The sequence below is a fragment of the Mesoplodon mirus genome (genome assembly GCF_964341445.2).
Source record: "Mesoplodon mirus genome assembly, chromosome: 13".
Classification (NCBI taxonomy): Eukaryota; Metazoa; Chordata; class Mammalia; order Artiodactyla; family Ziphiidae; genus Mesoplodon; species Mesoplodon mirus.
The window spans coordinates 74,332,683-74,476,861 of record NC_138989.1 but is presented as its reverse complement, the minus strand read 5'-3'; the positions used below and the strand labels follow the sequence as shown (position 1 = coordinate 74,476,861).

The following is a 144,179-nucleotide window of genomic DNA, read 5'->3' as shown; positions in this document are numbered from 1 at the left end:
TCACAGCACTGCCAAGTTCTGTTCTAGAAGAACCTGGGTCATTGTCCCCTTTGTACACCTCTGTTCTCAACACCCATCATGCAAATACCGTATTTAATCAACTCTTTAAATGCACATCATCTCCCACTTTAACATCTACAGAATTGGATGTGTCTTAACAAATCAAAGGCATTTTATAATTGCTGTCAACCAGGTGACAGTCTTCACGTATTTGCCATCACCTGTGCATCTGCCAACTTATCACTGTTCATATCATCATCACTTCCGTTGAGTTATATGCATCCTTGGGACTCACGTGCCCTTTAAGATGGCTTCCAAAAAATTCCACTCTGATCCGACATTGAAACAAAAAATTATTGTGTCCAGGGGCTTCCCTGGTGGTGCAGTGGTTGAGAGTCTGCCTGCCAATGCAGGAGACACGGGTTCGAGCCCTGGTCTGGGAAGATCCCACATGCCGCAGAGCGACTGGCCCCGTGAGCCACAATTGCTGAGCCTGCGCGTCTGGAGCCTGTGCTCCGCAATGGGGGAGGCCGCGATAGTGAGAGGCCCGCGCACCGCGATGAGGAGTGGCCCCCACTTGCCGCAACTGGAGAAAGCCCTCGCACAGAAACAAAGAAACAACACAGACAAAAATTAATTAATTAATTAATTTAATTTTTAAAAAATTATTGTGTCCAGAAAAAGGCACAGAACTAGAATAGCTGGGTGTGGATTTGCTATTAGTAAAGCAAATATTCTTTGATAGCAATATGACCACAATTCTATATTTTCTCGTTAATCACTGTCAAAGATTTAAGAATCATGGATACCCACGAGCAAGTGAAGCTGGGTCACTTCTTGTTTACTGAGATACATGCAAGGGGGTGGCTTACCAGGCTCCAAGAAATGCAACAGCAGGCAGAAGAAAGGGCCAAATCCCTCAGAATGGATGAAAGAAATGTCAAAGCGATAAGAGGCCAATGACAATCAAATAGTGCCTTGCAAAGGACTATTGTTAGGATGGTGTCAGGATTTAATGGGTGGTGGTTTTTCTTTTTTAGTGATACTTAAGTTAATGGTAGATTTTATACCCCAAGGCCTCTTAGACTGGATAAAGTATGGTACCTTCCCTTTCTTAAAGAAAATAGGTGAAATCAGCATAATGTGAGTGTCGACTCTGTTCTGAAGTCACACTGATATCCAAGGATCCACAGGAGAGGCAGCTTGTAGACCACGCTGCCCCAGAAGGAGTGGGCAGTGGCTGAGGACCCTCTGCCTGCCTTCCTTCTGGCTTTGCCTTTCATGATTCCTCTTCCTTCCGAGGCCCAGCTGCTCTGTTTAAGACACTCTTTTGTCCTTGTGATAACTCACCACACCTTTTTCACTTTGTTCTTTGATTGGGTTCTGCCCGTTACGGTCATAACAGTCTTGCTAAGGCATGACGGCTGCGTGCAGATCCTCACCCATCAGGCTACTCCTCCAGTCCAGACTTAGTCTCTTTCTCAAGCTGTGATGATGAGTTTTACTGATTCACCCACACCCTCTTGTCCAGGCTTCTAGGAGCCCAAGCCATGCACGTGGGGAGGGAACAAGAATCTTCCGAGTGAGAAATCCAACTGCACACTCCACGGCAACCACTCGGACCCTCTCCATCCACTGGCTGTGGTTTGGGGTGAGATACTTACATTTAGTATTTAACTATCTATTGAATATGAGGCCAGGACAATACGTTATCTGAAGTGACTGAGTGTGGGAAGACTTCTTAAACATTCCGATTATTAGATAAATGTCATACACACCACAAACGAAAGAAAACTACAGAGAACTTTACAGAACACCATTCTGAGCACAATGTAACAGGGCAGGATGTTATGGATCTTTGTTCTAAAAATCAGTTGTCTTCATCCAATAAACTCCAATTCAACTCCAGGTTTAATAAAGAGGTCTGATTAATTGAATGCCAAATAAACCAACATCTCATAACTGGGTTTTGGAAGAAATTTCTGAGACGTCAGTTGTGTATTCCATGTGTGCTTTTCGACGGTTTCAAGACTTCTGTCTCGTCTAAAAATGACGTGAGGCTCAAACCATTTCCCTTACCCTGCTCTCCACGCAGCCAAGCCAGCTCAGGACGTTCCCTTCTTCTCAGAAGCACATTACCATCCTCGGGTGTGTAGGCTGGACGCAGGTGAACCCTGGACGTCAGATGATTCTCTCCACCCGCCAAGTTCAGCCAAGCTCTGAGTGCCAGAGGCACCGAGTTTTGCCCCATTGGCCACTGCAGTTCCAAGGGCAGGGGAGCAAGATGGTGGGAACAGCAGAGGGCTCTTTGCCCAATCACAGCTTCCTGGAGGTTTTCAAGGAAGACCTTGGGGGAAATAGGGCTGGACCTTCAGAGGAGTCTACGGGGGGATGCTAAGAAAGCTAAGTATTCTGGTGAAGTCGGAGACTGGGATTTCTGACCCTTTTAGGAGGAAGAGGACATGGCTGAGTGTGGCACTGGGGCGCATTAATGCCCACATGCAGAGTGGATGTTTGAGAATTAAACCATCCATAAAGCAAGGCATTATACATGGGCTGTGAGGGTGACAAACATTTACTTTGGGCCACAGAGGTCTGGATTTGCTGAGCGTCACGGGTGAGTGAATGATGGGGGTTGGAGCCAAGGAGGTTACCAGGGGAGCCCCAGTGCTCTGGAGTGTTTTCAAGTCAATAAAACCTACCCAAGTGCAAGCCGGTGGCTGAATAGGACAATATAAAAAACCACAAAGAGACTCCAGCCTAATTCTCTTAATAAAGTTATGTGGGCAGGGGCCGGGGGGTCCTATTAGAAAGTTTCATAGTACTTTCTCAGGAAATTATGAATTCCACTGTGGAACCAAACAAAACTGAACAAACTGCTTCCAAAGCTAGAATAACAGGCTACCAGTACTGGGTTTGCTAACCCCCCAGGCTAAGCCACCTACAGTCTTGGGGAAGAGAGAAATCGCCCCTGGGGTCTCGTTGCCCCGGCTCACCCCTTAAGGACCTCCTTTTTTTCTCTTTCCTTTTTCCTTCTTTTCTGTACATTTAGTTCCCACAGGCTTCCTTTATCAATATTTCAATTGGTTGCTGCTGACCTATACTTGAATCCAAATATTTGCCCTATTCAGTGTGAATTGTGCATTCAGCCAAATGCTTGATTATGTCTGTGCTCTTTTGAGCAAACTGAATGGGCTACTTGACTAGGTAATGCCGATATAGCCTGGTCATTAGGAATGTTTGTTAGAATTGACCAGATGCAACAAGGAAGGAAGGTGGGGGAGAGGAGAAGGGGGTCTGTGTTCAGTGTTCCTTCCAGTGCAGCCATGGTGAAGAAAGTGAAATTGTGTGCTTTCCAGGGCATAATTACAGATTGTCTCCATGTTCTTCAAAACGGGCCCTTAATCTAGTATGAATCAAATGAGCCAGTTTCAAGCAAAGGAGATGGATACCCCTGAAGGCTCACAGTTTTATTTAGTCATTGGAAAATTATCCTCTGTAAGATAAATATGTTTTTTGTTTGTTTGTTTGTTTTTTTGTGGTACGCGGGCCTCTCACTGCTGTGGCCTCTCCCGTTGCGGAGCACAGGCTCCGGACGCGCAGGCTCAGCGGCCATGGCTCACGGGCCCAGCCGCTCCGCGGCATGTGGGATCCTCCTAGACCGGGGCACGAACCCGCGTCCCCTGCACCAGCAGGCGGACTCTCAACCACTGTGCCACCAGGGAAGCCCAATATGGTATTTTTTTTAAGGGTGGCTAGCATGTTTGGTTTCATTGTTTAGATAAGGACAGGAGAAATGCAGTAAAGCAGTATGTATCACTTGTCATCAATTACTCTCACTCTCTACACTGCCATACAACCATGGCGTTGTTCTCCATATATAGACTGACCTTTTATGAAAATCAAATGTCACAGGACTGCACAACTTATAACGCTAATATGCTAAACCGTAATCCATACAATTATGTACTGACCTACAAGATGCCCAGTACTGAGTTATGCTGTGGAAACACTTTGTGTGCAATACAATCATGGAGTTATAGCATTCCTGGCCCTGACACAAGGGAGGAAACCAGCACAGGTCCAGGAGGATTTGGCCAAAAACAAGAGTGGCTTTGAAATGGACATGAATTTGGTGAGTGCCCCAGAGCAGGACGTGGTAATAAGAATGTCCCTGTGTGTTTACACTTGCCCTTAAGAAGTTCATAAGTTATTGGAGAAGATAGACATGTCAACAACATAGAAAATGTAGGCATGAAAATACTTGGGACAGGATACAAAGTGAGGTCATTATAGACCAAAACAAAATATGAATAAAATGGCTCCTGCCCTCTGTGAGCTTACAGTCTGTTAGAGGAGATCATTCACAAACATAAACAAATAGTATACAAGGCAGATCGTGTTTAAAGGAACAACATGGCGACAGGTATTCAGAGCTGAAAAAGGCCACATCCACGTGCACTGGGTATGTCTAACCTATGTTTTTTATAAAATTTTTAAAAACATTTATTCACTTGTTTATTTATTTATTTATTTTGGCTGCACTGTGTCTTAGTTGCAGCACAAGGGATCTTTGTTGCGGCACGTGGGATCTTTTAGTTGCAGCATGCATGCGGGACCTAGTTCCCTGACCAGGGATGGAGCCCGGGCCCCCTGCACTGGGACTGTGGAGTTTTACCCACTGCACCACCAGGGAAGTCCCTAACCTATGTTTTTTATCTTTTTTTTTTTTTTTTTTTTTTGCGGTATGCGGGCCTCTCACTGTTGTGGCCTCCCCCGTTGCGGAGCACAGGCTCCGGACGCGCAGGCTCCGGACAAGCAGGCTCAGCGGCCATGGCTCACGGTCCCAGCCGCTCCACGGCATGTGGGATCTTCCCGGACTGGGGCACGAACCCGTGTCCCCTGCATCGGCAGGCGGACTCTCAACCACTGCGCCACCAGGGAAGCCCTAACCTATGTTTTTTAAAGTCCTGTTTGAAACTCCTGGCTCTGATGTACCCACAAGCTCACACCACCTGTATTTTAAATTTGTCTAAAGAATTTACCGAAGTGTTTAAGCACCTGCTACATAGCTCTTTGATTGCAAGTAGATTTGCTGCCTGACTTCTGTTTCTGTTACACCTATTGCAAAGGCCCGTTGTCTAACAGAGGAGAGGGAAGGATGAAAATGAGTATCTATTAAGCAGTTACTATGTCCCAGCCATTGAACTAGACACTTCCAACTCTGTTTCTCAACTTATTTATGGAGAAGAGTTTCACTTACTCCTTGGTTCCTAATTCCGTCAATGGTTATAAATATATAGTTTCTCCTATAAATTTTTGAAGTGTACATATATTATCTTCATTTTAAGGATGAAAGATGAAAATGACTTCCTGTTTGTGAGAAGGTCACCTTGACACCTGATGATTCTCGATAGTCAAGAACAGCACAGAGTAAAGACAAGACACTGAAGGAGCCTGTACATATGACATTTGATTGGGGGGAGCGGGGAAGGGGGCAGTGTCAGAGAAGTGCCTCAGAAATATTTTTTTTCCTAATAAATATCTAGCAATGATCAAACTTATGGCTTGAAGATCTTTAGAAGAAAAGGATTACATAAATGAAAATTAAATATTGCTCTACTAAGAGCATATTAACATAATTTATATGATAAATTACTATTACTAATGATCATGATGACATAGCAGTAAAGCCCATTACTTATAACGAGGTTAGATAATCAATTCTAAAAATGTTTATATTGCAGTCTATCAGTTTTCCAGAGCTGTCATAACAAAGTACTACAAAATGGGTGGCTTACAAAGCAGAAACTTATTAGCTCACAGTTCTGGAGGCCAGAAGTCCAAAAGAGAGGTGCTGGCAGGGGTGCTCCCTCTGAAGGCTATGGGGAAAGATCCGTCCCAGACCTCTTTCCTAGCTTCCAGTTGTTTGCCAGCAAGCTTTGATGCTTGGAGCTGCATCACTCCAATCCTCCATGTTCACGTGGCATCCTTCCTGTGCCTTCACACCATCTTCCCTGTGTGTGTCTGCCTCTGTGTCCAATAGTCCTTTTTTAAAAGGACACCAGTCATACTGGATTAACGTCCACCGTATTCCAGTGTGACCTCATCCTGACTAATTACATCTGCAATGACCTTATTTCCAAATAAGGTCACATTCCCAGATACTGAGGGTAAGGACCTCAGCACATCTGTTTGGGGGAAATGTAAGTCAATCCATTACAGTGTCTATTTTCCAGTGACCTTCAAGCAATTTGGAATCGTATGTAGAATGCATTCCTAATACAATATGTTTCTAATTCTAGAACTAGATCACACTGTGTAATAATTTATTGATATTAGTGATGTGACAACAGAAGGTCCTAAATTAAGAGGAAGTGCATTAAAAGATTCTTCACAAATCCTTCCCTTTTAGTATCAAAAGCCCAAGGTCACGTCTAAAAACTGCACTATTGGAGTGAGGGAAGTGTGGGCAGGGCTCCAGGATGTGCCCATTACAGATCATACTACATTTAATGAGGTGTGTTGGCCACATCACTGTGTCTGACACGTCAGGATGAGAGAAAGCCTCACAATCCAAGTCAGCTGAGGTCTAACCTTTTCCAATATCGCACACAAACACACATGTACACACTGTAACCATAAATAGGGAAGGAGAAGCCACTCTGCTGATTTAAATAAAAGAATTTGGTCGTTAACATGAACGAAAGTTTCCCTGAGAAGTTAGCATAAAGATCTGCTGTTCGGGGCTTCCCTGGTGGCGCAGTGGTTGAGAGTCCGCCTGCCGATGCAGGGGACACGGGTTCGTGCCCCAGTCCGGGAAGATCCCACATGCCGCGGAGCGGCTGAGGCCCGTGAGCCATGGCCGCTGAGCCTGCGCGTCCGGAGCCTGTGCTCCACAACGGGAGAGGCCACAACAGTGAGAGGCCCGCGTACCGCAAAAAAAAAAAAAAAAAAGATCTGGTGTTCGTTCCCCAGCTATTCCAAAACCTGAGTGTTTCATGTTTGCAAATCAAGAAAATAGGGTCTTAATCAAGAGCATACAGTGGCCATTTCAACAATGACCAAGCCCAGTGAATTCTAACTGAAGGCCAGAAAAATATCGGTCCTCACATACACAAATTATCTATGTGCAAATTATCCTGATAGAGTTATATAGACCTGATGTAGAAAATAAAATTTTTCCCCATTCTTGGTATTTTCTACAAGGTCAGAACTACTTGTATTTGTTGTTTGTTGTCCAAGTATTTTATAATCTCAAGTGTTCAGAAACGTATAAAGTATTATAATGGCATGCTTAATATCTGGTGGTTTTAAAACAGTTGTCACTTAAAATATCTTGTAAACGATAACTATTAAATATATGAATTAATGCAAAACTACATGAATTGATGCATCTTGGGACTTTTCTAAGGTATGGAAGGCATTTAGCTTGGGTCAATAAATAGTTATTATTAATACCATTTTTTCCTTATGAAGGGGTCCAGAATAAGCCACTATGGCATAAAAATTATTTTGAGCTGAAAGCATTCAAGTTCCTGAGACCCCTTATCTACCTAAAAGCACTCAATTGTCATAAATTCTCTTCCCTGGAGCAACTCTACTCTCTTCTTGGAGAGGAGGAGTTGGCACCACAGGCATCGCCACAAAACTATTGTATCTCCCATCTATTCTCCCATGAGCCCATTTATCTTTCCAAAAAGTAATTTGCTTTTCTTAAGCGCCCTTTCTCCCTCTCCCTCCACCTTATTCTAAGAAGTCATTTGTTTTCCCAGAAGTGCCCCTCCCCACCCCCTATTAAAACGGTATATAAGCCCCCAATTCCTCCTTGAGTCACGGTTTTCTGTGAATAGAAATCTGACTTTTCTCTTGTTAATCTAGCAGTTGTCAGATTTATTTACAGGCCTCAAGTACAGAATCTAAGAGGGTAGAGGAAAAGTTTTTCCTCCCCAGCACTTACTCTCTGACACTTGCAAGCCACTTGTATTAAGGTCTACTCTTTTCATGGGTTTCCTTATCTTCACAAATGGGTTTTACTATCCTCATTGAACAAATGAATCAACTCAGATTGAGAAAATAGAAGTAACCTGTTCACAATGGAGGTGAGATGTTTAAAGCAGATCTGACCCTAAGTCCCACACTTACCGCTGAGCCTCTATATTGTTTTGATGGTTGTGTCACGTAATTTCAGGTTTTGAAAGAAAAGGCTACATGGTCTTACTTGGGCCTGTTTCTCTCTCTCTCTCTCTCTCTCTCTCTCTCTCTCACTGCTTGTGCTTAATAATTGAATACCACTTTGCATCCAGAAAGACCCTCTCCATCCATTTGTGATTCACTGACATGCAACGAACCATGTGTTTCTGTGATTGATACTATATATATATTCCACCTAGGATAGTATAGCCTAGTTAGGTAAACTGTCTTCTTTATACACAAATTGAGATTGAGCCAATGTAAACATACCTGATGCTCTGGATGTTACAAAAAATTAGCTCTGTCCTCAAAATCGAGTATTGCCTGTTACCCCAAGCTTGAGGTGTAGTGGCTTTTGGTCCTACACTTGCCACTAACCATGCTTTTTTAGTAAATCCCTCAGACTCCCCGAACCTATGAAGACTCACTTAATATCTAAGTCTTGCTTCACAGGATCCTTGCATCAAATAAGAAAACATCTAAGAATGAGTTTTTTTAAGGGGTAAATCCCCAAAGTGCTGTAACTTTTAAAAAATCATTATGAAACATATTATCAGAGCTCATGTACCTGGTGCTGCCCTCGCCGAGGTGTTATGGTAGGTCAGCAACCCGCTTGCTCAGTCTGTGCACTTAAGGGTTTATTTTCGCCTAGAAACAGGGACACGCACGGCGCCTTCAAGACTCATGTTAGAAAGCATAGATAATAAATTATTAGGAGAACAAAGGCTGAGCTCATCAAAAAGCTATTGCTCTGTGGGTAAATACAACCCCACTGTGTATTAAACAAAAATTAAACCCCATTTTCTTTTTTATAGTTAAGTTGCCATCAATTCAAATAGTGAGAACAAGGCACTGGACACAGTTAATAGTCTGCAGACCGGCCAGGCCTGGCTTTGAAAGCGTTTAAGCTTCACTGAAGTGCTGCTTGTACCCAATTATAACTTACTACTTACCATCTTCATAATTTAAATCTGTCCGCCCCTTAGGGGGGAAAATTTTTTGCTAATCAAAGCCATGAATGCACCTTTTTCCTTTTGACAGCATTAAATTAAAGCTAAATGGTTGGTTTTGAATGAGTTACTGGGAAGAATAAAGGCATTAATGAGGTAATTTCATTATGGAGACTCATCCAGGCCTATGTGAATACAAGGGAAGTAAGTAGAGGGGAAAGCTGAAAGCTGCAGAGGAAATTAGGGTTCCTTCCACCCTAATTAATGTTTGGAGGCATTTAGTACAGGCACCAAATTAACTGCTCCAAAGAACTCTCCTAAAAAAAAAAATACATTGTTGCCCTCCCGTATAATTAGAAGACAGTACAAGGCGAACACTCAGTGAGTATAAAGCCAGCCTTTAACTGATGCTGTGGTCACAGAGAACTGGCCATTAAGGATGCTGAAGTTTAAGGAAGCAGTAGGTAGACAATATAGGATTGTTTAGGTCCTTGGGTTCTGTGAGCTGTAAACAGGTAGCCTCTGAATGAGGAATTATGAGACTCCTGGGAGGCCTGTCTTCCCAGCAAAACAGTCTTAAATGCATCCAAAAGGAAGAAAGAAAGGTGAATAGGCCCAGCGCAGTTAGCAAAGAGAATGCCCGATGCTTGTCTTAAGTGATTACATGAGGTTGTGCGGGCCTCTCTCATTGAGTTATCTTTACACGGCTTTTGTCTCCTCTAATTGGAGCTGATGAGGTGCTAATTGGAGGCCTTTTTTAAAAGCCCACTACTTTAATCATTGGAAAATCTGGGGAGACTGAGGGAGTGGAGTTAATGAGAAAAAAAAAAAAGAAAGAAAACTTATAAAGTGTAGCTTGACAAAAAATAAAGTTGTCGTTTTTGTGGATCTAGGATGGTGAAAGGGAAAGGTTTGATGGGAAAGAAAGGGGAGCAAACGAGGTATTTCATGTAAAAATCTTTCCAAAGCATCTTCACAGGTTAGCTACAAGGGGAATAATCTGGTTAGTTTGGCTGTTCCTGCCCCTTTAATTCCCATCGTGGACCTGAATTCAGGCTAAAACCTTTACGTTCCAACTCTGAGTCCCTTTCAAAATTGTAGAGAGAAATTAGTATGGAGACAGGCCTGCATCATGCTGACCCTCCTCTCAAAGCGGAAGTTTTTCTTGAGCCCATTGGATGAGACCTGCCATTTCTTCTGGCTGCGGAGAGGACCCTTCATTTCAGACCTTCCTCTACATCACAGGCATAGAGTGAAACGTGGTTATGAAAATATCTTTAAGGAATATGACTTGGGGAAAAGAAGGCAGAATTAACTTACCCACCGTACCTCTAAGAGTTGGGTGTGTTCTGATTTTTGTGGGGTTTTTTTGGAGTTCCCTTTATGCTTTCCAAACCTTTAGAATGCGGCTTCATCATTTTTATCATAAGAAAAATAGCACTTTAATATCTTCATTCAAGGTAATGTTGTCTACTTTTCTTAAGTAGCAAAGAAATCAGAATGGAGTGTGTGGCAGGGAGAAGAGGAGATGCTGTGGAAGCGTGTTCTTCCAGAAGCACCTTCCTGAGGGCACCACACCTGGCTTGCCTGCTCCTGCTGTGTCACAGGACCTCATGGAAAGTAAAGGTGCCATGGAGACTAGAGATAAGCATCAAGCACGTGGGTTATACAGGCTCCCATGTAACTCTCCCTTCCCTGACGGCTTGGAGGACTTGCAAAGTATGCCAAGGGATTTAGCACTTTTTATATTATCTCATATTGTTGTCAAATATTTCTTGAAGGTTTCTTTCCTGACACATTATAACTGACTTTAGGGCAGTGACCCTGCAGGATGTCTTCCATTCCCACCTAAGTATTCAAGTGCTTAAGTTACCTTTTCAAAACATGCGGCCTTAATGTAAAATCCAGCCACACTAGAGCTTATCAACCAATGACATACAAAACTGACATGCCTCGGGTCGGCCTGTAAATACATGCACAGAACCTTGTGGGATTGCACTCTACGTGAAATGAGTTGATCCACATCAGGTGCTTGGAACAGTGCCTGGCACTGCAGTTGGGAGTCAGTAATTTAAAGGTGACACAAGGAGACTGAGAATGAGAGAGGAAAACCTGGCAAGCAAAGTCCCAAAAGGCAAAAATGATGTGCAAGGGCTTCCCTGGTGGCACAGTGGTTGAGAGTCCACCCGTCAATGCAGGGGACACGGGTTCGTGTCCCGGTCTGGGAAGATCCCACGTGCCGCGGAGCGGCTGGGCCCGTGAGCCATGGCCGCTGAGCCTGCGCGTCCGGAGCCTGTGCTCCGCAACGGGAGAGGCCACGGCAGTGAGAGGCCCACGTACCGCAAAAAAAAAAAAAAAAAAAAAAGTCATGAGTTCAAAATGATAATAAACAAACAGAAAAACAGTGATAGCCAACAACAACAAAAAGATATAGGTCAGGGGCTTCCCTGGTGGCGCAGTGGTTGAGAGTCCGCCTGCCGATGCAGGGGATACGGGTTCGTGCCCCGGTCCGCGAGGATCCCACATGCCGCAGAGCAGCTGGGCCCGTGAGCCATGGCCGCTGAGCCTGCGCGTCCGGGGCCTGTGCTCCGCAATGGGAGAGGCCACAACAGTGAGGGGCCCACATACCACAAAAAAAAAAAAAAAAAGATATAGGTCATTTTTGGAGGATGCCTGGAAACTATTTAGCTTGAAATTAGTTTAAAAAAAAAAAAAGGAAAGAATCAAGCATTTCTCCTGCCCTTGTAAGAACTGTAGATCAAAGTAAATAGATGATGAGATGTTTCTTTTTACAGAAGCATCCAACTGATAAATGAAGAAGAAATGATGGAATTAGAATAGCAGCATCTTATCAAACCTAATGAAATAATGGCTGTAAGAAATGATCATCAGTGAAGGTCAGAACCAGACGTTATGTCTCCTTGTGGAAGAACACATTACCCACGGCCTGTGAACTCTGCTTGTCAGAAGTTCCAACTGGGTTGGCCAGTGCTTTTGATGGCTTGGCATTCTCAGACACGGCCTTTGGCCAGGCCTCAGCTGTTCTCACTTATTGTTTTGCAATAAACTCCTAACTAATCCTCCAGCATCTCATGGTCCTCCAGTCTCCCCACCTCAAACCTCCAGAGTGATCCATGAATATCTGTGTGCATCTCTCCTGTGCTCTAACTGGTCAGCCCCTTTTGTGGGTTGAATTGTATCCCTCCACAAGATATGTTATAGTCCTAACCCCTGGTACCTATGAACGTGACCTGATTCGGAAATAGGGTCTTTGCTGGCATAATTAGTTAAGAGGAGGTCATACTGGATTAGAGTAGACCTTAATCAGTGACTAGTGCCCTTATAAGAAGAAGGAAATTTAGACACAGAAACACAGAGGGAAGATGACCACGTGAACACAGAGAGAGAAACTGGAGTGATGATGTATCCACAAACCAAGAAATGCAGAGGATTACCAGCAACCGCCAGAAGCTAGGAGAGCGGCCTTTCCAGCACATCTGCTGGGGATCCCTCCCTCACACCCTATGTCAGCTGCACCGAACCAGTCACAGCTCCTTGAGGGAACCAGGTCTTAGAGACCTCCAATTTTTGCACATATGGTTCCCTTTGGCTATGACGATTGTCATCCCTCTCCTGATCTACTCAGATGCCCCCTGGTCTTTGATCCCTCACACTTCCTCCTGGGCAGAATTAAGGTCCTTCTGGGACCCAGAGCACCACGTGCCCACCTCTTCCTTCATGTTGGCCAGGCAGCATTGTAGTTGATTCCCCAGAAGACACGAGCTCTTCCTTAACAGGGAGATCATCTTACTCTCTCCATAATCCCAGTGCCCAGCGGAGTAATCATAAGAGCAGCTAACGGGATTGGGGGACGCCTAAGCTCCAAGCATTGTTCTGTATCTTTTCCATGTATTCACTCAGTTAAATCTCACAACTCTGAATCATTACCCCCATCTTACAGATGAGAAGACAGAGGCACAAAGGGTTAAGTGACTTGCCCGGTTATCACACACAATAACCGGTGGTAGCACGATTCAAGACCACTCCCGACCCAGAGCTCTCAGGCTTTACTGCCTCTCAGGACATGGAGTGGTGGTAGGTGACCGGGAGACAGGACAAAAGTTGGAGGGGGGAGGGGGAGACAAACAGATCAACAATATACGATAACTTCTCTTCATAGGTGTTCATAATCTAGATCTAACCAATTCCCGGCTCTCCTTTGTTTCCCAGTTTACCAGGTTGCAAACCCCACAGTTGGAAGCACAATCTGAGAAAGTATCCCAGAGATACTGAACAGAATAGCAAGGGAGCCCAGTGGTTTCTATGTGATCTGTGGTTCCCTGATACCCAAGTCCAGTTACTGAAATTGATTGTTTGTCCAGAAAGCTCCCTCTGGCCATGCTCGCTGACCCCTCAGTTTTAATCTCTTGTACCTTTTTTCACCTTCCTGCCCTTAGCAATTGTTCATTTCTCCTGCATGAGCTCACAGAATTGCCTTTTACTTGATTCTGACCTAATTTAGCCAACAAGTTCATTTTACTTTTAGCTTTCAACAGGTCTATTTGTGTGATGTTTTCTTAAAGAAATGTACGTGCATTTTAAAGTGTTAGTGTCCAGGTCATTAATAAAATGTTAAAAAATTGAAATACAACTGGCAGCTGCCCACTAAACACACAAATGTCCCTTGAGGAAATACCATTCAGTGTGTTTTCCACTCTTGTTTTTTACAGTCTTTTATTTTTTTAAACTATGGTACAATACACATAACATAAAATTTACCGTCAGTGACATTTAGTCCATTTACACTGTTGTACAACCGGCACCACGAACCAGTTGCTGAGCGTTTTCACCACCCCTAAAGGAAACGCTGTACCCCTTAGGCAGCCACTCCCCAGGTGCCTTCTCCCCTTCCTCTGGCAACCACCAATCTGCCTCTGCCTCTACGAATTTACCTACTTTGGATACTTCATCTAAATGGAATTATACACTGTGTGACCTATAGTGTCTGACTGCTTTCACTTAGCATGGTTTCAAGGTTCAGTCATATTGGAGCACATATCAGTACTTTCTTCCTTTTATGGCTGAATAATATTCCATTATATGGATACACCACATTTTGTTTATCCATCTTCAGTTAATGGACATTTAGGTTGTTTCCACTTTTTGGCTATTGTGACTAGTGCTGCTTTGAAGGTTCATGTACAAGGTTTTCTTCAAACACCCATTCTCAATTCTTTGGGGTATTTACACAGGAGTGGAATTTCTGGGTCATCTGGTAACTTATATTTAAATTATTGAGGAATAGTGAAAATGTTTTCTAATGCGGCTGCACCATTTTACATTCCCGCCAGCAGTGTATAAGGGTTCCAGTTTCTCCACATTCTCACAACACTTTCCTTTTTTAAGAAAATTATAACCGTCTTCATAGGTTTATCTTAGAGTCTTTTAAAAACACAAATATGATTAGAGCAGTGCTTCTCAAAGTTTCACACCCCCATTCATCCCTTGGATCTTGTTAAAATACAGATTCTGATTCAGTGGGTCACACTCCAGTCATTCCGCGCTTCCTTTCCCGCCCCAGGGACTTTGTGCTTTCTGTCCCCTCTGCCTGGGACACTCTGCCCCTGATCCTCACTTGGCTGCCTCTCCATCCCTCAGGCCTCCAATCAGATGTGTCCCCCATAGAAAGGCCCTCCCAGAGCCCTCTACCTAAAGCACCGGGTCGCCCTGCCCACCCAGCCCCACCAATCACACTCTCAGCCCCATTTCTGTTTGTTTTGTTATTGTTCTTCCTTGTTTTTGCAGCATTTATCGATATCAAAATTTGAAATTTTCTTTTTTTTTTTTTTTTTTGTGGTACGCGGGCCTCTCACTGCTGTGGCCTCTCCCGTTGCGGAGCACAGGCTCCGGACGCCCAGGCTCAGCGGCCATGGCTCACGGGCCCAGCCGCTCCGCGGCATGTGGGATCTTCCCGGACTGGGGCACGAACCCGTGTCCCCTGCATCGGCAGGCGGACTCTCAATCACTGCGCCACCAGGGAAGCCCTGAAGCTTTCTTTTTAAAAATTTGTTGGTAGTTTTATTGTCTGTCTCCCCAGATTAGAGTGTAAAACTCTACAAGACCGAGGCCTCCTCTGTCTGGTTCACTGCTCTCTCCCTCATGCTTAGAGCTGTGCTCACACATATAAGTGCACAATGAATGCTTACTGCATGTATGAATGGGTTGGTTACAGTTTCAGGCCTTTCTTGCACATCTCCCTGGTCTTCAGTTGTGGCTATGCACATCTGAAATTTAACCCAGAGCAGGTTATAAATTATTACCTTAATGACAGGCCTGGAGCATCTTCCTGCATACTTCCAGATCATTTAAACAGACAAATAGCTTCAGTTTACCTCTACAGTCATCCCTGGGTATCTGAGGGGGGTTGGTTCCAGGAACCCCACAGACACCAAGATCCAAGGATGCTCAGGTCCCTTGTCTAAAATGGCACAGTATTTGCATATAATCTATACACATCCTCCCATATACTTTAAATCACCTCTAGATACTTATAATACCTAATACAATTTAAATTAAGCTATGTAAATACTTGTAAATACAATGTAAATGCGATGTAAATAGTTGCCAGCAAGCAGCAAGTTCAAATTTTGCTTTTTGGAATGTTCTGGAATTTTTTTCGCCTAACATTTTTGATCTGCAGTTGACTGAATCGAAGGATGCAGAACTCACAGATGCGGAGGGCCGACTGTACATCCCAACAGGTGTGTTCATTGCCTCTGCTCTCAATCTACTTCCCTTCCCACCCCAGTGCTTTTATAGCTGTTTGCAAATACTCAGAGGAAGGAAAACAAGATGCCCCTGTATACCTCTGCCTGTTCCACGTCCCTTTGTAAACTCACGTGGCTGCGTGAACATAGCTGAGTCATCTCTTTCCAGTCTGAGCTTCCTGTGCCCCATCTAATAAAGCAGCACATTTTCCCCACTCGAGTGCCTTCACTATACAAGGAAGTGTTTTCAATTTCCCTCGGTAGAGCTGGCATCTCATTTTCTCGTTTTTGCCTTTGGGCCTGAAGACCCCGAATTTCTTTGGCCCTTCTTTGGTGCCCTGCTTCTCCCTCAGTGATCTTACTTGGGTCTCACCTCCTCAGAGCATTCTGAGCTTTATTCTGTCAGATACGTTTCCTTCTTTTTTTTTTTTTTTTTTTTTGGCAACACCACCCAGCTTGTGGGATCTTAGCTCCCCAACCAGGGCTTGAACTGGACCCCAGCAGTGAAAGTGCCAAGTTCTAACCACTGGACCACCAAGGGATTCCCATAGATGTCCTTTGGTCTTCCTCATTTTTTGTCACAATTGGTCCTTCATTCTTTTATCATTAAAACAGTTTCCTAAATAAACATCCAATCTTCATAAATCCCATCAGCCTTTACATCTATTTCATGGAATCCTACGACTAGTTCCCTATGACTGTGAAACCTGTCCTTTTCCAATTTAGTGCCACATTTAAAGTGAATTCTCTTTCCATTTCCTGTCATCTACACCTGGTCGGTTTGGGCTCACTTTCCTCTCTCACACACTCAAATCCGTCCTGATGGAAGACTTAGCTCAGAAGGACGTATACCTCGGCAGACCCTGAAAACACATCGTGCTGGTCTTATATTCCTGTCAAGGAGGCTAGAGTAAATCTTCACCAAAATATCTTCCTTGCTCCTTACCCTTTTCTACCTTAACCCAGAAATTCACTACTTTCTGCTTTTCTTCTTTTTCTTGACTTGGTGATTATGAGCTAAAAGTTTTCACTGCCAGTATGTCCTCAAAACTTTTCTTCACGGTGTTGTCGTCAACCATGCCATTGGCCTTGGTGATAAATCATCTTTCGTGTCACTAGCTCTCTTTCTTGTTACAGAACATCCAAGAATACACGGCACCAGAGGTACGTCCAGCTGCGTTTACATCCCTCTCAGAGTTCACGACACGTTTCTGCTCGCTTACCTGCCTTTCACTCCCTTCACTGTGAGGTCCTCCTGTCAGACACCACATTTTATTCGTCTCTGTATCGCCGGCATTTAGCATGGTGCCCACCTCACCCTTGAGTCTCAGTACACGTTTCTAGAATACTGAATAAATATACCATGACTTACAAGCCAAGAGACACAAAATCAGGGCAGGTGAAACTGTTAACAAGCCTTGAAACAGAATATACAGTTGAGTGTGAAATGTGGTTCAGTGAATGTTTGGAGAAGTAAATAAGGGCTCTAGAGTTGTAGAAAGCTTTATGGAGAACATAAGACCCAAACTTGGCCATTGGGAAAAACAAAAAGAGAGGAGCCGTAAGACATCAGCAAGGGCACTTCAATTTTCCACTCTGTCCCTCTGAGTTTTCCGAGTGGGGCTGCCTTTGTTTTTCTGCTCATCTTATCCCAGCCTCTCTCATTAGGTCGGCTGCAGGCTTCCCTTCCACCTTTACCAACCTGGCCTAAAAATCCTCTTAGGGTGCTCATCTGTGCAACTTTATCTTATTTTTAAGCCCAGCGTGAGATATCAAAGACTCTGATGGACAATGCCACTTTTGTCTCTTCTTCCAAAGGTCCCTTGGGCCACTCTCCCAGCCTGGTCGGGTTACTGAGGCTGCCCCTCTGGAGAAATGAGGCTGTGGGGTAATTAGGTCATAGAAAGCACTGAAACCAGAGGATTCAGCTGGAGATGAGGCTAAAATTCATAAATAAAGATTGGCATAGCTTGAATTCAAGATAAGCTAATTTTAGATCCCTAGGCTTGGTCTAGCAGAACAGTGACAATTATATCCTTTCTTGAAATGTTTTGCCTCTGCTGGCTTTTGAAGCATTTCTTTTCTACCACTGAATCATTCAATAGCAATATAATTGTTATTTCCATGTCCCTGGTTCGACTGGGTCTGAGAGCCAGTTACCATTCCCAGTTCATTAACCGACTGGCCTTCGAATTAACAGCCCCTCCATCGGGGGTTGCCTTGGAGACAAAGCTTCCTGTGGGTAATCCAAGATTATCTAGCTCTTTATCCTGCATGTGACCCTTAATTACTTGCTAAATTAGAATGGTTTTCTGAAAATCACAAGCGGAGGTTAATATGTTCTTCCAGAGCTGGTCAAGCTAAGATGACACTGAATTCACAGGGAATTCAAGTTACATGATCCCTGAAGGCGTCTCTTTGAGGAAGAAGATGAACTCTCCCACTGGGAGGCACTGCCCCCCCATAAAGCCCCTGTCACTCACTGTTCCTCTGCCTGCTTTTCGAGTTGCAGTTTAATCTCCTCCAGACAATTTGCTATGTCAATATTGAGCAGATTCATTCTGGTGCAGGAGCCTGCACCCATTTGTCTTTGATAATTCATGCTTTCAATTTAAGGACATATTTTTATCATAATTGCAGATTTTTACTCTATGCATTTACTCAATTACAAGGCTTCATGGGCCAGTTATGGACAAACAAGGGAATGGAAGAAACTATTTTTTAAAAAACAGACACTTTGGGGGAAAATGTTGGGGCCCTATAGTATTTTCCCTAACATTATACAGACCTCAAAGCAAGATTAGTGGAAAGGAGAGACTCTTAGAATGCACCTAATGGGATGCCTCTTGAAATGGCTTTGGAAATAAGTAAAATATGAGTAAGTGCAGGTATTGAATGAGATTTGTCATGAAAGCATACATTTAGCATTACCAGGTTTTCATTCATTTAGACTATAATGAAATTATTGAGTGTAGTTCCAGAAGATTAAAAAAACTGTTTTAAAATCTTAAATATTATTAATAGTCCTCATCATTAAAGTATCAAACTCCAAATAGTACAGAGCCTGCAATCTCACAGGCATCCATCCAAAAAGTGTTTAGGAAGTTGAACTGAATCAAATTAGAAATAAACATCATTGGTGATTCGGCACCTCAATTAATTCATTCAGACTCCTGAAAGAGTTGTCTGCAAACTACTAAAATCCTAGTCTATCAGAATGCTTGACTGATTACATATACAGCTTTGTGTGTTCATGATTATATTCCTCAGCTGTGTACCGCCTTTAAACATATTTAAGTATCTATTGTGTATAAGGCATCAGGCAGCCCTCATTCTGTTCAACTGTAGTAGTCAGAATAGGAATTATTAGAAAGGTTATATGAGAATCATTTAATTACATTTGTTCACAGCTTAATCATGGTATGTGGGGAAAACCAGGAAATTGACTTTGACTATGGCACCTTCAATAAGCCATCAGAGTGATTTGCTTTTAGAGAGGTTTGGTAAATCTTGGAGTGATTACCCATAGAAACTGAGATTTTCTTTGACGGTGTTTTAAAGTAGTTTTGTTCAAGACTTATGGTTGCCAAGGGGGAGGGGAGAGTGGGGCTATGGGATGGATTAGGAGTTTGGGATTAGCAGATGCAAACTATTATAGAGAATGGATAAACAAGGTCCTACTGTATAGCACAGGGAACTGTATCCAATATCCTGTGATCAACCACAATGGAAAAGAATATGAAAAAGAATATATATACTTGTATATATACTTGTATACTTGTTGATTAAAAACTGATTATTTAAACGATAGTGTAATCTTGAACTGAAAACTCTTTGTTCTTATAATCATGTTATCACATCCTCCTAACTTAGATCACTCTTTCATTTTGCATCCTTAGTAATCTATAAATTCTATAAGACATTATCACGTTGTTGCTTAAACAGTGGAGACATTGTTGGTTGCCTTCCAGTCTTGCATTTCAACTTTCTTCCTTCTGAACTGAGCTCCTGGCTTTGGTTAGATATTCACCCCTCACACATATAGCCCATGTGGCTCGGGAACCAACCCCATCTTCAACTCCTAGGATAGACCATGATTTGTCCAGGCCAGTGATTCTCAACACGTAGTCCCCAGAGAAACATCACTAGCATCACCTGGAACTTGTTAGCAATGCAAATCCTTACATCCTATCCTCAGCCTACTATGTTATCTAGAAATGTTGGGCATGGGGCTCCCCAGGTGATTCTGAATCCCACTAAAGTTTGAGAACCATTGTTCCTAACCACACCTCCTAATCCCATGCTCTCTACCAGTAACTGAGTCAGTGCATGGTCTTCCCCTGTCTACTGTTAATGTTCCAAAGATGGGCATGTAACCTAAGCGGACCTCATCAAATGAAGGGTGGAAATTTTATTCCAAGGTTGGAAGAGAGATTTTCTACCTCTCATGGAACATGAGGAAGGAACCGCCATCTTAGAACTTGAAGAGAAACCTGAGGACAAAGTCAATGCAAGGTAGGGCCACAGACATTTCTAAGATACAGAGCAGAGATGGCTTATACCTTCCTGCATCCCTACCTACCTCTAACTTACAGTTCTGCCCAATGCCAGGTTTCCCTATTGTTTCAGCCATTTCAAATTGAGTTTTTTCATTCGTGCAGCTGAAAGCATCCCATTTATTAAATTTTTTTTTTTTGGTTGAGTTGGGTCTTCGTTGCTGTGTGCGGGCTTTCTCTAGTTGCGGTGAGTGGGGGCTACTCTTCGTTGCAGTGCGTGGGCTTTTCTTGTTACAGAGCACAGGCTCGAGGCCTGTGGGCCTCAGTGGTTGTGGCTCGCGGGCTCTAGAGCGCAGGCTCAGTGGCTGTGGTGCACGGGCTTAGTTGCTCCACGGCATGTGGGATCTTCTCAGACCACGGCTCGAACCCGTGTCCCCTGCATCGGCAGGCGGATTCTTAACCACTGTGCCACCAGGGAAGCCTCTTTTAACGTTTTATAACAATTTTTTAAGCTGAAGTCTGAAATCTCCCAGGAAGTTGTATTCCTACTACCTTGCCTCTAGTATAGCGGATCATTCAATATTTTTTTTATTATACCAGCAAAGCAAGTTATCTGGGAGCAGAAAACAACTGCAATTCAAGACACCCAACTATAGTAAACCACATGCAAGTCCAGCAAAGAAAGGAGAAGAAACGTTTTGTTGAGAAGGGAAAGTTGGGAGGGGCTGTTATAAACTAAAAGTCCAGTAGAGCAGGTGTCCGCAACCCCCGGGGCCATGGACTGGTACTGGTCCATGGCCTGATAGGAACCAGGCCGCACAGCAGGAGGTGAGCGGCCGGCGAGGGAGCCGTTCATCCCCATCACCCTCACCACCGCTTGAGCTCCACCCCCTGTTGGATCAGCGTCGCCATTAGATTCTCATAGGAGCACAAACCTGTGAACTGCGCATGCGAGGGATCTAGGTTGCGCGCTCCTTATGAGAATCTAATGCCTGATGGTCTGAGGTGAAGCTGAGGCGGCGATGCCAGCCCTGGGGAGCAGCTGCAAACACAGATTATCATTAGCAGAGAGGTTTGACTGCACAGAGACCATAATAAATCAATTGTTTGCAGACTCTTATCAAAACCCTATCAGTGAGTGGCAAGTGACAATTAAGCTGCATCTGGTGGCAGGCTTTAAGTCAGAATCCGACACTTATTTTCATCCACGCATGGCCTGCCCATTATTTTATTTACCACTTCCATCTGCGCCTCTTTCCCGCACTGCGCACTTGTCTCAGTCACAGTTTTGGTGAGCCCACAAGCTCACCCTAGCCAAAATGGGTAAAAAAACAAATGTTGCTGGGGAGCTTCTTTGAAAAGGGGGAAAGACCCAACGATGAGATAGCAGAAGGCTCTAAGGCTGCCAACAAAAAGAAAGCTGCATTTAACAGAAAATACCAAGAGTCCTACTTAAATTACAGGTTCATTGCAACAGGTGATTCACATTCCCCAAGCCCACTTGGTATACTATGTGGCAACCAGCTATCCAACGAAACCGTGAAACCTTCAAGACTGCTCATCTATCTCAGCTTTCAAAAGGGTTTGAGCATTACTTCCCAACCACAAAAGACCCCCCGAACTGGGAAGGAATGGATCTGTGACCCATTTGTGAATAAACCTGGTGAATTGACTTTGTCCATGCTAGAAGAGGATCAGCTGCTTGAGATCGCACATGACGGTGGCCTTAAAAGTATGTTTGAGACAACTTCAAATCTCCGTACGTTCTGGATTAAAGTCACGGCGGAATATCCTGAGACTGCCACAAAAGCACTGAAAAGCCTGCTTCCATTTCCATCATCCTATCTTTGTGAAGCAGGGTTTTCTGCAGTGACAGAAACCAAAATGAGATTACGGAGTAGATGGACATAAGCAACACACTTCGGTGTCACTGTCTCCCATCACCCCTAAACGAGAACATATAGTTGCAGGAAGACAAGCTCAAGGCTCCTGCTGGTTCTGCATTATGGTGAGTTGCATAATTACTTCATTATATTTTACAGTGTAATAATAATAGAAATAAAGTGCACAATAAATGTAATGCTCTTGAATCATCCCAAAACCAACCCCCCCACGCCCGGTCCGTGGAAAAATTGTCTTCCATGAAACCGGTCCCCCGTGCCAGAAAGTTTGGGGACCGCTGCACTAGAGGAAACTGGGAGTTCAAAGTATAGTGGCTTTCTTTTTTTTTTAACATCTTTATTGGAGTATAATTGCCCCACAATGCTGTGCCAGTCTCCGCTGCACAACAAAGTGAATCAGCCACGTGTATACATATATCCCCATATCCCCTCCCTCTTGCGTCTCCCTCCCACTCTCTCTATCCCACCCCTCTAGGAGGTCACAAAGCACCGAGCTGATCTCCCTGTGCTATGCGGCTGCTTCCCACTAGCTATCTGTTTTACATTTGGTAGTGTATATATGTCCATGCCACTCTCTCACTTCGTCCCAGCTTACCCTTCCCCCTCCCCGTGTCCTCAAGTCCATTCTCTATGTCTGCGTCTTTATTCCTGTCCTGCCCCAAGATTCATCAGACCCTTTTTTTTTTAGATTCCATATATATGGGAGCACTCAATTTTATTTGATGAGTAAATAGGAATAAACGCATGCATGCATGAATGGATAATCACATTCAAGAAGCAAGCAGACAATACCATTTTCATTACTCTTATCAAATACAATTGTTTCAAAGTCATTATGAGGTTCCACTAATGCAAGCAAAGAACTGACACGTAACTGTAGTTTTAACACCATTTTTGCTGCAACTAAGTGGAATCCTTTCCAACTAGCTTAAGCAAAAATGAGGATTATCATATCGAATTCTAAAGCTACTGAAGTGTCTCAGGGACTATAGATCTCACCTCCGACTCTTTGCTAACAAGAATATGTGCCTTTGGTGAGGGGAGTGTCTGAAAGTTCCCATTTCTCTATATACTAGCCAGTATTTGATATTATCATACTTCTAAATTTTTACTAGTCTGATAACTAGGAAATGGTATCCCATTGTTTTAATTTCAATTTCTCTGATTTAATTCACATTACTTGGGATAAATCTTAACATTTATTTCTTGGCAATTCAGATTTCCTCTTGGGGGAATGGCCAATTCTAATCCTTTGTGTTTTTTTTTTTAATTGGGATGTATGTTTTTTCTTATAGATTTCAAGGAGTTCTTCTTCTGTTCTGGATACTGATCCCTTGCCAGATTTATGCATAGAAATTATATTCTTCCTGTATGTGACATTTTCTTCCACTTTGTTTAGTGCACCTTTTGCTGAATAAAAGTTTTTGTGAATTTTCAGTAGGTGAGTATATCAATATTTCTTCTTTATGAGTTGAGCTTTTGTGTTTGTTTGAAAGAAATATTTTCCTACACTGAAGTCATAAATATATTCACTTATATTTTCCTCTAAAAGATTTATAATTTTGCTTTTTCACGTGTAGATTTTTAATTCACCTGGAATTTAATTTTGTATAAAGTGGGAAGTTTGAAATAATATGGTTTTACTATATGCCTGCTGTTTTGGAGAGAGGAGAGGAAAAAAACCCTAATTCTGACCTAAATTGCTTAAAGCATTTTTTTGGTCTGGTGGGAGATTGGCATTACTGGAGATTTGTTATTAACAAATTATTCTCTTTCCAGCATCATCTTGCCATGGGTGCCACAACTTGGAAAGAATTAAATAAAAAATCCTTTACTTATTGAGCTAGCCAGTAGCTGACAAATTTTTGTTATTGCCTCACATGTCACTGAGATTTCTTTCAGTTTCCATATTGAATACACTCCAGCATTCCAAATGTGTGCAAAAGTCTTTATCTCCAGCGAACAGAGAAATAAACTCCTAAAAGCTCTGGTTCAATTCTTCTTTAATATATAGTGAAGGGATGTGATTATTCCCTATCTATGTTAATGTCCCCTTTCTTTACATCGAACTTTGACTCCCAATTTAAATGTTTTGCTTAACCTCCCTTTACTGGTCTTTGTCATTTTGCATTGGGAAATCAGTATCTACAAATATTTATTCTGTGGTCAGAAATGGTTCAGGATATCACAGTTCAGATAAGAACATTTTCCTCCCCTCTCCAAACATTTCTTTCTCTCTTCTTTTGCTTTCTGTTCTCCTGCCTACTATTTCTTCCCTTTTTTCCCCCCTCTTAACTTTACCTTGAAGTTGTCAAAGGAATGAAAGATAATGTTTTGTCCCAATGGAAGTATAAAGGGTCATATTATGACTGACCTTTTCATATATGAAGAAAAGTTGAACAGTTGTTTTATGGTGAACAGCATATCTTCTTTCAAGTGTCAGGCCTAATTTTACATTTACCAAGATGTAATTTACATTTTACATTTTACCAAAATCTCACATTTTGGTGAAATTCCAAATTTAAAATTATATATTAAAGGTTGGAATGGGGTCAATTAGTCTATTTAAACAACACAGGACCAAGAAGAGTATCTTCACATGCACCGACTGCTTAAGACAAATATTATTTGATAGCTTATGGATACCTAACCCACACATGACATATTAATACATAGACAACCGATGTGGACACATACTGTGTCAAATACAGCATCATTCTCCCTTCTCTGTCCTAACCTAAACTGCATCCAAGGCAATTCTTACCTGTATTTTATTCATTGACTAAAAGGTAACCATGAAGAAATTAAATTGCAAATTTAAATGTAACTGGCAAATTCTTTAGCACTAACTACTATAGCATTTGTAATACAATTAAAATAGACCAAATTAGTCATATTAGCTCTGCTCTTTCCAAATCTGTGGCATGACTCTGAGGCTATTCATAAACCATCTGCTACTTACCTAAAAGATGTCGGGCAGTTTACATTACTATGAAGTCGTGAGTTCTTCAGTGTTTACTGTTCAAACCTGACTGCAACTTGGGTGTGTTTTCTTACCTTGAGGAGAAAATAAGAGATGGGAAGAAGTGATGGACTGCGTTTCCTGATGAATGCAACCGTGATGTGACTGATTTAACGGGGCTGAGTTAGGCTTCTCTTTGTTATCATTGGAAGAGGGAAAAGATGTCACCAGAATAGCTCACGTTTATTGAGACCTTACTGGGTTCCAGGCAGTGAATTCTTTCTCAAATGGAAAATTTTAAATGGCATAGGTACTGTTATTAATCTCCCTTATCTAGATGAGGAAACCAAGCTTTAGAGAGGCTAAACACCTTGCCCAAGACCACACGCTGGGAAAACCAAGGGTCACCCCCCAGTCAGTTGACTCCAAAGCCTTTGTGCTTCATCACTGGTTTATAATTGGCAAAAACTTGGAGAAGAGCCTTTAAGATGTCCAACATGTGATGTTAGGGAAGGTAGTCAAGTACGTTAAGAGGACTGTTTCTTATACATGAAACAGCTAGCAGCAGAGTAAATGAAAACATTGGGTTAATTTCCTCTTAAATGAGTGAATGTATATTTACCACCCAGAACAGTGCCTGATACATAGTAGCACTCAATGCATGTGAGCTATGGTACCAGTTAGGATTGCAGGTAACAAAACCAGGAAACCATGGCTTAAATGAGTGAGAGTCTCATCTCAGAAGATAGAAGTCTGGAGATAGGCAGAACGCCCCTGCCAGAGGGGCTCAAGAAAATTGCTAAAGATGGGGTTCCTCTGGCTTCCTGGGCCATCATTCTTTTTTTTTAAAATAAATTTATTAATTTATTTTTGGCTGTGTTGGGTCTTCGTTTCTATGCGAGGGCTTTCTCTAGTTGTGGCAAGCAGGGGCCACTCTTCATCGCGGTGCGCGGGCCTCTCACTGTCGCGGCCTTCTCTTGTTGCAGAGCACAGGCTCCAGACGCGCAGGCTCAGTAGCTGTGGCGCACGGGCTTAGTTGCTCCGCGGCGTATGGGATCTTCCAAGACCAGGTCTCGAACCCGTGTCCTCTGCATTGGCAGGCAGATTCTCAACCACTGCACCACCAGGGAAGCCCTGGACCATCATTCTTAACGGTCACAAGATGGCTGCTGCTCTCCGCCATCGCATACACATTTCAGGCAGAAGGAGGGACAAACAGGGAAAAGAAAAGCCTTCATCTCATGAGGTTTTATCTTTTGACTTGGTAAGTGACTCCTTCCTCAAATATTTCTACCTACCTCTCATTAGATGCCCAGCAGGCTGGAGAAACAAGTATTTCCATACGCTGTTGTATAACATAAGCTACAAGGATGTACTGTACAACACAGAGAATATAGCCAATATTTTATAATAACTGTAAATGAAGTATAACCTTTAAAAATTGTGAATACTATACAGTATTGTACACCTGTAACTTAGGTAATACTGTACATCAACTATACTTCAATAAAAACATTTTTTAAATAAAATAAATAAGCTAATATGTGCAGAGCGTTTAGTGCAGTTTCTGGTATATAGTAAGCATTCATTAAGTCTTTGCCATAAAGATAAACGTTAATATTTCTTTAACATTTATTGATTTTTCACTCTATGCAAGGCATAGAGTTAGTTCCCACAGAGATGAAAGAATTGGAGGTAAACTGATTAAATCCTATGAATTGAAAACCCTGAAGAGACTGGAGCAATGACCCACAGGTACTTACAGACACTAAATGTTTGTTCCCACAGGTACTTTACAGACACTAAATGTTTGTTCCCACAGGTACTATACAGACACTAAATGTTTGTTCCCACAGGTACTATACAGACACTAAATGTTTGTTCCCACAGGTACTATACAGACACTAAACGTTTGTTCCTGCTATTGCTGAGGTGGTAATGAGGAGTGTACTTTCATTTAGTTACATCTGGAGACTGAAGAATGGGGAGCCATAAATCCATATTCAACTTAAAGGTTTGATTTGATCACTAGAAAGAGATTTAATAGTAATGGTCCATGAATCTGGAGGTAAGTTGGGAAGCCAATGAAAAATAAGTTAAAATAATGTGGGCATGCAGCTCCTAGGGCTAATGTGGTACTCACAGCCCACATTAAGAGCTAACGAGGAGAGGGGTCAAGAGGGAGGAATAAGAGGACGTGAAGTTCACCTCTCCCCACAGGTACATCAAGAATACATCTACAGGGGGCTTCCCTGGTGGCGCAGTGGTTGAGAGTCAGCCTGCCGACGCAGGGGACGCAGGTTCGTGACCCGGTCCGGGAAGATCCCCCAGGCCGCGGAGCGGCTGGTCTCGTGAGCCATGGCCGCTGAGCCTGCGCATCCGGAGCCTGTGCTCCGCAACGGGAGAGGCCACAGCAGTGAGAGGCCCGCGTACCGCAAAAAAAAAAAAAAAAAAAGAATACATCTACAGGGACTTCCCTGGTGGTCCAGTGGTTAGGACTCCAAGCTTCCACTGCAGGGGGCGTGGGTTCGTTCCCTGGTCAGGGAACTAAGATCCCACACACAGCTCGCCCCCCCCACAAAAAAAAGAAAAAAAGAAAAAAAATCTACAAATGGAACAATTTGCACAGAGCACCTGCTGAATACTAGAAGAGCTAATGAAATAAGCTATTTAAATCATACTGCTTATTCTCAGATTTGAAAAAAAATTCAGTAAGACATTTATGAAAAAACTCTGGATGATCATGAATATTTTGACAATATTTTTTTCTAGGTAAGGCAAAGGAGATTCCCTTTTAAAATGCAGAACTTATTTGTTGAATCAAAGACCAATACTATCTCAAATGTCCTGGTTCTATTTCTCCCTCCCTTCACAGCACATTATTCCTCTTACCAAAACTAAACTCAGTTTCATTTGAATGCCTTATTGCTATGGTTTCAAAATTTGGAAAGCTCTTGGGATTAGATTTTGAGAACGGTAAATGTTGAGTGATAAACTCACACCTGATTCAACACCAACAAAAAGATCTTAGGTTTCTCCGGGCCTGTGGATTGCTGGTTCCCAGTCTGAAATGTCCTAACACAGGTTGGTGGAGCTCAGGGGCTAGGACCATTAGTATTCGTGATTATGCCTTGTTTCTGGAAAGACATGATTCTGCAAAGTCCACCTAATGAAAACCAGCTACTGAACAATGGGTATCACATCAAAAGGAATGCCTTTCTTCTACCTAATATTGAAAAGGTTTATTATAGTCAGGGAGGATTGATGTGGTGGGTCCACAGGTGTCAGGACTCGAGAATTCTTTTTATTTTTTTTAATAGTTAAAGTATTTTATTTTATTTTTTTAACCTCTTTACTGGAGTATAATTGCTTTACAATGGTGTGTTCGTTTCTGCTTTATAACAAAGTGAATCAGCTATACATACACATATACCCCCATATCCCCTCCCTCTTGTGTCTCCCTCCCACCCTCCCTATCACGCCCCTTTAGGTGGTGACAAAGCACCAAGCTGATCTCCCTGTGCTATGCGGCTGCTTCCCACTAGCTATCTACTTTACATTTGGTAGTATATATAAGTCCATGCCACTCTCCAATTCGTCCCAGCTTACCCTTCCCCTTCCCCGTGTCCTCAAGTCCATTCTCTACGTCAGCGTCTTTATTCCTGTCCTGCCCCTAGGTTCCTCAGAACCTTTTTTTTTGTTTTTAGATTCCATATATATGTGTTAGCATATGGTATTTGTTTTTGTCTTTCTGACTTACTTCACTCTGTATGAAAGACTCTAGGTCCATCCACCTCACCACAAATAACTCAATTTCGTTTCTTTCTGTGGCTGAATAATATTCCATTGTATATATGTGCAACATATTCTTTATCCACTCATCTGTCGATGGACACTTAGGTGGCTTCCATGTCAGGGCTCGAGAATTCTAAAGTATGTTAGGAGGCAGGAGGAAGCTCCTGGCCTTCGGGTCTGCTCCTCCAACACTCCACATCAGGTGGGAAGGGTATGTTGCAGTCCCTTTCCCGCCCTGGGAGAGGATAGGAGGAGCGGGCGGACCTTGCCGCCCCAGACCCCGCCCACAGATATTCTGGGTCCAGCAGCCTCCTGGACAGCGGAGGCTGGGGGCGGAGCTCACCCTTGCCCTCGGGGTCCCCCGGGCTCCGCCAATCATGGAGCGCCCTGTTGGCCGGCGGCAGCGCCCGCCCCCTCCTCCTTCCGCCGGCCTCCCGTTTCCCAGAATCCAAGATGGCGGGATCCAGGCAAAGGGGTCCCCGGGCCGGAGCTCGGCCGCTGTTCTGCGCTTTGCTGCTGTCGCTCTGTCGTTTCGTCGGGGGCGACGGCGTGGGAGGCCACCCGGCAGCTGCCGGCGCCACGGGCACCCCAGGCGCTCAGCCACATCGGCGTTTCGAGTACAAATACAGCTTCAAGGGACCGCACCTGGTGCAGAGCGACGGGACCGTGCCCTTCTGGGCCCACGCGGGGAGTAAGCCAGGGCAGAGGTCGGGGGGCCCGGGTCCCCTCCCCGCCTTGAGCCTCCTCCTCTTCACCTTCTCCCCCGCTGCACCCCGTATGCGCGGTGGAGGGGACCTTTCTCAGCAGCCTCGCCTGCACGCCGGCTCTGGTCCGCAGGGTTCCCTCCGCCAGCCCCCCAGCCTTCCCCACATTCTCTCCACCCGACCTTCCTCCTCCCTTCTTTGATGTTGTCTGTTCTTTCCGTTTGGGCTAGAGGTTTTTCGTTAGTTCCCGCACTTCCAAGTACTCCGTTGAGCTCGCTTCTGGGCATCACGTCTCACCCCAACGCCACGTCTCCTCCGAACCTGAGACCTGGTCTGGCAGCCCTCCACCTTCTTTCCCGCTCCCCCTCGGCCCTCCCCTGCTTTTTCTCCTCCGGTGTTAGCAGTGGGTAATGCTCTAGTTTGTACCCGATGCCCCCTGACGGCTTTAGAGGTGGCATGTGTTGGCTTTAGAATAATCTTTAAGTCTTTATGTCAGAGGACATTCTTCTCACCCTCTTGGAACTGTACGTTAAGTTTGCCTTTCTCAGTGACTTGGTGTGATCTTTGATCTTTTCTCTTGTATTAACACAGTAGGTAATTTAATAGTCACACTCGTTGCTTTATTTAGTAGAAGAAGGGAGGGGGGTTATTGATTGAGAACTTGAGGCTAAGAATAGCATTATATATACAGCTGTTTTGTTTTTCGTTTTTTTGTGGGGGGGTGAATTGAAATAACCTGTGCTCCATGTGTTACCGATTTTATGTGTTTGGCACTGTTAAGCGCTGTTAGTGGGTAAGAGAGCCTTGCTAGGTATTTACATATGTGAAAGAAACCATATCTGTACTTTAGTGCGGATGTGTCACCTCTGACTAAGGAATCAGCTGTAGCACTTGGCATGCTGTAAACTCTGTTCAGTGACCATCAGATGCAACCTTTGAAACAAGTGGCAAATGCCTTTATCTGGGGTAAGAAGCACTGGCAGTTTGAATTCCATCTTTATGTGTTATTAAGCAATCATTTATGTAAGGTTTCTATACCTCGTTTTAGATTGTCGAGTGCTTGAAACAAAATGTTCCATTTCTAGAAAGTAGTTGCTGAATAGGAAGCACACTTTTAGGAAGTGCTATTTCACTGAAATTAATATATAATTAAAAGGCATACATTTCAATTTGACTTAATGACCAAGTCATTAAATATTTGAAGTGGAGTGCATTTTGTTACTCAGCGGATATTTATTATATGCCCACTCATCAAGGGTATGTAGCTGGGCAACTGTTATCAAGGTAGCATTGTTTGAATACACAAAGACGATGCAGGTGTACGAAACACAGGTTTGGGGGATTTTTGTTCCTTTTCTTGGAATGATGATGAATTTTTCAGTAGTGGTGGTAAATGTGTTGACAGTTTTTCGCTTCTGCCATTCTCCATTGCCGGCTTGCTCTTCTTTTTCAACTACTTAAATTAGTCACATTGACTTCCTTTTCAGAACCTATAACCAACTAAGCTTTTCTGCTGCAGAAATGTCAGATAATGTACCTGGGTGAATGAAAGTTGTATGGCTAGATTGAATTTGAAATAAAGAGATTAGAATTTTAGCTAGTGACTTTTCTGTCTGTTGACTCTGGGAATCACTGCTTATGGGTATCCCTTGCTTTCATTATCACTGTAATTTTTAGTCTCACAGCTTTCTTAACTCCACGGATCATTTTTTCCCCTTTCATTTTGCCCTGAGATCCATTATTTAAAACAATTTTTTTAAATAGAGAAATTTTTAAGATTTAGTTTAAACGTGTCCCCTTACATCATCCCCAAATTAAGACAAAATCTATGGTGTTTCTTCTCCTTAACTCTCATGTTCTTTTGTACTGTCAGTACACATCCTTGGGTCCATAAGGACAAAAATGATAACAGCAATTTGTAAGCCTTTATAGCTCTCAGAGCTCTTTCACCTTCTTCATGCTCTGATTAGATCCTTGGTAGGCAAGGCAGGTGTTTTCTGTTCTATAGGTGAAAAAAACTGATGTTCAGAAAGGTTAGGGTTCTTGGAAAAGGTTACATATATAGTGTCAGTAGAATAGTCCTCAAATCCGGGTCTTCTGATTTCTATATCCAGGGCTTTTTCTGTGATGACTGCCCCAAACCTTTAAGTGTTTGAAAGTGATGGTGACAAATAGTGGCTGAACTTACTAAAATATCTCAACTTGTCTTTTAGTCAATTTTTCCTACCTGTAAAGAGACAATACAGTTATGTCCCAGCGTGGACGTCAGAATGTCAGAACTGGTTAATATCTGAAAAGGTGTGCCAGAATTGTTCAAATTTAGACCTCAAAGGTGCTCTAATCATTATCTAGTCCAATAATAGGAACAGCTAACATTTATTGAAATATTTATATGCACTTATATAAGCACTTATATGCCTGTGAGGTTGTTAGAGAAATGGAGTAACTTGCCTACGATCAAACAGCTAGTAAGTGAATGGAGATGCAGACCATCATTTGGGGGATCACTGTTCTCTCTGAGAATCTCCTGATGCTGAAGAACTGATTATTGACTTGAAATTCAGTCGATTGACCCTCTCCCTAGAAGAATGTATATATGCTCAAATTTTTACATATAACTTTTAGGGTGTATATAAGTGATTGAGCCTAGCCCCTTCATTTTACAGGTGAACATATGGTGAGCCCGAGAGAGTAAGAGAATTATTTGCTCAAAGTCACCCAGCTGAACTGAGACTAGGAATAAGTCTCTTGATTCCTAGTGGTATGTTCTTTTCACACTGTTTGAGCTTTCTAACATTTGTAAACTGGTAAAAAAAAAAAAAATTGCAGTTTTAAAAAAGAAACTATGCAAATTTTTCAGGTATTTGAAAAAGAATATCATGAGAATTAAATCGTTGGTTTGCCTTTCAAGCTGTAGTTTCCTCCCTGCTGCCCCTTGAATTTTTAGTGTTTGGTTGCAGCTTTAATTTTTTTTTGCAGAGATATTGCACTCTTCCAAAGATAGGAGGGGAATATCAAAACCCACTAAAATTTAAAAGCTGAAACTGTCGACATGAAATTTTTTCCTAACAAAGTTACCATACAGGTAACTGAGTTAAACCTAGGTCTCAGTAGGTATATGTAACAGTTTGGTGGTGATTCATTGAGTTTTATCTAATTATAACAAAACTTTTCTTCCCTGATTTCTATTCTAGATGCTATTCCAAGTTCAGATCAAATTCGAATAGCACCATCTTTAAAAAGCCAAAGAGGATCGGTGTGGACAAAGACAAAAGCAGCCTTTGAGAACTGGGAGGTTGAGGTGACATTTCGAGTGACTGGAAGAGGTCGAATTGGAGCTGATGGCCTGGTACGGTAATCTCTTTAACTTGGAAAATTTGTACACATGCATATACCACTAGTCTCTAAATGTCTTGTGTCATGTATTTACAGGCAATTTGGTATACAGAAAATCAAGGCTTGGAGGGTCCTGTGTTTGGATCAGCTGATATGTGGAATGGTGTTGGAATATTTTTTGATTCTTTTGACAATGATGGAAAGGTATGTTTGTTTTCAGGACTGTTACCCATTTTAATATATTTGCTAACAAAGTTAGGCTGTGAACAATATAGCTTATTTAACACTTTCGTCAGTTTAATAGTAGAGGACTCCCCAAACTGTATTTTAAGTGTGATGATTAGTCTTTATATAGCTGGGAATTTATAAATTTAAAGCTTGGAGTTCATGATTTGTCATCTACCAACTTAAGGTAACAGTGGAACCTCGGGTCTCAGAACTTTTCAGTACCCACCTCCCCATCACCCTGTTTATACTTAATAATTTTGATGGATCAGCGTGAGTCATTTAGATGTAGGTGGTTAGTGTTTAGAAGATTATTACCATTTGTTTTCATGAAAATATGTGCATAACTACTACTAGCTTCACATGTTGATATGTTTTCATATATGTTAATCACACTTTTTGATCAGCCGATTTCTCTAAAACAGTTAAGAGCAAAATGTACTTATGAATTGGAAACATTAACTTGTCCTTAGCAGCCCTGAGACTGATGATCATTGTTTCAGTCAGTAGTTTGTCCGCTGATTATCCGAGGTCATGATTAGCAAGTTAAAGGAGAGCTTTAACATTGAGCTCCTTGAGTGCTGAGGCCATGTTAGTCCTCCTGTTACCGAGCTCCCATAAGTCCCACCCCAGTCCCATGCTCACAGTGTCCAGGATTTTAGAGGTGTAAGAGAACTTTTAGCACACCCACAGTGATCTTTGGTCTAAAGACTTTAAAACAAATACATTCTCTTTATTTATAGAAAAATAATCCTGCAATAGTGATTATAGGCAACAATGGACAAATCCAATATGACCATCAAAAGTAAGTGTATATTTTTTACATTATTCCTGATTTCAGCTTCTTTTTAGAAACCTTATAAAATATATTGTTTCAAATCTGAACATTTTCCAGATGAAGTAAGATTATTCTTTTCCTTGAGATGTCTTTTGTAACTTAGTGGAAAGGTCTTATCTTAATTTGGTTTTGTTTTTAAGTTCTTTCTGTGGACCACCTAGATTTCAAACATAAAAATGTATTGTAGTTAACCTGAAATTAAATAGTACCTTTAAAGGTTGATAAAACATTCCTGGCTCTTGGTGATAACAGTAGTCATGTTTTTTCATCTTTATTAAGAGGGATCTTTAAAAAATAAAGTTCAGAGCCTTAACCAACCTAATGACTGAGCAACGTGTGCCCTGTCATTCAGCCTTTGTATTGCCGTATTGAAAAGATTCTCAGTGGGCTACAAAACTTCCGAGTGTTTAGTATATTTATAATGTGTATGAATCAGGTATGTACATTTTTAATTTTCACATGTTTGTTGGGGGGATTACCTTTTAGCCAGTCAGTGAACTGTAAGAAAAATTACTTTCCTACCTTAGTGATTTGTAACTCTGGTAGTTCATCATGACCACCCACTGAAATATTTAAACAAGTGGTCCAAGCCTCCCCCTTGTGATTCTGCTTCAGCTGATTGAGGGTGGGATCAGGAATCTGCGTTTCTGAAAGCACCGTATGTGACTCTGACCCTGCCCTAGTCTTGTGGAGAGGAAGAGTATCCCTTCCCCTTGCCGGCAGGCAGCCGTGGTAACGTTGGCTCCTTTCAGAGTCCTGAAAAACTCATGTGTCAACTTGGTGTTTTCTGCATAAATAACTTCAAATATCCCAAGCTTTGTCATAACTTGATTTTGTTTTGACCTTTCTGGACATTAATCATTTTAAATAGTGAGTTTTTAACATATCGAGAAGCTTTAAGTTTCTTGTTTGTCTTCCTTTCCCTCACACTATAGTGATGGTGCTAATCAAGCTTTAGCAAGTTGCCAAAGGGACTTTCGTAATAAACCCTATCCTGTCCGGGCAAAGATTACGTATTACCAGAAAACATTGACAGTAAGTAACATGCATTTAGAGATAATCAAATGAACAATATTCTGGTATGACTTCTCATTCTGAATCTTTGATAGAAATTCAATGCATTTTACATTTGGATATTGTTCGCATACTCCTCAGTGTTACCCTGAGAGAGCAGAAGTGGCTGCAAAGCTCGGTGTAAGTGGTCACGTGTTGTCACATTTGCCAGTGGGTTTGTGTTTAGTCGGTGAATGTTTAGGCATTCTACTGTGTGCCACACAAGTATGAATAAGACAAAGGTCATTTTCTCCAAAGAGCTTGTCTAATGGAGGTGACATTATGTAACATTATGCTTATGTAATGTTAGTATGCTGTGTGATAAATTTAAGGGATCAGGAGGTTAGAATCCTGCAACTCTGCCAGGCTGGAGAGGTGAAAGTCAGGAACAGTTTCTCAGAGTTGAGCTGCACCTTGAAGGAGAAGGAGAAGTTTCCTAGATGGGGTGCATATTCCAGGCAGAGAAGACAGGCATCGGGACTGTTGAAAGGTTTGGGAAAGGCAAATAGTTGGTATGGCTGGAGGGTAGAGGAGATTTGGAGAGTGAGGTTGAAAGGTTGCCAGTAACAAGTCTCGCAGCCCTCTGTGTAGTTTATCCTGTAAGGAACGGTTTACAGAGTTGTAAGCAGGAATGTGAAATGACCAGGTTTACAATTGAGGAAGATGACTTAGGCAGCAGTGTTTTTATAATGGTATTTGTGAAAGGAGCAAAAAATAGGATGATTTTAGCCTCCTTGCTGTAAATGAGCCACAACCTGTACTTGGTACTTCACATGCAGTTTCTCACTTTTTCTTTTTTCTTCCAGTTTTATTGAGATACAGTTGCCATACAGCACTGTAGAAGTTTAAGGGGTACAGCATAATGATTTGACTCACATACGTCGTGAAATGATGACCACAATAAGTTTAATGAACATCCATCATCTCATATAGAGAATTAAAGAACTAGAAAAAAAATTTTTATATTAGATTAGAATTTTTATATTAGATTAGAATTTTTTATTAGATCATATTTCGTGCATGATTTCCAAGCTGAAATAAAACTGCACATGTAAAATAAAATTTTAAAAATAAAATAGTAATGTCAAACTTTTTTTTTCCTTCTGATAAGAACTGTTAGGATTTACTCTTTTAACCATTTTCATATGTAAGACGGCAGTGTTGATTATACTTACCATGTTGTACATTACATCCCTAGTACTTATTTATCTTATAACTGGAAGTTTATCCCTTTTGCCTGTCTTCATCCAATTCGCCCACCCCCATCCCCTACTGCTGGTATCCACAAATCTAGTGCTATAAGTTTGTTTGTTTGTTTGTTTGTTTTTCAAGTAAAATTGACCTATAACACTGTTAGTTCCTGGTATACAATGTAGTGATTCAGTATTTCTATACATTTCAAAATGATCACAGTGATAAGTCTAGTTAGCTATCACCATACAAAGATATTTCGTAATTATTGACTGATTTCCCTACACTGTACATTTCATACCTGTAACTCATTTATTTTGCAACTGGAAGGTTGTACCTCTAACTGTCTCTCACCTATTTCCCTCCTCCCTGCCAATTCCCTCCCCTCTGGCAACCACCTGTTTGTGCTCTGTGTCTATGACTCTGTTTTGTTCTGTTTGTTTATTGGTTTTTTATATTCCACATATAAGTGAAGTCATACAGTACTTGTCTTTCTCTGTCTGACTTACTTCACTTAGCATAACACCCTCTAGGTCCATCCATGTTGTTGCAAATGGCAAGATTTCAGTCTTTTTATGGCTGAGGAATATTCTGTTGTATATATATACTACATCTTTATCCATTCATCTGTTGGTGGGCACTTAGGTTGCTTCCATATGTTGGCTATTGTAAATAATGCTGCAGTGAACGTAGGGGTACCTATATTTTTTCTCATTAGTGTTTTCATTTTCTTTGGATAAGTACCCTGGAGTGGAGTTGCTAGATCCTATGGTAGTTCTGTTTTAAATTTTTTGAGAAACAATCTCCATGCTGCTTTCCATAGTGGTTGTACCAGTTTACATTTCTGCCAGCAGTGCACAAGGATTCCCTTTTCTCCACACCCTCACCAGCATCTGTTATTTGTTGTCTTTTAGATAATAGCCATTCTGAACAGGTGTGAGGTGATGTCTCATTGTGGTTTTGATCTGCATTTCCCTATGATTAGTGAGGTGGAGCCTCTTTCCATGTGCCTGTTGACCATCTGTATGTCTTTGGACAAGTGTCTATTCAGATCCTCTGCCCATTTTTTAATCTGGTTTTTTGGTTTTCTGATGTTGACTTGTTTGAGTTCTTTGTATATTTTGGATATTAACCCCTTATCATATATATCATTTGCAAATATTTCTCATTTATTCCAACAGCCCTATGGGGAAGGCATCCCCGTTTTATAAATGGGGAAATTGAATATGGGAGAGTTTAAGTAACTTGGAAGTGTCTTACCACATAAGTAACAGAACTGTGATTTGAACCCAGCACTATTTTAGCGGCAAGACTCCACTTGTGGTCTGAACGAGGGTAGAGGAAAGAGAAGAGATGATTAGGAGATGGAGACTACAGAATTTAGCACTAGTTGGCTTGGGGCTGGGAGAGTGAATATAGTTGTGGAGTCAAAGATAGTTCCTGAATTTCTGGCCAGTGTTCGACTACATGGTACCATTAACTAGCCAAAAAGCAGCATGTTTCTTTGTGTTTGAGGGAGGAGTGGGAAGGCAGACAGTTGGTAAGGAGTTTAGTTGTAGACAAATTGAGTTTGGGTTAATATTTAGGTTAGGTGGATATACCCAGCAGGCAGTTATAATAACTAAGATCACTAATACCATGTGAACATTGCATTTTTAACGATGCCATCAATACCTGGTTATATAATGCTTACAAGTAAAGAATATCTTGTATACATCTTTCTTTTCCCTAAATCATGAGCCAACCTGGCACTCCTTTGTATAAACTCTGAAAAAGACAGTTATTTGGAAAACTTTTTATTGGCTCAGTCTTAAATTCCAAACTAATTTAGAGACCTCAGAATAGAGGCACTGTCCAGTCTATTATGACTAACTTGGATTTGAGTTCCGCTGGAATTATTATACATCCTGTACAGTTTCATCAGGGGCATCAGTAGGTCACGCTTACCTTCATGTGGCAGAACCCAGATACCAACCGTGGCAAGTACAGACACACACCCGAGTACACAGATCACAGGGAGGCTGCTTACACGCCCCCACGCAGTGAGGCCGTCAGCCCTACCAGCAGTTCGCAAAACAGTAATCCTGCAGAACCCCCAAAAAAGTTCCATGGTCAGAGAAGATTGGGAGGTCTGTGCATACAAGCACGTTAAAGACGCTGGGAAGTCCCGAAAGAAAGAACCTTTATTAAACCCCTCATTCTTTAGGCTTACTGGGCCATGGAATTCTCTTTTCACTTCGTATCTGTGAATGTCTATAGAGCCAGTGTTCTGAAGAATACATTTTAGAGAGACTTGGCAGGACATCTGGTTGTGACTTAACGGTCCTGGCCTTTGTGTGCTTGCTCCGTCTGCTGTCCCTTCCTGTAATGCTCTCCCCTTTCCTCTCTACCTGGCAGAGTCGCGCTCATTCTTGAAAATACTAGTTCAGGATCCCTGTCCATCAGATTTCCCAAACATCAGCTCGTAATGATCTGTCTCTCTTAAACTCTTGAGTGTTTTTTTTTCCTCTGGTGCTTATTTGCCCTTTAAAATATGTTGTCTTGACTTGCTAGTTAATTATGGTTTGTATGTCTTTTCTCATCAGTATGACTGTACACATCTCTGTGCAGGCGCTGTATCCTGCCTTCCTCATACTCCCTAATATTGTGCCCGTGTTTAGTACTCACGAAATGTTTATTAAATGTACTTACATCTTTAGCTCCCAGTTGTTTGAGCTTTGGAGGGAAAAACAAAGCAAGGGGAAAAAGAAATGCTGTTAGTGGAGGAAATATGTCAAAACAAGATATTATACACTTTTTTTTTTTCGGCCACGCCGTGTGGCACGCAGGATCTTAGTTCCCCCGATGAGGGATCAAACCCACGCCCTCAGCAGTGAAAGCGTGGAGTCCTGACCACTGGACCGCCAGGGAATTCCAGAACAAGATTTTAAATACTGCAAGCATGGTATTTAACAACGGGTCGAAACTGTAAGATGAATAAGGGATGTTATCAGTAATCTCAAAGAAGCGTTACTGGCATTAATCAGTGGATATATTGTACCTGTACAGTCACAGCCCTAAGGTTCCTCCAAACTCATCGTGCAGTGAATATATTGTACCTTTTTTTTGTTTGTTTAAAGAATTAGAACTGGATAGTAAATACTTCTGATGGATTTTCAATTTCTTAGGGCTCAAGGAAAAAATATTGAACAGCTGAAAGTTCTTAGTATTAATTTTAGAACATGATTAACTTAACACTTTTTTTTTTCTCTCTCAAAGGCAAATGTCTTACTGATTGGCGATTTGAAAGGCTGTAGGAGAATCAGTTGTGCATGCTATAAACTCAAATAGGAACATTACTGAGCAGAGGAAACAAATATTAATATTAGTCAATAAATGGCAGGTGATTTTTTAAAAATTGGTAGGAGTTACGATGTTGCCATCCTACATTATATAGAGATTAACCCTTCATATTGCCCTGTCCCTTACTCTTTTGCTAAAAATTTGGATCAAGTACTGTCACATTTTACCTGTATGACTTTATCTTAAGTGTCACTAACGAAACTTTGCATCTGGAGGTAATGATGGAAGTGCCCTTACTCTGGTGCCGTGTACCTACTCCCTTTGCTTCCACTCTATCTCCGTGGCTCTTCTTTAGGGTGGGGCTAGTGGTTGGGTTGCTAGAAGTGAAAGGTATTGAAGAGGCCAGACCACTGCTTGACTGGGCTCATGAGAAGAATATTCATGTGCCAGGTGGATTCCTGTGCTTGCTTAGATTTCCAAAGTTTGTTTAAGACATGTAGGGTCATTATTTCAAAAATACATTCTGCAGCATAGAAGCTTATGTGTCTTTCTGTTTTTTTCATTTTCTGCCTTTTATTGTCTATGTGACTTGTCACTTTTGCTGACTCTCTGCTAACTTAGTACAGTCCAGTTACCCCCCCTAATTTAATGAAGAGGAGCTCACTGCTTGCTGAGGCAATCTGTTTAATTCTCAACTTGCTGTAGTAAAAATTGTCAATTTAACTTATTCGTTGTAGCTCTGTCACTGGAGTTTCAGACCAAGCCTGATCCCTCTTCTGTAGGAACCATTAAGAGAAAGTAATCATGGTTGGTTCCTTAAGTCTTCTCTAGAGAAGGTGAACCACATTCTATTTTAGAAAGATTTTCATGGAAAGTGACCAGATTTTTATTTTTAAGCCTTTGACACACAGTAGGGCAAAAACCATTTTCTGAAGTGAACTATCTCATTGTATAATGATACCAAATAAGTGAGTTTATTTAATGGACAAGGGATTACAGCTTTAAAATTTTTTTTTATTTTCATTTTTTCTTCCAATTTTATTGAGATGTAACTGACATACAACACTGTACGTTTAAGGTATACAGCATAATGATTTGAAGCTGATAGCTTTTTGGTGGTTATTAGACCAAATATAAAGATCAAATAGTCATAAACTGACTACTTGAGATTCATTTTACAAGATCTTTGTAAAAGCTATAGCTACTGTTTGTCTTTCTAGGTAATGATCAATAATGGCTTCACACCAGACAAAAATGATTATGAATTTTGCACCAAAGTGGAAAATATGATTATCCCTGCACAGGGGCATTTTGGAATATCTGCTGCAACTGGAGGTCTTGCAGGTAAAATCTTGATATCTTTTAATATTGAAAGGTTTTGAATTGAATTTTATTGGGAATAATATATTTTGGAGATGGGTAGCATTGTTTGCTTTTAACCTTTTAAGACTGGTTGTAACCTTCCATGATCTGGGGTGCCAGTCTTTTGGGTCCTTTGGGACTGCTGATTCTCTACTTTCTGTAGGCTTACAGTTGGCTGGGGCTACGTGCAATTATGTAAATTAGACTGTCAGTTTGGGTGCGATATTTTATAGTGAAGGAGACATTTAAAAGGTTAACTGCCAAGTGTTTTAGGATCCTGAGAGCTGTCACAGCACATTTAAATGAATTTGGTAGCCTGAGGAAATATTATTGGGGGCTAAACTTTAAAGAAGACGTACTTATCCTTTTTTTTCCATGAGTGGTGATAAATGAACTTATCATTGGATGTTAATACCATCTTGTGTTCATATTGTATAATATTTTTATTATTTTCGAATATGTGAATTTTTCCTTACAATAGAACAAGGAGGGAAGGAGAAAGGATAGATCATATGTAACCGATTTTTAGGTGACTTTGCCAAATCTTGGATTAAAGGGCTTTCTAAAGATCACATGGCCAATAAATCAGACCCAGGCAGGACTTGGTTTAGATTTCTGGCTCCTGGGTCCAGGGCTCTATTAACACTGCATGACTTCTCCTAATGTTACCTAACCTGCACTATGGTATTACAATTTTCTCTTTAATCTGGCTATATATCTAGATCTCCATAAAAGTAGCAGAAAGCAAAGAGATTGCTGCAGTGGAAATTCATCTCTCTTGCTTTGTGGATGGGAACTAGCCAGGATGAGTATTGTAGTTCGATGTTATGAGGTTTGATCTGTTAGCTGTTTTTAGCTTAAACAGCTTGAAATGAATTTGATTTTTTTTTTTTTTTTTTTTTTTTTTTTTTGCGGTATGCGGGCCTCTCACTGTTGTGGCCTCTCCCGTTACGGAGCACAGGCTCCAGACACGCAGGCTCAGCGGCCATGGCTCACGGGCCCAGCCGCTCTGCGGCACGTGGGATCTTCCCAGACTGGGATGCGAACCCGCGTCCCCTGCATCGGCAGGCGGAGTCTCAACCACTGCGCCACCAGGGAAGCCCCTAATTTGATTTTTTAATATGATTTTAGGTGAAATAAAATCTGTATGAGGGAAACAAATATAAATGATATATGGAAAAGTAATCATATTCTAATCGGGATGCTTTGGGAGTAACAGGAGATGCTATTAGTGATGCCAGGGCAACACAGATAAATCAGGACTGTCCCAGTAATCCAGGACAGGGCAGTGTCATGGTAAAGCAGGAAAGTAAGGCTGGGACTGGTAAGCAGTATAAGAAAGGCTCAGAGACAGATAGGAACAGGAAGTACCTGAAGAATAGGATTTTGTCTCACTTGACTGGGACACAGTGCATGAAGGAGATTTGTGGAAAAATAAAGGAGGATCTTGGTGCCAGAATTAGGAGTCTGGGCTTGTTTTGACCCTTATTTGTTTGTTCATTCCCTTATCAGACATTTATTAAACATCCATCATGTGTTCAACACAGCTAAATGTTCTGGTTTAGGATTTTAAAAAGTGAATTCTAACCTAGTTCTAATATAAGTCAGATGAATTTTTGTCTCTAAGCTCACAGAGCACCGTTGCCTTTACCAAATTAGAGCAAATTTTTGTTATTTCCCTTATTGATTATTATTTTAAAGCAACAGATGTCTATAAAGTAAATTCACAACCATAAAAATAATGTATTACAGAACTTTTTCAGATTTTTTTTTTTTTTTACTTTGTAGATGACCACGATGTCCTTTCTTTTCTGACTTTCCAGTTGACTGAGCCTGGGAAAGAGCCAGTAAGTACTCATTTGTTTCCAAAAGTTTATTTGTAGTTTAGTGGTACTGCCTTGTAGCTGAAGACTTGAGAAGACTGACCTAGGTTTGGATCTTGTTTCTGCCAGATATTGCCATTATGACCTGGTACGAGTTACTTAACCTCTGTAACGCTCCATTTCTTCACTGGTCAAACAGATGTTTGTACCGGCCACCTTAACGTTGTAAACATCAAAGACAGTGCCCTCTGGCAAGCACTCAGTAAATGGTAGTGGCTGTTTTTTATTTTTTGTTGTAATATTAGTAGCAAGAGTAAATTAACCTTTCAGCTAGTGGTAGAGTAGTTAAAATGAGAAAAAGAACATATTGAGGTTTATTATTTTCTTTTTAATTTTTTTAATGATCTATTCTTAAACTCCAAAAAAGCCTTCACCAGATAAAGAAATTTCTGAAAAAGAAAAAGAGAAGTACCAGGAGGAATTTGAGCACTTTCAACAAGAACTGGATAAAAAAAAGGAGGAATTCCAGAAGGACCACCCTGACCTTCAAGGGCAGCCTGGTGAGTTGGAGCAGAACTGTCCTCCGCTGCAGCAATAGCTGTGGCGCTTATGTGTCACCCGGCACTTCATTCAGTTTACCTTTGCTCTGTGATCTGGCACGTTCCAAGTAATTTCGGGAAATAACTTTTAAACAAGTCTTCAGTCTTTAAAGGGCTCGGAGATTGATGTTTTTACCAGGAAGAGTATCGCTTAGTGAAGTGTGCAGTCAGGAGTACCTGGGTGATGTGGACAGCGAACCGTTGGGAGTGTAAGCTCCGTGAGCGCAGGGGTCTTTGTTTGCTGTGTCTACTTCTGTGTCCCCTAAGCCTAAAAAACCAACAGCGGTGCTGACGTAGTAGTTGAGACTTTGTTGAATGAAATCGTCCAAGGTTTATTTCTTTCCTTTTGGTGACACACAATTACCTTAGTAATATAGAGCTTACACTTGAAAACTATCAAGACTTGCGAGAGTAATGTGAAGTAATTATCTACTCCTCTTACTACTCGACAGAATTCTGGACATTAAAGTTTGAAAATTTTTAAATATTAGTCTAAGCTAATGTAATTAAGAACTTCCATGGGCTACATGTCAAAAAACAAAACAAGTTAAGGCCAAATAGAGGGTCTATATATAATCTGCTAACTTTTATGATCTCAGTTCCCTATGAGCACAGATGATCAAGGCTATATTTAATAAAGCCTGGAGCTAGCTTTTGAACTAAGTAGTGTGTTAATATAAATGATTAACAGCGTGATTCAGATTTAATGAAGATAAAAATGAAAGGTAAGTTTTATTTTTTCCTCGGATTTGTTTTAAACATCACATATGATTTGTGAACATATCCTGAAGCTTATTGTAGTAAGTGTTTGAATGAAACGATCTGATTTAAGCATGGTCAGGAATAAAAGGAAAATCAGCTGTTCTCAACTCCATTTCTTAATCTTTTATGTAAGTAAAATGCATAAATTTTAAGAGAATAGTTTGATGAATTTTGACAAATGTGTATACCCCCTTAACCATCACTCAGATCAGTATATAGAATATTTTTATCACCCCAGAAAGTTCCCTTACCTCTTTCAAGTCAACCCCCTTCCAGAGGCAACCACTATTCTGATTTCTGTTAAGAAATTAGATTAGTTCTGCCTGCCCCTGTAAATAGAATCACACAGTCTATTTAAAAGACAAAATAATTTTTAGGTGAAAAAATTCAGACCTAATTTATAATAAGTATTCAACCACCAGAGATGGTGAAAACAATTAGTAATTTAATCACGACTGAATTAATTACATGCATGTTTAACACTGTGGGAAGATCATAACACTATGTTGATGATGTTCTTATTCTAGTATATGTTAGTGCTTTGGTCACTTACAGTAATTTGAAAACTACCTATATGTAGGTGATTCTAATAATTTTGATCTGTAATTTCCATTTCAGCAGATGAATTATTTGAGAGTGTAGGAGATCGTGAGCTGAGACAAATCTTTGAAGGACAGAATCGTATTCATCTTGAAATCAAGCAGCTGAACCGACAGTTAGATATGATTCTTGATGAACAGAGAAGGTATGTCTCTTCCTTGACGGAGGAGATCTCTAAAAGAGGAGCAGGAATCCCAGGGCAGCATGGACAGGTGAGCTTTGAAAATATGCAGATATGCCTTAGTTAGCCTTTGGTGGCAGAGAGGTAGAAAAGAAAAGCTGTATGTTCTGTAGAGAATGGGGATTATTGAGCTGGGTGGTCATCTTTTGTTTTTTCTCCAGACCACTCAACAGGAACTGGATACTGTTGTGAACACTCAGCATGAGATTCTGAGACAAGTAAATGAAATGAAGTAAGTATACGAAAGTAATGTCTGAGTATTGCGTGCTACCTTTATCCTAAATTCATGACCTCTCTAGATATGCAAGCACATTATTGTTGTAAGACTGCAGCATGAGTAAGAATCATGTCCTACATTATTTTGTAAATAGGGGGATGTAAAGTATACGGGGACTTTTGATATTTAGGAAACCTGTCTAAATTTTTTTATTTGTTCCAAGCTAGAAAAGAAAAAGATGCTTTAGCATCTTTAAAAAAAAAAAAAAAAAAAAAAGTTTTGTCACAGTTGTTTGACAGCATTTGTGCATTTCTAAAGTATAAAAAGAATATGGGCAATACATAACAATCCTAGGAAAAATAACTGGAGGAATAAGCAGGCATAGTATTACCGGTCTGTAGAACAAACATACCTGATGCCGGAACTTCTTTTTGATGGAATGAAACCATTTTGAAGGAAATATGCTATGTGTGACTACCTCTTTTTCATCCTGTGTTGTACCCTAAGAGAGCCTGGGCAAAGGGTTGCTGCAGAGAGGAGACACTGTCCTTGGAACATTGAATGATAGGTTTTTAAAAAGGATTCACTTATCAGATAATTAGCATTCAATGCCTGAAGCAGAGAAACAGCCAACATGTCACATGTCATAAGCTAATACGTTAGGGCACTGCCCCAGCCAGTACAGCACATGACAAACTAGAATGTTAAGGTGAGTTCTTTAGGACTGGAAAATTAAACCGAATGAGGTTAAACAGAAGGTGATAACATTTAACACCTAGAGATTAAGGCAGCCTAACTTGTAACTGCAAATTTGTATTTCTTTCAATTGTACTGTTTGGCATTTTTTTTTAAATCTTCAAGTTTTTTAAACTCATGATTAAAATATTTATGATGTTACATGAATAGTTAAACTGTTTTAGAAACAGACCAGATCAATATAACATTTAAAAAAATATTTTGATCTAATTTTAGACTTTAGACATTACAAGAAAAAATAAGGACATATCCCTCATATATCCCATGTTAACATCTTACATAACCACAGTACAATTGTCAGAATGAAGAAATTAACACTGGTACAGTACTATTAACTAAACTAATGATCTTACTCAAATTTCACCAGTTTTCTACCAGTGCCTTTTTCGTTCTAAGATCCTATCCAGTATTGCACATTGCATCTAGTTATTTCTCTTGACTTCTGCAGTCTGAAATAGTTCATATTTCCTTTTCTTTCATGACCATGGCAATTTTCAAGAACATTGATTAATTCATTGGGCCAATTTGGTTCCTCAGTTTGGGTTTGTCTGGTATTTACTGATGACTGGATGGAGGTTCTGCATTTTTGACAAGAATACAACAGTGCATCACATTCATGATGTTGGTATGTCTTATTACTGGTGATGTTGGCTGTGATCACTTGGATATTGTTTCTTCCCGGTTTCTCTACTTTAAAGTTACTATCCATCCCTTGGTGGTTAATAAAGATTTGGAGAAAGATACTTTGAGTCTTTGTAAATATCCTGTTTCACTTTAACCTTTGGCTCACTAGCTTCAGCCTCCATTGATGTTTTATCTGAAACAAGAATGTGGTGTTTACCAAATGCTGGTTCTTCCGTTTCCATCATTCCCTCTATATCTATTTACTGGCATTCTATAAGGACCACTACTCCTTCTCCCCCATTTACTTATTTAATCTGTTTATATCAGTGTGGACTCATGGATTATTTATTCTGTGGGTTATCATCCTGTCCTATCATTATTTATTTTGTTGTTGAAATTGTTCCAGCTCTGGTCGTTAGGAACTCCTTCAGGTTGGCTTCTGTGTTCTTTCAACAAACCCCCATCTTTTTAAAGTATTTCTTTACTTTCTGGTACTGTAATATGTTTCAAGCTCATCTTGTGTTTTCTGTGCCCCAGCTCTAGAATCAACCACTTCTCAGTGAGCCCTGGTTCCTTTTATTGGAGAAAAGTATTTAGAAACCAAGATCTGGGCACTAGGTATACTCATTACTACTGGGGTGCCATTGCTTCTAGGCCCTCTCAGCGGGCAGGTCTAGGGAATATGTGACTGTATACTAATCCACACATATACACATATTTTTGTATCCCTTACTCTACATTTGTATTTTTTAAAAAAACACGAGATTATACAGATACTTTGGATTTTGGTTGGACTGGACTGAACTGAAAACTGAAGGGCTGATTTTAGCCTTCCTCCTTCCCCTATTTGAAAATTGTTTCTCCAATAGGGAGAAACCTGGTTCTTATCTATAATGTATTCACTTATTGGTATAGTTTTAGTGTGTGCATAAAGTATACATAAAGTGGTTTCAAATTATTAAGCCATATCCCTATGAGAAACACATATAGTGATGGATTTATGTAAAGCTCCTTTTGCCTCTAGCCTTACAGTATCTAGTCCAGACACTGTTTTCCAGGTACTTAGTTTAGTTCTCTTCTTCCCCACTGTCTTCAGTATGGTTATGATATTCATTTATAATACAGTTAGGTTTTTTGTTAGTGTTTGCGTTTCTCCTACATCCTGGTTGATTTTAAGTGTTTATATTTTGGATATACGAAGGGTATGTGAATGCGATGGTTCTAGGAGCCAGAATATATTCATTGAGGTGTCACTTCCTCTTCAACACTGCTGCCCCACTTCCATTCTCTCCTTTCTAGCTCTTTCCCATCCACCCCCTGTTGGTAACTCATCCCATTAATTTCTGGTTTGTTCTTCCTCTATTTCTTCTCCACATATGTATTTTCTTAGATCTCCTTCTTTCTGATGTAAATGGTAGCATGCTTTAGATATGTTTTGTGCTTGTTTTACTTAAGAGTAATACTAGAACATCTTAAGATTCAGTTAGTGGTTAGCAAAGCCTAGCCATCCAGTTGTATTATCCATGCAAACACTTACTTGGGGTAGTTAGCAATCCATGTAAATTCCCCCTTATTAATGAAGGACAGATGTCATGCATGCAATAAGTTAATGTAAAAACTGAACTCAAATTTCTGAATTTGTCCTCTAAAGCTTTTTCTTCTGAATAAGCTTCAGAAAAAAATGCAAAGAGATTGGAAATATTTGCCTTTTATAGAAAGGGTGGTTTGTGTCTTCATGGATTTTCAAGCTCTTAGGGGATCATAGAATTTTTTTTAGCAGAAGCGTGTAGTTCAGTTGTCTCCAGTTTACAGAAAGAGGGGAAAAGGCTCTGAATGATAAAAGATCATGATATGAAAACAGTCAGAACTAGTTCTCATTATCTCTGTACTCTCAGGTGCTATTTTTAGCATACCATAAGTCCTTGCCAATTTTTATTTAATTATAGAAAATTTTAAACGTACAGAAAAGTTGAGGCTAATATAAGGGCCTTCTCTCAGATCCCCATCACCCAGTCCAGCAGTTACTAATAACCAGATTTTGTCAGCCTGAGCCATTCATTATAAAGTGCCTCCATCAGCCTAAGTTTTAGCCAGTGATGGCCGTAGCCTAAATCCATCATTTCATTAGAGGTTGAAGAAGGATGACACTCTTATTCTAAAATTGCCTCTCCATTTAAAAAGAGTTTCTCTGATTACTTACTTGTTATCCTGAAATAGTTCAGGAAAGGCAGGATAAATACTTGATTCTTTTTTATCATTTTTTAGAATAACGAGTTGGTCCCCTGGCAGTGACCAGGGTTAAATGATGAGATAGTGAGAGGTGATGTTTGTTTGATTGTTTTTCAACTCGTGGAGTTTAACATGTTTTGCTGTTTTACATTAGTCTTTATAATTGACGTTCAGATTGTTTGATCTTTGGGCGCTAGCTGTCCCTACAGGTTAGCTTCTGCATCCTTCTGATGCAACCGCAGTAGTCTTTGGTAGCTTCCTTCCTTTCAGGTGTAAGACTTTCCAGGTTTCTCTTGTGCATTTCTGTCCCACACGTGTCAAAGGCATTTTTCTTTGGAGCCCTGGTCTTTTAGTGAGAAATGGTATTTAAAGACAGTGTCGTGCTTAATGCTACTGGATTGTCATTGCTTCTGGGCCTTTTCAGTGGACAGAGTTACTAATGTTCTTTGAACTTTGCTATTTGTATGTGTTGGCTGTGTTATTAATTGGTTGTAATTTTTTTAATAAGTTCTTTTTGGTGAGCAGGCAGCATTTAGCATTTCATATTTACCTCTACCAAATTTTTGGAGTCCCTATTGCATTCTGGGTACTGTGCTAGGCATTTTCACATGAATATTTTCACACATTCTTCTGGGATCTTGCTCTTAATTATCATCTTCTGTACCTTCAGCCTGTCCCTGTAATAGAATATTTAAGCTATTTAGTGATCTTTATTCATTCTGTATCGTCACTGATCTCATTCAAGATCTTCACCACTCTCTTCAAGCCCCATAACTCAGCCTGCCGTTGACATTCTTCCTGGGAGATGACACTGTCTCCTCCTTCACCTCCTCTTTTGTGCTGCACCCTCCCTCCCCACCCTTGTCTCCATCTGCACAGCTGTTGTCCAGGCCAGTCCTTAGCCCTGGATCCCATTCGTTCTACTTCTCTGACCCTTGCTCTGTCTTCTACCTTTAACTTAGACCTCATACAAAAGGGCTTGCTCTTCCATTATTGAAAACTAATCAAAACAAAACAAACCTTTAATTGACACTTTCTATTATTTTTACTATTGCTTCTCTTTGTCCTTCCTTTTCAGTGAGTTTCTAAAAAAGTAGACCACACTGCCTGTCTTCGCTTCCAAACCACTGTAATTTGTCCTGAAAGCACCAAACTGTTCTTTCTGCAGTCAGTGGTGCCCTGTAATGAGTACCTTTCAGTCCTCATCCTGCTGGACTTTCTGTAGAAATTGACACCTTTCCCCAAGGCTTCTAGCATACCACTTACTCTTGATGTTCTTGGCCTCTGCTGCTTCTTAGTTTTCTTCATTTGTTGGTCATCCTTCCATTATTCCTTAAAAGGTATTTTTTCTCCGGTGTTCTATCCAGCCCTCTTCACTTGACCTATTCCCTAAGCTCCATATGCCCTCCTTTCGTCCCAATCCCATCCTCATAGAGCCCTCCTTTATCCTTTAACACTCAGCTGTGGGGGCCCAGCTAAGTTAAATGCATCTTTCTTCATAGAACTCTAGATGTGCCTCTATCACATTGCTCTCCTGCTAGTCTATGAGTCTCAGCAGGGCAGGAATTACATTTTTCTCGCACAGTTTATATCCCTAAAAATTGCCTGGCTCGTAACATGTAGCAAATAAACGTTAGCAGAATCAACAGGCAAATGAATGAATGATGACTCAGTCTTTGTGTATTAAAAAGACATTTATGTATATGTAAGCAAGTTCATGCTCTGGGAAGCAATATTTTAAAATGCAGATATGTGAGAAGGTTGTATATTCTGGGATGCTTTATTCTTGGTAAGTAGTTTAGAGATAGTAGAATATAATTCTTAATTTGGGTTTAAGTGGAAAAGCTTAGACTCACATGAATTTCCTTGAGCATGTATGCCATTCAAAGAAGTTTTAATCAACAGATGTCATTTATTCAGAAAGCACTTGAGATATTTTGTAGCAAGTTTTTAACTCTTCATTGCTCGTATAACTCAAGTAGAATTTTTGAAGATTTTTTATTATACTTAACATTCAGCCTGACCTACTCTGTTATTTCTAAGTATTTTAATATTTGAGTTTCTTTTTTTTGCTGGTTTCTTCTAGCAAAGCTTTTATTGATAAATTTATTTATTTGTTTTTGACTGTGTTGAGTCTTCGTTGCTGCGCAACTTTTTGCTGGGCTTTCTCTAGCTGCAGCGAGCAGGGGCTGCTCTTTGTTGCGATGCGCGGGCTTCTCATTGCGGTGGCTTTTCTTGTTGCGGAGCACAGGCTGTAGGCGCGCGGGCTTCAGTAGTTGTGGCACATGGGCTCAGTAGTTGTGGCTTGCAGGCTCTAGAGCGCAGGCTCAGTAGTTGTGGCGCACGGGCTTAGTTACTCCGCGGCATGTGGGATCTTCCCAGACCAGGGCTGGAACCCATGTCCCCTGCATTGACAGGCAGATTTTTAACCACTGAGCCACCAGGGAAGTCCAACTTGTATTGATACTTTTTTTTTTTTTTTTTTTTTTTTCCGTACGCGGGCCTCTTACTGTTGTGGCCTCTCCCGTTGCGGAGCACAGGCTCCGGATGCGCAGGCTCAGCGGCCATGGCTCACGGGCCCAGCCGCTCCGCGGCATATGGGATCCTCCCAGACTGGGGCACGAACCCGTATCCCCTGCATCGGCAGGCGGACTCTCAACCACTGCGCCACCAGGGAGGCCCGTATTGATACTTTTTAAACTAAATTTTGCTTCAAGGAAATAAGGTAGATAACTTGTTTATTCATTCATCCAAATTGCACTGTAACTGTTGAAGGCTGTCAGAAAATCAGAGACATTACTGTTGTCGCGTAGCTTATGCTCTATGAGGGAGAAAACCCATATACAGTATTCCCTCCATATCCATGGGATTGGTTCCAGGGCCCTGCAGATACCAAAATCCAGGGGTACTCAATTCCCTTATATAAAATGGTATAGTATTTGCTTATAACCTCCTGTATACTTTAAGCCATCTCTTGATTGCCTGTAATACCTCATACAACGTATTGCTATGTAAATAGCTGTAAGTACAATGTAAATAGTTGTCTGTGTGGCAAATTCAAGTTTTGCTTTTGAGAACTTTCTGGAATTTTTTTTTCCGAATATTTTTGATCTATGGTTGGTTGAATCCGTGGATGTGGAAACCACAGAAAAGGAGGGCTGACTGTATACCAGATACAAAGGAGAAAAGTATGTGTGATGTTTAGGGAATGGTTGCATTTGACAAGGAAGCCTCAGGGAGAGGAAAGTGTAGAGGAAAGGCAGTCGTTTGAACAGGCCCTTCCATGTTAGACCCTCCCTCTTGGAGGGAAGGGTCGGGACTAGAAGAAGCATCCCAGACACAGAGGCTTTACGTGAAGGATATTCTCAGGGAACATCAGGACCAAGACAGGTGAAAGGCAGTAGTAATACTTTCAGGTAAACTGAAATTCAGATATGTTCTTTTCTTTCTTAATAAATAGCCCTGTTACGTTTCTGCTGTTATTTAAAAAAATAAATTGTAGTCTCTTACACTGTCATGCTTACAGACTCATATCCAAATGGCATCCTCAGTGATAGAGCTCTTTATCTTACATCTGAATAGTGGAATCACATCTTACATGGGAATTATATTCTGAAGTCAGAGTGTAAGGTAAAATGTATGAAGTCAGAACTACCCTTCGAAAAAGATACCGTGGTGGAGATTTCCACACCATTGCTCAGTGTGCCATACAACCAGTGTTTCCTTCATATCTGAAACATAGATGTTCTTCAGTTGGCTTCTGGTTGAAGCACTAGGTTTGTATATAGGGGACATCTGGGGACATCTGATAGAACTGTAAAGAGAAATTGAATTATTGATACATTTGTCTTAGGAGTCCCCGAGACCGCCTCTAGATTCTGTGGTCTTCTAGAAGTGCTTACCGAACTCAGAAAAGCTGCTGTGCTCACAGTCATGGTTTATTGCAATGAAAGGATATATAATAAAATCAGCAAAGAAAGAAGGTGCATACAGTGGAGTTAAGGAGAAACCAGGCGCACAAACTTTCAGTTGTCCCCTCCCAGTGGAGTCACGTGGGCAGTGTTTATTCCTCTCAGCAGTGATGCGTGACAACATGTGCAAAGTGTTGCCAACCAAGGAAGTTCACCCAAGCCTTGGTGTCAGGGTTTTTTTTTTATTAGGGGTCAGTCATATAGGCATGGAGCACCCACATGACTGACCTTAACTACTCAATCTTCAGTCCCCCTAGAGGTCAGACTGGTACTGCAGCCTAAGGCCTCAGGCAAACAAACATAAATCATATTGTTGGCCTGGCCCAAGGCCCCAGGTAGACAAAGACACTCTTAACAGGCAGGATATTCCAGGGGCATAGAGATTATCTCCCAGGGGCTAGTCATGGGCCAGGTCTGAAAACCTTTGGAATGTGCGGGGTTTGGGCAGCCCAGGCCTGATGGGTTAATCCTTTACTGCACAACATTAAACACTTGGAAAGATTTAAGCTCATTAAGAGTATCATCCATTATGTTATTCAATAGCCATTTATAATATTGGTTTTAACACAGATTATTTAGTATTATTCTCTGTGGTTAGACAACCTTTAGTAAAAGATAAAGGCATAATCTAGTTTTTATAAATTATTTTCTAATCTTGAAGACAATTTTTTAAAATACTTATTTTGTTTCTGGGGTTTTTTTCTTTTTTTTTTTTTTTAATGATCTGATGCATTGGGCTTAGAAATATATCTAACCATTTGAAATCTCTGACTGTAAAAATCATCTTTCTAGTGATTCCATTGTAAAAGGATTTTCTGTTTCAGGAATTCCGTGAGTGAAACTGTCAGACTGGTCAGTGGCATACAGCATCCTGGATCTGCAGGGGGCGTTTATGAGACAACCCAACACTTCAATGACATCAAAGAGCACCTCCACGTAGTGAAGCGGGACATAGATAACTTAGTGCAGCGAAATATGGTGAGCTCTTTTTTCTTCTAGTTTATGATTATCACAGCCTTCTTTTGGAAAGGAAAACCACATATTCTACTGAAAATATTGTAACTTTTAAATTAATGCCAGTGCTCCTTCTTAATATTCAAGGTAGGATTACTCCGTATGATTGAAATGTCTACATGTTCCACAGCATGCTTCCATAGCCTGTTGAATAGAACTTTTTAAAAAATAAATTGCTATTCCAGTTAGTGGAATCATCACAATCTCAGACTTTTTTTGTTCTAGGTTCTTTTCTATAAGTTCTCTTTTAAAAACATGTCTCTTGTTATCAGTAATGATACCTTTAAACGGCTCTGAACAAGGTAAATGTATCTCGACACACCCATTTGTTAGACAGACGGGCACCAGGTAATTCATATTTCTCTGTCTAGGCTGTTCAGGAAGTGCAGATTTAAAACTGGCTGACTGATAGCAGCTTTCTTTAGGCAAGATTTTTGTTTTTTTTCCAGCTACTTTCCTGTCTTACTTGGTTCATTTTTTTAAGTTTTGTTTTATTTACTTTATTAGGTCTTTTTTGTAGTGTAAGTCCCATCTACATTTTTGGAGATAGGCAATAAATATTAAAAATAGGTAGCATATTTTTGAAGTTTAACATGCATAGGAGATATTATTTAGAAGACAGATCCCTGGAACTTATAAGTTTTTTCCTAACTTATTTACTGGCTTTGAAAACCCTTATAAAATTAACAAATGTTTGTAGCATTTGCGTCTTCCCTTCCAATTTTTCAAATATAGCTTAATAGTTTTCTTATTGACCATTTTACCTCCCATCCAACGCATTGTCATCTATTCCCTTAGTTCTGTTTGAGTTTATTTCCCCCCAACTTTTGCCTTTGTTGCAACGGCCAAGTTGATGCTGTGGGTAGTATATATCAATACATAGTGAAGATCTTTGTCCCATAGGTGTGAGCATATTGAGAACAACTAACCTTAGAAGCCATTCTGTCTGGATACCTTGATGAAATCTTTGTCCCTGGTATTTAATTACTTGCTTATAATAGAATGAATAATCATGGAAATAGGAAAAGAAACATTTTCCAAAATACTAATTAGTGATGTTGAATGTTAGGAGATTGGGGTGGATGAGAGCTGAGAAAAGGCCATTATCTCTGTCAGGTAGTTCATTGGTAGGGCAACCGTGTAATTGTCTGAAATAGAACACTTTTGAGAGTGAGGATGCTGCTATTAATAATTACTCTAGTACAGCAAGTATAAACTGGGAGTGTCGAGGGAATTGGTGATCTATGACCTTCAAGGACACTAAAATCATTGTCACTGTGATGAAGGTAGAAGCCAGACAGCAATGAGTTAGTGACGGGACAGTGAAAGAGTGGAGGCCTTCCCACATTGCCTGGTCTTTCAAAAAGTTTGGTGGTGAAAGTTAAGAGGGTGGAAGGCAATTATGAGGTGAATTAATGAAAATACTTGAGTTTATACAGTAAACCATGAGTTTTATAAAGATTTCACATTTATTTCCTTTTCTAAAATACTGATTTGACTAATTGTAATAGAAAGTTCTTTGCCTTATAGCCATCAAATGAAAGACTGAAATGTCCAGAACTACCGCCATTTCCATCGTGTTTATCTACGGTGCACTTTGTTATATTTGTAGTGGTACAAACGGTGTTATTCATTGGTTATATCATGTATAGGTAAGTCTCTAAAATTTGACCCAACATTTTTCTGTATTTATTTAACTTGAGATATTCAGTAAAGTTATCAAGGTCCATAATAGAACTTTCAATACCTATAAAATTAGGTTCATACAAAGCAAATATTATGTCTAGTCTATTTCAGTTCACACGGGAGTACATGTATAGGACATATGTTTATCTTCATGTATTTCATACTTCAAAAGGCATTTTTAATTTTAAGCAATCCTGTTTCATTCCAATGTAAAGTATATAGAACTTCTTTCAGTTTGTTTTGTTTTTTTTTGTTCTCTTTTCCCGTAGGACTCAGCAAGAAGCAGCTGCCAAAAAATTCTTTTGACCACCATTTTCATATGTGTACATCATGTATGTATGTACAAAATGTCTTTTTGAGGGAATTTAAGTATTTAAATTGCTTCGTAGTCTAAATTATTAAATTTTGTATAAAATAACTGTTTAAACATTGACTTGAATAAGAATAAACCTTAAAGACAACCATATGTAAATTTGTGCATAGTACATAAATCTATTTAAATTTCAGTGAATTTCTGGCCAGTAGAATACAGCCACTAAACAGAATATTGATAAATCAGAGGTTAAATAACAGAAAGGGGGCACCCCCATATATGAAAGTTACCCCTAAGTCTCTGATGTTGGAAGTTTCTATCTTTAGTGTAAACACCCTTGCCCTCTTGCCCCCCCGCCAAAATATGAGGTCTGAGAGCTACCCATCATGTGTATTTTGTAACCAAAGCCTTTTTTTTTAGAGGCCAGAATTTCCTACTCGAAGACTCAGTCCTGCAGTCCTTGAGTCTAATACAGCTCCCTTTGAAATCAAAGAATATTTTGTCTGAGAGTGTTAGGATCTGGATAATAGGCTTCAGAATGTTTATTGAAGTGTTTTTTCCCTTCTGATTATCAATGATATATTTCACTTTTAAAGGAAATTGGAGGGGAGAATTAAGAGCTGCTTTTTGCCTGAAAAACCATTTAGGTGACAACATTCCTCTGATAATGGTTTTTATGTGTATTTTACCTAGTGATGTGTTCATTTCATGATTGCTCATATTCTTGAATGTCTATGTTCCAACAGTGTCAGTTCAATATTATGAAAATTACTCTGTGTTTATATCTCTAAATTCAACTCAGATTGCATGTCCTGAGTATATTTTAAGGTCATTAAAAACTACCACTGCATTCTGATTTACATCACTCCATGCAACCTGGCGTTTGTGATGCTGCATATTTGTAGAAATCAAGAAGGCAATAGTAGAAGCAGTGTTAAAGTTTTTGAAGGCAAAATTTGAAAAATAGTGTTAGTGCTTCTGATTTCTTTCTTTTAATGCCAGAACTAAGGATATTGTGAAGCACTTGTTAGTAAGTTAACTTTGAAATATCAGGCTGGAAGGGGTTGTTGTACATAGTTCTAGGTATAGTAGAAACAATCTGTAAGTGACATTTCATTTTGCTTTCACGACTGGTGTAGACTTCAAAATACTCTTTTACTTTACCTCTTCTAGCTAGCTAAAACGATACCTTTCATTTGTCACAGAATCGAAAACAGTACCGTTTTGTAAACAGCACTGTTTAATTCTGCACAGCCTTCATAAGTGTGCTCTTCGTTGTCATTTGCAGACTGGACTAACTGCCAAAAACCCATACAAAGCCTCTAAAGGACTCTGCAGTATAGCAGTACCTAACTAGCACTACATATACGAACGGTCCTAGCGCGGCTTCTTTACAGTAGCCTTTACCCTGGGACGCTGAGCAAGAACATTCTAACGATCACTCCCGTACCGACAGCCACTCCAACACAGAACTGCTTTGCTAGCACTTTTCCTTGTAGTGTTAGCATTTTGAAATTCATATTTCAGAGACATCATCATCACAGAATTTACTCTTATTCCATGAAAAAAAATTAATACCCTCAGAAGAATGTTTCAGTTGTAGACTATGAGACTTGGAAATCCTCTTGAGATAAAAGGTTGCAAAATATCCAGTATTATAAAATCCATGGTCACGTGTGCCTGAACTTAAAGAAATGTTAGACCTATGCAGTATACATTTTCCAGGCTCAAATTCAAGAGGAATCATTCTGATCATTCCTAACACAAGTGAAGACAGGACAAAAGAGTATGAGCATGAACCTTCTTTTCTTTCGTACTGATTCAATTTGCTGAAAATCACTCAGTAAATCGGTTCATACAAGTTACCATATTATTGGAAATTCGGTTTATTTTCCTCAAAATTGTCAACTTTAAGTAGCTCATTTCCATAGAAAAATGTTTGCTCTACGGAAAAATCAGTCACTGCCAGGATTCTTTCATTTCTGTACTATTTTATATAATTGAATTTAACTTCTCTCACACCAGCAAGTATTTTACAGGTGCCTTGGATTAATACAAAATTGATTTTACAATTTTAGTGTAAGTCTTTGTGCTTATGCCACTTTAAAAAAGAAATGCAATTATATTCAATATAATGGTTAGTACTCTTATTTAATGTACCTCTTTGTGTTCTAATTGTTTGAATGTTTTATTCAGCTTGAAACTCTATGAGGCCACAATATTTTGTTATGTATTAAAGGGATAATAGTGTTTCTCAGAGTGTGGTCTGTGGTCCATCTGGATCCTGGAGTGCTTGTTAAGAATACCGATTCCAGGCTCAGCTCCAAACCACCTGAAGCAGAACTCAGGGGTGGGGGCTTCAGAATATCAGTCTTCAGCAGGCGCCTCAGGTGATTCTGAGCACATTGCCGTTGAGGAGCGCTGAGATGGGGGGTGAACAGAAGTCTCTTGTTAACTTCAAAGCTGAGCTGAGAGCTGATGTAACGTTTTCATTGTCAGTGACATTAGCAAATGTGCACTGATTCTCTTATACTTACAATTTTTTACTTAATGTTCTTTTTACTAAAACTCTTGGTTTATTAGCAATTACAAACTAAACCCAGATTGCTGCTTGTAGCTCTTGGTACTTTGGTTGACAGCTCTTAAACGTACAAAAGCATCTTCAGATCATGGTCAAGCCGTGAAAACCCCCATCTTCAAGATGGCCTGCTAAAGCTTTTTGCTTTGCTGATTGTGATTTTTGTGACATTTTATCTCAGACAGTTGTACTTTTTGATAACTTGGGGAAAACAAAAATTACTTGAATAAGAGATTGCCTGACCCGCTGCATTGCAGAGATACAATCCTTGTAAAGAGCATAAGTGACAGTTGTGAATATTAAGATGTGATTATCTTTTCCTGTCCATGTGCTTATCGCAGGGAGATAGTGAACAAATGGTTATATTGGGGATTTTTTAATTTATAAGATCCAATGTAAAATCACCACTTGCAACTTTTTAGATCTGTATGTTGCCTGTTTAATATATTTCTTTCAAAGTTTAAAAGGGTTTTCTATCCACTGTTAATTTCAATTGGATAACATTTTGTCAAGTGTTTTTTTCTGATTGTTAATTTGATGCTAGCTGGAATTTAAGAAATGACATTGACCTTATTCAAATAAAGAAATATTTTAGTAAATTTACTTTTTTCCTTCATTCGTCTCGGGTAATAAGTACTTATTTATTTCCCAAGTAGGCCCGACTTGTGATAGTATTTCATGTGTCACGTGCTTTGCGTTCTGCCCGAGGTGGCCTACCACCTGCAGAGTCAATACATGGAAGCATAAGAAGAGAATAAGAAATGATAATGGATCAATGCTTACCCTTGCTGGTAATGAAAAACGCAAAATAATTAAAACAACGTATTTGATGTTTTCATCTTTAATAACCAAATACTGGTAATAGTGTGGCTAAGCTGGGACTTTTAGTCATTACTAATGGCAGTTTTATAAAAATCTTTTCCTCTTTTTGTCAAGCACCATTCAACCAAGTAATTCCAATTCTGAGAGTCCATGTGGTCTAGAAAGGAAAGAGCAGAGCTTTAGCCTCAAACAAATCCGAGTTTAAATCTTGACTTTGCCACTTACTAAAGATGACCTTCCGTTTCCTCATAATACTTCTGTCTCAGGGTTGGTAGCTTTGTAGAAGATGGTCTTTATAAAGTGGTTTCAGAAAATGGACACTAACGTAATGGACCCTTGTGCTATAAGCCCACAGAAAATACTGAGTAATGCAAAATAAAAGAATTAAATTAGATAGGTTTGAAAGAGATCAGAGGAAACTTAAAGCCTGATCAGTGAGCCTTCTGGCAGGGGGTGGGGGGTGCTGGAAACTAGACACTGGTTGGGGCACTGGGGACATGGCCATAGTAGAAATTTGGGATTTTGTTCAAGTATGATGAGAAGCCTTTGGAGGGGTAACACCTAGTTGTCCTGTTTCACCTGGGGTATTTATTTTCCCTTTCTGGAGGATTCCACACACAGCAAGTAGTTGCTGAATGAATAAAAAGTTTTTAAAGACGTGATCCCATTTCCAATGGAATTATCTTTTGGGAAGACAGTGGAAGATTTGATTTCATAAAGCATCACCAGGGAGTATTCATTTGTCACACTGATGTAGTTTCCACCTAAGAGTTTCTGTGATACTTGACACCCACCCCTCCCCAGCCTCCCCCCGTCCCACACACACAGACAGACAGAAGAGGACTGGACAAGGAGAGGCTGCTTCACCAACTGGCTTTGGAGTTTAGAATTGAAACCCTCACCATTCATATTTCCTAATTCCTAATAAAATGGAATTTTAATAATTTTATAATCTAATAATTTAATAACTTAGAATAACTTATAAAATGGATTCTTATTTTAAATAATAATTTAGAGATCATGGTTTGAATGTATTAAGTCCCAGGCAACACATCTTAAAGTGGAAGTGGAGCTAAGTATGAATGTACATTCTCAATCAGAGAACACCGAGAAAAGTTTCTATGTCACCCTAAATCTTTGTTAATCTTTCAAATTGAGACCATTTTAGCAACAATTTTAAATTGGTTAGTAAAATGAAAAGCAGATCTTAAAATACATTAAAAAAAAGCATTTTAGGCAAAAATCCAGTTTATATAGTTCTGTACAATCTGAGGGATAGTCATCTATTTCCTGAAAGGGCCCATGCCTACAGATAAAATAATAAGCATAGGTTACTAATAGGCTGCATCTTTCCCCTTTGCCCCACCTGCTCTTGGAGTGCTTTAATTAGAAAGATACTAACATAGATTAAAGTCTTAGCCATGCTCAAATTCCTCCCTTGACCTGGAGAAAACCACAGCCACTGAGAATCCGTGTTACAAAACATTGTCAAAAGTTTTCTCCAAGTAACACCAGTGAGCTTAAATAGAGCACCCAGGAAGTGACTGCGTGTAAGAGGAAAAGGTGACCTCGATACACACTGATGATTTGACTCATATGTTCTTACCTTCTGGATCAGAGCAGTTAAAGTATCCAGCGCCTCACTTCCATGCAGAAGTGTAACGATGCAGGAGCTGGCTAGGGTAATCCAGATGTAAGCGGAGGACCCCTCTGGCTTGCCCTTTTACACTTGCCTCGGTTGGATGTTTATGTACAGGACACAGTAACCCCTGAAACAGTATAGAATTCAAGCAAATCCTTGCATAGTACTTAGAGTCCAATGAGATAAAATGATGGATCAAAGGATTATTTTTGCTTAATGAAGCATTTCGGGTTTTGAGTCTCATTGGACTCAGTTTTCAACAGGATGTTGTCCTCAAGGGCTGGAATTTGGAAATTCCACTACAGCCATATAATCAGTCTGCTCTGATTAATTTAATTGAACCAACTCTTGATGAAGCCCTGATGGCTTATAATTTAAAATTTAGAAATGGGTAGGGAGAGGGATGGATAATGTGAAGGATTTTTTTCCCTCTGAAATTAGCTTAGTGTATTAGTTCAGAAAGTAGTCGGTTGCGTCTGATTGTATGCTTTAGTAATCTGAACCATCTGCCTCTCTATACTAAGGAGTTCACCTCTTTAATCCAGCTTACAGCGCACACACCACTCTTCTGTATCATTATGCCCTTGAATAGATGAGCCTGTGCAAAGTCCTCTGCTTTTAAATGTGTAGCTGTCGTTGAAGATATTTAGAGGTTTTTTTTGCGGGGGGGGGTTCCTTCAGGTTTTGTCTGAGTTTTTGGTATTTTTCTGGGACAGAAACAATGGCTTTCCTTATGAAAACTATGATAAGTAATCAGGTAAAGAATTTAGGACTTGGTGGCAGGTCTGAAGAAAAAAAAGAAGAAGGAGGTACATCTGATCCTGCAGCAGCTCAGGGGATGACTAGAGAGGAATATGAGGAATACCAAAAGCAAGTGATCGAGGAGAAGTGAGTACATGCAACTTCATTTCCTTTTAAAAGCACAAAGAAATTCATTCTGGCCGTACTGTCTTCAGCTCCCCAATTTCTACCTCTTTGCTCTTTAGATGCCTTTCCTCGTGCTGTTTGCTTCTAACCTGAGGAAAGTCTGTTCTGCTAAAGTGAACCATTTCCTAGCATCAGCAGTTACTATGTCCTACTTGTATGAATGGAAATGAAAAATACGAAATAAATCTGCATGTTGTCCTGAAAGCCACTGAACACTTTCTGATCCAGACACATTTTAATTGACCTCAATTGTTCAAATGAAAAACTGTGCCTAAATAACTTCACAGTCGTCAGGAAATTCACCCTCCTAGCAAGTAGAAAGCTTTCAAATTGTGAAAATTCAGACTTTGCACTTGGAAGAGGACCTTAAAGAACATAGAGTACAGTGTTCTTGATCTTACATGTGCAGAAAAAAAAGCCTAGAAAATGCAACATGACAATTATGTCATAAAACTTGGCTTCTCAAAGACTGAATAAATGTGTGGGCTGCCTATTACGAAAAATTTAAAGATGCAGAAGAGTACAACAGTATAATGAATGCCCATATATACCTATGGCATAAAACTGACAGTTGACATTTTGCCATATTTGCTTATAGATGATTATCTGGTTAGATCATAGATAGATACGTGGAAACGTAGATAGATACAGAGAACCATTTTTAAAGTAAATTACAGACATCACGATACTTTACCCCTAGATACTTTGGCTATATACCTCCAAAAAATAAGGACATTCTTCTGGCTATATAAAATGTAATAAAAATAAAACAGTAACATTTCAGTTGGGTATTATGGAATGTGAATATCACCGATTTTTCACTGCTAAAGACTGATCTTTAAATAAGTGTAATATAGATGTAATTTTTTAAAGTTTAAGGTAGAATTAATTTGAGTCTTAAATCAACTGAGTATTGAAGCATCAATCTTGAAGTTAAGTGTACATCATATGTTACAAAAGTATTTCTTTTTGCCACCATGGCTGTTTTGCTAATGATCAATTACATAATAGTTGCCTAGGTCCTATTGCTAAGATGATTAGAGGTGAAAGGGTTAATGACCTGGAGGAAACTAAGAAAGCATAAAAGCCTGCATTTAATGGAAACCTTGTCTATTGTATTTTTTCCTGAAAGAAATTGTGACTTATAAAACTACCTAGAATGTATTAGGCTTGGCTCTGCGGTAAATGTAAGATCGTTTTTTTTAAAAAATGCAACTGCAAAAATAATGTTTGTGCTAGAATAATACTTAGGCAAAAAAAGGCATCATTCCTTGGATGTTTAAAAAAAAAAAAACGTATAATGAAGAAACAGAAGCAGAACAATAGCACCAAATGTTCTCAGCTCAAGGGGCCCAATAAAAAGAAAATGGTCAGAAATATAGACTATATACCTGATATTAAAATATCACTCAATATGTCCCAGCAATAAATCTGGTCACAGATATGGCATCTGTTTGATTAACTAATGACCTTGTTTTACTTAATTTTATATCTGGACAGATGAAAGACCGAAATAGTCGAATGGTATGGTCAGTAAGTGGATTGGGTTATTTACCAGCTACTCAGCTGTGTGTGTGTGTGTGTGTGTGTGTGTGTGTGTGTGTGATACATTTATGTGATCAACCAATTTAAGCAATAGTAGCAGGACGGTGAGGCTGGCCTGCTTTCTCATGGCAAGAGGCATGACTTCCAGTCCATTGCTTGAGTTTTCAAGAGCTTCGTCACCTAGAATAGAATACAACATAAAGAAGTAGGCATCAGGGAACTATACTCAATATTTTGTAATAACCTATAAGGGGAAAGAATCTGAAAAAGAATATGTATATGTATATATATAAAACTGAATAACTTTGCTGTACACCTGAAACTAACACAACCTTGTAAATCAATATTACTTCAATAAAAAAATAAAATGTATAAATGAGAGCAACTATTACAGTGAAAAAAAAGATGATTCCAAAACTTGGAGTCAAGAAATAGAAACCAATTTAGCCACCTAAAAATGAAAACAGGGAATTTATTTTAAGGCAAATCATGCTTCATGCAAAGATGCTTCACCAAACCCATAACAGAAATCCCCCCAGGACTCATATGGGCCTGAACCAGGACCAGAGCATTGCTGAGAAGCCACGAGCCCTCATTTTCAATCTCTTGCCATGGCTTCCACCTCAGTACGGCTGCTTTGTTCTTTCGGGGCAGTCAGCCCTCTACTTGGTCCTCTACCCAAACCACGTGGCCAGTGAAAAATGGCAGCCGACATTCCCCAAATTCACCCATTACAGCTCGAGCCACACTACTGGTCTCTTTCTCAGTCCCAAACCTGAATTCCCAGAGAAGAAAGTCCCTTGGTCCAATCCTGTACAGCCAGAGGGCGGGGCCAGGTATATAAATATAGCCTCCAATAATGCACTTCTTTGGGCATCTGGGAGAAGAGGTGGTGAATGTGAGCTTCACAGACATCCCCGAAGGTGTCCACTTCTCTCTGGATCATCATGAGCGAGGGAGCCCACTTCAAACCAGCACCATCACAAGTCCAATGAGGCCACCCGCAGAGCATTATGGAAATCCATACCCTACCATGTTTGAGGATGCCTCCCTCCAAACAGGGAAGGAAGGGAACACTGAACCTAAATTGGGGCTTAGAAGGTGACCTTGTTTATTTTATGTTTTTAAATTTTTACTGGAGTCTGGTTGATTGACGGTGTTGTGAAGGTGACCCTGTTTAGCTTGCATAAGAATCTCCAAGGGAGTTTGTTAAAAGTGTTGCTTCTCAATTGTGGGGCTATGATGGGAGCAGGGAGATCATTTAAATGGCCAGGGCCGTTTAAGTGGCCAGTCAAGTGGCCCAGCATAGTATTTATGATAGAGAAAAGTGGACAGACCATATTTGCTGTTTCCATGCCGGGCAGTAGAGGCCCAGGGAGATTGCTGAATTCAAGAGGAGCTGATTTAAACAGTGCTTGAGAAAAATTAATCTTCCAGCCAGTGACATGCTGGAGCTGACCTACAGCAGCCTGCGCTGACTCATGAAAGCTGATTGTGTTCATCTCTCCCCAATTCCTCATTCAGCGACATCAAGTTGATAGTTTGAAATCCGCCCGGGTGGGAGTATTTACACCATGGAAATTGGCAAGTTCTACAAACAGCTTCTTTCCCCAAAGAGCTGGTTGAGATACGTTTGCCAGCACAACACTGCTTCCAGCTCTTCTGATAGAATACTTTAGTCAACAGACTACTATTTAAAGAATCACTGCACAAGATACAGTGTGGAGTAATGGAACATTTGTGAGGCTGCTATAGTTAAAATGAAAGGGGTGGTTATGAGAGACGCTGGGAAGAAAACGTCTGCAAGACTTGGTGGTTTATACATGGCAACAATGGGAAGAGAGGAGCAGGTGTGTTTTCTCCCCTGGACGAAGGCATCGTTTCCAGAACACATCTGTCTTTGGTAAGATTACAGAGGGAACATTTCACAATTGGATTCCCTGCCGTATGTTTTTTAAATGTCCCCGCTTCAGCTGTCAAGGATTTCAAGTACTTTTTAAAAGTTCCACATTATTGTAGCTCAGAGTTCGGAATTCTATCACAATTTATTGGTGAAATTAAATGAACAGAATAATAACTGAATCTCAGACTCTCAGTCACTGAGTGTAACTGTCTTGTGGAAACACAGCTCTGCAGAGATCTGAAGGAGAACATCCTTTAAAACTCAAAACTGGGGACTTCCCTGGCGGTCCAGCGGTTAAGACTCCACGCTTCCACTGCAGGGGGCGTGGGTTCGATCCCTGGTCAGGGAACTAAGGTCCCGCATGCCGCATGGTGTGGCCAAAAAAAATGAAAAACTCAAAAATGTCTTCCACTTTGGGAATGTTGCAGAATCAAGGCAGCATGGGTGGAGATGGACCCGGACCTTAAATAGATATGTGGAAAGTCCACATAAGGGTTTAATAAAGGGCATCAGGAAAGGAACTAGAAGGAGATGCTAGGGGTTTGCTCCAAACATTTTTTTCCTTAAAAATAAGTGTTCTGTAGAATTTAAAACTTATGTCCCAGGTACAAACTATTATGTATAAAATAAGCATCAAGGACATATTGTAACACAACACAGGGAACACGGACAATATGTTATAATAATTATAAATGGAGTATAACCTTTAAAAATTGTGGGGAAAAGGGGGGAGGGGAAAATTCCCTGGCAGCCCAGTGGTTAGGACTCTGCGCTTCCACTGCAGGGGGCACGGGTTCGATCCCTTGTCAGGGAACTAAGATTCCACATGCCACATGGTACGGCCAAAAAAATAAAAATTGTGAATCACGATATTGTACACCTGTAACACAATATTGTACAGCAACTATATTTCAATTTTTTTAACTAAAAAATTAATAAAATTTATGTCCCAAGAATAACACTCAACATCCTTTGTCATCAGCTCATACACCTAGCATTTCAGAGGAACTAAATGTGTTAACCCCTAATAAATATAATAAAATAAGAAACAAAATGATTTTTAAAATGTAGCTTCACTCCACAATGCAGTCGGACTGGGAAGCTGCATTCTTAATGAGCGCTCTGGGTGATTCTGACGCTTGTGGTCCCAGGTTGTACTTAGAGAAACATAGTGAGGTCAGGTCTACATCAGGAGTAATCACCCTGCCCCTCTCCCGGGGTGCATCAGAAAGAGATTCCCAGAGCTGAGCTGTCTTTGGGATTTAGGGTCTGTACTGAGTTATGATAGTGGAATGACAGAGAGGCAGAAATTTGGGGATATAGGAAAAACTCCCCTATTTCCCATTTGTCTGCCGGCAGTGGGAACTAAGAAGGTGTGTCCCAGTGTCTGGCTCCTCTGAGCAGGGGCTGGAATGGCCTTAGCTCTCTTCGTCCTTTGATTCTTTATTCTATTCTTTTACTTTTAGGATGGAAAGAGATGCTGCCTTTACACAAAAAAAGGCAGAGAGGGCGTGCCTCAGAGTTCACCTCAGAGAAAAGTACAGACTCCCAAAGGTGAGACACTCAGCACAGTAAACATCCAGTCATTTTTTACGTAATAAGAAATGGAAAGTGTTTGATTATCAGCAAAGGGTCACACTCATGGGTATATATATATATATATGTATATATATATATATATAAAACATGTATATACACACACATAGATGTACATATATATAATACATAAATATATGTATATGCCTTAATCATAATTGAGGTATCTGATATAGTGAAAATAGCATTGAACTTATTCATAAAAACTAGATTCCAGTCTTTTAACCTCTGAACTTGCATTTTCTCTCAACAAAATGGAGTAATACCTGTTTATGTAAATTTATCTAAAGACTATAGAACATCTATATATAAATGCACAATGGGGATAATCATCACAGCTGACATTTCTTGAGCTCCTTCCTAAGTGCCAGGCACTGTTCTAAGTGCTTTGCACATATCAATTCATTTAATCCTCAGGACAGTCTTGTAGGTTTCTTAGAGGAAACAGAGGAAGAAAGAGAGTAAGTACCCTCCGGCCAAGGGCCATGCTGCCAGGCAAAACAGAGCCCAGGGTCTTAACTTCTATGACATTCTTCCTCCACTTCAGAGGAACAATCCGTTCCTTCCTTTTGGAGATGATGTGGCAGTGATGGTGATCACCGAGCACCATCTTATCCATCTTGGCTGAGAGGACAAATACCTTTGGGCTTTGGTCAAGTAGCTGGTCTCCAAAAGTCATGGGTCTGACTCGTAAACTAAAAACTGCTTGCAGGGACTTCCCTGGTGGCGCAGTGGTTAAGAATCTGCCTGCCAATGCAGGGGACACGGGTTCGAGCCCTGGTCCGGGAAGATCCCACATTCCGCGGAGCAACTAAGCCCGTGTGCCACAACTACTGAGCCCACATGCCACAGCTACTGAAGCCCATGTGCCTAGAGCCTGTGCTCTGCAACAAGACAAGCCACCACAATGAGAAGCCCGCACACCGCAACTAGAGAAAGCCTGCACGCAGCAACGAAGACCCAACGCAGCCATAAATAAATAAATAAATAAATAAATAAATAAATAAATAAATAAATATAAATTAAAAAAAAAAAAACCTGCTTGCAGTGCCCTCTACTGCACAACTGTTTTACCTTTGCTGGCTGGGAGGTGGGAACAGGATATGTTGACATGATCTGGCACAGGGCTTGGATGCACTGCTCCAGGGCTTGTATCCAGGGGTGACCAAGGGCCCAGTTCCCTGCTCCCGACTCACTTCTCATTTCCCCCTACCTGGGGGTTGCCCAGCTCCTCTAAACGACTCCACCTCCACCTTCTGGGTTGGCTGTCCAACTCCCCCTTCCAGAGGGGCACCCCCCCTGAGAGAACATCTTCCACCTGGAGAAGCCAAGGAGATCCTTCCAAAGCACATGGTCCTCTCGCAGGGATGAGAGCCAGCTTCAGCAGGCTGGGCGGTTTAGAAAGTGCCGCTAAACCAGTTGCTTCAGTGGGTCCCCTGCAGATCCCTGGAAGAACTGACTTCAGAAACTGCAAGCTCTAAACAAAGGGAGCGAGCCCATTGCCCATGCAAGGTCACTGCTGAAGCCACTGAAGAGGTATACAGCCCCGAGCCCGGGAGACATTGATCTTAAAACGGACGTGCTCACTGAGGGGGGAAAACTCACAATAAAATTTAAACTCATGTTCATTTGCAACCAATGAATTTCGAAAAGGGTGTCTTGCTTTTTGCCCACGTTATTCCAGGTTAGTACTTTTTCCCACCGGGGCTGCATTTTGGGAGCGTGCAGCACTTCTAACACGGTCCCTCCGCTCCTGCTGCCTTAATTTCCTGACGCTCCCTGGGATGGCCAGGCTGTGTTTAGCAATGTGGTAGCAGATTCACGCCGCTTAGCTGAAGCCCTGGCCTCCCGCCTCCCGCCTCCCGCCTCTGGTGCATCTGATGAAAGCACCACACATCTCGTTTGGAAGGAAGCAGAAATTAAGTGCACTTGCGTGCTTGCGCACACACCCACACACACCATCAACTGGCTGTGTCTCTTCCAGAAGGTGGGGCTTTTTTGTGTTTTTTTAATTCTATTTACTTTTGGCTGCGTTGGGTCTTCGTTGCTGCACGTGGGCTTTCTCTAGTTGCGGCGAGCAGGCGCTATGCTTCCTTGAGGTGCATGGGCTTCTCATTGCAGTGGCTTCTCTTGTTGCAGAGCCCGGCCTGTAGGCGCGCGGGCTTCGGGAGTTGTGGCTCGTGGGCTCTAGAGCGCAGGCTCAGTAGTTGTGGCACATGGGCTTAGTTGCTCCGCGGCATGTGGGATCTTCCAGGACCAGGGCTGGAAGCCGTGTCCCCTCCGTTGAAAGGCGGATTCTTAACCATTGCGCCACCAGGGAAGTCCCAAAGGTGGGGCTTTTTAAGAATATATATATCTCTGTTGTTGAGGATATATTTTTGCCGACTGTTCTGTTGTTTGGTGAAGATATAAGGAGAACTGGCTTTCAATTCTGGCTCTGACATCTGCAATCTCAGATGGTTTTTTAATATATCTGAGCCTCCATTTCCTCATCTATAAAACGGGAGCAGTGATACCTACCTCCTGAGGTCTTTGTCTGAGATAATAAGGTGTGCCTGACAAGGCGAGGGCCTGACCAGTGGAAAGAGCTCCATGGATGATCGCTCTAATTGCTGTTATTATCTCTATGCACAAAAGTTTGATTTCTTTATAATAACAACCAGGGGTCTTGGAGCCCTGGGGTGGGCACGCTGATGTTTGTAAACAAGGCAAGAATTGGAGATCCCTGAACCACAAGTATCTGAACTTTGTTGGTGAGTCCACTGTCTTGCTCACCTTAATTCTCAGGGGTGGACACCTTCAGGCTTTGTAAAATGAGTCTGATGCTCTTCAGAGAAAAATAATTCCCAAATCTCTGAGCCAAGCTGTCCTTTGAAACAAGAGCCTTTCCGACAGAAACTATGGGAAGAGGGGAGAATTATAGCCACATAACGTACAGATTCATATCCTCCCTGGAGTGATAGCGACTCTATCTGCATAGGCTACTGCTCCCTAAAGCCAGCTAGAGGAGGGGGACCCCAAAGAAATCTATACATTGTTAACGATGGAGCCCAGTGTCTTTCGTTGCGTGGGTCACTGCTGCCCATGTACCCACTTTTCTACAGCTGTTTCAAATGCACAATGCATACGAGAACCCACCTGACGTTTTCATAGACCCTGAAGGAGACCTTTGAGTTCATGTAAGAATCTAATGCCGCGGCCTCACTTTAGACCTGAGGAAACTGCAGCCAATGGGAGATGGGGGTAGGGGTGCTGTGGCTAAGGGACTTCGCAAAACCCCACAGCTGTAGAGTGACAGAACCAGGATTGGAACTTGGGCCTCTCAACCACGCAAAAGAGCATCTTAACACACAAAAGGATTTGAATGTAGCTCCTTCTGGCCCCAAGGTCTCTGCTCTTTCTACTCTTAATATTTGGGGTGTCCCAAAAGTTTTAGAGCGGTTTGGAGTTCCATATGGTTTAAAATTATCTGAGACTTTGGGAGAAACCGGCACTGCTCACTCTTTCAGCAAAGCGTCGCAGAATCCGTCCCCCAGAGGACCAGGCGCATCACTTTTCCTGCCCCTGTGTCAGCTGATGGCTTGACCAGAGACCTTTGAGTTGCTGACGCAGTTCCAACACAATTCAAGTAAACAGTGATAGTGTGACTTGAAAGCATTCCACACGTCATCCTTCACCGCAGAGTTTACTTTCTGGTGGAGGCCTCCCTAGGGCGCTTGTATAACATGGCTGGATTTTGTAAAAATGGATGCTACAGGGGACTTCCCTGGTGGTGCAGTGGTTGAGGGTCCGCCTGCCAATACAGGGAACACGGGTTCGTGCCCTGGTCTGGGAAGATCCCACATGCCACGGAGTGGCTGGGCCCGTGAGCCATGGCCGCTGAGCCTGCACGTCCGGAGCCTGTGCTCCGCAGCGGAAGAAGCCACAGCAGTGAGAGCCCCGCGTACTGCAAAAAAAAAAAAAAAAAAAAAAAAAAAAAAAAAAAAATGGATGCTACACATAATGTTGCAAGACTCTGCTTATGGTGTGAAAAACCCCAACAATACAACTGCCTGCTTTTTTGTAAGAACATGGGTATTCTATCTAATCCAATGTGCTCTATTCATAACAATGGTAATTAATAGGAAGAATGCCATAAAACGTCACCTGGATCATATTCTGCTTTGTCCAGTTCTCACCAGATGTGGCCGACACCCCAACCTCAATGCAGGCCTTGGGCTTGGAGTGCAGACCTGCCCCACTTCCTTTGCCTTGAGTGGCTGTCACAGGTTACATGCTCTCCTCCCACCCACTGAGGCACAGGGTGCAGGGGGCCTTCAACAGCACCCATGGCTGGAAAGGGACAAAGAGGGACAGACACTTTTCCCAGGCCAAGATCAGCCCAAGGGTGGCAGCTTCCTGTCTGTGCAGACAGGTCACTCCTGTCCAAGCCAGATTCTGGCTGTGTGGTACTCATGGTAGGAGCCACTGCCTGCACAGGGACAGGAATCTGGGTCCTTCCAGCTCCCTGGTGTCCCTAGACGCAGCCACAGGGAAATGCACCCGGGCTGCCCCAGAAGAACCGCCCCTCAGATGTTCTCAGTTCTTCCCCGGGGACTGTGTGCTGTAGCAAGGGCCATGGTGGTGCTGAGGAACAGAAATAAATTTCTGGACATGACATTTTTTTTTTTTTTTTTGCGGTACGCAGGCCTCTCACCACTGTGGCCTCTCCCGTTGTGGAGCACAGGCTCCGGACGCGCAGGCCCAGCAGCCATGGCTCACGGGCCCAGCCGCTCCACGGCATGTGGGATCTTCCTGGACCGGGTCACGAACCCGTGTCCCCTGCATCGGCAGGTGGACTCTCAACCACTGCGCCACCAGGGAAGCCCGACTTTTTTTTTTTTTTAAGCCCATTCTTTTGATATTAAGGACCAGATTGTGCCTTTTGTTCTAAAGCGGTCGCCGCACTAGCGAGCCTGGAAAGGCCTGGTGGGCTCTGCTCTGAGCCCCCGTCACAAAGCAGGAGGTGGCAGCACACTTGCGGGACAGCGACGGGTACAGGCTGGGAGGGCAGTGTCTGAGCAGCGGGATCCTCCCCTGGCACGCGGGGAAACAGCTAGAAAACCAAGCGCCGTAGCTGTCTCCGCAGCAGCCAGGGTGGTGAGAGATTTTAAAACGACTGACTGTGATTGAGGAAGCATTGAAGGAATTGGAATATTCAGCCTTGAGAGGAGATGACTTTGGGGAAATGACAACCATGGGGGATAGTCATTTCGCAGGCCCAGAATGTCATGCTTTGGTTCTAATATTTGTATCAAGCCAGCTTCTCTGGAGGGGCCCACGCTGCTGGCTGGTATGGAACCGCCTGTAACTCTTAGGTCTTTCTTTAATTATTCAGAGGAACCCTTCACAGTGGAACCTTTAGGAAGCCTTCTTAAAAGCATGATTGGAATATAAGGGGTAGGTTTTCATCTCCTAGTTGTTCCAATAAGGAGCAAAAAGGCCCAAGAAGGCCAGGCAGTGCCCATGGGCATCACTGTGATTGGGAAAGGCCAAGGCCATGGCAATGTGTACAGTGAATTGGAGGGAAAGGGATGAGGGGCTGGCTGGTCAGTACTGGACCCTTATGGCAGCCTGGACAGGGCTGAGGGAGGCCTGGGCCAGAGAGGAGGTGGGGCAACAGATTCCCCAGTCATTCCTTGTGTCCCCTTCATGGGGCTCGCCATCTTGATTACTGCACTTATTGGATTACTCATCTGATTACCATGATTAAAAAATGGTCATCATGGTATATATATATATATATATATATATATATATATATATATATATATATATATATATATATATATACAATGGATTATTATCCAGCCATAAAAAAGAAGGAAATCCTGCCATTTGCAACAACACATATGGACCTTGGTGACACGATGCTAAGTGAAATAAGTCGGACAGAGAAAGATCAGTGGAGATCTCACTTATACAGAGAACCTAAAAAATCCAAGCTCATAGATACAGAGAACAGGTTCATGGTTGCCAGAAGCAAGAGGGTGGGGGGGTGTGGAAAAAACTGGGTGAAGAGGGTCAAAAATACAAGCTTCCAGTTAGAAGGTAAATAAGTCCTGGGGATGTAATGTATAGCATGGTGACTGTTTAAAAAAAATAATAAAAGGGACTTCCCTGGTGGCGCAGTGGTTAAGAACCCACCTGCCAGTGCAGGGGACACGGGTTCGAGCCCTGGTCCGGGAAGATCTCACATGCCGCAGAGCAACTAAGCCCGTGCTCCATAACTACTGAGCCTGCGCACTAGAGCCCAACTACTGAGACAGTGAGCCACAACTACTGAAGCCCGAGCACCTAGAGCCCATGCTCTGCAACAAGAGAAGCCACCGCAATGAGAAGCCCGTGCACCGCAATGAAGAGTAGCCCCCGCTCACCGCAACTAGAGAAAGCCCACGCACAGCAACGAAGACCCAACGCAGCCAAAAATTAATTAATTAATTTTTAAAAAGGTCATCAAAAGACATGAGTAGGACAGACATGGTATCGTCATTAGCAACGAGCATGACCTCAGGATAGGCGGGCACATGGGAGAGCACACACTCTGCCCCTTCCTCTGGCCTCTCTAAACTCTTCCCAGGGCAGGTGTGGGTTCCTGCACTGCCACGGTGCTTTGGCTGCTTGGTCCCAGGGTCTGAGCTGCATTTCTCTCTTTTTTTTTTTTTTTTTTTTTGCGGTACACGGGCCTCTCACTGTTGTGGCCTCTCCCGTTGCGGAGCACAGGCTCCGGACGCGCAGGCTCAGCGGCCACGGCTCACAGGCCCAGCTGCTCCACGACATGTGGGATCTTCCCGGACCGGGGTACGAACCCGTGTCCCCTGCATTGGCAGGCGGACTCCCAACCACTGCGCCACCAGGGAAGCCCTGCATTTCTCTTTTTATTAAACATTTTTGATATACAGAAAAGCACATAATATAGGTGTACACTCAATGCATCATCATGAAACTCATGCAAATCAAGGGACTTGCCCAAGGCCTCAAAGTTCCCCTGAGCCTCTTTGGTCTTTTCCCAGTACTTCTTCATGCTCCATTCTTCCCCCACCCCCTCCAAACCGTGTGTCTCCACCCAGGATGGCAGACTTAAGAACTGAACACAACGGTCTAACAAAGAAAACGGTGCTGGGCAGAAAGCAAGGCTCACCAGGACCTTATTGAGCTCCTGGTAACAACCTTCCTTCCCCTCGTGGTTTGCCGAATCCTCAGCCCTGGTGCCGTCTTATAAAATCCATGTTGGGTAAACAGCCGAACTAATAGTATTAACAGCCCACAGGCGGTTGGACACATTCACCAGGTCCTCCAGCTAACAAGGGGGGACCCCTGGGGGCCTCATTCACAGTTCCTCCCGGTCACTCGCAGCGGTTACATAACCGGCAGGAGGCGATTCTGGGCCCGTCCCCCCACCCAGGCCCAACGGAGAGCGGATTTGAGGAAAATGTCTTCCCAGGAGCTGTCAGGTCTAATGAGGATAGCTATGTCACATTTTGGAATTAGAAGTGTATTTGCTAAAGAAATTATTTGGCTGGTGTTTCCTGTGAAAAAAGAGTTTCAGTCGATTGCCAACGGGGCAAAGGAAATGTGGCCTCTGAAAGGAGGAGTGCAGCCCTGGTATCCGGCAAACAGCACAGGCCTCCTCCTCTCCAGGTTTATTGTGCACCGTCAAGGTCAACCCCGTTGGTCGTACCCTTGTCTTTTGATGACCACTTTTCACTTCAGTCATCACATAAGGAGTCAAATAAGCACAAGCATCAAATCACAGTAATCGGACGTGTATGTAGGAAAGTATTTCCGTCGTGAGGACGTTCACGTCCACTCTTAGGTCGGTTTCCTCTGCTTTTCAAATTCCAGGTTATCAGGGGACTTCAACTGCCTAAAGTAATCCATGATGCTCATGTTAGATTTGGGTCTCATTCCGCTAATTATCGTCTGTCCTGTATCTTCAGCGTTTCCTCCCTCTGGGCCTCTCCTTTATAAAAGAGGTCAAGTCTCTCCCAACTAAAGCAAACAGCACTTTGAACGCGGCTTTCTGGGCATCTTCCTAAATGACTTGTTCCCACTGCTCTGCCGAAGGCTTCCTCCTGCCGACGCTTGGTGGTCGGTCTCAGTGCGGTAGATGGTTCCTCTCTTTCCTTTGGGGACCTCCTCCTGGAGCAGTTCTTCCTGGACCAGAAATTTCTTTGCCTCCTTTAGCTCATTGCTTCCTCCTCAGCTTCTGGATACCATCCTTCTCCTTCTCCTTCTCCTGAAACTGTTCCTTCTCTGTCTCTTTCAAGGGTTACCCTTCCCCTGACTGCCCCCAAATTTCTGAATATCCAGGGGTGTTTCCTCCATTGCTCTTTGTCCCACTCAAGCCATCACATTCTCCCTGAATGGCTGCGTCTTCTATTGCTTTCAGCTGCCACTTAGGTGTGAGTTGATGACTCCAATCTATACCGCCTTCCTAGACCTCCTCCCTAAATTTCACCACTGCGTCCACCTCTGCTCGGGCACCTCTTAGCTCGGATCCAGGACAGACACCAATCCTCCCCCAGCCCTGCGCCTCCTGCAGGCTCCACCTCCACCGAGGGCTCCCCCCAGCACTCCCCCTGGAATCACCCTTGCCTCGTCCCTCCTCCTCCAGCCCCACATGGAGCAAATCACCAGGTCACTGTCATTTCAACTCATAAGTCATTCTCAGCTTATCCCCAAGTGCAGGGCTCATCACTTCTCAGCAATTTTACTACAATACGTCAAGTAGATTGTTGACTTTGTCTTGCTCCCCTCAAAATTGCAGAGTGAGGTTTCCAAAATGCAAACTGATTCTGTTCCTCCCGTTTTTTTAATATATTTTTTTAATTAATTTATTTTTTGTTTTATTTATTTATTTATTTTGGCTGCATTGGGCCTTCGTTGCTGCGTGAGGGCTTTCTCTAGTTGCAGCGGGTGGGGCTGCTCTTCGTTGCGGTGCACAGGCTTCTCATTGCGGTGGCTTCTCTTGTTGCGGAGCACGGGCTCTAGGTGCATGGGCTTCAGTAGTTGTGGCATGCGGGCTCAGTAGTTGTGGCGCATGGGCTCTAGAACGCAGGCTCAGTAGTTGTGGCGCATGGGCTTAGTTGCTCTGCGGCATGTGGGATCTTCCCGGACCAGGGCTCAAACCCGTGTCCCCTGCATTGGCAGGCAGATTCTTAACCACTGTGCCACCAGGGAAGTCCCCTCCTCCCGTTTTTATTAAAAAAAAAAAACAACGAAGGTTTACCATGACTTTTCAGAATAAAGTCCAACCCCCTTGGCCTGTACACCATGATGTGGCTCCTAACTTTCCAGCCTCACTTCTTGCTACCCCTTGCCTGGACTATACTACTCTCCTGCTTCGCATCCCCTACACCCTGCTCCTTGTGGCCTCTTTCGTTCCTGTAAGACATTGGTCTAGTGCCACTTCTTCCAGAAACTTCCATGACCTCCCTCCCCTTCCCCTCCTCCGTGCTCACGTAATACCTGAGTGCATGTCTCTTATGCCATCTCTCCAACCTGAATACTCTCACCTGCTGGATTGTGTGCTTCTTAACAAAGGGGCTGAGGTTTTGTCTCTGTCATCAGGGCCTTGCATGGTGTCTGACATGTAGAAGCTGAACATACACACACACACATGCATGCACACACACACACCACGCACACATACATATGCACATACTACACACAAACACATAGACACACACACACATAAAAGGTTTGCTGAATGATCGATGTTATTGGGAAAAAAGAAAAACAAAGAACAAAGTATTGAAAATAGCAGAAGGGGGCTTCCCTGGTAGCACAGTGGTTGAGAGTCCGCCTGCCGATGCAGGGGACACGGGTTCGTGCCCCAGTCCAGGAAGATCCCACATGCCGCGGAGCGGCTGGGCCCGTGAGCCATGGCCACTGAGCCTGTGCGTCCGGAGCCTGTGCTCCGCAACGGGAGAGGCCACAACAGTGAGAGGCTCGCGTACCGCAAAAAAAAAACAAAAACAAAAAAGCAAAAACAAACAAACAAAAAATAGCAGAAGGAATCTATCAGCCATAAGAGTTATATTAAAATCAATTTTCATGAAAAGAACAAGACTGGATTCGACATTATGATTTTGTATAAAATACAGAATTACTTTATATAATAATTAAGATATATATTTTTTGCAAATAGAGCAAGTAATACATTTTAAATACAGCCACAAGATTTTTCTCTAAAAACAAAGGTGCCCCTCTTTCTAGTCAATTCAAAATGTATATGTAAGTCAAGCCAAATTAATAAGAGAAAACAGTTCCACAATGAACCCTAATCCTATTAACAGAATTGTCAGTCTAGGTTAGTCATTGAAAAATAATGTCATGCTCCCTGCTGAGCTATACGATTTAGTTACACCTGGTGTTTGTCTGCTGTATTAAGGGCATCGTTCACTTTGAACAAAGATGAAGACAGAAGAAAATCTATCAGTAGAGTTTCTTTAAATGTAGTACATTGAAAGCTCCATTAGAACTGAATTTGAAAGTTGCCTCTTACAAACAGATACGATTTTGTGAAGCTTTCTTCGCCCGCCTCCTTCAGATCAGGAGCTCTCGGGGCTGCCTGGCAGGGTCCCAGACACTGAGACCTCCTGCTTCTGAGCAGCTGTTTCTGGTGGCAGCACAGGGAGGCCATCAGAGGCCCGTTAGGGGCCGTGCCTTCCCGCTCCTCCCTTTGCTGCCCTCGTTCAGTTGCTCCTTTTACTCACGCCCTTGAAAGAGCCGTGGATTGAAGATCCTGGGGGGAGCCTGGGAAGGGAAGAAAGAGTCATTGGATTTGGATGTGTTGCTTAGCCGCACTTTCTCACTTAGTCCTCACAGCCACCCTGGAAGGTGGGTAGATATCATTTCCCCTTCATAGATAAGAAGAGTGGCTCAGAGAGGGAATGGCACTTCCCAAGGTCACACAGCCAGTAAGTGGCAAGATTCAACTCCAAGCCAATCCGACCCACTGGCCACATTTTCCTGCGAGACCTGGCGGCAGGGCTGGTTTCTTGTCCCCTAACAAGCAGAATGACATTTATGCAAGTATCTTCGCCTCCCAAGACCTCAGTTTCCTCATCTGTAAAGGAGAGGCTTGGACAAGCGGCCTCTAAGAGCTTCCTGAGTCCCTCTGGAACGTCTGCGTAAAGGAAAGAAGTTTAAGGTGTACACAGTGGGAACATTTCATCCCATGAGGGGCCTATGTGTGCACCCTCTCAATCAAACATTAAACGCTGACGGCTGGGAGACTTCCCTGATGGTGCAGTGGTTAAGATTCTGCGCTCCCAGTGCAGGGGGCCCGAGTTTGATCCCTGGCCAGGGAACTGACCACATGCATGCCGCGACTAAGAGTTCTCATGCCGCCACTAAGGAGCCCGCCTGCTGCAGCTAAGACCTGGCACAACCAAATTAATTAATTATTTTTAAAAAAAACTGAAAACTGTATTCGAGGAGTCAAATCCACAGCCTCTTTCCCATTCTGGGTGTGCTGAGGGCTCTTTAAGTAGCTAAAGAGGGAAAGACGGTGTCGTGTAGCAGAAGTTGCAGCTAGCAAGCCCGGGACAAGATCTCAACACCAACTCATGCGTTAGAATCACCCGAGGAAGCTATTTAAAAACTCTGTTGCCTGGGTCTCTGCCACAGATCCCTAGAGCCAAATATGGGGGTGGGGCCTGACCATCGTGTTTTTCGACACTTTACAAAGGAGTCAGAGGTACAGAGAGGGTTGAGAACCACTGTCCCCAGGGAGAAAACATAAACTCAGTTCTTCAGCAGCATCTGATCAGAGCAAGGATGAGGCTTTCTGCTGAAGCCGAGCCCCCAAGGGCCTCACACCCACCTCCCTCCTGGTCCAGCCCGAATTCCTCCCTACTTTCGGCAAAGCAGGCCATGCCCCCTTTTCCTCTCTATAGAGGCGTTTGTTGACTGTCTGTATCCTTCGATCTACACCCCACCTCCCAATGTCTTGTAAGCTCCGGCAGGATGGGAGCCAGGGGGTGCCGTCACCTTGCCTAGGGGCCAGCGTGGCTGCCTCACTCATCACCAGGACAGTGAGGGGTGGTTTATGCAAACAGGTGACTACTCACATGGGTGAGCCTCAGAAATAGGTAAAACATCAAATATTAGATCAACTCGTCCACGGGAAAGAAATCCATTAACCCAGCTGTTTGGTATCCTGTAGACCAAAAATAAGGAAACAAACCAAAACCAAAATCAAATCTACCGGGCTTCCCTGGTGGCGCAGTGGTTGAGAGTCCGCCTGCCGATGCAGGGGACACGGGTTCGTGCCCCGGTCTGGGAAGATCCCACATGCTGCGGAACGGCTGGGTCCGTGAGCCATGGCTGCTGAGCCTGCGCGACCAGAGCCTGTGCTCCGCGACGGGAGAGACCGCAGCAGTGAGACGCCCGTGCACCGTAAAAAAAAAAAAAAAAAAAAAAAAAAATCAAATCTACCTTGTATCAAACAAACTGGTGTGTGCTTGTACACCAAGCTTGACTGACTGGACTCTAAGTGGTAAATACTCAGGTTTTTGATCATATAACCATGTAAGATAGTTTATCATCATATCTCCAGTCTGGTACAAGATGAAGGCCAGTTTATCAAGATTAGGATGTAGGAAGTCTGAATCCAGGGTCATGCTAACCCTTCAGAGAAAGGTCAGAAATCAGTCACAGGGAATAACAATGCAGGCTTTGGGGCTATTTAAATAATGGGGCATTCAGCACTGGCAATTAAGATTATAAATCTGTTTAAAAAGCAGGAGATTAAAACTGATTCTGGTCAGCCAGCATAAAAATAATTAGTTCTTAACTGCATTAAACAATATCGCAAGTTGATCAGCTTTCTAGAAAAGAGAAGACTTCTGAAACAGAGCCCCGAAGAATGAAGTATAGCCTCTAAGTTCCTCTTTATATGCTGGCTCACTTCACTTTTTCCCTCCCTCATTCATTCATTCCTTTATTCACCTACACCACGGTTCTCAGCGCCAAACTTCCCCTCCCTCCCTGGAGCTGATTTGTATTGGCTGTCACTGCATTTGTGCTCGTGGGCTGTGATGAGGCATTGCTGCCTTTTCTTGATGCGTAAACTCTGTCAGAATATTCCTAGCATTCCCAACCTGGAGCAGCAGAAAGTCAGGAAAAGACTTTCATTGTGTGGGTTGCAGACAAGGTCCTATCAGCAGGGTGGTTTGTCATGCAAAGGAGAGACAAGGCCCAGGGTCTCCTGTATAAATCCCACAGACGGGCCTGAATTGCTTGCTATGTCCAGGGCTGGTACTCTCCCACCCTCTCTTTCACTGTGCACGCCTTCTTCCTCCCAGGGATCCTTTCAGCAGGGATCTTGATGCCGTGCTGTGCTTTTTCCTCTAAAATATTAATAACCACAGCTACTGTTTGTCCAGAGCTGAGACGCTTACAAGGCCGTTTCACAATATGTCTCGTTCAATCTGCTCAGTAATCCTCTGAGGGTCCCTCCTGGTGGGCATCAAATTGTAAGGTGACTTGCCCAAGGTCATGCAGGGGGCGAAAGACAGAAGCGGTCTCCCGACTCTAAATCCCACAGTCTTCCCACTGTCATAGCCGCCTCTGCAGGATAGGGGTCTGGGGTGGCTGCAGCGTTTTGCAAATGGGAGGGACCCGGACCCTTGGCCTGTCCTAGGTCTGCAGCTGACCCACAGTGCTGGCGAGTCCGGGAGTTCAGGTTCGGTTCCAGAGGACTTCGTTTGGTCCTCTAGCCACTCACTAGCCCTGCCTGGTTGTCCTACGCTTAGTTACAATGTGCCCAGGGCACAGGCGGCAGCCCAAGAAAATTGATTCCAGTACTAGAATCATCACTTGCAGCAATGGCGCTTCTGACGGACCGTCAGTAGCGTTGTCCTTCTAGAAGGCTGGTGGTCATAGGACTCTCTGACCACAGCCATTGACCACACCCAGTGCCGCCCTTAGACTGGACAAACAGCACCACCTGCCCCGGGCCCTGTGCTTTAGAAGACTCTCCTCCGTCCCTCCACCGGCCACACCTCCACAAGGGGTGAGAAGTCTGCGGCCAAAGGGACAGGCCTGCCCACACCCCTCTTGTAGACCACACTCTGGCTGCCCAACGCCCTGAACTCCCTGCCTAAATGCATGCTGGGGCCTGCCCAGGCCTCTGCACCAGGTCTGTCCTCTCGAGGGTACACTGAGCTGCTGGCCTGAGTACCACTGGGCCTGAAAAGTAGGGTGGCGGTCTGCATACGGGGAACCATACACACAAGCTTCCCATGGAAAGATGGAGCCAGGGACTGGGGAAAAAAGAGGTACAGGTGTAAGCCAGGGACCTCTAACAGTATTTATCCTCTGTGTCCCACAAACATTAGGGTGAGCCTGACAAGGGGTGAGGGGAGCTGGACCCTCTGGGCAGGTTTCTCCCAAAACTGAGGGCCTAGTGCTAAAAGGGAAATGAATAGGCCCAGTTTGCTAGGAACGCTGAGCCTCTGGAGTGAACGGAGGGAGGATTCATTCCCAGGCCAGAGGTAAGGGGCCAGGAGAGCGAGGCCTTCTGACAGGGCTGAGCACCACGTGCAGAGTCAAGACTATCCAGTGCACATCCCCCTCCCCCTCCCTCTGAAGGTTATTACATTCGGGAGCATCTACCTTTAATTATATATAATATAATTATATATGTGCTTAATCTATTCCAAATAATTCAGTTATCATTGAATTACTCTTCTGTAACTCTTAGGCAAATAACATAACTCCAATTTATAAATAAGGAAATAAAGCTCAGAGAGGTAGTGTTAGGTGCCCAAGGTCACACAGCCTGTAAGTGGTGGCAGTCACCTTCATGCTCAGGTAATCTGATTCTCAAACCAACGCTTGACCTCTAGGCTGCACTGCCTCCACGGGAGTGTAAAGATAAACAAGTCAGTAGCTATGAAACAGAGCTCTTGACAGGAAAGAGGGCCTGCACATTCAAGCGTTGTTAAGGCTGCTATAGTCCCTGACAACGGGCTCACCAATAAACATCTATTGTCTGTGGCGACACACCAGACACTCCGCTGGGTTCTGAGACTTACTGATGAGTAAGTTACAGCCCCTGTCTTCAAGGAGTGTGGAGCGGGGCTTCTTAAACTTTAGCAAGCACCAGAATTACCAGGAGGGCTTGCTAAATCACAGATGGCTCGGCCCACGCCCCCAGCTTCCGAATCAGCAGGTCTGGGTGAGAATGTGCATTTCTAACAAGATTCCAGGAGATGCTGCTGTGGCTGGCCCCGGGACCCCACTTTGAGAACCACTTGGCTAGAAGTTGTGCCGATCCAGATCCCCTCTGAGTTGGGAGGCAACGTGGAACCCCACTACCCTCCCTTCCCTGGGCCAGTGGAAGGAGGTAAAAATAAACCCGACCTGGTCCAAAGCAGCGAGGCCGGGCACTGAGCTGCCTGGTGGAGAGGGTGCTGGGGAGCACCGGCCCGGGAGCCCTCCTGAGTGCGTCGGGTCCCTTTGGGCACCAACTGGCTGGCTCGCTGGCCCTTTGGCCCCTCTAGCTGCCTGGCCCTCCAGGCCCCCAGCAGCTACTCTGTCCAGGTTTGAACCTGGTGACATGTGCAGAGATCTTATTACGAACCAGAGGGGTGGAGGTGCCAGAATTCTGAGCAATGCCTTTGCAAATCGTGTATGTGTGGGTAGGGGTCCCGCATTTACGTGGACTGAGAATCGCCAGGAGGCCCTGCTTTCCCTCCCGTCCCTGTAAAAATGCCCTGAGGTCCATCCTCAAAGGGAGGCAACCTCCAGGGTAGGTAAATAAAAAATAAACAGAAATGGAGGATTGGCTGGGAGCCCCTGGGGATTAACTAATTAATCCCCACACCAGTTTGACGAGGAACTAATTAATCCGTTAAGCGCCTTGAAGGGAAGAGGCCTGGCCAAGTGCACAGAGAAGCTTCTCTCACCTGGGGAGTCGACACTGAGAGTCGCCATTCCCAGGGGTCTCCAGGGAGGGCCTGGTGAGAACCACGCCGCCCAAAGGCATCCTCGTCTTCTCAGCATCAGAAGTCTGCCTCCCGAGGTGGGGAAAGAAAGCAACGAAGTTAAATACGAAGAGGGAACTCTGTGTAGGGCAGGGCAGGTAATCTAGAAGTTTCACGTTGGAAGGTGAGCCGCTGAGCTCCATGACCGTGTGTGGACAACACAAAAAAAGAGCGCAGAGCTGGTGGACAGGATCAGCAGAGATATCACATCAGATCATTCCAGACAAAACTGAGACTTCTCTCTTTGGCTGGCTAACTGCCTCTGTGAAGCTAGCTCAACTGTGTTGGCAAAAGGAAAATAACGGAGCAAGGGCCACGATGGGGGAACCTGTCCATCACGGCTGAGCTGAGGCATCCACCCTGGTGCCTCACACCCTCACCTGCCGATGGTGCCCTGGGGCCGCCAACATGATGGCATACCCTGCCCAGAGGGGGTTTTTACAACCTCATCCTGAGTGAAGTTCACATTGGTTTTGCCTAAACTGAAGTTTGGTTTGGGGGAAAATGTCAAAAGCCCTTTGCTGCATTTTGTAACAAATTATGTCAACTTTTAATGTTTAGAATAAATCTTTTCGAGTTAAAAAAAAAAAAAAAAGTCGGCCTCTCAACCTGTTTCTGGAGCCAGGCTTGCTGTCACTTTACCCAGAGAACCAAATAAAAGAAGGAGCTCTGGGGAAAGGCTGTGGCCTCCAGCCTCTCGAAGGCCATTGGAGAAGCCTGGAGCTACAGAGCATCAGAAGTGGGGACTTGGCAGGTGCCCAAATCTTTCTCAAATCAAATCAATGCAGTCTGATTAAGACTAAGATGATCGGGGCTTCCCTGGTGGCACAGTGGTTGAGAGTCCGCCTGCCGATGCAGGGGACACGGGTTCGTGCCACGGTCCGGGAAGATCCCACGTGCTGTGGAGCGGCTGGGTCCGTGAGCCATGGCCGCTGGGTCTGCGCATCCAGAGCCTGTGCTCCGCAAAGGGAGAGGCCACAGCAGTGAGAGGCCCGTGTACCGCAAAAAAAAAAAAAAGACTAAGATGATCGTTTTGCCTTTGTGTGGTTTTTCATGCCTTTGGTAACAAATTCCAGGCTGGTCACTACATCCTTGAGGGGGGCCCTACAGTCTGCTTAGATCTTTCCCACCACTTAGACCACAAGATCACTTAGATCTTTCCCATCACTCGCTTTTCTAGTGCCCTTTTTAATCTTCTGTGTCCCCAAAGCCCAGTCTGCCTCACGTTACAACCTCAGAAATTTATATCTGAGACCTCTCAGAAAATTATATCCGAGAGCAGCCATCTGAGAAAGGAAACCCTTGCCTTTCCCAGAGAAACGTTTTCTCTAGATTCTTCTCTGTTACAAAACAAAGGGCTCTGCAGCCTAAGGGTAAAGGGATTTCAGAGGCCAGGCGGCAGGAACTAAGAGATCGTGGGACAGCCACAACTAGGACCACAAAAGGAAATTGTAAGGCATCGGCGACACGCAAGGCTAGACGGTGCTGGACGGTTCACTTAATAAGCTGGTTTGTGCGCCAGACTCGCTTCCAGGTGACAAGGATGTAAAGCTGAGTTTGAGGTGATTCTGCATCTAGTAGAAGGGAGGGAAGGGGCGATGGTTAAACAGACGTTGCCCCTGAAGAGAGATGGCTGGATCGAGGGAGCACTGTCTGGCCCTGTGAACCCAAACCCCACCCTCCAGAGTGGGATCCCTGGGTCACAACAGCCTGGGGCTGATAGACAACAAAGCTTGCAGAGCTGCCCTGAGGCGGAGTTGGTTAAACTTTTTGGGCATCAGCGGGATAGGAAAGGGATTCTTAAAATGCAGGTTGCTGGACCCCACCCCGGAGTTTCTGATTCAGTATGCCTGGGGTGGAGCCGGAGAAGCTGTCTTTCTAACGTGTTCCTGGATGATGCTAATATTGCCCCGTCCAGGGACCACACTTTAAGAACCCCTGTGCTAGAAGGTTCCAATCGACCCAAGTGCAGTGAAAGTGGGGGGAGGGATCTCAACCGGGATGTCTGGCCTCCATAACTGGTACCAGGCCCAGGCTCTGCTGCGAGATGGCCAAATGTGCCATTCGCTCCATCCATCCGCAACAGGCCTCTATCTCCCTGCTGCCTTCAGGATTTGTTTGTTTGTTTTAGAACGGCTTCTCTATCTCCGTGTCTGTTTTGCCACACAGAGTGAAATGGATGAGAACCAAATCCAGATGGCTGGAGATGATGTGGATTTGCCTGAAGATCTCCGGAAAATGGTAGATGAGGATGAGGAAGAGGAGGAAGATAAGGATTCTATTCTCGGGCAGTTACAGAACCTTCAGAACATGGACTTGGACACCATAAAAGAAAAAGCCCAGGCCACCTTCACGGAAATCAGGCAGACAGCAGAGCAGAAGTGCTCTGTGATGTGAGGGGCAGGGCAGGCCTGGAGGAGGGGGCCAGGTCAGGGTGGAGGAGGGGGCCAGGTCCAGGTGGAGGTGGCCACTCCCCCGTGGAGCATTTCAAACCGCATAGGCTTTAACGCAGTGAACCGTTAGGAAAACCATCATGAAAAGCTCTCTACAAACACATAGCTTGCTTGTTCTCAATGTTCCTGGTAGAACGATTAGCCAGCACCTTACAGCAGGAATCATACTGTCCCTTTTAGTTATAGATGTGGTGAAGCATGACCTTTCAGCTGTGAATGATGTAGAACATACCTCTGCTTAAACATCTTCAGGATAGCCAGGAGGAAACAAAAGCAAAGGGCATTTCATCTGTGACTTCCTTCTTAGAGGGCAAGGTCTCACCCTGTCCAACCATTAGCAGGACTCCAGGTCCCTTCAGAGAAAGATGTGGAAGGTCAGGGTGCCCACGGGGGAGCCCAGGCTGCAGGCTCAAGGGCTGTCAAAGATCACACCACCTCTCACTCCAGGCTTCTTGATGTTGTTGATGCTTCTCATCAAGTTGTGCATGAAGCCAAGGAGCAGGGATGGGGTAGCAGATGAGAAGGAGGCAGAGACTAGACTTCGCCGGCATCTGCGTTGTAGACCATCATTCTAGAAGCATGTGAAGAATGGATTTGGGTGGAGGTGGGAAGTTGGGGGGAAGGGGAGGTGGAAGCTAGAGGCAGGGGGGCAACTGGAAAGGCTGCCGCTGTTTCTGTATTCCGTGTCCTCTCCTCTTGAACTTGGTGATAGCATGGGGACCAAGAGGGTGGACAAAGAGCATTGAGATGTTCAACCCCTCTCTGTGTGTGTCTCTGTGTCTCTCTCTTCCTCTTCTCCCCTCTTGCTCCTCTCCTACCTCTCCTCCTTCTTTTTCTTTCCTGCCCCTCCCCATCTCACCCCTTCAGACTGGATTCCAATAAACCATGCTATTGTCATTCTGTGCCGCAGTCTTCCAGGCTACAGTCAACCCTCGTATCCACAGAGGCGGAACCCGTGGATGCAGAACCCAGGGATAGGGAAGCCGACTGTACTATGCCATTTTATATAAGGGACTTAGCATCCTTGGATTTTGTATACAAGGCAGGTCCTGGAACCAATCCCTGGCAGATACCCAGGCACGACTGTATACATGGATTTCTTTTGCCTAACCTTTTCTCTCTTTCGAAGGAAATTACCCAGAAGAGTTAGAACTTTTACCTCTGAGGCACTTAGAGCTGTTTAACCAAACCCAACGCAACCAAAACAAAATACTGTTTTCTCAATGAAGCTTCACCGAATAAATAATTCTCAAAGACCAACTGTATCAAGAACTGCTCTATCAGAGGAAAAAGGAACTAAGACCAAAAAGTTAGGGGCTAATCTGTTCTCTACCCAGAGTTCCTGAATGTGTTGTATAAGAAAAAGTTTCATGTTTTGAAAATATGTAAGGAAAACAGATTATTAGGGGTCCAGAATCCATGGTCTTGGGCAAAGTGTAGCCCCTCTCAGAAGTTTCTGGGAGAATACTGGTACAGTGTTTAAGGATAATTAGCCCTCAAGTCCACTTAGTCCATTCAGGCTTAGTCCATTGTAATAAAATACCAATAGACTGGGTGGCTTATAAATGACAAACATTATTTCTCATAGTTCTTGAGGTTGGAAGGCTGAGATCAGCATGCCAGCATGGTTGGGTAAAGGCCTACGACTGGGTAGTAGAATTCTCATTTTATCCTTACACGGTGGAAGGGGCAGGGGAGCTTCGGATGGGGGGGGGGTCTCTTTTATAAGAATGCTAATCTCATTCATAAGGTTCTCTACCCTCATGACCTAAGCGCCTTCCAAAGGCCCTACATCCTAATACCTTCTCCTTGGGGGTTAGGACTCAACATGTGAATTTGGGGGGGACAAATTCAGACCATAGCTATCCACAAACCCCAGATACCATGAACACTTTTTAAAATCATGCTCATCTTTTATCAGAGCTGGCATGTGAGTTGTGATTTGTTTTATACCAGAAACTTTAAAACATTCACAATTTTTTAAGACAATTTTTTAGAGCAGTTTAAAGTTCACAGCAAAATTGAGAGGAAGGTACAGAGATTTCCCATCTGCCCCCTGCCCCTCCCCCAGACACACAGCCTCCCCCAGCATCAGCATGTTCAGAGTGCAGACATTTAAAACATTCACAATTTTAAAACTATAAATAATAGATAAGATTTATTTTCAGTTCAATACCTGACTCTGTCCTATAATTGACGACGTGGATGAATGGGTGATGCACGTGACCCTACTTTGTACACTTTGTTGTGACATAAAATACTGTGACTGCCAAATTATTCCCAGAACAGTTGCAGGATGACGTAGGAGACTTGCTTTCTTGTCAGAGATGTAGCCAATGCTGCTCAGAAAAATCACTAAATTGGCATTTCATCTTGACAACCCAAATTGCTCCAATACCATTTGGTCCCTGCCCCAGTGGGGCTGTATAACTGCTAGAAGACTCTGGCCATGGATATCTGATTCCTATCGTATGACAACACACCACACCACTTTACACCACACAGCCCCACACCATGGCATATCACACCACACCACAGCACACCAGATACCACCACCCCATCAATACAGTGTCTCAGGTGTATGGGGTCGGGGCAGGGAAGGGCCTGTATTAGGGCATTCAGAAGGCCTTTTTCCCTCTAAAGGGTAGATGTGTCTATGCCATGGGATGGACACAAGACATAGACTCCAACAATTGTAAAGGACCAGGAGGGAATCTATTCTAAACTCCCACCCAGTAAAGGGGCCTCTTCTACAACAGCCTAGTTGAGGCTTATCTGAAAGCTCCCAGTGGTACAGAATTCACCATCTGCTGCTCCAAGGGAATTCAGCCACAACCCCTTCCATCTGTGGACACCTTTAATTGTTAGAAAATCCTTCCTTGTCTTAAGCTGAAATTGGCTGCTTCTTCGGCCGCTTGGTCATGATTCTGTTGTGTGGCGCTCCACAGCTATGCCTCAGTTCTCACTCAGTTTCCCCTTTTCCAGTGACGACCTCCTCAGTTCTTTTCTCAGTTCTCATCACACAGTATCGACACAGTTAACCCACCAGGTAATCCTGCTCTGATTGTCCCTGTCCACTAGTGAAGGCAACCTTGCAGAAGACTCTGATGCTACGGCTCTCCACGCCTTGCCACCGGACTTGATGCTTGCAGCCATTCCTTTGAGCCAACTGGTAGTCAGGAATTGGGATTCTAGCACAAATTCTGCTAGTGTGTGACCTTGAACACGTCATTGATCGTCTCTGGAAATTCATTTTCTCAATAGTAAAAATGAAGGGGCTGGGTTACTTTACATTCTATGATTCATGCTATGGTTTCAGGGCTGGTCAATATCCAATGCAGATTTATCTTGTGAAAGAGAGCAGATTGGCACCAGTCACTGTCACAGAACTAGGTTTCTGTCCCTTTACTAACTCCAGCTAAGCAGAGACAACAGGCCCCAGGGGTGGTGAGGGGACAGGGTTTTGGTAGGTACTAGAAGGGAGAAGAGCCAGGAACACAGAGGGTTGCCTGTGGAGAGAAAATCTGGAGGTCAGGTAGCATTTCTAGCTGGGGGGAAGGAACCACAGTGGCTCTGGGGAGAGGTGCGGAAGAACGAATTCCAAGAAGACAAATTAAATGGACTTTCCAGTCTGCCAGGAGTTAATCTAGTCCTCAATTAGATATGCACTCCTACAGCATAATGAAACAGGAGGTCTTCTTTTGAAAGAATATTGACATAGTGAGCTCAGCCATTCAGAGGCCAACTAATCCAGTTTGTGAGTTATATAAGCACTTCAGTTTTCACTCCTGATGCTAGAAATCTGCCAAATCACCGCTTACAAACGGAACCATCAGAGACAGGGAGAGGAGTAAGATTAAAAATGAACAAACTGGGACTTCCCTGGTGGCGCAGTGGTTAAGAATACACCTGCTGGGAGGCACCAGGAATGCATGGGCAACTAGGAAAGGCCTTCTGAAGACACAGCGAAAAAGCAGCCATCTGCAAGCCAAGGAGAGGTCCTCAGGAAAAAACAACCCTGCTGGCACTTAGAGCGTGGACTCCTATCCTCCAGAACTGTGAGAAAATAAATTTCTCTTGTTTAAGCCCCACCCCCAAACAAAAAGAATACGCCTGCTAATGCAGGGGACACGGATTCAAACCCTGGTTGGAGAAGATCCCACATGCTGCGGAGCAACTAAGCCCATGCACAACTACTGAGCCTGCGCTTTAGAGCCCGCAAGCTGCAACTACTGAGCCCACGTGCCACAACTACCGAAGCCCATGCTCCTAGAGCCCGTGCTCCTCAACAAGAGAAGCCACTGCAATGAGAAGCCCACGCACCACAATGAAGAGTAGCCCCTGCTCACCACAACTAGAGAAAGCCTGCGTGCAGCAATGAAGACCCAACGCAGCCAAAAAAACCCTAAATAAATAAATAAATTTATAAAAAAAAAAGATTGCTCACAATCCCACCATCAAGAGTCAAAAATTTAAAAAAAACAAAACACAAAAACCATGTATCTGACAAAAGACTGGAATCTGGGAGATATATATGTCTTTTTTCAGGTATAATTGTATATCAATATATAGTCTATGTATTTTATATAAATTACATATATATACCTTGGATTCCAGTGTTTTGTCAGACATAAATTATATAATTTATATAAACATATATATCTGAAACTCTTACAACTCAGTAATAAAAATTTTTAAAACAAAAATAGAAAGGCAAAATATTTGAGCAAGACACTTAACAAAGGCAGATATACAAATGGCTAAGCATATAAAAGGGTGCTCGCGGTAATTGTCAATTAACATTAAAACCAATCACAAAATGACATTTTCTTTTCTTTTTTCTTTTTTTTTTTTTGGCCACACTGCTTGTGTTGCTTCTTTTTGGCTTGTGGGTTCTTAATTCCCCAAGCGGGGATCGAACCTGTGCCCCGTGCAGTGGCAGCATGGAGTCTTAACCACTGGACCGCCAAGGAATTCCCTTTTTTTTCTTTTTTTTTTTTACAGAATGACATTTTACCACAGACCCACTAGAGTATTTAAAATTTTAAAAACTGACAACAGCTAGTGCCGGTGAGGATGTGGTGCAACTGGAACTTGTATATTATTAGAGGGAGTGTTAAGTAATGCAACCACTTCTGAAAACAGTTCTGGAAGTTTCATATAAAAGTAACATACTAGGGCTTCCCTGGTGGCGCAGTGGTTGAGAGTCCGCCTGCCGATGCAGGGGACGCGGGTTCGTGCCCCGGTCCGGGAGGATCCCACATGCCGCGGAGCGGCTGGGCCCGTGAGCCATGGCCGCTGGGCCTGCGCGTCCAGAGTGTGTGCTCCGCAACGGGAGAGGCCACAACAGTGAGAGGCCCGCGTACTGCAAAAAAAAAAAAATAACATACTAAACTAAACTGCATCTGACCTAGCGTTCCACTCGCAGGATTTGAAAGCACATGTCCTCAAAAAGATGTGTCTAATCACCAAGGGGTGAAAGTGGCGGGGGGATGGGGGGGTGGGATTAATTGGGAGATTGGGATTGACATGTATACACTAATATGTATAAAATGGATAACTAATAAGAACCTGCTGTATAAAAAATAAATAAAATAAAATTCAAAGAAAAGATGTGTCCAAGAATGTTGACAGCAGCTTTATTCATAAGAGTCAGGAAGTAGAAACAGTTCAGGTGTCCATCAACGGGTGAACGGATAAACAGCCATGGAATATTCTACAACTCAGCAATAAAAATGAATGAGCCTCTGATACACAAAACAGCATGGATCAATCTCAAAAGCATCAAGTTGAATGAAAGACATCTTGGGCAATGTATGTGCTATACTATTCCATTTGTAAGAAGTTCTTGAACAGGTAAACTATTGTATGTTGAAAAATACCAGAACAGTGTTCGCCTCTAGGGGAATGGTGGTGAGCACTGACTGGGAAGGGGCAGGCGTGAATTTTCTGGGGTGATGATAACGCACCCTGTCTTGATAGGGGTTTGCTATAAAAAATCATATTAAGCCATATGTCTTTGTGAAACTTTAAATAGTACACTAAGATGTATGTCTTTCACCATATGTATGTTTTACTGAAAAAGAAAAAGAGAATCCTTAAAAACTATTGAACTCTAGGTCTTCCCTGGTGGCACAGTGGTTAAGAATCCGCCTGCCAATGCAGGGGACATGGGTTCGAGCCTTGGTCCTGGAAGATCCCACATGCCACGGAGCAACTAGGCCTGTGCACCACAACTACTGAGACTGCTCTCTAGAGCCCATGAGCCACAACTACTGAGCCCACGTGCCACAACTACTGAAGCCTGCGTGCCTAGAGCCTGTGCTCCGCAACAAACAGTAGCCCCCGCTTGCACAACTAGAGAAAGCCCGCGTGCAGCAATGAAGACCCAACGCAGCCAAAAATAAAATAAATTTTAAAATAAAAATATATAAATATTAAAAAAAGTTTTTAAGAAAAACAAACTATTGAACTCTAGCCAGTGATATGCTTGCATTTGTGTATTTGTGACTGAAATGCACTGAAACCTGCAACTTACTTTAAGAAATACAAAACAAACAAACAAACAAACAAAAAGAGATTGGGCTTCCCTGGTGGCGCAGTGGTTGAGAGTCCGCCTGCCGATGCAGGGGACACAGGTTCGTGCCCCGGTCTGGGAAGATCCCACATGCTGTGGAGTGGCTAGGCCCATGAGCCATGGCCGCTGAGCCTGCGTATCCGGAGCCTGTGCCCCGCAACGGGAGAGGCCACAACAGTGAGAGGCCCGTGTACCTCAAAAAAAAAAAAAAAAGAAAAAAAAAGAGATAACTAATAAGAACCTACTGTAGAGCACGGGGAATGTGCTACTCAATACCCTGTAATGACCTAAATGGGAAAAGAATCTAAAAAAGAGTGGATATATGTATATGTATAACTGATTCACTTTGCTGTACAGAAATTAGCCCAACATTGTAAATCAAAGATACTCCAATAAAAAATTTTAAAAAAGAAAGAAAGAAAGAGTTCTAAGAGATAGCTGAAGGGTCCTGAGTAGAATCTGAGTAGAATATGTCTGCTACATAATAGGTATTCAAGTTACATTTGATGAAAGAATGGATAAACATTATATATATATGTTAAAATGAAATAAATATACTCACTGTCTAACCACAGGAATTCTGGAAGGAAAAATCATGTCTTCTTGTTCTCTTAGGGATTTAAAAGACTAGCGCTTCTAAGTGTTCAAGTCAAAAGTCGTGTTTTGTGTGGACTTCCAGATCCAGTGCAACGATAAATGCAGAATGTGGCTACTGCAGTCTTTCTGTTTCCCCTCCCTCCTCCTCCCCCCCTCCACCTCCTCCGGACTGGCTTATTTCACTTAGCATAATGTCCTCAAGCGTGTGTCAGAATTTCCTTCCTTTTATGGCTGAATAATATTCTGTTGTATGCAGATACCACATTTTGCTTATCCATTCATCCACTGATGGACACTGGCTTGATTCCACATTTTGGCTATTGTGAATAATGCTACTATGAACATAAATATCTATTTTAGTCCCTGCTTTCATTTTTTTTTCAGTGAAATTGGGTGGAATTCCCCCCAGAAGTGGAATTGCTGGGTCTTCCTTACATTTTTGTCTACATTAGAAATGGCAGTTTGGGGAGCCACAAAAATTGTTTGGAGGAGGTAATAAAATTTAATCTGAAATTAAATTCAGATTCAGAAATCTTGACATTTGTTTTGTCTCTTCAAAAATCTTTTATTATGGAAAACTTTCAAACCTAACCAAAAGTAGAAATATAAGTATAACAAATCCACTTGGACCCAAGTTTAGCCTCTTTACCCTACTCTAAAGTGTTGCTATTCTTGGAAAACTCTATATTGTCACAATTTCATCTATAAACTGAAGACATCGTCCTTAGATGGGGTCTAAGTCCTTGAGCTATAGAAGGATAACACAGGTGTACACAGTGATGCTTGCTTGTTTTCTTAAGTCATTTTAGAAACCTTAAAAGATTTCCAAGTTGTGTTTCTTTAAAGCTCATTCCTTTAACTTACAATGCATACACCCTGCAGTAAGTGTGGGTCAGCTCCTGACATTTAAATAAAGATAACTTCTGGGGAGCATCTTGAAAACCCTATTGAAAGCATCTGGTGGTTAAAAGGGGCTAATTAGATTGGTCAGGACCTATAAGATCAGCATTTTTAGGGCTTAAGGGGTCAAAGGAGAAAGTACAACAAAAATTGACAAACAAATGTCCATAAAGTTGCAGTCAACTGTAAAAGCTAATAGTCTACAGTAAAGATGCAGGGGCCTCTCTGGAAAAAGAATGGCATTCCCTAAGAGGGTGCACCCCGGCAAGAGAGAAGCGGGGTGGCGGGGGCTCTCAGCAGACAGCAGAGGCACCGCGTACAGCCCTGTCTCCTCATGTGATGAACACTCACATCAAAGGCCTTGGAGGCAACCCTGGTCAGAGCTGATGCTAACAAGACTGGAGTGGACTGAACTGACTTTTGAAAGTGATCAAATGATTTCTGTGGACTCTTTGGGAAGGAAAGCAAAGCAGTTTGACATTTCCAAACATCTGGGAAATAATATTTTAGAAAAACTCCAGAGGACTGATTAAAAGAATGTGAAAAAAAATGTATACTCATGCTAATTAATAGCTGTGTGAAAAGAGACAACTTACTTAATCTGTTTCCTCATCTGTGAAATAGAGTTCCTTGCAGTTATTCATTAAATCAACCACCACTATGCGCCACATATGTTCTAGATGCTAGGGATCTAAAAACAAGGTCCCCGTTCTCATGCAGCTTAGATTCTAATGAGGGGAGACAGGTAACGAACAAATAAACAAATAATAAGTAAGATAGTTTTGGAGAGGTGCTGTGAGACAAATAAAATGCCAAGAAGGATCATGTGAACATTTGGGTGAGGGTATCGCAGGCAGTGAGAATAGTCAGTGCAAAAGTCCTGAGGCAACAAGGGACTTGGGTGATTTCAAGAAGAGAAAAAAGGCCAATGTGGCTATAGCTCAGTGAGCAAGTTGGAGCAGATAGGAGAGTGGTCAGAAGGATTCAAGGAGGCCATGTGAAAAGTGGGGAAGAGGTTAAGTCTTACAGAGCTAAAACGGCTTATGGATTACGGGTGGTACCGGGGAAAAAAGCATTATAATAATATTGACCTTACAGGGTGCTGTGAAGATAAAATGAGAATTGGCTCCCTGGTAACTGTCCTTTCGAAAAGAGGAGGAGAGAAGAATCCTGGAGATGGCCAAACTCTGGGTGGGAGATGGGTCAATGCTGCTGCAAAATGGGCATTCTCAGATTTGCCGTCTTAGCACTCTAAGAGGATTGATGGCCTTCAAGACCATCATCCCCTGGAGATAAATGTCTCTTGTACTTCCCCTAGTCACTCCGAATTCAATTAGTTTAATTAGAAAACAAGTAAAGAGGAATTATCTTAATATAGCTTTGCTTCTAACAACTCAAAAAAAGGCCATTTCTTTGGCAGAAATCCAAGTTTCCCCTTATTTACATATTCTGAGATAATGATGTAAATGTCCCATTTGTTGGCAAAAGGTGGACATCTCTTGCCCAAGAGATCATATTTTAGTTTTAATAGTAATGATACTTTCTGATTTCTTCACTCCTTAATGGAGTAGGAATATTGATACGCTAGTAAATATTTTTAAAACATTAATGGGGGTTGGGGAGGGGGGAGAATGTCCTGATTTTTAGCACTTGCTAATTTCAGTGGTAAAAATACTCCCACGATGGCTGATTTCAAGCTACTAATGTGAACTCAGAGCTGGGAAGAGATGCTAACTGTTGGCTCTCACAAGCCAGGAAGAGCTGATTCCGGCACACCAGTGGGTAGAAATATCAGTTGTTTGCCCAAATGCCCTGCAAATCTATTGCCAAGGGAAGTTTTCTCCTCCACAGAGGCTGCTTGAATCTGCATCAGCTGCAAAAGCAAGCTCAGGACCAAGGTAACTGTGTTGATAAATGACTGGGGAGTTGTGTGAGGAGTAACTTCATTGTATGTGTGCAACAAGCATATTGCTCAGGGTTCAAGCACAGACTTGGTCTGCGTGCAAGCATGGGGCATCCAGTGAAGGCTCCTGAGGGCTGAGCGGCAGTGGGAAAGCCGCAGCAGCCTGCTGGGGTCTGGAGACTGGCCTCTAGCCCAAGCCCTGCTGCAGATGCCCTGTCTCATCTGGGGCAAATCGCTTCACTTTTCTGGGTCCACATTTCCACGTCAACAAAGGAAAAGTGGAGGCTAGAAGTGAAAGAGCAGACACGATCCTCACCAAGCTTCCTCTTATAATTCTTAAGCCTATGGTCCTCTGAGATAATAGAAAACTAAATCAGAGGCGAGTTTTAAGGATGTTGTTCCCAAAATATTGTAATTGGGCAACAGGGGAATGCCAGAGGAGGACAGACATCTTGCTAATTACTGGCTGGTCTGCAGAGACCTGTGCTCCCTGTTCTTACACCAAAGGAAGGCTTGCAGACTCTAGGTCCATCCACCTCACTACAAATAACTCAATTTCGTTTCTTTTTATGGCTGAGTAATATTCCATTGTATATATGTGCCACATCTTCTTTATCCATTCATCTGTTGATGGACACTTAGGTTGCCCTAGAGTCTGTCATACAGAGTGAAGTAAGTCAGAAAGAGAAAAACAAATACCGTATGCCAACACATATATATGGAATCTAAGAAAAAAAAAAGGTCATGAAGAACCTAGGGGTAAGACAGGAATAAAGACACAGACCTACTAGAGAATGGACTTGAGGATATGGAGAGGGGGAAGGGTAAGTTGTGACAAAGTGAGAGAGTGGCATGGACATATATACACTACCAAATGTAAAATAGATAGCTAGTGGGAAGCATCTGCACAGCACAGGGAGATCAGCTCGGTGCTTTGTGACCACCTACAGGGGTGGGAGGGTGGGAGGGAGAGAGACACAAGAGGGAAGAGATATGGGAACACATGTATATGTATAACTGATTCACTTTGTTATAAAGCAGAAACTAACACACCATTGTAAAGCAATTATACTCCAATAAATATGTTAAAAAAAAAAAGGAAGCCTTGCAAACAGGGCATTACTGCCAGAAAATACAACCACTCCCAACTGCCCTACGTTTCATTTTTGTTATTAGATGAAATATCTGTTTCCATATGCCCTTCCAATAGGGCTCTCAATTCAGCCAGAGATGCCTGTGAGGCCCATCTCTTCACTGATTTATGTATTTTAGCCACAATTTTGTTATGGGATTTTTTTTTTTTTTTTTTTTTTTTTTTTTTTTTTTTGCGGTATGCGGGCCTCTCACTGTTGTGGCCTCCCCCGTTGCAGAGCACAGGCTCCGGATGCGCAGGCCCAGCGGCCATGGCTCACGGGCCCAGCCGCTCCGCGGCATATGGGATCCTCCCAGACCGGGGCACGAACCCGTATCCCCTGCATCGGCAGGCGGACTCTCAACCACTGCGCCACCAGGGAGGCCCTGTTATGGGATTTTTATTCACTGCAGATCAGCTTGTGTGATCTTTGTTCCCAGGTCGAACCCATGTCCCCTGCAGTGGAAGCCTGGAGTCCTAACCACTGGACTGCCAGGGAATTCCCAATACTTATTTCAATTTAGTCTGAAAATAGTAGAGAAGATTCAGGTGTTCATATTGACTAATAAACTGGTATATAGGAAGGGTGTTGATCATTTGTGCCAACTTTATGGAAGTGACAAGGGATATAAGTTGTCTACTTATAAATATGGAGTTTCTGATAAGCATCTCCCAGGACATTTTCTTGATATACCTTCCATCCTGTTTCAAGTAGGGAAATGTTTCATCAATTGGGAAGATCTGATAGTGAGAGATTAACAAGCATAGTATATTTTATCTCTGGACTCAATATGTCAATATTAAAGAGAGTTTAGCTATTGATTTTTTTTTTTTTTGCAAAGACTGTCAGCAGCTTGTATACTGTGCTCATGACATACAATAATAAACAGTAAAGGGACTTCCCTGGTGGCACAGTGGTTAAGACTCCACGTTCCCAATGCAGGTGGCCTGGGTTCGATCCCTGGTCAGGGAACTAGATCCCACATGCATGCCACTAAGAGTTTGCATGCCACAACTGAGGAGCCTGTGTGCCACAACTAAGGAGGCCTTGAGCCGCAAATAAGGAGCCCTCGAGCAGCAACTAAGACCCGGTGCAACCAAATTAATTAATTAACTTTAAAAAATAGACAGTAGAGTATAGAGGAGAATACTTTGAATCAAAGAAGGACAAAATAAATGACACATGGTAGATGCTTAAACATATATTGTTCACAAAACCCTAAGAGTGAATTGGAACTCTGGGAACAGAGAGAGAATTCCCTAAACTTTATAAGGCAGCCTTGGGAAGTTGAATGGTATACTTATTTTTTAAGCATATCTGGCATCATTATAATTGACCAAATTGACTACCCATGACACCTTTTTCACTCCCACCTCCCTCAGATTCTGAACTACATTATTCCTGTACCCTTTGACTCCTAATTTTTTTTTTTTTTTCCCCGTACGCGGGCCTCTCACTGTTGTGGCCTCTCCCGTTGCAGAGCACAGGCTCCGGACACGCAGGCTCATGGCCATGGCTCACGGGCCCAGCCGCTCTGCGGCATGTGGGATCTCCCCGGACCGGGGCACGAACCCGTGTCCCCTGCATCGACAGGCAGACTCTCAACCACTGCGCCACCAGGGAAGCCCTGACTCCTAAGTTTTTTTTACTTTATCTGCTAGTTCTCATATAGCCACAGGAGAATCAACTGTGAATATGTATATACACCCACTGTATTGGGAGGTGGTATACGCAGTGATTAGATGGATATTCCTTAAAAAACACCAGGGTTCAAGTCCTGGCTCCACCTGAAAGCAGTTGTACAACCTTAGGTGAGTGACTTATCCTCTCTGTGTCTCAGATTCCTTATCTGTAAAGTGGAGATAATAATCGTGTCTACCTCACAGGGTTATTGTGAGAACTAATTAGGTAATCTACATAAAGGACTTGGAAGAGTGCCCACTGGCATATTGTTAGTATTCAATAAATAATAACTGTTATTATATATACATATATTTTGTTTAACTCTTGACAGCTGAATTTGTTGAACTTCAGTGTGTGTGTGTTTAATGATTGTATGAGTTGAGTTTTGCTTTGGCTACAACTAAATTTAAGTTGTTTTGGCCGAATGAACGTGTATCAGCTTGTGGGAGGAGATGGTCCTCCAGTGTGGTATGAGACAGATGGAGTTATTCCAGGATTAAAATACATCTACTAAGAGGATAGTCTCCATGCAGACATCGAGTTGGTTTTATACACTTTATGGAGTGATAACCCATAAGTCCTCCAATAGACACTTTTCTCGCCCAAACCGAAAACATTGCTTTAAGGTGAAATTACTAGACTCAAATGCCATGAACTCACTTGTGAGTATGCCCCCTGCCCACCCAGGGTACAGAAAATTCACTCCATATATGCCCATTTTCTCAAGAGTGCTGTGGGTGAAGCAGTCCACCTAGAATGCTTTTAGAAAAGGGACCTCCTGTATACATCCAAGATAAAAGAGCCACCTTGATGGCTGGTTATGTTTAGACTTTGTTTTCTTCATGCTAGCCGGTCCCTAGCCCCTTTCTCCTCAAAATCTCCCCAATCCAGTTGTCATCCTAGATTGTCTACCCCACATCAAGCTGAGCCTCCCTTCTTAAACATCCCTGCAAGCCTCAACCACTCTCATTCTCCTCACTTCTGGAAATGCTTCTCCAAACCATGCCAAGTTGAAAGGGGATCTAGCTGTGTAAAGTTCAGCCCGTGTGCTGGGAGCTGTGAGGATGGAGTTTTCTTTGATCCACCTAATGAATTAATGAATTAAACAGAGGTGGAGTTCAGAAGCCAGGCTCCTTGCTTTTGCCGAAGCTGGGTTGGGTATGAGCTGGCGTAACTGCTGGAAAAATGCAGCTTTGGGCTAGAAGAATTAAGGACATGGCCGAATCCATTCATCTTCCCTAATCGAGTTCTTGGGAAATACACATGTAGATTAGCCCCTAACAATGACCCCTGGCTGATTGCTTGGAGTACCCTCCACTGTGCCCACAGTAGTATTGACTAGCTCTTTATGTCATGTACAAAAGAAGTCCCAACCTCCCCTTGTCCTGCTTTGCCCTGTTTCCCCCGTGGTCCCTCGCCAGTGGCTGTTGAAGTCTTTGCTGCTTTTCTCCTGAGACTCTGAAATAAACAGTAAATAAAAGCTAACCTCACCTGGACCTATTAGGGAGAGCTGGGCAGTTCCAAAGGGAATTAACTTTGGAAAACAAGACCATAAGCCCCTTAGCGTGTGGGCAGGAGCTTAAGAAAATGCTGCCAATCTTTGTTTAGCAGTGATTATAGAGATCAATTTAATATTGGGGGAGTTTACATAAAAAGCATACTCAGAGGGGAAACAACAAATACCAATTAATTATCCCTCTGGCTGCCCTCTGGTCACCAAAGCTGCAGCATCTCAACCACCTGGCCTTTGTAACTGGTTCGTGGGACCTTGTGGTGTGCCATCAGATCGTTTTGGGGGAGAGTGCCTTTGACAGCCTAGAAAATGCGAAGAGGCCAAGTGGCAGGCTTCCCCTGCACTGGGGTGGGAATCTCCAGAGGGTTTGTCCTGTTGTCCTGGACATCAGCGCCCAAAGGCCACTGTCTACGAGCTCTGACTGCATTTCTTTGGGAAACTAAGCTGCCTCTTCCTCAGCCTCTTACATGCAGGATCCAGTCTCCAGGAAGGATTAAAAATGGACTGCAGACTAAGATATGTTTTGGTTCTGTTCAAAAATATCACACTCTGCCATAAGAATTACAAATGAGAGGCAGCCAGAGAGCATTGGACAAGGAGTTGGCCAGTCTGAGTTCTAGTCCTGTCCCTTCCACTTAATAGCTGTATCACTTCGAGCCTCAGTTTTCTCTTCTGTAAAATGGGGACAAATATATTTGTCCTGCTCACCTCACAGGGTTGTGAGGCTAGGATGGCATGAAGAATGTGCTGAATACCATAAAGTGATATGCAAAAACTGTAGTGTGTATTGATTTTCATTAATTTAGCTTTTACTTGAAAAATAATTTCTCACTTGAATCAGTAGCTCAATTCTACCTACTGTAAACTCACATGTTTGCTGTTTTAATACACCTTTTTACAGTTTTATTAAAAATAGAGAAATTGGTGTACTGAACCCCTCCCATGTGCCCATCACGGAGAATTAATCATTTCCATTTAAAGATCCTTAACATAGTTACATGTCCTTTTAAATGTCCTTCTAACATTAATTTAAAGGTGGAGGACCCTAAGATACAGGTTCTTCTTTGGTTTCTTCCTTTGTCTTGTCTCTCAGGCTGGACCTTAAACTCCTTAAGGCCTGTGGCCCCAGCCTCTCCTTTCTTTTGTGATGTTGACAAGGCCCACATCAGTGCCCGACCCTCAGAAGGGACTCATGAACTGCTTGTCTCAATGCAAAATGAAGTCAACCAACGTTGTAGAGGCAGGGGTGGGGGGAAGGGGAGATGCCCCTGCGTGGAGATCAGAGGGCCTCTGCAAAGGAGATTTTTTAAATCTCTGTTTTGTATCTCTATGAGATGGTGGATGTTAACTAAACTTACTGTGTATATGTGTCAAATCATCACGCGGCACACCTTAAACTTATACAGTGCAGTATCTCAATAAAACCAGGAAACAAAAGAAAAAGAATCTCTGGGTCCTGAAGATTTTATTAGGAAAGCATTTTGGTTCACATTTCCCGCCAACATTTCAGTGAGGGCAGGGGCTGCCTCGGGCCTGGCATCAGCTTTGAGAAGAGCCGGCGTTTACAGTGCTATTCATAGAACTGGGGGGACGTGAAAAAACAAAACAAAACAAAACCATCCGCCCGCACAAATCATCTTCCCACTTGGCCTATGAGTCACTCTGGGCCTCGGAAGCCTCGCGGGGTCCCCTTTGCCAGCGGATTGTGCCTGTAGCCCCCAAAGAAGCGCGAGGCCTTGCACCCTGACGAAGGTCCTTCCCCCCTCAGCCTGAGGCTGGGTCATCTCCTTGGCCTGGAAGATGGTTTGGAGGCGAGGGTTCCCTCAGGACAAATAGTCTGCGAGGGTGACAACCCCTAGCGGGTCTCCCACCGCTTGAGCCCAGCAGCGTGTCCGATTCGGCGCCTTCCAGCCTCCTGCTGGGCCGTGGGACCCTTGAAGTCGCCGGGCCTGCGAGCACAGATGGTCCCACCGTCTCCGGGGGCGGGCGCCGGGGTCAGGGGGCCTGCGGGCGCGCAAGTGAGAGGGGGCAGGGAGGAGTAGTTAAATCAGATATAGACAAACAAAATAAACCCGAAGTCCGAGGCTTCGGACTACGGAGCCGAAAGAGGATTGCCGGTGGGGCTAAAAAGAGGAAGAAAGAGGGGAAAATTCAAACTGGGAAGAAGCGTGGACTGACTTCCAAAGCCAGAAAGCCAGGGAGCCTTCTCTCGGTCTTTCCAAGGGTCGCCCCTGGCGCTCAGCCCGGCGAAGGAAGCGCGCCCCGTTGCAGAAGGCGAGCCTGGGCGGAGGGAGAGGAGCCGAAGGAGGGAGGCTAGCCCGAGGGGGAGGTGGGACCGAGGGCGTCGGCCCCACTGAGGCAGGACTGCGGGGAGCGGGCCCTCGGACCCGGGTCCCCGGGCCCGTCAAGCATACCCCCGCGGTCTCCGCAGTGTTCGGAGCTGATCGAGAGGTGGTAGGTGGAAGGTTCGGAGTGCCGGCCCCGCCCGGGGTGGGTGGGCGAAGACCCTGAGGCTGGGCGAGGGAAGGACCCGCCCCGCTGCGGGGGGAGGGACCAGGGAAGAGGCTGGGTCCCGGGAGAGGGGAGGAGCCGGGGCGACCCGGCTTGGAGCCTTCAGCGCCCGGAGACCCAGCCACCGGGAGTTGAAACTCCGACTCCCGCCGGGACCTAGGCGGCCGCGGGCCGAGCGCTCGCCCTCCTCTAGCGCGCGCGGCCGGGGCCCGCATCGCCCGCGGAGCTTGACCTTGAGTGAGGACCCCTCGGGTTGGACGACCGCACCCGGGAGGGCCCGACTTCCAGCCTCTTGCTCTGGGTCTTCCAAGGAGGCGGCGCTGCGGAGAGCGCGGGCCGCGCCCTCCGGCGTCCCGGCGCTCCCCATGCACCTGCCCGGCTGCGCCCCAGCCATGGCCGACGGCAGCTTCTCGCTCGCCGGCCACCTGCTCCGCAGCCCGGGCGGGAGCACCTCGCGGCTGCATAGCATCGAAGCCATCCTGGGATTTACCAAGGACGACGGGATCCTCGGCTCCTTCCCGGAGGAGCGGGTCGCCCGGGGTGCGAAAGAGCGGGATAGGAGGCCGGGCGCGCGGACCTCCTGCCCCAAGGCGCCTGCAGGAGGCGCCGAGCCCTCCACGCCGCCCGCCCCGGCACCGGCTCCCGAGTACGAAGGTGAGTGCGCACCCCGGCTGCTCCGAGACCCTTAGGGCTCCCAAACTTAGGAGCTCTGCAAGAGGAGAGAGCCCTGCCTTAACTTTTATTAAGGCATCTGGGCGCAGGGGTGGGGGCTATGTGCGTAGCAGGAGCTTCCAACTTGCGTTCAGGGAAAGTTAAGGGGGCCCTCGCAGCCCTGACCCCCGACCTCCCTGGGCCATCTCGGAGCCCGCCTGGGTAGGCGGGGTGGCCCTCGGATACTCCGAGGAGTGTCTCTGACCGTGCGGGGTCTCGTCGTCCCAGCCCCTCGCCCCTACTGCCCCAAGGAGACCGGGGAGGCGCGGCCGAGCCCTGGGCTGCCTGTCGGACCCCCAGCCCCCGGCGACTCGAAGCTGTCAGAGGAGGAGCAGCCCAAGAAGAAGCATCGACGGAACCGCACGACCTTCACCACGTACCAGCTGCACGAGCTGGAGCGCGCGTTCGAGAAGTCCCACTACCCCGACGTGTACAGTCGCGAGGAGCTGGCCGGCAAGGTCAACTTACCCGAGGTCCGGGTCCAGGTAAAGCGCCCAGATGGGCCCACGGGAGGGCCGGAAGCTCAAGCTGCAGCCAAAGCTCCCTTGAATCCCCAGGCGTCCACGCATTTATTATGGCACTTTTCCCACGGGCCTTCCTGCTCTTGGTTCGCCCAGAGCCCCACAGGAGCGTCACAGATTTTCCACGCGCCCCACGCCCCGTCCCTTGGACAGTCTGTTCCAATTTGTAGTAGCATCTCCCCTTTGGGGTCTACCTCGTTCTAAGCTAAAAGAGAGGAACTGGGAATGGCTGGCAAGCTGAAGAGGCGACAGCACCCAGGACCGGGGCTGGGGGTGGGAAGCACTGAGTGGAGAGGGAATGTAGACAGAGGCTCGAGGGTAACCGGATTGCGGCCCCAAATGCCACCATAGTCAGTTACGGCGCGCACCTTCTTGAAAACGAAAACCCTATCTTCTTAAGGAGAGCCTGGCGCCTCGCAGTTGAAACTTTCGGTGGATTTGTTTAAGAAACTGACTTTTGCTTCTCGGGTGCACATCCAGCCAAACTTCCCACTGCTGCAGAGGCCTTTTCTTTTTTATTTAAAGGGGTTTTCGCTTTAATTAAAGCTGAATTATCTTTAATCCCTGATCATTAAAATATTTGAAAGCCTTAAATATTTGCTAGTCATCTGTGAAAAATCCGGGAGAATTTCCAAATTGGGAGAGTTTACAGAGGCCTGAAAGGGAGACATTGGGAACAAATTTCACTGCATCTGAAAGGCAGTGGGACTAAGATGGAATTTTTGTGTGTGTCTAATGAATTAGATTTCCAGGAAGTGAGGATACTCAGATGTTTGGGGCTTTTAGCCTTGTCTTAAAAGTAAAAGCGGACAGGCTCTGGCCTTTTGTCTTTTCTGTTTAGTTTAAGGGGTTAAAGTAATGAGTAAATGTCATGGTTTTAAAAAATAGTTCCCTAATGTGACTCAGGATTATCTGGCAAGGACAGTTCAATTTCTCCTAATTTGGGGCAGTAGAGCTGCAAGGATTTCAGTGAAGGGGTGGACAGTTTAGCACCTGCTTTTCAGGAGGAAGGATGGAGTAGGAAGAGGGAAAGAAAACAAGTGAAAGATGAAGCAAGAGGAAAGGGCAAAGCCCTCCAGTGCCCCTCCGGGATTCAGGCACAACCTACTCCGGGGCTGCCTTCATGCCTCTGTCCCACGTTCCTTCCTCTTTACTTGTTTGGGGGTGTTTGCTTCTTGTTTTAAGATGTGAGCTTCTTGAGAACAGTGTCTGACTTCTCTGTGATCACAGGGCCAGCACAGTGGCCCAGCATATGGTGGGTTCTTAACACATGGGTATGATGTAATCAGATTGGGGGGGGTGGGTAGGCAGAGTCTCCCACTATGTTGAGGACAGCAGTAGAGCAGGAGAAGAGCAGACAATCCCAGGTTTTAGCCCTCTGACTCTGGATACTGGATCTGAAGCCTATAGCTGATATTTTGGGGGATGGGGTGGGATGTGGGTGGGGGGGAGGGAGAGGCAGTGGGATGGAACCCTCACCCGTGCCAGTGTTTCTCTATATAGCTAATGCTTCTGGGAAAATCAGGGCCTCAGATATGCTGATGAATCTTTTATTGAAAGGGGCCCGGGGTACCTGCATTTTTGTTCTTTCTCTCCCTGCCCCCCCAAATCCCAGCCTTGCAGACAGTTGCCCTGCTCTGCTCAGGTGCTGGATGGCTTTTTCTCAGTTCTCCTATGAGGTCCCCTCTCCCTATAATTAACTCAGAACTGCCGTCTCCCTTCTGAGGTGGCAATTATTCCCACATTTTCCTTCATAAATTTAACACTGAACCCCCCCCCCAGTTTGGCCAGAGTTCTTTCTAGATTCCCCACTAAACTAGACCAGTTCTCTCTGTTCTGTTCCTGAGGGTGGTAACTTGGTAGTGAAACCTTAATTACACCCTTTCTTGTGCTTTTATCAAATCAGTAATGGAAGTTGCAGCCTTAAGAGACCAGACTTCACTCTTGGTGTGGACTTTCTCTATGTAAAGAAAAAAAGAAAAACTTGAACTCCTTGAATTCATCTTAGGGTAACGTCAAAACTAACTCCACGAAGTAAAAGTAGATTATTAAACTTGAACTATTGTAATCCTTGAAAGCCATTCTTAGGAAATATCAGAAGTACTAGTCAGATATCGATTAAATAAAAATGAAAATCTCACGAACAGTAATATGCATATTAAATATGCCTGGGATAAAATCAACCCACTTTGTTCTATCAGTAATTTGTGGCAATAGCTCTATTTTAACAGCCAATGTTTCCAGTTACAGTACTTAGAGTATTTGTTTATACATATGTTTATAACAGGCAAAATGTGGGTAAAGCACAGAAAGTCTGCGACAAATGCGCAGCCACTGTACCCCACAGGGAGGAAGCCGGGTCTAAAGCGAAGGGTCGGGAGGGATCGCCAACCAGCAGGTCACAGAAATTTGGTGAGATCTGGTTTCCCAAGTCCCACTGTCCGATTCCAGGGTTAACTTCATTTTTTTTTTCTGCCTGCTCGGTGCCAGGAGTTGGAAAGAGATACAACCACAGATAAGGGTGAGGTAAACAGGGACAAGGGTGGGAACACCACGGAGGACAGGGATGGGACAAAGAGACTCGGCGCGAGAGAGCAGGAGGGAGGAGACTGGAGCAAACGGGACAGACAAGAGGATAAGGCGGGTGGGGAGGGCGGGTGGCGGCGGGGATGAAAGGAGCAGGTGAAACAGTCGAGCCCCGGTCCTTCTCGCGGGTGGGGAGTCCTACCCCCGCCGCAGCCCGACGGCGCTGTGCTGCCTTCCGCAGGTGTGGTTCCAGAACCGACGGGCCAAGTGGCGGCGGCAGGAGAAGCTGGAGGTGTCGTCCATGAAGCTGCAGGACTCGCCCCTGCTCTCCTTCAGCCGCTCCCCGCCCGCCGCGGCCCTGGCGCCCCTCGGAGCGGGCCCGGGCGGCGGCGGCGGCGGGCCTGCGGGGGGCGCCCTGCCGCTCGAGTCGTGGCTCGGGCCGCCGCTGCCGGGCGGGGGCGCCACGGCGCTGCAGAGCCTGCCAGGCTTCGGGCCGCCGGCGCAGAGCCTGCCCGCCAGCTACACGCCGCCGCCGCCGCCCTTCTTGAACTCCCCGCCCCTCGGGCCCGGCCTGCAGCCCCTCGGGCCGCCGCCGCCGCCGCCCGCCTACCCGTGCGGGCCCGGCTTCGGGGACAAGTTCCCGCTGGACGAGGCGGACCCGCGCAACAGCAGCATCGCGGCGCTGCGCCTGAAGGCCAAGGAGCACATCCAGGCCATCGGGAAGCCGTGGCAGGCCCTCTAAGGGCACCGGGAACCCATTCAGGCCAGACGCCCGTCCTAGGAGCCGACCCCGAGCCGCAGGCGCTCACGCCTTCTCTCTGGGTCCCCCGGACTCGGCCACTCTTGCCCTGCGCCGCCTGAAGACCTGGGTCTAGGATGTGCATCTGCGCCCGACTCACCGCGGAGGGCTGACCCCCCCAGGCCAGCCGAGACCTTCTGGCCACACCCGCACTCCCACGGACCTCGGGCCTTGCTGCTGGAGGGGGACAGGCGGCCACGCTGCTGCCACCCCGGCGGGCGCGGGAGCCTCCAAGTTCAAGGGACCCAAAGCGCCTGACCTCGGCCGCCCCCCGGGCGGCGTGGCAACCCCAGAAAAGGCCGACTGGGAGGAGGGGGAGGCGGAGAAAGGGTTTGAGGAACTGTCTGTACAAGTAGTTTCGAAGAATTGAGGAGGAGAATTAAAGATTTACCTGTTTTGGTCTGACTCTGGTTAAGCGTGCTCAGGACTGCGGTGGCGGGGAGGAAGATGTGTGTATGAAGGCGGGTTCTTGAGGGGCTGCCGTGACGCATGTGGAGGGTGCGGGAAAGCGGAGGGCTGCGCAGGAGCTGGGGCTCCCTCCTGCGCATCCTCCTCGGGGAGCTGCGCTGCCGCGGAGAATCGCCAGCGTCCCAGACACAGCGACGCCCTAGACCAGAGCGCCCCTCTCCTGGCACGGCGGGCGCCTGCGAGTGTGTGGGGTTCCGGGTGTCTGGAGCCTAAGGCTCAGCTGCCTGCGCGTTCCCAGCCCCTCGGTACCCCAATAGCCGAGCTGCAGCTGCTACTTTGAAGGACAGACCCTAGGAAGCGTCTACACCATCTTCCCAGGGTAAGAGTTGAACTCCCCGAAGCTCCCGGCGGCCCCGCCTCCCTCTTTCCAGCCCGCCGCCTCCCCAGGCCCCTCTCAGATCATTGTCCAGGTCACCGGCTCGGGGCCCGCCCCTGCTACCCAGGGTTGATGACATTAGTGCTCCGAAGACTGGGGCAGAGCGACTTTTCCTTTTCTAAGCCCCGCGCCACCCTCTCGCCTCACCAGCTCGCTCCGCACCCGGCAACCCAGTACTTCTGCTTGATGCGCGTCGGGCTGGCAGTCGCGCTCGGGGAGCATGTCCTGGGCGCTCGGAGCCGCGACCCGGAGGGCACATTCTCGCGCGTGCGTTGTGGACAGTATTGTGGCTCTTCGGCGCCGTCTCTGGGGGGCGGGAAAGGAATCCAGAAGTCTCCGCGGGCTTCAGAAGCTCCCGGGGTACTCGCGGCGTCCCCGGGGCGAAGGAGAGCCCGGAACTCCCAGCCTGAGAGGCCCTGATATGAACAATCCGGATTCCCCGCCGCGCAGGTCCTTCTGGACTCCTATCTTTGAGTGCTTCCGGGAAGGCGCGGCCAGAGCCTTAGCGTCAACCAGCTACTTACTGTCTATATAGGTCGTTAGCACGTTAGTGAACCACCACAGCCCCCTTTCCTCCTGTAAATGAGCCCCACCTCCCTGGGAAGTGGGAAAGATGGGTAGTTTACCACATTGTGTAAACTATACCAGTGGTCTGGCATGAAGCAACACACACTGTGAACCCGATTCTCTGATCCTGAGTATCCCTGTGCTGTTCTTGGGTTCCTGAAACCTACCTGGGAAAAGGAGGACTATCCCGGGGCTGGGAGTAGAGGGAGTGTCATCACAGGATTCACTCCCTGCCATGTGGGTCCTTAGAGGCTGTGGCATAACCAGCGCTGTATACCCCTAGACCTTCCCCTGGAGCCTAACACATAGTAGGCTGGTCAGGAAGAATTTATTGAATGGGTTATTTCCCCCAATAGGTAGGGAGTAATATACTGATACTTGGCGCTTTTCTCTGACAAGGAGGTTCCATAGGGAAAGGAATGAAGTGGCCCAAGCAATATCAGATCTTGGCATGAAAAACATAGGTAAACTCAGGATGGATGTGTAAGTGAATTTCTTTCACTTTGGCCTGTCTTCTCTTTTATCCTTTAATGCCCTCGTTTTACTAGGCATGACTTATGCAGAGAACTTCCAACTTCAGTGGCCCCGGGTGAGTACCACACTTGCTCTGCCCTCTTTCTCCTTAGTCCTGGGCACCTCTGACCTTGCGCATCTCACCGTCAGCAACTCCTTCGATTCCCTTAGATCATTTCCATTATTCATTCTGTCTCCTTCTCTCTGCCATTTTTCTTCCTATCTTTTTGCATCTGCAGCTTTCCACCATTTTCCCCTCCTCTTTTACTAGTTTAGTCTGAGAAGGGATATTCTAAACCATCTCTTTAGGCACCAACAGGGTGAACCATACCTGGACTTCAGGGACAAGTCCTTGGAAAATGATCAAAATACTAATAGCTAATGATCATTGAAAGCTTACTATGTGCCTGCACTCTTCTAAGTGGCTTCCTCTCAGTTAAGCCTCACAAGGACTCTCCTAGGAAGATTCAAGTAGCCCCATTTTATAAATGAGGAGACTGAGGCACAGAGAGGTTGCACCACTTAACTCTGCTTGTAAGCGTCGGAGCTGGAATAAGTAGAAGTCCCGTCAGTTCACGATCGTATTGCAGATTCGGGAAATAGTTGCTGAATAAGTGCTCCTTAATTCCAATTCCCAAGAACAGCTCATTAGGCCACATTGGGAAGTGAGATGCTGAGGAATGGGTGCTCGTTGTGAGTGCCTTCCTAGGCTCCCTGGAGGAAGCCTGGACAAAGCATCAGCCCTAGCGTCCCTCCCCGCCCTTCCCCCCCCCCACCGCCCTCTTCCTAAGGGCTACCTAGTAGGGCAGCTCCACTGGGCCTGCGGTGAGTCAAGCTCCCAGCTCCAGGAGGAGGGGTGCAGGTGAGGCGGGCAGGCGGTATTGTACCTAACTCCGGTGGGAGGTGAGAATGGCTTGTGATAAAGAGCGTTAAAGCCCCAGACGATCCAGAAACACCTGGGGCCGCTGCTCAAGCTCACGGCTACGGAAAGCAGTTTGCAGAGGTGCCGGTCAAGGTGCGGCACTGCCTCCCGAAACTAGACTGTGCTGGCTCTGATGTGGGGCGGACACACGCCTTTCAGGGACTCTGGGGGAAAGGACTCCCCCAGTAAACCTTCATCACTTGGGAAATGGTTCTTGAGTCTTCCATGATGAGGCTGCGGGTTTGGCTCAGGCTACCACTGTCCACTGAAGGGGAACAGGAACCACTTGGGAGTGGTCTTACGGGGTTCGGGGAGAAAAGACACTGTGTTGCTCTAAGCAGGCCTTGCTTCAGGCCGACGTGGATCCTGTCAGACTAGGAGGGAGGCCCTGGGGACCCTCTCGCAGGAAGACGACCCCTGTTCTGAACGGCAGCCGGCGGGGGGTGGGGTGGGGAAGAAGGTGGCACGTCAAAACCGCTCCTCGGGGCTCCTGGGAGCTGGGGTGGGAGCCGCCGGGGGCCAGGCTGTGTGACCGCGGGGGCGGGGCGGAGAAGGGCGCCTCAGATTGGACGGCTCCGAGGGAAGGGCGGAGTCAGGCACGTCCAGCCGTGCCGAGGGCGCAGACTGGCGCTCCCCCTGGACCGAGGGCTGATGCAGAGATCCCGGGCTGGCGCGGAGCTGGGCGCCCCGCTAACCTAGCCGCCATCAACCACCCCCGCCGCGTTGGCGGCATTTCAGTTTTCGCATTTCTCCCTTTATGGAGGAGTCTCTTTCTGCCCGTGAGGGTGACGTGACCGTCCTGCGCGCCGTGGCTCCGGACTTCTGGTGGTGATTTTTCTCTCCCTTGGGGACGCAGGGCACTGAGGGCTCCGCCTCTCCAGACCGCCGGTCTCCAGAGTCACGGGGTCCAGAGGCGGCCGCAGCCGCGGAGGGTCTTCCTCGCTCGGTGTCCTGGAGCCCCGCGCTGCGACCCCAGGCCGGTCCCGGCTGTTCATCCGACGTGGGTTTCCCGCTCTCGGAACCCAGTTCTGCCTCCTGCGGGCCCGAGCTCCCACCTCTGCTGCCGGGAGGGTGATCGGGACTGGTGTGGGTGGGAGGGCTGGGAGAGACCCCTCGGGAGGGGGGACAGGATTCGGCCCAGAGGTCAGCAACTGAACGGGGGCGGCCCCGCTGTCTTTACTTATTTTAAACGTATAGCTACTGTTTGGGGAGATGGGAAATGTTACACCAGGGGAGACAGTCCCTGCCCGTCCCCTACAATCTAGAATCCGGCGAGAGGAGGCAGGGGATCCTCATCCTTCCTGCTCTCGGCCAAGTTCATCGGTTACTTGAAAGCCTAGGCGGAGAGCCCTTGGTGTAGCCAGGTTCGGGAAGCGAGGGCAGCGCGGGACTGCGCTTCCAGTGAGCCGCGTCCTCCCCGCGGGAGGTGCACGGAAGGGACACTAGGAGTCCGGACACAGCCGCCCCCAGGAACCTAGCATTTAATGTGACGCCTCCCGCCCGCGCCCGCACCCCCAGCCTCGCTGCGCACCCTTCTCGGTCTCAGGTCCAAGCGCGCCTTTCCGCCAACAGAACCTTACTACACGAACGGAATTCCAGCCTCCAAGAGGCCAGCAAAAAACAAAACAAAACAAAAAAACAGATTTTCAGGGAAGATAATATTAATGAAAAGCTGGCCTTTCCTTTCCGCTCAGCAAGCGCGAGCTCTGCCTGCGTCCTGACCCGCCTGGGAAAGGGGAGGCCCGGCAGCCGCAGGCAGGCACTCCCGACTCTTCAAGAGGGCGATGGTGCGGTTTCTGGCCAATGTCGTCCCCTTAATTGGGAGCTGGCTCCAATCATCTGGCCTCAGCTTGTTAGCTGTACAATAGGAGGCAGAGTTAATGACTCATTAGTGATTAATTCCTTAACTGTGCCTTAATTGCTCTCTGTAAAACTCCTTTCGTAAAACTGGATTAAATAGTCTAGATCCTTGGCCACGTCTCTCACAGGTCTGCAAGACACGGAGTGGGCCGTGTTCCCTTACCTTTGGCGGGTCATCTTCTTAACGGCAGGTGCAGTGTCACTCCTCAGCCTGGAAGTCAGGAGATCTCTGGTCCAGTCAAGGCTGTGACACTGCCTGGTCATGTGACCCCAAACAGGTCCCCCTGTACAGCTATATCTCCAAAATCTCCCTTTATCCCTCATCACCCACCATAGACTCCTGAAACAGAACACAGTTTATTCTATTCTATTCTATTCTATTTTTAAAATTTGTCCTGGCCACACTGCATGCAGGATCTTAGTTCCTCGACCAGGGATAGAATCCGTGTCCCCTGCATTGGAAGCGTGGAGTCTTAAACACTGGACTGCCAGAGAGGTCCCTGGAACACCTCATTTTTAAAAGCAGAGTTCTTCTGCTCTGTACATGGTATAAGTGTGTGTGTGTGTTTAGGTTAGTAGGTTCTGAATGAACTGCGTAGGCTACCTTCCTGTCCAAAGTGGCCTGAGAAAGCTCTTTCCAGTGCTAACAGTGGCTGGGTTCTATCGTCTCCCCAGTTGTACTTTAAAAACTTAGCTGTTCGTTTTTTTCACCTTCTTAATTTTCCTGTCATCTTTATCCATTCCTGAAACTTGCAAGGCGTGGTGGACATGTAATGATGAATAAACAAGACTCTCCACCCTCAAGCAGCATAGCCTAAGTAGAGGAAATAAGAATGGAACTGTACACACGTTTGCAAGTGCCTACTGGTTTTCTCCACCTGGGGTCCCACAGGCCACCCCAAAACAGATATGTTCAAAACAAAACTTATTTGTCTTTACTGTGTGGCTTCCTAAAAACCTTCTTAAAACTCTCCTCTCTCTTTCTGCATTCATAGCCACCCAATGGATGCGATGAAATTGTTCTTGACCCCTTGAGGCAAGCTATTTTCCAGTTTCCTTTCTACCTTATTTCTCAACCATACATCTTCCAAATTTTAGCTGCCCAGAACAGAGACATTGCCCAGTCTCCCTTTCAATTAGATATGATTAAATAATGACCAATGTCATGGAACAGAAAACACTTTTAGGATGTAAGTTCTTAAAGGTCACCAGCACGCCCTGTTCTTTTCTCTTTCCTGTAGTCTGTTGGCTACAAGACAGGTGTGATGCTGGAGCCCCCATCTTGGACCATGTCATGAAGCCACATGTTGAGGACGTTGAGTAACATGATGGAAGGGACCATATGCGATAAGTCCCTGACACTGGTGCACCATGCTAGCTCTTGACTCTACCTGGGCTCTCTGTTTTAAGTGTAAGTTTTTGGTGACTGTTAGCCAAACCTAACCCTAATTCATTCATCCCTTTTCTTCAATGCCTGTATGCAGTTAACTACTTAGCCCCATTGATTTAACTTCAGAGTGTCTCTTAAATTCACCTAGCCCTGTTTTTCCAACAAGCTCTCTGGCTCAGGGCTTTATCAACTCTCACTCATGCTGCATGGTCTCCCATGGCATACAGTGCTTCTCATGGTCCCATTTTATGGTTATTTCTTCATTGATTCATTTACCCATTACATTTATTGGATTATTTCACCATTGATTCATTTACCTATTATATTTATTGGGTTCTCTTTTTGATAAGCTCTGGAGCTATAAAGATACAGCTACCGTATTATTTTCCTGTCCCTAAATCCTTTCAATCTATCCTTCACATTGTAGTCAGAATTAGGTGCTTCAAATAATTCCTCTGCTTAAAACAATTCCTTATGGCTCATGGGACAAAAGCCAAGCACCTGATGAGTATGGCATCTGAGCCGCTTCTGAATCTGACCCAACCCATCTTTCCAGGCTTGCCTCTAGCCTTCCTCCTCATCCCCCTTCCCTCCTCATCCTCTGCTTAAGTGACACCAGAGTACTCTGCATTTCACTGGTCCACCATGTGCTTTTTCACTTTGTGGCTTTGAGTATGAATATTCCTTCTGCCTGGAAGGACTTCCACCCTCCCCCTCCTGGCAAACTCCTTCAGGACCTGGCCCAGATGCTCCTGCCTTCTGTGCAGCTGGCCTGCCTTCTTGCAACAGTCGGTTCCTTGTTCTTCTCCCCCGCCCAGAGCACTTTGTTGATGGAGTGCTACTCCAGCACTCATCCCATAGTGATGTCCACGGCCCCAAGGGAGACTGTGGGCTCCTTGAAGGCAGCTGTCTGGTCCTCTCCTGCATATTCAGTGCCTGACCCAACAGAAGCACCCAGTAACTGATGCACAGTAACTAGTACAGGGGTATGTGAGGCCCAGAGAAAGCATCCCATCCTATAAGAGCTTATAACAAAGAATCTGCCCTAGACCACGAAGTCACAGAAGACTTCTCTGAAGAAGTGACACTCAATCTGAACTCTGAAAGGAAAACAAGTTAGCCAGGCAAGAGGAGAGGGGTGGAGGTGGGCACAGCATGCGTGAAGGAGGAGGGACCGGGGCCAGTCTGACGCTCTGGAACAAGGCTGGTCTGGCAGAGGCCAAAGGAAAGAAAAAGTAAGACTCTACGTGGCTAAAAACAAGTTTAGGAGGCAAGTTCTGCATCCAACCAAGTCTCATAAGGAGGGGAATTTTCCAACATAGGAAGTGTGTTCACCTGCTGGATGGCCAAAAATTAACTAATGTCTGCGATAGGTGGGGATATGGTCATTTCAAATAAATCATCTCGTCTGCAGTATGAAGAGCTGGGAAGGAGGTGAGAGAGAGTTCTAGAAGAGCAGTTAGAAGGCTATTGCAGTAATTGAGGGAAAAGAGCATGAATGCCTCTTGTGATGACAAGGAGGCCAGGTTTGAAGTTGAATGAGGAGATTGTGAGTTCAGTCTTGATCAAATGAGTTTGAGTAGAGATATTGGGTAGGCAACTCCTAGTACTGGCTTGGAGCTCAGAGCTCAGAGCAGAGCTGGCTGCTATCCGAGCTCTGAGATGGGTGCACAGATGATAATCAAAGCCATGGGCAGAGATGAGATGAGATTGCCAAGAGAGACGGAGTGTGGAGTGAGAAGAGGAGACAGATGTCAGAGCCTTGCGAGGCTCCAGCGTCTCATGGACAGTGTTGGAGGAGGGCAGGGGAGTGAGAGAAGGAAAATCAGGAAAGTGTGGTGACATGGAAGCTAAAGAAAGAGAGTTTCAAAAGGGAAAGAATGGGCAACCAGACTGTTAGAATTTTCAAAACTTAAAACTTAGCCAGTGATGAAACAAGGATGTACAATTTTTGCTTCCTACAGGGGGATGGGATGCAGCTATTTTGGAAACACTGCCAGTGTTTCCTCCTGCCTAGGAAGTAGTCACGTTGGGGGCTAGACCCTACCAGCCACTTCTCTAAGACGGGGACAGCAGGGCAGGACTTGCACAGACTTTGCCTATTTTTGTGTTTGTATTGACCCTATTCCTGTCCTTCCTTCTAAACTTTCCCCCACCTCTCTTCTGCAGCTTCAGAAAGCCACTCATTCCACATCTAGAGAGAAAGTGAAATAAGGCAATTGTCCTAGAAATGACAACTGATTATCTAAAATCCACTCAGAATAAACTCTTTAGTCCTTCATACAAGATGACTCCAACTTACCTTTCTCCATCACTCAAACTCTTCTGCACACACCCTCTGCTCTTGCCAAGCTCAACTGTCCACCAAGCTTGACCCAAGCTTTCCTACCTTTATGCCTTTATCCAAGCTCTTCCTTCTACCTGAAATATCTTCCCCCACAGAAAATACTTTAAGATAAGTGAAAATGAAGATGCAGCACACCACAACTTATGGGATGCAGCTAAAGCAGTGATTAAGGGGAATTTTATAGCTGTAAATGCTGTCTATGTTAAAAAAAGAAGATTGCAAATCAATAACCTAACCTTCCATTTTAACACACTAGAAAAAGAAGAACAAACTAAACTAGAAGGAAATGAAAGGAAAGGAAGGAAATAGTAAAGGTTAGAGTGGAAATGAATAAAATAGAGAAGAGAAAAACAATAGAGGAAAAATACTTGATATAATTAGGTATCAGGGAAATGAAAAATAAAACCACGATGAAATACCACTTCACATGCATTAGGATGACTAGAATCAGAAAGTCAGCAGCAAGAAATGCTGGTGAGAAAGTGAAGAAATCAGAACCCAACATACGCTCATGGGGAAATGTAAAAATGTTGCAGCCACTTTGGAAAACAATCTGGCAGTCCTTCAAATGATTAAATATAGAGTTACCATAGGAACTATCAATTCTGACCAAGAGAAATGAAAACATACATCCACACAGAAACCTGTACATGAAAGTTTATAACGTGCATTCTTCATAATACCTAAAAAATTGAAACAACCCAAATGCCCATCGACAGATGAATTAATAAACAAAATGTGATATATATGTATAATGAAATATTATTCAGCCATAAAAAGAATGGGATACTAATACATGCTCCAACATGGGTGGGCCTTGAAAACATTATGTTAAGTGAAAGAAGCCAGACACAAAAGACCATGTACCACGTAAATGGAAATTCATATGAAATTCCAGAATAGGGTAATCTATACACACAGAAAATAGATTCATGGTTGCTTTGTGCTGGGGGACACAGGGATGGGGACACAGTGGGGGATAAAGGATATGGGATTTCTTCTTAATGTGATAAAAATGTTCTAAAATCAGCTGTGGTGATGAATCGTTGCCTATATCTTTGAATATACTAAAAGCTATTGAATGAGGCACTTTAAATGGGTGAATTGTATGGTACGTGAATTATATCTCAGTAAAGCTGTTGTTTTGTTTTGTTTTTCTTTTTTTAAGTCTTCCCACTAAACTCCATCCATTTCAGGTACTCACGTTGGAAGAATTTTCCTAAATACCATGTTCATTGTGGTGCTCCCTTGCCAGGGAACCTTTTCAAATTCAATAAGGACATATCAATTCAGCTAACAGATAATGAGCACCTACTGTCCTAGGCACAGTGATCAATACATCCAGACACTTCTTCTGCAGTTTCAAATCTCAGCTTCTCTTTCTGCCTGCAAGGCTCCACCCGCATGTCTCACTCACCCGTTTCCTTTCCCGTTGACCTTTTGGGTAACAGAAAGCCTCTGCTCTAAACCCGCTGACTTTGACAGCATCTCGCTCTCCCCAAGCTCCTCTTCTATACTGTTGCTTAAGGTGGACAACATCTTTTTATTCAAAAGGAGAGACCAGCCTAAAATGCCAACTCTCCTGGGAAAGAGGACGATCACTGAAATTCACTCTGTGATGTCAGCTCCTGGCTGGAGAATGTTTTCTGCAGTGATAGGTTGGTGAGGTGGGGATGGGGAGGGACAAGTGTGATGAGAGAGAGGCCGTGGGCCCCAGGGAAGCTGGGCTTACATGCCATTTGCCTCGGGCCTGCCCTGCTGCAGTGGTGCACCCATTCCTGTTCTTTCACTGAGCGTCTTCTGTCTAAATTGCCTTTTCTCCTCTCCTTGCATGCTCTGTCCCTAGTGCAAAGCTCATCTCCATATATGGGAACATATGTATATGTATAGCTGATTCACTTTGTTATACAGCAGAAACTAACACACCATTGTAAAGCAATTATACTCCAATAAAGAGGTTAAAGAAAAAAAAAAAGCTCATCTCCAGGCATCTCTCCTTGGTTTTCCCTGCCTGCTGTCCTCTTACTTTCCCAGGATCAGTCTGTCTTGTTATATCTCTGAATCTCACTGCTTTGTGTTCCCCCCACCCCACCCCAGACTCATTTCTAGAGCAAACAAGCCCACAGTAAATGGGACTGCCTGACACTTGGCCAAAAATCTGCTTAAGCAAGACTTTGTCCTCAGACTCAAACAGCAGCTCCTTGTGTCGTTTTTGTCTTTTGCTCCATTTGGGGGGAGGAAATTCCTTCAGAGTACTGTCATAGAGACATGATTGGATTCCTTGTCAAGGGGTCACAGGAACCCCAGTTCTGCCGCCGACTTGATATGTGGCTTCCGGCAAGGTAGTTTCACCCTGGCCGAGGTCCCTTGGTTGTAAAATAGAAGGGTTAGACCAGGGAGTTCCTGGTGGCCTAGTGGTTAGGATTCCGGGCTTTCACTGCCGCGGCCTAAACATGAAAAGGAATGGAATGGAATGGAACGGAACGGAACGGAACAGAATAGAATAGAATAGAATAGAATAGAATAGAATAGAATAGAATAGAATAGAATAGAATAGAAATGGTTAGACCATTTCAAAAAATCCTCCCAGCTGCAACATTCTGATCCAGCAGAGTCCTTCAGTAATTTGGCTGAGGGTGCCATCTGGTGGTCATCTTGAGAACTTCACCTTCTAATTGGGCACTAGGAATTTTCTAACAGAACCTTACTTCCCAGAACCGCCAGCTATGAGAAGGGCATATTCTCAGCCAAGGAATGGCCTTCCTTTCTGAGTCTGCCCAAATCCATGGGCTTCACGCTGCCCCTGTGATGGAAAGCCCTTCCTTTTCTACTCAGATTCTCACTTAGGCCAAGTCAACCCAACCCCGGGGATCCTTATGTCATTAAAGCCACTAGGAAGGCCAAGGAATGTTACGCTTTCAAGTTTCTCATGCCCCTCCATAATTCAGGTTAGGAAGGAATTAGTTCTAAATCAATTTATTCAAAGCATGAGTGAGGAAATATTTGCATGTTTTAATAAAATGAGCCCTGAAGTAGGGAAATTCTTTTTTTTTTAATTGAATATATTTGACATAGAGCATTGTGTAAGTTTAAGATGTACAATGTGTTAATTTGATGCATTTAAATATTGCAATATTATTGCCATCGTAGTGATATTTAGCACTCCTATCACATTACATAATTTCCTCTCTTTTTAGTGGTTGATATAATTAAGTTTTAGTCTCTTAGCAAATTTGACCATTGTAGTACAATATTGTTGTCGATATTGAAATAGGGCAATTCTTAATTCAAATTTAGTTAATTAAAAATTATACTAAAGGTAGAATTTTAGAATTATACTAAAAGTAAAATTTTAGAATTTTACTGCCTATGCAGTAAAAAATATTTGATACATGGTATTCTCTTCCTGGTATCCTTCAAATGACAACAAATAGATAATAAGTTTAGTCCTACCATTAGACATTATATGCTATAGAATTGCCACTCAGGTTAGTTTCTAATACCTGGTATTTAATACCAGGGTATTAATGACTTAAATATTCTAATATATCTCCCACCTAGAAATATTTATGTTTTAAGAGTCAATTTCTGGGGGTACAATGACCAACCCAAAAAATTAACAGAATTTAAGCGTGTAAGAAATCTGGTGAGAAGATACTTTGAAGCTCTGTGATCTTTTTGGCCACCCTCCAATGACAGAGATGCTGATGATACTTAAGGTTCAGAGATGGGAAAGGAGATTAAGAATTCTTCTATTCATTCTTCCTTCCTAGAAGAACAGACATTAACTGTGCCAGGAAGGGAATTATCATTTTGACTCGGGGGTATTTGTAGGAGACAGCTGTGGTATATTAAACAAGAACTTGGCTTGGAGTTTAAAGGATGGGTTTTATTCCGCTTTTTCCAATTTATAAACTAGGCGCCCTTGAGCTAGTTGTTAACTTGTATACCACAAGTTACTAATCTGCATATAATTAGCATAGTATCATCTATGTTAAGGATTGTTCTGAAAAACTGAACAAGATAACCTATTTGGAGTTTCCAAGTTTGACTTCTATTCATGCTAAAGCGGTATATACCCCCCACTCCCCCCGACCCGGTAAAGGAAAAGTCAAAGGCATGTCTTTCTGCCTTCCTTCCTCACCCCAAACCCCACCCCTGGCGCTCCATGGCTTGTGGGATCTTAGTTCCCTGACCAGGGATTGAATCCGGGCCACAGCAGTGAAAGTGTCTTAACCACTGGACCGACAGGGAACTCCGCTCTACCTTCTTTTTTAAGTCCCATGGGCTAGACTTTCTGTATGAACTTAGTATTGAGACACTGCATCTTCCCATTTCCTCACTACTCTTCCTAGATATTATGCAAAGAAACAAGAGCTTCAAACACCAATGGCAATGTCACTAGAAGATAGTTATGACTTGAAGATGAAAAGAAAATATATAAATGCTGCTCCAAATAGCTGAGATTGTCATGGAAGCTGTGAGGAATCTCTTTATGATACTCAAGGAAAGATTTTGAGTCTAGATCACTTTCCTCCAGGAATAGAGGCTGTGGACAAATAGTTTTTGAAGGAGAAAGAATTCAAGGAACATTATTCTTTCTTAAGAGCCTTTATTAAGATAAATATTAGAGGATGAATTTCATCTAATCAAGAGGTAACAGAGAAAACCACAGCAAAAGAATTGTGTATACCTATAACTGAGTCACTTTGCTATACAGCGGAAATTAACACAACATTGTAAATCAACTATATTTCAATTAAAAAAAAGATTTAAAAAAAGAACTGTGGATGAGCATGAATATATGCAATCTATAAAACTAGGATGAAACAAATGTGGGACTTAGTATGACAAAGCAGAATGTAAATGGCATCTACACTAATATTATCAAAATGATGTGGGACTTCCCTGGTGGTCCAATGGTTAAGACTTCGCCTTCCAATGCAGGGGGTAACAGTTCGATCCCTAGTCAGGGAACTAAGATCCCACATGGCTTGTGCCCAAAAAACCAAAAATGTAAAACAGAAGCAATATTGTAACAATTTTATAATTCAAATGTAAATTTATAATTCAATAAAAACTTTTAAAAATGGTCCACATAAGAAAATCTTTTAAAAAAAAGAAATGATGCAACAAACAATAAAAGAGAGAATGAAGGAATAAAGACCAGAACTAGAGTAAATTTGAGGCTTACTTTATATGTAATAACTGGACGTCAAATACTCTTGTTCAATTTAAAAGAAAATTCAGAGGAGAAATCTGTGCTGAGCAGGAATCTGGGGTCACTGTGGCGTCATGTGAGTAGTTTGTTACAGAGAAGGTCAAAGATGAGAAAAAAGCCTGAAAGTGAGTCTTGGAGAACTCCCAGGACTCAACAGGACCCAGGAAGAGGAGGCTGTGAAGGAGACACAGTGAAGGAGGCCAAGAGGCAGGAAGAAAGCCAAGACAATGACGAGGCCAGAAGCCAAGGGGAAGTAGCTCACGGTAAAGTGCCCAATGGCGAGGAAGGCGACCTTGTGACCCTAGTGATGGAGGAGACAGGAGGATTGGTGCTGGAAAAAGGAAGGAATAAAAACAGGGAAGGGAGCTACACAGTCAGGTGTATGTCAGGAAGATGGAGAGGCAGACAGAAGGCAAGTCTGGGAGCAGCTCCTCCTGGGGACTGAGTGGGGACTGAGAAACAAGGCTCTCATCAGAGAATGAAAGTGTCGGGCAGGAGAAGGTGGCAGAGGCAGCCTGTTCCCGTGGCAACCTTCTTACCTTTGCAGGTCTTCTCCGCCTGGGCTATGGGGTTAACACATTACGGGCAAATAATTTTCTTTCCCCAGACTAGTTGCTTTTTAATAGGATCATGCTGAAATACCAAATAGCATGCTGAGTGTCACAGATTAGCACAGGAATGATGGACTGACAGGTTCTGTGCATCCTCTCAGCTCTCACTGGGCAGGCAGGTAATGTAAACAAATGTAGCAGGTGGGGGTGGGGGACACTAGGGCATGGTGGAGACTGTGGCAAAGTGGAGAATGTGAGCCCCTCCCTGCCACAGGGAGATTCGTATGTGAAATCCCTTGACATTGAAATTTCTGTCACTAATTCTCATTTTTAAGACACTGCCCAGGCAAACATCCAACCAGCAGGCTGCCAGTTCCTGACTACTAAGTTAAATTGTTTTTCACATTATTCACTTTTCTTTTCTCCCTCCATCCCCAGGAATTAAGTGAAAAGAAAAGAGCTCCTTCTACAATCTGGTCTGGATGGTTTGTATTCTTTTTTTTTTTCAAATTCCAGTTCAACCCCCAGCCTACCCATGGAAGCTATCTCTAGCTGAGGCATCTTGGGAAATTGCCAGGTAGAGGAGAGTACAATTTGATTTCCTTTCCATTTCTGTTCATTTCAGCAGTAGAGTCAGAGGAGCTATTATGTGGTTAGTCACGGCCACTTGTCTTGCAAGGCAAGGAAGGAGTAAAGTATGAGAAAGGCTCAGTCAAAAGCCAGGAGCGACCTGTCAACTGCAGTCACAACCTAAGTGCTTCCAGCAAGAGAAACGGACTGTCACTTGCTCTAACGGACTCGTGGCCTTAAAACTATTGAAAGGACTTTACATGAGCATCTGAGAATGGAATAAAACCCAGCATGTTTACACTTAATAGCAGTGACTAATGTTTGAAATTGTTATCCTTCTAGAACCAGGGTTGTGTGAGGTCACAAGAAATGAGGTTCATGCCTATTGCAGACGCTGTTGAAAGTTCCTCCCACATCCATTCCATCCTCCTTCCTTACTGAGACAGTCTTTGCTTAGGTTCCTGACACTCCTCCCACGTGACTCAATGGGTAAATCCAAATCGGTGAGGTCAGTCGTAGTTGTCTGGTCCTCTTCATTAGTGGTAGGATTAGGGCAAGCATGTGACCCAGCTGGTCACTGAGGTGTGAGGGACTTAAGGACCTCTGGGAAAGGACTTATCACTATTAATAAGGTGAAGCCTGAAAAGAAGTGGCCTTTCTTCTTCTTTTGAATTTTGTCTTGTCTGGATGTGACAGCTGGAACTCCAGCAGCCATCTTGTGACCATGAGAGAAGTCAGCTTAAGGATAAATCTGAACCCTGGTGGCAGAGTGGGAAGATGGAAAGACCCCTATCCTTGAGGATATATTTGGGTCACTGAATTAAACTGAACTCAACAACGTTGAATACTACCTGCCTCTGGAGTTCTGGTATATGAAATAATAAATCTATCTTTTATGCCAATTTGAGTTGAGGGCTTTCAGTTACGAACATCCAAAGGTATCCTAACTGGTACAATGGTCATTCCTGAAGGTCTACAAAAAAGTCTCCTTTCCATCTAGACTCATGTGGAATCATCCATTCATCATCCCTTAATTAGTTTAATGGGTCTGATCACAGGTCAAAGAGTAGCAGAGCCATGGTTAGAACTACAATATGATCCAGCAATCCCACTTCTGGGTACCCAAAGGAAATGAAATCAGTATCTTGAAGAGATATCTGCATTCTCACGTTCATTGCAGCAGTATTCACACGGTCCTTCTGCTTTGGGAATGGCAATAGTTTATCATTGTGCATTTCCCTTGAAGAGCTATCTCATACTCTCTGATTAAAGCAGCCTGTGGTTGAGGAAATGAATTATGTAAATCCCACATTTTACTTAGATTACTCCCTACACATCTGAGCTAGGTTAAGATGCTCTGTGGTGATCATATATCCCCAATAGGAATGGAAAGGTGGGCATTGTGGGGCTAGAAATGATACTGCACTGCTTGAAACGTCTGCTGAGTGTGTTACTGAACCTCTGATCATAAGCAAAGACCGCTAAATTACCCAGAGCAATCCACCCTGTGACACTTAAAAAAAATAAAAAGACTGTGTTTTTAAAAGAGCAAATTTGAAGTCAATTATTATTGCTTTCTTCCCTTTTGGATTCTTCCTCTTGATTATCCCACTTCTCTGCAAGGATTCCTAAATATTGTCACCTCTTAAAAGCAATCTTCTCGGGCTTCCCTGGTGGCGCAGTGGTTGAGAGTCCGCCTGCCGATGCAGGGAACACGGGTTCGTGCCCCGGTCCGGGAAGATCCCACATGCCGCGGAGCGGCTGGGCCCGTGAGCCATGGCCGCTGAGCCTGTGCGTCCAGAGCCTGTGCTCCGCAACGGGAGAGGCCACAGCAGTGAGAGGCCCGCGTACCGCAAAACAAACAAACAAAAAAAAGCAATCTTCTCTCCTTGCTGTATACCACACCTAGGCTGTGTGCTGCAGAGAGCAGCCACCTGGCTCTTCCTTTCCCAGAATCCCAGGCTGAGTGTTAACTCTTCTCTAGAATAGGAATGGTCAGAAATCAAAGAGGAAATTCTTTTTTGAGCACAGGGGGCAGGGGACATCTGTAACCTGTGGCTGACCATATCTTTTAAACACCCTCTCTTCTTTTTGATAGGGTCTGTCGACTGAAAAACAAAAAGTGCAATGTGAAAGTTGTGAGTTAAGTTTTATTTGGGGCAAAATGAGGACTATATCCTGGAAGACAGCCTCTCAGATGCTCTGAGGAACTGCTCCGAAGAGGTAAGCGGAGAGGCCGGTGTATATGTGATTTTGGTGAAGAAGGCTAAGGACAATCAAGCAAACATTTTGGCAGAAGGTAGCTGCTAGTCACAAGAAGGTTACTGCTGGTCAAGAGGAGCAGGTATTTCCATTAATGATTTTAGTGCTTTTATAGATATGAGGAAATGCAAGAGTTGGGCTCATAAAAATCTTTTCCTGAAAATCTGTAACTATCTAAAAACCTGTTCTTCCAGTTTTTCCCAGAGCACAGAGTGCCTCATTCCTGAGCTCCTTTCAGGGTGCGTTGAAGGTCAGCGACTACAGTGGCTAGTGACCTAATCCTTGTAGAAGCAGATGGCAAGTGCCAATTTTTAGTTGTCTGGTCTCACAATTTTCGTCTCGTGTTCCCAAAGTAGAACCCTAAAAACTACATTTCCCAGCTTCCCTCACTGCTAGATACCGGCTAGCTTCCACCAATCAGACGCAGACATTATTCAAAACTCTGATTGGGAAGTAAGCCAAGGGCGGAAGAGAGTTTGGGGGGCATAATGCCAGGGGCACAGGTAGTGGCAGAGGCAGTGGAAGAGAGTGCTGACTCCGGCAGTTCTGTAGAATGCTGCAGGGGTAGCAGAGCACATGGCAGCCATCTCGTCAACCTATCGGAGACCTGGCTTTTTTGGAGTTTTCCTTTTCTACTTAAACAACTCAAGGTGGATGCTATTATCTGCAGCTGAAAATTCCCTGACCCAATAAGCCCACACAGGTAGGTGACGGGGCTACACTTGCAAACAAGTGTTCAGGAAAGCTTTCCGTGTAGGGAAAGCTATCTCTCTCTCTTTTTTTTTTTTTTGCGGTACGCGGGCCTCTCACTGCTGTGGCCTCTCCCGTTGCGGAGCACAGGCTCCGGACGCTCAGGCTCAGCGGCCATGGCTCACGGGCCCAGCTGCTCCGCGGCATGTGGGATCCTCCCGGCCTGAGGCACGAACGCGTTCCCCTGCATCGGCAGGCGGACTCTCAACCACTGCGCCACCAGGGAAGCCCGGAAAGCTATATCTCTTAAGTAAAGGGATTCTAATCGTTTTTCTTTCTTTCTTTCTTTCCTTTTTTGGGGGGGAGGCGGGTGAAGTTGATTTACAGTGTTGTTTGGTTTCAGGTGTACAGCAAAGTGATTCAGCTATACGTATACATATATCTATTCTTTTTCAGGTTCCTTTCCCATATAGGTTATTGCAGAGTATTGCTATACAGTAGGTCCTTGTTGATTATCTATTTTATATAGAGTAGTATGTATATATTAATCCCAAACTCCTAATTTATCCCTCCCCCTCACCTTTCCCCTTTGGTAACCATAAGTTTGTTTTCTATGCCTGTGAGTCTGTTTCTGTTTTGTAAATAAGTTCATTTGTATCATTTTTTTTTTCGGCCATGCCACACGGCTTGCAGGATCTTAGTTCTTTGACCAGGGATCGAACCCAGGCCCCCCACAGTGGAAGCGCAGGGTCCTAACCACTGGACCACCAGGGAATTCCCCATTTGTATCATTTTTAAAGATTTCACATATAAGTGATATCATATGATATTTGTCTTTCTTTTTCTGACTTACTTCACTTAGTATGATCATCTCCAGGTCCATCCATGTTGCTGCAAATGGCATTATTTCATTCTCTTTTATGGCTGAGTAATATTCCAGTGTATATATGTACCACATCTTCTTTATCCATTCAAGGACAGATAAATGGATAAAGGGATTCTAGTCTTGACCAGGGCTTGGTACTTAGGCGCCTGCAAGGGTCAAGGGATTCAAGTGAGCAGTTCTTGTGTCTTGATCAGGGCACATGAGGGAAAAATGATTGCACTTGAAACACAGGATCACATCTACTCTCATGAAACAACCAAACAAGTGACTGTCTAGATGGGGTTATTCCAGAAGCATTGTCTTCCTCTCCCTACCTGAAATGCCACCCTTGGAGAAATGTCCCCTGGGTCTGGAAGGTGGTTTTCATCTTTATGAGGGTCCTACTGGAGGGTGAATCCTGGTGATAGGGCTTCGCCTTCGTCATCAGCTGCATGGCAGGCTTCAGTGCACTCAGCTCAGGATCGAGTTCTTGGGGAGGAGGCCCAGGGCGTCCCAAGAAGAGGAAGGCGGCAGGACACTGAAAACGCACCTCACATATTTTCCCTGGTCTGGCTCTGGATAAGTTGGGAATCAACGTGATTTTAAAAGAAATTAGAACACATCACATCTTATGTAGTTCTTTGATAATCAGAACAAAGGCAAGATAAATCTCTTCACCATTTCATATGTGATTTCCCCAAGTGAAGGAAATCCAAACATATGGCAAAGAAGCTTTAAAATCTGTTAATGTGTGAATGTCATGATAAAAATGGAACTGGGGAGTGTTGTGAACCGCCAGGCCATGTTCTCTGAGAATGAAAGGGAATCTCTGGAACCGATCTTCTCCCTTTGCTATGGAGCTGACTAAATCTGGCTCTGGGGACTCCTTCTCTCTGGCTGGCAATGGAATTTTGAAGAAACAGTGCTACTTGCTAGGCTTAAATATACTGAAAGCGGGGCTTAAAATAAGGTAATAGAAAAACTGTCAAATGCTACAGAAAATCTGGTGACTTTAGGTGTTTGAATCCCAGTTCCATCTGCTGTGTGACCTTGGGCAAGTCAGCTGACCTAACTCTATTTACTTAGCTATTAAGTGAGAAGGATCATTTTCAGCTTATGAAACTATTCTGAGGAGAATATCAGTAACATCAGCAAAATACCTAGTCATGGTAAGGGCTGAAGAGATGGGAATCATTATGTGATGACGAAGGCCAGCCTCTATGTTCAACCTAGCCCATCCGACTGCGTGACGATAAAGCAAGTCTGAACTTCTAGTAAGTGGCATCTATAAAGGCTCTAAGTCAGTACAAGGAATCAGTAAGTGGCTTTCAGAGAGCAAAGCTAAAAATTCAGCCTGCTTTCATCAATGAGCACACAAGTTCACAGTCAACCTGTTTGTTAATCTCAGTATTAATCACAGTCCTCTCATTTGGAATTGAAATAAGAAAACTACCTGCCTTTTGGACAATATGTTTAAGCTTTTATTGTGAATGGTAACAAGGACTGGAATCTAATAGACAATAGCCTAGATGTAAAGAACATTAATTGGAACACTCTTTATGGACAATTATTCACAGCAAACAAGTTCAAACCAGAAGATGCTGCTTGAAAATCATGACTTTAGTCAAAGTTGAAAGATACAAGAATAGTTAAGTATTTTGCATGAAGGAAACTTGATGACCCAGTAGAACTGATGCCCATAGAATGCAGTCTCTTGAGGGTTTTGTTTTGCTTCTTTGAGGGAGGCCACCATTGTCAGTATCAGTTCAGCTGGGGGTTCCTTCCTTCACGCTGAGAACCTGGAGTAGAGAGTCCACCAACTTTAAAAATATTAGAAAGAGTTAAGCAAACGTAGTTAGTGATGCCAAAGTCTAATGCTAAAAGTAAATCCATCCCAATAAACCATCAGTATCACTTGGGAGACTGGTAGAAAGGTAGATTCCTAGGTCTACCCCAGACCTACAGGGGATGGGACCCAGCCATCTGTTTTCTCACAAGTCCTCCAGATGACTCTGAGCACGTTAATTCTTGAGAACAACAGCTGTCCCCTGAGAGAAATTAACTTCCTCCTTTTGGGGAGCCACTATATTTTCGGGTCTTTTTGTTATATTAGCTTAACTTGTGTTCTGATACGACTACATATGTGTATATATATATATTTTTTTTTTTAAGGAAAACTTTATTTTTTTAATTTCTTTTATTGAAGCATAGTTGATTTACAATGTTGTGTTAATTTCTGCTGTACAGCAAAGTGATTCAGTTATACATGTACATACGTTCTTTTTCATGTTCTTTTCCTCTATAGTTTATTACAGGTTATTGAATATAGTTCCCTGTGCTGTACAGTAGGACCTGTTCTATGTATCATAGTTTGCATCTGCTAATCCCAAACTCCCACTCCTTCCCTCCCCCACCCCCTCCCCATCTTGGCAACCACAAGTCTGTTCTCTATGTCTGTGAGTCTGTTTCTGTTTTGTAAGTTCATTTACACAGGTATAGTTTGACCAAAGTTGGAAATTAAATGTATTATCCCCAGGAATTTGTTGCTAAAGGAGCAGCTGGGTAGGGAGACTGCTAAGGAATGTGGGATCTTGATTGTTACTTTGCTTCTCTGGCAATGCCTCGTTCCACAAATCAAAGCTAGTTTATGAATTACACAATTCAACATTACAAACCCATGACTGTAAATGGTAGTCGTGTGGGCAACTTGGGAAGAGGAGCTAATCCGGGTTTCTGCCAGTTCCAAATGTATTGTGGTTGGCTTGTTGTGGCTTCTGTTCAAATTAACTAAGACTGAAGGAAGAATGAGTCGCTCTACTTTTATTTATTTTTATTTTTATTTTTTATTTATTTTGCGGTCCGCAGGCCTCTCACTGCCGTGGCCTCTCCCGTTGCGGAGCGCAGGCTCCGCACGCGCAGGCTCAGCAGCCATGGCTCACGGGCCCAGCCGCTCCGCGGCATGTGGGATCTTCCCGGACCGGGGCACGAACCCGTGTCCCCTGCATCGGCAGGCGGACTCCCAACCACTGCACCACCAGGGAAGCCCTAGCTCTACTTTTAAAACACTTCTTTGTTCCCATATGGCACCCTTTACCCTCTGAGATGAGAAAACACTTTTCATCCAGAGGAGAGCTTAGTACACTTTCCAAGATTCTCTGGCAATTCAGGTTCCCCAACGTCCAGACCAGCCATTTGTTTCTAATAAAGGAATTGCTGAGATTCTCAGATCGGTTATTATCTGCTCTGTGGCTCCATTGTTTGGACCAGGTGATAATGAAGCCAGGGCCTGGGGTTCAATTCCCACACAGACCAATTAGCTTCATTTTTCTCCAGGAGCCCAGGCTGCACTATTAAGGGTCACCAGGCTGCCTGCAGATGCTGCCATACGTCTCACAACATGGGCCACTAGTCACAAAAGGGGCAGCTGAGGATACGGGACAAGAGGCATGCCAGTCCCCTGCATTGGCTCAAAGTATTGAATCTGTGAGTTTGACTCAAGAGAATGGAAGTAAAGTGACAAGGAAAAGACAAACCGTAACCTAGGAAGATCAAGGACTTGGAGGCAGGAGAGGGGTCCATGGTTAGGGGTGGGCCGGAGCTGTTTTATTTATTTATTTTTTTTGATAGCAGGTTTTTAATCAATTTTATTTTATTTTTTTTTTAACATCTTTATTAGAGTATAATTGCTTTACAATGGTGTCTTAGTTTCTGCTTTATAACAAAGTGAATCAGCTATACGTATACATATATCCCCGTATCTCCTCCCTCTTGCGTCTCCCTCCCACCCTCCCTATCCCACCCCTCTAGGTGGTCACAAAGCACCGAGCTGATTTCCCCGTGCTATGCAGCTGCTTCCCACTAGCTAACTATTTTACATTTGGTAGTGTATATATGTCCATGCCACTCTCTCACTTCGTCCCAGCTTACACTTCTCACTCCCTGTATCCTCAAGTCCATTCTCTAGTAGGTCTGCGTCTTTATTCCTGTCCTTCCCCTAGGTTCATCAGAACCGTTTTTGTTTTGTTTTATTTTGTTTTGTTTTTTAGATTCCATATATATGTGTTGGCATACGGTATTTGTTTTTCTCTTTGTGACTTACTTCACTCTGTATGACAGACTCTAGGTCCGTCCACCTCACTACAAATAACTCAATTTCATTTCTTTTTATGGCTGAGTAATATTCCATTGTATATATGTGCCACATCTTCTTTATCCATTCATCTGTTGATGGACACTTAGGTTGCTTCCATGTCCTGGCTATTATAAATAGAGCTGCAATGAACATTGTGGTACGTGACTCTTCTTGAATTATGGTTTTCTCAGGGTATATGCCCAGTAGTGGGATTGCTGGGTCATATGGTAGTTCTATTTTTAGTTTTTTAAGGAATCTCCATACTGTTCTCCATAGTGGCTGTATCAATTTACGTTCCCACCGACAGTGCAAGAGGGTTCCCTTTTCTCCACACCCTCTCCAGCATTGTTGTGTGTAGATTGTTTGAAGCTGGCCATTGTGACTGGGAGGCACTGTTTCTGAGGTGGGAGCCAGCGGAGTGAAGCTGGCCCCCACCTTTATAGAAACAGGGTAATCAGAAGCTTTTTAGTTACTCTTGACCGTATGTTGCTTTCCCTATATTTGGAGCTTCCGTTGGAGCATTTCACATATTAATAAATAGAACCTTTCTATTCTCTGTGCTGATCTGATGGGACAGTGGGATCTCTCCCTTAAAAGTGAGAGCAAATTTGTACATTTACTTCCTTTCCGTAAAACCCCCAGCAATGCATTCCCCAGTTCCCTTTCCTTATGCTCACCAAATAAGAGAAAAAATCCTAGGCCTCAAAAAACAATGAACTGGGTCCCAAGTACAAAAGGAACCCAAAGGCTAACCTCAACCTTCACTGAAACTCAGGACAATCCACAGCCGCATCCAGGATTATGGATTAGGACCTGGAGCTGAGCTGAACACTGTTTCACGTTATAGAAACCATAGGGTAAACGTTCCATTAACTCTTGTGAGAAGGGTAAAGTTAAAAGATTTAGGTTCACCTTGAAAATTGTTGGCCATAATTGTTGCTAAAAACTTCCTGTTTGCCGTGACATAGTAGTCTAGATTCAGTGCGCATTTACATGAATCTTTTCTGAATCAAGTAAATATCTTTGTCATCAAAATGTAGGAAGATGCTCAGTTTCTAACTACGGCTCTGGGAGATTTGGCCACAGGACTTGATGTTTTGTTACTAAAATGGGAGAGGGGAGTATATGTGGATAGTTTTTAAGTTTAAGAAAAGTCTTCAGCCTCTGAAAATCCCTGCTGCTAGTTTTGATAATGCTCAGCTAAATTATTAAACTTCTTTCTAACACTGAGAGATATAAGGATTTCTAACAGAATGATTCTCCTGGTACTTCCTCCTTGTGAATAAGATAATTGTAGGATGTTTTCAGTTTTCATATCAACATACTTTCATTGAGGTGGAATTTCCAAAGCAAGAGAAGTGATAAACTGTTTTGGTTTCTGCAAAGACTAAGTGTTCAAATTGTTTTTCATATTGCTGAGAAATACATCCAAAAGAATGGTACCAATGTGTGCCATAGCTAGTTATTCAATCTGAGGTGGAATTAAATGAGATGGGCTTTCTGAGCTTGTAAAAAGAGGAACAAAGCATAAAGAGATATAATAGAAAAGCAAGGCCTGATTAGAAAAAGATGACTTTTCCAGCTCACACTGTATACTGATAAATATTGTCCCCTTAAAGCAGTCACTTTCTGTGACTGCCCACCCAATCCCTCCTATAGAACTGCTGCTTGGAGACCTTTTTGGAGCTATTCTTTTGCAATTGCCTTCGAAGTTTACAGAATGTCCTTCTGAAGATGGCAGAAAAATTTTGATCCTTGAGGAAGGAGTTGCATTTTTCAAAATATTCCAAAGTTATGCAGAGCTAAGTTTGGGGGAATAAAGCAATTCAAAGTGGGTATTGTTTGGGTCAAAATGAAGCACTGTAGATTAATAACATGATAAGGCGTGGGGGGCTATTTTATGAATGAGCTATGAGGGTAAGTCCATTTCAGTGTTTGTCAAGTTATTTTAGGGGTTTTGTGGTGGTGATCATTATTACTCTTCAGACCAAGGAGAAGGCACTGCTGTTGGACGTCCACCCACAGGAAGTCCAGCAAAGCACTTGGCCAAGAATAGGCCAGGCCAGCCGGGGCCCAAGAAGTCAATCACAAATTCCGAGAGCCTTTAGAACCACGTGATCTATTCACAGACAAGGGTGTGGACAAGAGAATTAGTCATTCAGGGCTCTGTACAAAGTTGATACTTATTTCTGTATTGCTTGATTTAATTCTGATTTTCTTTCTGAATAAAGGCTACCAGAGACTTTCTCTCTGGGTGCTTAATGCAACAAAGGAACTTTTTTTGCTGTGCATTTAGCACAGAGAATCCACAGTAGACTGAAGAGTAGTGACACATAAAGCCTCCCTCTGGCGAAACCATCCGAGGCTTGGCCATGCCAGCCCTGAGCCTCTGTTAAGGGGTCATCAATCAGAGTTACCCACCATGAAAGAGGGACGTGGTGAACTCCCCAAGGTCTGTGAGTGAAATACAATATTATTTATTGCCAGAAACATCGAGAGGGAAAGCTGCTACTGCATCCTGCATCCTTCATATTTAAGATCAATGAGGACTATTCCCAGAAGATGCCTCACATGGCAGTGGACTGTCCAAGGCAGACAGCACGGGCTTTTCCCTTGAAAAGCTACACGACTGGTCTCAGTTTCCTCACCTCTAAAATGGAGAGAATAATAGAATCGTCCTGAATCTTTCTCCTAAGGCTGCTGTGAGCATTACCCGAGGAAATGGATGAAGGTAAGGTGTTTCACCCAGTACTTGGATTATAAAAAATACTCACTAAAACTAGCAGTGGTTATTATTAGGAGTATTGTAATGATTATTTTTGCCTTTTATCATAAATTTCATGGAAACTTCTTAAAAGTTAATGAGAATCACATCATTTTCAGTTGCCTTGCTTTCTTCCTATAAATTTTATTCTCTTTTATCTCATTTACTGTCTTTGTATCTAAACAATGCCAATTTGTTATAATTCTTTTCCCCTATCCTCTATAAAATCATATACTGAATAGATCAGTTGACCTGAGATATTTTCACCAAGTTTTGAAATATTAGGATGAGACCCGAACTAGGTAATCTTGGAACAAATATGAAGGAGTACTATTTTGCATCAAAAGTAGCAAACAAGAATGCTTTCTTCCAAAAGCATCTGTGAATAGGCCCTTCCACTAGTGTTCATCAAAAATAAACCTATCTATAGATCCACAGGGATCAACTCAAATAATCTATGGCCTCACTATCAAAATATTTTGGAAGGGTCTGGTAGGCTAAAAAATCCTATCAATGCACAATTGCTAACAAAACTCCTAAACTGGAGTTTGATGTGTTAAGAGGAAAAATAATTTATGATGTTGAAAAGAAAAGCTAGCATGAGGATTGGCCACTCATTTTCTGAGTGTGTACTGATGTCAGCCCGATGTCGTTGCTGTGAAGTCTTACCTCTGAACAGTCTTATTCTTCCCTCCTCAAACCTCCCCTCCTTCCAACTCTCCCCAAACACCTCCTACCTCCCCGACCCCTCCTCACCCCACTCCCACTTCCCCAGTATGCTCCTTATACCTTTGAGTCTTGATCCTGCGTCTTTAAAGTTGCTGCTGTCCTCCGAATCCCAAGTAGAGTGGCGAATGCCCAGGGGCTCCCGTCGAGGTGGCTGATGGCTTCTGGTCCCCTTTGCTTCTAGGAGGCTTAGCAAATTCCTTGTAGCTTCCTCCCACCGAATGTACCCCCTCAGCTGCTCCTTCAGGCTCCCTCCCTCGTAAACATACGGGGACTCTCCTGTGCTCTTTTTTCCCATTAAGTGTCCTGTTCAAAAACAAAAACAATATATAGCCAATATTTTATAATAACTGTACATGGAGTATAACCTTTAAAAATTATGAATCACTATGTTGTACACCTGTAACTTATATAATTTTGTATGTCAGTTATACTTCAATTTAAAAAATAATTCATAAAGAGATAAAATAAGCATATACCCTGGTTCAAAACAACCCCAACAAAAACAGAATGCCACAAATTTAACCCAGGGGAATGAATGAACAAGAAATTAAAAAGGGCACCAATTGTGTTTGTGCTGCTTTCTCCTAAATGCGGGATGAATAGCATTTTATTGATATTATTAGGAGACAGTTCATAAACAACTGACAGATTTTGATCCCTGCTCAAAACGCCTAATAAATGGACAGAATTCAGAACTGCAACTCAGAAGCCCTGGGTCTGCTCCCAGCCCCTCTGCTAACGAGCCAGGTGACCTCTCTCAAGTCATTTAGCATCCCCAACCTTCTTTTTTTTTTTTTTTTTTTTGCGGTACGCGGGCCTCTCACTGTTGTGGCCTCTCCCCCTGTGGAGCACAGGCTCCGGACGCGCAGGCTCAACGGCCACGGCTCACGGGCCCAGCCGCTCCGCGGCATGTGGGATTTTCCCGGACCGGGGCACGAACCCGTGTTCCCTGCATTGGCAGGCGGACTCCCAACCACTGTGCCACGAGGGAAGCCCCCGAAACTTCAATTTTATCAACAATAAAATGAACATGTTGGACCAGATGACATCGAAAGAACCTTCCATATCTAAAATTCTATCACCATTTCTGTGTGCACCGAATTCTATTCCCAGCTGAATGATGGCATTCGAACATCTACCCCAGTCAATCTTGAATTTTTCCTGAAAAGTCTCCATGCTTTTCTTTGTGTGATTAAAAAGGTGTTGCTCGGACTTCCCTGGTAGAGCAGTGGTTAAGAATCTGCCTGCCAATGCAGGGGACACAGGTTTGAGCCCTGGTCCAGGAAGATCCCACATGCGGAGCAACTAAGCCTGTGCACCACAACTGCTCTAGAGCCCACGAGCCACAACTACTGAGCCCACATGCCACAACTACTGAAGCCTGAGCACCTAGAGCCTGTGCTCCACAGCAAGAGAAGGCACCACAGTGAGAAGCCTACGCATCACAACAAAGAGTAGCCTCCTGCTCGCGGCAGCTAGAAAAAGCCCGCGTGCAGCAACAAAGACCCAACGCAGCCATAAATAAATAAATAAATAAATTTTTTAATTAATTAATTAATTAATTAAAAGATGTTGCTTTCCTCTTATCTGTAATACAAACGTAGCAAAGGAATTTTTCATTTAAACTTTCTTAGAATTTTAGCTGAGACTGAACCTAGAAATTGCACCTAGAAATTACACTTAGAAATTACAGTTTGTAATGAAACACAGGTTGAAGACTAGTTTTGGCCAACACTTTTCAGCCATATAAATGCAGAATTTTCTCTTGGAGGTCTAAAATGGTCACCAAAGTTTATCATTAGCTCCAGAGATGAGCATTTGCCATATAAACAAATAAAAGTTGCTGTGCAGGAGGCCAAACCACTAAAAACATGGAAATTCATGTACGCAAATGGGGATAGCCTTAGGGTCAGAAGGGTATGGAATTTAAGGTCTGTATTCTTTACATTTTAGCCCATTGCTTGAATATACTCACATTATCTTATTTACTTTCTTCAGTTGATTTTCTCCATTTCTCTGTAATTGGGTTTTATAGCACTTTCAAATTTCTAACACTAATAAAACTATGGTGTTTTGGATTTAAAGCTCACAAGGAAAGAGCTCTCTGTGGCTCTAGTGTTGACTGGCATTAGAAGTATGTAAGGCAAGCATCATGAAAATAGTATGTGGCAGACCTCAGTCACTGCAAATGGAAGGAGGCCCCTTCCCAGCTGCTCTGTCCACCAAGAGAGAAGCCCTCACGGTAACTTTACTGCTTGTGTGTGTATTTACAGTTCACAGGATGTTTAAATGCAACGTATTCCATTTGATCCACACTGTAATAAATTTGATGAAAATGAGACTTGCCAAAAGTCACATACATGCAAGTAAAGATTCTGGGATTGGGCTTCCCTGGTGGCGCAGTGGTTGAGAATCTGCCTGCTAATGCAGGGGACACGGGTTCGAGCCCTGGTCTGGGAGGATCCCACATGCCGCGGAGCAACTAGGCCCATGAGCCACAACTACTCAGCCTGCGCGTCTGGAGCCTGTGCTCAGCAACAAGAGAGGCCGCGATAGTGAGAGGCCCGCACACCGCGATGAAGAGTGGCCCCCACTTGCCGCAACTAGAGAAAGCCCTCGCACAGAAACGAAGACCCAACACAGCAAAAATAAATAAATTAATTAATAAACTCCTACCCCCAACATCTAAATAAATAAATAAATAAATAAGCTGAATGTTTAAAAAAAAAAAGATTCTGGGATTAAAATCAGCTCACAGTCCAGACTCTACGATATTATACTGCTTTGAAGTGTCTTTGAACTTCCTAAGGATATAAGTCAGTTAGAAATCATTCTGGGGTCTGGAAATAAGGATAAGGTCTGCCAAAGGCTTTCTAATATCATCAAAAGGAATGGAGGGCTTCCCTGGTGGCGCAGTGGTTGAGAGTCCGCCTGCCGATGCAGGGGACACGGGTTCGTGCCCCGGTCCGGGAAGATCCCACATGCCGCAGAGCGGCTGGGCCCGTGAGCCATGGCCGCTGAGCCTGCGCGTCCGGAGCCTGTGCTCCGCGGCGGGAGAGGCCACAACAGTGAGAGGCCCGCATACCACAAAAAAAAAAAAAAGGAATGGAGATCATATATCACTCGGTCATGACTCAGTTATACGACTCAGAAAAATTAATTCTGTGTGTATTGGGGAGCCTGAAAATGAGGTTTTCCTGCATTGCAGTTTGAGCTTTGCCCAGTCACTCAGGACCTGACACTGCACACAATTTTAAGACTCTATTAAGGACACTGTCCCAACTGAAGCATTGGAATCTTGAAAAACTGGCTCCTCACTTACCTGCTTGGTGAACTTGGTGCCCAGATATCTACTAAATAACTTTGCGTTTAGCCATCACAATGGTTATGTTCCACAACTTCCCAGGAAGTAGCAAATCATTTGGCTTTAGAAATATGGAGGAAATTGAATCATGATAATGGGAAAGTGGGATTAGAATCTGATGCCCCCAGTAATAACCTCAGTTGCTCTTGTCCTCGGTCATGGCCTACCATCTGGCTAGGATGCTGGAAATGAGAAAGGCGTTGTTGGCAATGAAGCAGAGGGATGATGGAGATGTTTTTACAGATAACTTCATTTTTGTCATGCTTGAAGGATTCTGTGACTTTTCTACAATGGAAGGCTAAAATGGGCCTCCATTCTGTGGGTAATTTAACATAGATCTTTGGGACCTTGTACTGAATTTCAGTATTTGCATATTTGGTGGATGGGTGTTCAGACTCCCTCCCCTAGACCACAGATGTTTTTCTTTTTTGTAAGGAAAGTGCGCCATCTAGAACATCCCAGGGAAGCACACGTTCCCTGGGTCCTAAGAAGTAGGTAGCTACCATCAACCAAATAATCGTCTCCATGGCAACGTGGACGATATGCCCACTTCCATCTCTTCTCCCATCATCATTTGTTATGTATCCATATAATAATAATGGAGATCAAAAGATAGGCACTTGAAAAAATAAAACCTTGCCAGGGGTGGGGGGGAAGCTTTTGTCCTTTTTAATCACTTAAAAATACCACTAAAATGGCAGGTTTGCAACAGAAAAAAACTTTCTTGCGCTCCATACTTGAAGAATATCCTAACTTCAGAAAATAGCCATTAAGACAGAAAGTGTTGAGTGTTAAGAGCTAGTTTTTCTGGAGTGATACTTCAGCTGTATTTCACAGTAGCTCAGGTAGCACAATCATGTAAAGCAATTCTGCAGCTGAACACTGGTGCTCAGCATTCAACCCTCCATGGCACGCTCCACATCAGAGTTAGAACCACAACCAGAAACATTTCATGGGTGCACAGGGGATAGTTACCAGTGTTAGCGTTGACCTATATTTTCATCGCACACAAAACATTATCATAAACATCGAGACAGAAAAGAATTGGTTACGTTTTCAGTCTGTTAACTTGTTTTTCCATGGCCACATGATGTTTCTCTCAGCTGGAAGAAGCAAGTCACTTAACAAACCTGCAAATTTGTGCTGACAGCTTCTTCACGGACAGTAATATGTAGCTTTCATTTGCATTAATTAAAACTAACCTCCATGTCTTCAGTGATTGAGGAGGACAGGCACTTACTTAGAGCAGAAAGCTCAATTTAAAATCTAACATGGATTCACGCTTGTGAATGCTCACATTCCAACAGAGGACCCGTCCACCCAAAGCAAACTTTTGTGCAACTTCAACGTCATTTTAAATCTAAATGCGATTTTCTATGTCACCTCCCTCTTTCCCTTGTTCTTCATCAACTCTGCACAGTTAGTCAAGGGAGAAAAAGGAAAAGGAGTGTGTTCGAGAACAAATAAGAGAATAAGACAATTTGGGGGTGTCACTGGTCAGTACACTTTGGGGCTGGGAACGCCCAAGTACCACCATGAAGGGTGATTAAATGGCCGACACCCAAAAGACCTGGGGACTGATGTGCTCTGGAATCACAGCAATCAGCGTTGGCTTGCATCAGAAATACCATGATTATAGCTTCCCAGCTAACTCTCTTGTCCTGCGTTTAGCCTGCAAGGGTTACCTTAACAATAAGTCTTTTTAGTACAAAAACATGGATGAGCAAAAGGAGGCTGGAAATCTGGAAGTTTCATTCCACCTTCCCAGCCCACTGGCTGCTGGCCGCACTGGACAATGACCACTTGATCTAAACTCCCAGGAGCCCTTTTTAAGTATCGATTCTAGGTTTGGCTTCTTTAACATCTTCTAAGTATCCTTCTCTCTGGAAGTGCAAGCGTTTTCACCCATCCCAACCCTTGCTCTCTATACCAGGCTCCTGGGTTCCGGGTGTCCCTCAAAGATGACAAATACTTTCATCCCTGGGGTTGCCAAGACTTGACAAATGATTCTTTCAGTAATAATGAAAACTACTCTATTGCACCCCAGAGCGCTCCATTTCTCTGAGGGAAACCTACACAACGCACAGGAGCTGAGGACGCGCAGTTCTAGCTTCACCCCATCTTCTAAATTCATCCTAGTCTTCACCCCGAAAGTCTGTAAATCCTCTGAGTTGAATTAGCAAGTATCTTTCCAACACACCCTCCCCTACTTCTAAGTAGATGACTAAGGAAATAGTGAAACACACACACACACACACACACACACACACACACACACCGCCTTAAATCTCTCTAGGGACCGACCAGCTTCCCGGGAAATGCTAGGGCTGTTGTAAATGGCTGTGTGGGAAGCTGTCTGAGGAAGTCGAACGCTTGGCATCATTTGCCAGAGGCTCTGCTCGGCGCGGCCGAGAGCCCCGGGCTGACGCTGGAGCGGCGAGAAGCAGCGGGGCCGCTACCTGCCTCCCAGCTGCGGGAAAGCAGCGGGTGCGCGCTCCGCGGCCCGAGACCCGGTCCAACCCGCTGCGGTTCCGGGGGCCGGGACGAGCGAACCTCCAAGCCCGTGCCTGGAAAGCAGGACTTGTAGGCAGGGGACAGAGGGAAGGAGCTAGGGGAGAGGGTGAGGTCTCGGGTCAAGAGAGGCGGAGAAAAGTGAGGACTTCGGGGACAGAGACCCGGGATCAGCGTGGAGGTCAGGTGTGACTCCCGGAGCACCGAGCCTGCCGGATGGAAGGAGGGAGGGTTGGGCCAAAGGGCAGGGAAAAGAAAATCTCTGCAAGGCAAAGAAGGACTGAGGAAATTCAGGCGAGCCCCACACAGAGGTGGGATTCAGGCGCTGCTTGCCGAACAGATTTGAAACCCAGGGTGGGCGCTGCGCCCCATGTCCCACACCTGTGGCTTTGCCGGGGGTAAAGGCGCAGCCGCCAGGCTGGACCAGGGCTCCGAGACGCGCTCGGGGACCCAGCTCCCCAAAATTGTTCAGGGAGAGAACCGTGCCAGACAGGGTTGTGATTAGACGGATAAAAGGAGGTGCTGGGAGCTGCGGAGGGAGGGTGATCTCCTCGTACGGCTGGGATTTTGGAGAGCTGCGTGCTGGCTCGGGTGTCCTGCGGGGGAGGGAAGAGAGCGGGAAAGGACCGAGGGACCGACGGTTTCCCGGGATACTGAAGGGCAGGGTGGAGTTTTGGGAGAACGGGGTTGGCATCGGAGTGGAAAGGTCGGAGCAAACCCAGCCCCCAACGCAGAGCCGCGGAAAAGCTGAGAGATGGGGAGACTGGCCCCCTCGGCTGGCCGGTCCCGCCAGGACTAGAGCGCGCCGGACACTCACCCACCGCCCAGTGGTTGCCGTGCGGGTACATCTTGGCCATCACGGTCCCTCCGCCCGTCGACACCGGGGCGGCCGGCCCCCGGGGCGCCTGGCAGAGGACCAGAGCCAGCAGGACGAGCGGGAAGTCGCGGCGGCGCATGGTCCCGGCGGGAAGCCCTCGGAGCGCCGCGGCGAGGCTGGGCGGCGGGTGCGCTTTCACCGCAGGGGAGAGACGGGAGCACCGGGACCTCAGAGGAGCGCCGCCGCCGCCGCCGCCAGCGCCGCTGCTGCAGCCTCCACGACGCCCGGACTTTATATGCAAGCCCGGGCGGGGGCGCAGGGGGGTTCTCCACCGCCGACCCCAGCGCTCTGACGTCTCCCCGGAGCGAGCCGGAGCGCTGGGACAACGGTGTCCGAAAATCATCCATCTTCCTGCCGCGTGATGCAAAGGCTGAGCGTACACTGTCCCCTGTCTCTCTCCCTGTAGCCCCGTCTGCCTTCCCCGGCCTGGGTTACTTCTTCCCATCCTCGACGCCTTCGCTCCAGCACAATTTAGGGAACTCCTCCCTCCCCAGCCTCACCGGGGCTCCCCCCGCGTTAGCTGCCTTCGGATCCTTTTAGGCTGGGCTTTGCTGGAGGGGACCTGAGCCCGGAATGCAAAGGACCTCTGACTCTCAGACTTTCCCCCTTTGTGGACCACCTCCCTCCTCGCGGTCCCTGCCCATGAACCTCGCGACCTTTGACCTTTACTCCCTCCCACAGAGCGCCGCCGCTTCACCGCTGCAAGACCCTCACCCCACCTGGGGTTTCGGAGGCGTCCCTGCCCGCTTGTAGGGTGCGATGGAGGCTGGAGCAGGAGAGACATGTAACGTGATGGGAGTTACAATACTAAAGTTTTACTATACTCCTGGTTCCTTGCACCAGCATACGGCATCCACATAACAGATGAAGCTTCTGCGGCGATTTCCCTCGGCCGCCTCTACCAGAAAGCTCAAACTGTCCCTAAGCTGCCATTGACACACTTCTCTAGAGCCGCCCAACCTTCCCCTTATCCTTCTGTTCTCAGATATGAGGAATGGTCACCGGCCCAACTTCCGAGGCTCTCTCAATGCCATGGATACAAAGGGGGTGGGCACCATAGCAATGCAACAGTGAATAGAAGCTGGTAGGATGCTGTTGCCCACGATTCGGCTGTCAGAGCCGGGGGTGTGTTGGTGTGTTCCTGCATGCCTATTCCTCACCGAGTGCTGGTGAATTGTCTCACTGGTTGGTTCCTGCTGGTGTTCCATGTCAATACTGGGCGTTGACACCAATTAGGTTGAAATCATACATCTTTCGGGATATCTGGTGATTCAGTACATCTGTGCCATTCTTAGAGGCTATGTGCATATTGCATGACTGAGTATTCTTGGGCTTGGAAGAGTAGTTCCATGCATGCGTCTGGCTAGAAGGTTAAATGCTAATGTCAAGATCACTATTATTAGCCAAGCAATCGAGTAATACTACCCCGAGAGAATACCCAGAGTGAAAATCAAGGGGAAAAAAGCTTACAAAATTGGCTTGGACTCCATCCTTCTGGGTTCCCAGGCTCTGCTCATTAGTAAGCAAATGTTTCATGTGATCATCCGCAGGCTTACCACTTCCCACTTGGCTGTGAGCTTGCAGGAACACAGGGACTTGGTCTTGTTCCCCTGTGTGTCTGCAAAGAGCCTGGATCACAGTGGTGCTCAACAACGATTTGATGAATGAACAACTAACCTAAGAAATGTTTGGGTCTAAATGGCTTCTGCAACCTTGGGCCTTTGGAAAACCTTTATCTCTCCAGACTAAGTTATAGAAAAATGTCCCTTCCCCTTAGTTTAATCAAGATTATTTTAGAATCTTTTCATGAAGTTTTCCCCACTATGAGACCAAGGGAAAACTACTGTAAATACAATGAAGTGTGGGAACAGCTCTACAGAAAGTGCAACTCTTCTGCAAATGCAGGCAACACACTCTTGGGTCTATTGCAGACCAGGAGTTACCCAGGTTCCTCCGTTCACTTCAGCTCTTGCTAAGCACCCTAGTCTACAGACTTTCTGCACCCGGTCTCGGGCTTAGACTTGTCATTTGCTTTGGCATCCCACAAGGGCAGAGAGTGTGTCAGTCTTGCTCAGGGCTGAATCCACAGTGTCTGACCCAGTCCAAGGTACAGAACAGGGACTCAAGAGATGTGAATGTCCTCCAGGTATAGCAGCCTGAGTCCAGCCCTCTAACCAGAAAAGACAATGGATTGTTACAAGTTAGAGAAAGAAACGATTGCAGGTTTCATTCAGCCAGTACTGAATGAGCCCCAGTAGATCCTGGCTGGGTATCTTTTCATATCGCTTTTAAAATCTTAACCACAGCCCTGCCAGATGGGGATGACTTGTTCCTCTTTTTTGTATAGTCCAGCGCTCTGTTCCACGTAGATACTCAGGAACCCAGGTTCATTCCATCTTGCGCCTCTCCCCCTCCCTCGTGGTCTGCTCCTCAAAGGGATGTTCTGTAAGGAGATAAGGAGCTCGTGGCCGAATGTAAATCAATGCATTGCTTCCTTCATCGAGAATATCTTGCTTTGTCAGCTGAACACTGTGTTTAATGATTTGCATTTAGTGCTGTTGATTTGCATTCTGGCATAAGCTCTTTATCTTGTTGTGGATGGGTTACAAACGGTTCAAGGATGAGCAGCTGATGCATGGACCACACTTAATTAGCACTGTCCTAAGTGTACCGTCCCTGCCTGCATGGCCTAGATAGCAGCTGGCGCGACAGGGCAAATGGGGAGGCACGCCACTCTCTTAATATACCAGCCCAAATGTACCACTCATCTTTTCTGCTCATATCTTATTGGTAAAAACTCAGCCACAGGGAGCTGCAAGCGAGGCTGGGAGTTGTAGCCCTGATAATCAGTCAGGTGCCTGGCTCTGATTGCACCGCTGTGGAAGAAGGAATAAGTGGAGTTTGATGGACGACTGATAAACTGCCAGAATCAGCCTAGTGTGCTGTGCCTCAGGCGTGTGGAGATCTTACAAATTTTATTTAATAAAGTAGAACCTCCCCTCATGGGGAGGAAAGACTGGGTCTCCAGCCCATCTCCTCTGCCCCAGAGTTCTACGTCCCTTAGAGAACCTCTTGCTAACCACCATACCAGCACCCCTTAGGCTCAGTGGGGCATTGCACCCTCTTATCACTGTGGCACAAATTAGGGTACCCCTTCGTTGGATTCCCCGTTTGGGAATGTTTAGTCTAGTCTTTCTATAATAAATGGATCTTAGCCCTTTAGCTATTTCCACAAAAGATCTATGTAGCCAGCAGCCATGATATTTCAGTGACATTTTTTTTTTTTTTTTTTTTTTTTTGCTGTACGCGGGCCTCTCACTGTTGTGGCCTCTCCCCTTGCGGAGCACAGGCTCCGGACGCACAGGCTCAGCGGCCATGGCTCACGGGCCCAGCCGCTCCGCGGCATATGGGATCCTCCCAGACCGGGGCACGAACCCGTATCCCCTGCATCGGCAGGCGGACTCTCAACCACTGCGCCACCAGGGAGGCCCTCAGTGACATTTTTTGCACCTATGTGGGGTGGGCTGGGGTCCTGGCCTCCTGTCTTCCACCTCTGCTGGAAACTGCCTCCATCTCTCAGTGTCCCAACTCCTGGTTTCCAAGAGAGAAACACAATAGACCCAGCTTATTATTGTGACCCAGCTATACATGTTCTAGATTGCCCAACAGCTTAAAGATGAGTGAATCCACAATGTCCAATCCACTCTTATAGAGGCTAGGACACATGGCAGATATGGCAGCGTCCACTCCACAGGGCTCTGGGTAGGACAGTGTTCCCTGAAAAGAAGGTCTGGGTAGGGCGGGTGCCCTGATGTCTCATACACAATGGCCCTGCTCCCCAGATCCTCAGGCACATGCTGTCTTGTGCCTGCTATTTCATGACGTCTGCTGTTTCTTTTTAGCTCAGTGACTCCCAGACATCAGAAAGGGCATTTTTTTAACATCTTTGTTGGAGTATAATTGCTTTACAATAATATGTTAGTTTCTGCTTTATAACAAAGTGAATCAACTATACATATACATATATCCCCATATCTCCTCCCTCTTGCGTCTCCCTCCCACCCTCCCTATCCCACCCCTCTAGGTGGTCACAAAGCACCAAGCTGATCTCCCTGTGCTATGCAACTGCTTCCCACTAGCTATGTATTTTATATTTGGTAGTGTATATACGTCCAACTAAGGGCATTTTTAAAATTATTCTCTTCCATGGAGTTTAGGTTTTGATGGACTTTTTACTGTGAAACAAGCCATATTGCTTAGATTTCTCATTTTTACTCATCAAAGACATAGGAACTGTCTGTCCATCAAAATTTCTAATCAGGTTGAAGTCACCAGTGTTACCTGGAGAGTAGGTGTCATTCCAGCTTAAATCAGTGAACCATTGCATCTTAATTCATCTTTTCAGCTCCATCAGGGGTAAATGTATGGCTTTTTTTTTTTTTTTGCCACACCACGCAACTTATGGGATTTTAGTTCCCCGACCAGGGATG

At 44.3% G+C, this 144,179-nt stretch overlaps 4 protein-coding genes across 6 annotated transcripts; 3 read left to right on the top strand and 1 right to left on the bottom strand.

Moving 5' to 3' along the window:
- The first annotated feature begins 29,502 nt into the window (after positions 1 to 29,502).
- Positions 29,503 to 59,024, top strand: LMAN1 (lectin, mannose binding 1). 3 transcript variants are annotated; one of them, XM_082640747.1, is made up of 14 exons: positions 29,503 to 29,755; positions 32,963 to 33,117; positions 33,201 to 33,308; positions 34,073 to 34,134; positions 35,103 to 35,202; positions 40,914 to 41,037; positions 42,844 to 42,902; positions 43,306 to 43,438; positions 44,858 to 45,051; positions 45,182 to 45,252; positions 53,642 to 53,795; positions 55,362 to 55,483; positions 55,787 to 55,849; positions 56,251 to 59,024. In XM_082640747.1, the coding sequence occupies exons 1-13, from the start codon at positions 29,518 to 29,520 to the stop codon at positions 55,821 to 55,823; spliced, it is 1,557 nt and encodes a 518-aa protein (XP_082496873.1). In that variant the 5' UTR covers positions 29,503 to 29,517; the 3' UTR covers positions 55,824 to 55,849; positions 56,251 to 59,024. The 3 variants fall into 3 exon arrangements, with proteins under 3 accessions (XP_082496873.1, XP_082496874.1, XP_082496872.1); XM_082640748.1 differs by having other exon boundaries at positions 44,861 to 45,051; positions 55,787 to 59,024; XM_082640746.1 differs by having other exon boundaries at positions 55,787 to 59,024.
- Positions 59,025 to 61,593: 2,569 nt separating this feature from the next.
- Positions 61,594 to 85,280, top strand: CPLX4 (complexin 4; the record flags this gene model as incomplete). The annotated part of the gene is made up of 3 exons (XM_082640559.1): positions 61,594 to 61,760; positions 66,714 to 66,801; positions 85,053 to 85,280. 3 exons carry the CDS (start codon positions 61,594 to 61,596, stop codon positions 85,278 to 85,280), a joined length of 483 nt encoding a protein of 160 aa, XP_082496685.1.
- Positions 85,281 to 102,518: 17,238 nt separating this feature from the next.
- RAX (retina and anterior neural fold homeobox) lies at positions 102,519 to 106,756 on the top strand (the record flags this gene model as incomplete). The annotated part of the gene is made up of 3 exons (XM_082641203.1): positions 102,519 to 102,807; positions 103,093 to 103,349; positions 106,153 to 106,756. The coding sequence occupies 3 exons, from the start codon at positions 102,519 to 102,521 to the stop codon at positions 106,651 to 106,653; spliced, it is 1,047 nt and encodes a 348-aa protein (XP_082497329.1). The 3' UTR covers positions 106,654 to 106,756.
- A 20,322-nt stretch (positions 106,757 to 127,078) lies between these two features.
- Positions 127,079 to 139,768, bottom strand: GRP (gastrin releasing peptide; the record flags this gene model as incomplete). Its single annotated transcript, XM_082640573.1, has 3 exons — positions 127,079 to 127,132; positions 133,017 to 133,240; positions 139,630 to 139,768. The coding sequence occupies 3 exons, from the start codon at positions 139,766 to 139,768 to the stop codon at positions 127,079 to 127,081; spliced, it is 417 nt and encodes a 138-aa protein (XP_082496699.1).
- Between the last annotated feature and the right edge of the window lie 4,411 nt (positions 139,769 to 144,179).

Excerpts from the sequence above, each read along its gene's own strand:
- LMAN1 (XM_082640747.1), top strand. The coding sequence starts at position 29,518 with ATGGCGGGATCCAGGCAAAGGGGTCCCCGGGCCGGAGCTCGGCCGCTG. Across the intron at positions 33,118-33,200 it reads GAATTGGAGCTGATGGCCTG|GCAATTTGGTATACAGAAAA; the intron begins GTACGGTAATCT and ends ATGTATTTACAG. Across the intron at positions 35,203-40,913 it reads ATTACCAGAAAACATTGACA|GTAATGATCAATAATGGCTT; the intron begins GTAAGTAACATG and ends TTGTCTTTCTAG.